Below are 144,179 nucleotides of genomic sequence, written 5' to 3'. Positions count from 1 at the left end.
CGATATTACACGGATTAAACCGAAATTATTCTCGAATGTGTTAACTCGCCGCATTATCTTGAACAAATTTATTTTTACATCCAGGCACTTCCGCGAGTCCGTCGATAGCGTTTCTCCATCGTGACAGTTTGCCGCATTCCCAACATGATTACATCCAAATTGTCTTGCGATCAAATGTACATCAGCTCCATTCCTCAATCTCGTGTAAAAATATTCACTCAATTATTCGGAAAGAAGATTTGATTCTTTATTCAGTCGAATTTGAGTGACTCGGCTATCACTCTACTTTTCGAACAGAATTTCGCCCCGAGAGACTTAGACGGCGATGACCGAATTACTCAAGATATGATTAAAAAAAATATAACTTTCTTTCTCCGAGATACGTATATCTTTGGCTTTCGCGTTTTGAAATAGACTCTCTATCGGCCGTAGAATACACATACATTTTTAGATGCCATTAATTATACCTGACTCAACGGCTAATGAAAACTGATTAATTATACGTGATTTGACGAGATGCGATGATATGATAGCGGCGGTCATCGGTGGCCGACACGTCGTGAATGTGTTAAAAGAGCGTGATTGCAATTTTCCAAAGCATCCGGTATACGCGCGGTCGCATGCATACGTGCGCGAGCGCGGAATAGCGCCGACGAAAACGCCGAGAAACTCCAACGATAACGCAGGACGATATGCGAGGAACGACCCTCCGTGTTTCCGACGGATATCGACCCACATACACCTGACCCATCCTTTCAGCTCAGCCCGGAGAAATGGAACAATTTCGAAAAAAGATTTGCCGCTGAAGAATGTCGGCGGGAAGAAATCTTTCCAAATCGTGCGTCAAACCGGAGACACGGCGAATTCCGATATCACGGTTTTTTTTCCACCGACGATCTGCATTGTTACGTGGAGACATTTGCCGTGTAGCAATTTGTTTGCCGACTGACATAAAGAGCGCGCGAGTGTGCGTCCGTGTGTGCGCCCGCGCGTTTTTACGTTACCTCGCCGTTTGTTTTAATCTCGTAATGCGTGCTTCCTCATAGCGTACCATCGAAATATCGTTCTACGAAATAAACGTTATCGACCCTCTCGTAAATATTTTTCTTTTCTAAAGAGAAAAGGCGGGAAAGAGAGAGAGAGAGAGAGAGAGAGAGAGAGAGAGAGAGAGAGAGAAGAATGAAGAGAGAAGAAAAAATTAGACAAAGAATAAAAAGAGCCAAGAGGAACCTAAGTACCGTAATCGTAGTGTCATATAAATTACTTTTCTACAGTTTGTATTAAGTTCGTATAAATTATTACATAAATGTAATTCGATATTAGCAAAGCTTTCCACTTTAATTTTTGGAAAAATATGAAGAGGATTTAGCGTTGTCGTGCATTCACGCGCACACCCGCGCACATGTATCCTCGCTGGCAATCTCAGCACTGCCATCCAGTCACCTTTTATCACTTTTCCTTAACAAGTTAATACAAAATTCACCATCGTCCAAAATGAGTCACTTTTTCGTCTCTCTTAATAAAATTGTCGTGGAGACGCACTTGTATTGTATCATTTGTGTCGTTGGTCTTTCTTTCTTATTAACTTTCAAACCTATGAAAAAAACTCGCTGTATGTCATCTAAAGATAAACTTGGGACGGTAAGTGTTACATTTTTTAAATGGCTTTAACAACTCTCAGAATTTGACAAAAATATCTGTTTTGGACACTGTTTTAACGTCTGAAAGGTCATTTTTTGTTACTTTTTCTAACAAGAAGCAGTTTTTTTGTTCCGGTAACTGGACGATAGCAGCGCTGCGATCTATATTTTAATTTCTGCGAAAAAAAGTGGGCATTCCGTGCGCGCGTAATAATTATATGACTACATAACGCGTCTTTTCTCGTGCCCCGCGAAGGAAATCTCGCGCCGAGAGAGAATCCCGGCAGCTTTATATCTGGCACAGCCACGTTATAACGCGGGCGACGCTGACAGCAAAAATAACTTTAATCCCCCTCCTCTTCCTCCGGGCGAGCCCCCGCGCGTCTGACCCGTGACCTTCCTACACTACTGAACCGCGCGCGTTCTCTTTCAAAGTCCGCGAGCGTGGTTATCCGCGCGACAAACTATATAATTAGTCCGATCACTCGATCGGAAGCGGCTCTAATTTTATCGCTCCCGTACACACAGTCCTTCACGAATGCTTTTCTCGCCAGCAGCGCGACGAAGCGACTTTTCTCGCCTTTTCCGCGTGAAACGTCGTCGAGGATCGGGCCCCATTATTATCTTCGTCGTCACTCCACGCGTCCGTTCTCGGCGACAATATAATTATACGCGCCCTGCGCGACGACCTACGTAGGTGTGTAATTAACCTACAACCGACAACGCCGTTCCCCGCGAAATGGAAGAAATTTAAATATCAATAACCCGGAGAGAGAGAGAGAGAGAGAGAGATAGAGGAAGAGAGAGAACGTGGCCAGGTTTCTCTCGCTTGAAGGACGCGCGCCGAGCGGTCGGTCCTCTCGACGGTCTAACGAGGAGTGCCAGATGCTCGGGAAGGCTTCATCAGGGTCGCTCTTTAGAACCGTCATTTTACTCCTTACTTTGTGTTTTTTTCTTCTCAATTCTTCCCCCCTCTCTCCTTTCGTTTCCGCTCCTCCTTTCCTTCGCCGTTATTTAAACAATGGGAAACGATACGGACGTTCATCTTGTACAATTGTGACTAATTACGAATACCGTCTCGAAAAGAACCTCTCACAAGGACCTCGCTGCGATCGCAATTTCGTCGCGCGAACGTCGGCAACATTTATCCGATGTATTTTTTTTTGTTGACGGGGTTTTGCACGAAATAATATTGATATGCGGCGACCGTTGCGATCAAAATCTACGACTCCTCGACCGGGCGAAACGCGCAAAGACTGCGAAATATCAACGTGAAATTCAAGCGATTTCCGCAGGGATGCGATATCGTCCGCGGTACATACCAAATCGGGCATTTACAAAGCGGGATATTGAATTCTGCGCGCTCACGCAAACAAGCGCGCGCGCGCTCGCTCGCTCGCACTTGCACTCACGCGTCCTCCAACTTTCATAATTTTCGCAGGCTATTATATATATATATATATATAATAATATAATAATCGTATATAATAATCGTATCTCTATACAACGCGAAACGACGCGAACGACGCCCGCCCTCCCACTTATTGTCCGGCGTCTGTATTTGCACGAAGCAATCGGCGAATTAACGTACAGACCAGTCGCGCGAAATAATAATCAATATATTAGCATAGGAATTAATTAACATTAGCAGAGAAATTACGATCTCTCTTCTGGCTGTGTGTCGTCGCGGAATGCACCACGATGTAGCAGCGTTATCGGCTGAATCAGATTTAATTAATCGCCGTTCGTTTCGACGGATTGCCCTCGTGTATCGCGCGATTTTTATACGGAGATAATGAAGAAGAGCGGGAGAAAAGTAGGACGTACCTTATCTGCTTTTAATCTATGATTGAACGCGGCCGTAGACACATTTTTTCTCTCTCTCTTTCGCTCTCTCTCTTTCTCTCTCTCTCTCTCCCCCCTCTGTTTTTTTTCGTTCGGTTTCCCGAGTGAGTTGCAACACCGCGCGCTCGTATTATCTGCATATGTATCGCAGGTATCGCGTGTGCGAGTCTTGTCCGGAATTATTTTTAGCGTTAAAAATAGCGCACACGCCGCTCGTACCGCGTCGAAATTTTTCAACCCACCTCGCGCGCGATATCGTAGTTAATTCAATGCGTGCAAAAATCTCACGCAATTATTCCTCAAACTGACAAGAAGTCGAATCCGCGCGACCTGTCGTCTCTCGGAACGCGAATAACGAGTGGACGAAGCAACGAATAAACTGTGCGACGCAGTGCGATGCGGTTGTTAATAAACGATACTCTCCGAGGAAATAATAAATGACTCTTCAACGTCGCGAAGTTCTTTGCGCGCGGACTTTGTCGCATAAATCTTACGTATCACTCAACCGCCCCGTCGAAATAATCATTCCGGGGAAACTGAATTACAGAAGAGGGTATCGCACGACGATACTTTCGAGATCTACTCTGTCGTCCCGACATACACGCACACACACATACAAATATATAAGGGGATTTGACGCGGCATTATTCGCAGTCATCGATTCCTCTCACGACGCCGGGAAAATGAGAAATTGAAAGGACGGGTGGGTCAATGATATGCGTTCCTGTCGCGTGGTTTCGACAGGAACTATTCCCCGTTTCCCTCCTCCTCTCCGCCGCTCCACGTTCTCATCCTAGAACGACCGTTGAGCCGCCATTTCCATTTATTTCTCGCCGCTCGTACTAGGCTGTTGCGTTTATTACCGAACTGATAAAACGGACGAATGTAATATATAGGACGTTGCTAAAATTCTCGGATATACGTCGCGGACGTGTCCCCGCGAGAATTCGATTAGACGCCCGTCCTTTTTTTCGACCCCCTCTCTCCCTCCCCTTTTCAACTTTTAACGTTAAATGTCTCGGTAACTAAGTCTCGAATTAAAACTCCGTCTGAATTAAAGTCTACTCAGAATTAAGCTCAGGAGGGCTTTTTGTTCTCTATTTTCTACCATCGGATTTTAACTCTGCAGAGCGCCGGCAACTTCCTCCAGAGAGCACAGATACTGCTTTGCAACACGTCGGAAAAAGGCCACCGTGGGACCCCGTAGATGCGACGCGGAATCAATTTGCGAAAATTCAATCGTTTATAACCTCGGAGCCGCGACGACGCGTCGACGCTTTCCCCGGTTAAAAAGATCGACCTCCGCCTCGGCCCGTGCGAACGTACGTCCACGAAGCGGGCCCGAGCATTTTAGCAACACCCTGTATACACCCTCGAAGTTGCGGTACAGCGGGAAACAGGTTCGTCGACCTCGCGAAGTTTCGCAATGCTGAAAGTCGGCTGCGGTCGGCGGAGCGCAATAATTGCGATTCGCCCGTCAAGACCGGCATAGATGCAGACGCGAGCAATCATACGGGAGGAATTTATTAGTTTTCAATAAGATTGCGAAAAAAAGAGAGTAAAAATGAGAGAGAGAGAGAGAGGGAGAGAGGAAGAAAAACAATATGCCGCGATCGCAAAATACGAAATGCCGGCCGAGGAATCCTGCGATCTGTCGAACTGCGAAATGAGGCGAAAATATACGCGCGCGCTGCGGCACGGATTGCCGAAGCGGAGAGAATTCGCGGGATGAAAGGACGAGAGACGGCGAGAGGACGTCGTGTACACGGAAAGAAATTAGTAGAGGAAAAGATGGTATTGTGGCCTCTCTTATTGACATTTTGCACAATAATTTTATCAAGAATCAGTATTTTCAATTGAGGAAACTGCATAATGGATTGAAGAGAGGGTGATAATGCGGTCCTCCCAACTAAAATAGATTTAGAAAATTGATTTTGTTTAAAATAACAGAGCGTTTTGTTACAAAATTATTCACGAATAACAAGAATATGACATTTTTAGTGGAACTATGTAGAATTTCTCCATGTAAGCAAGTTTTATCTTCACATAAGGTTGTATATTTTCGCTTATATGTGAGAATATGAGTCTTGAATTGATATTAATTTCCTTTCCACGTAATATCAATGCGACTAGTCGTGCGCGCGCGCGCGCGAGTCTCCGCTGCAGCGGAGTTTCTTTCCCGTGCGATTTCATCTCGGATCGCCACGAGGTCCCATTAACGCCGAAAAGGGAGATCTTCCAACCTTGACGCGCGTGGGAAGCGAGGATCGTACGCGAGGATGGGTCGTAAAAACGGTGGTTTAGGTTTCCAGCGCACCGTCTGCCAGTAATTACCGCGTGCTGGAATAGAAAACGGGCGCCGACGAGGACGACGACGACGACAACGTGGACGATGAGGACGACAAGGACGACGACGATTTGATTTGTTTACGAGGCTGCAGCGAGGGAAAGATTTAAACAAGATTCCCGGGGTAACGATGATATACGAGATCGTCGATAGACGCGGAAAGCTAGTTAACTCGCCCGAGCGAGTCGTTTAAACGGCCGTGGGCAAAGCGTTATAAATCACATCTTTCGCGCGTAACGATTCAATCTAAATCTAACGACACAGCACCGAGGTGTAAGACAAACACGGGGAAGTGTGCAGCGACGTTATGCTTCTCGCGCCTTCGAGCTAACAAGCTGTTATTTTCATTACACCGAGACGGAGGAACGAAGGAACGAATGGCAGGCAATAATGTATCGCGGCGTAAATAGCGCGGATAAAGCGATAGTTAGAACCTTTCTCGCTTGATAACGCGTAGGAAGACGAAAGCGTACATATATACATTTACACATACACGTACGTACACACGCGTGTACGCATGCACGTGCACAAAGGGAGCGTGAAAGAAATCGGAAGCCCGAAGCGAACAACGTTTCCCTTTCGCAACAACCACGCCGCTCCCGGCGATGGAACCCATCGCAAAGGCAATTCGTTGCATTCACGGTCGCTTCCACCGCCAGTTAACCATTGTAACATCCGCGCGGGGGAATACGTTGTTAAACCCCGGACCGCATCCGCACGAACATTCAATCCGCACGCGAAACTTTTCGCGTACCGACCGACCGACCGATCGACCAACCGACCGGGCCCTCGAATCGCGTAATTCAATTGAAACTGCAGCCGCGATCGAACGCCCCCGTAGTCGCTTGTTATCGATTAAAAGTAAGAGAAAAGGGGTAAAGAGAAAAAAGACTGCGCAAAGGGGGAAAGAGAACGGGGGAGGACGTGACGAAAAATTTACCGCGCCCTGTATCGCATTGCGGGGCCCGCTCGGGGCGGTCTGTAATTCGCGAGAGGCCGCGTCGAGCTTCGCCCGCAACGGGTGATTCGGCAAGCGGAGACTTCGGGGAGTGAAGAGACTGTTCGACCCGAGAAACGATCCGGGCTTGTTTTCCGGGCGTCGAGCTGAAAGCGATCTCTTTGGCGAAGGGTAATGTCGGGTCGTCTTTTTTTCGTCCTTTTTTTTTCAATATTGCCAGCTGTCGACGGGAGATCGACGTCGAAGACGGATCGCTAATCAAACATAAAGCTTTTATTTCACGACTCGCGTTTCCCTGCCCGCTACGTGCTTCCGGTGCATTTTCCGTGTCCGTTGCGAACTGTGTAAAATCAAATAGATTGGAAAAAGTCGTTGTGCACGTGTGTGGGTGTGTACGTGTGTGTGTGTAATAGCGTGTGCGACGCGACACACAATTTGGGTGGACTTGGGAAAGATTGCATTAACGCTACACGCGACGGGAGAAATTTTGTACGTCGTTTTATACATTGAAAGGTAATTTTCGGCGATTAAAGCAACTTCCGTTTTAATCTTTTGCGCTTTCTCTCTTTCCCATTGCAGCTCTCGATTGTCGGCAAAACCATTTTACAGGTTTTTATCACGCGGATTCTTGAAATATTTTCCGCGCGGTCGACTCAATGGGACCCAGTGGCTGGATTTTAAAAAGACAAAGCGAGCGATAAAATTTCGGGGAACGAAAGAACGTCTGTAATTGGGTTACTCTCGATATTACGGATTCCCGGCGCGCTGTATTACCGTTATCGCTCGATTGAACGTAACCGATGCGTGTGCACACATTGTGCATCGCCGGCGGATCGAAAACAGCTCCCGGGAATAACAAAATATAAATTTCCGCCGCATTATTTGCTAGCCGAATTATCCTAGTGTCGCGAATAAACCTCGCGCGATGAAAATCTACAAACGCAATAAAGCCGCGAATATTATTAACACCGGGGCGCACGAGTATTCGTGTAAATAGAACCGTAAAACGAGTGTAAATAGAGCTCGTTGCGATCCCGTCGGCGTAATATGACTTAACGATCCACGTAGAGCCGTCCATAATTACGACTAGCGCGAGATCCAAGATGTGCGCGATCAAATAGTAATAAAATCACGCCTACAATACGGCCTGTACGTTCCGCGAGATCGTGCGCGCGCGCTATCTCTTCTCTGCGATAAACGACAGCCCGTTTTACACTCTAATTTTCACCTACAATTTTATTATACAAATTCTCCCAGCCTTTTGTCTCTCTTGTCGAAAATGAAACATGATCTGTGACGCGAAATAATAAATCATAATCTTTAATTACGGACAACCTTTCAGGTTGTCAATGTTAGGACAATAAAAATATAATATCGCAGACGAACAGATAGTGTGAAAAAAAAGTATTAATAATAAAGGAATTGCAATATATGAATGATTCGGTTGCTTTTCAATTGAACTTTCCAACATTTTCCCCTTTCTATTTTTCCTCTCTTAACTTGGAACATTATTTTACCGATTTTAGTGGAACCTAAACTAAAAGTATTTATATTACAAAAGAAATATTTTGCGACCCCTCTCACAATGTTTCTCTCAATATAAATGAATAAAACGCACTGTTTGATAGAAACATACCTCTGATATCAATTTGACCTGGTCTCCCCGGAACGGACCGTCAGCCGTCGACGCATTTGTCCCGAATCGAAGCTGGTCACGATCGCGCGAATTTCCGACTATTCCGGTCGCGCCGACATCGATTGGCGGCGATTCTCTTTACTTCAGCGTCCCGGTGAGCATGAATTTTTCAGCCGAGATGGGTAATTACGGATCCGCATTCAACGTGACGTGCGCGACTAACTTTGGTATCGCACGACATACTCGTATCGCTCATCTCGAACGCGTCGATCGCGTGATAAAAAAAACGAACGATCGTTCACCGTGTTACTTCGGTTTCGTACCGACCCGTTTAACCACATCGTGCTCGAAGCTGACTCTCCGATTCTTACGGATGCATTAATACTCGCGTAATCGTGCTCGTGCATGCACTCGGTCCTATTTCGTGACCAACGGAACCGTTCGGGAGTCGGCCGGCTCTGAAATTTCGCACACATTCGAAAGAGATTATTTGTGGCCCCTAAATTTCCTCGAGTGAAGTTTCACTCGAAAAACAAGGCGACGCTCGAGTTGTTCGAAGTCGAAAGACTTTTCACCCGGCTAGAGCGAATTCCTGCAACCAGAATCGTCGAGTGATGGGGTAAGCGAACCCATTTCGAAATAGATTTTGTTAAAACTGCTATCTCTTTTACTTTTACTTAAAACTTTCCAGAATAAATCTATGATATATGCTGGTCATCTTTTACCTATTAACTATGCATGAATCAATATTTGAGGGAGGTTCCGTTTTGAAATAGCAGGCAATCAATTCAAGCACTACATTCGTTCTAAAATTAGATCCACCTAATTCGGAATAGTTAAGTTCTGATTTGTGACTCACATGTGTTAAATTATGATATCTAAGAAATATCGTGATAAATCATTTTTCTCATTCTTCAAGACCATAGGAGAAATTATAGATGTTCCGAATTTAGTTCACGCACCTATTTCGGAACAAAATTTATCGTGCAAAACTGATTAATGGGAAATTTGAATTTATACATAACAAGCATGAAGATGAGACGAAAAGTAATGAAGATCTATACGTAAGAACTGACTGGTGATATATGATCACAGTTTCTGATTAAAGAACACAACACTTTAAATCTTTTATGGTTATTCTCTGCGACTTTTCTATGCTGTTCTTAAGAGACTGTGATGAGAATGCGTCTATCCTACAAGAAAAGAAAATTAAAAGTAATTTAAAGCAAGACAAAATCGATAAAAATCGAAAGAAGTCAATGGAAATAGACATACGTCATTAACAACTATTTCTAAGAAATAAGTGAAATTTGAGTTAATATTTCAGGGAACTATAATAAATTGCCCTTTAGATAGATATTGCAATACATAAACACAAAATACTGAATTATTTCATTCTATGTCGGGCGCAAACTTAGTTCGCTGAGCCTGTCAAAAGCCGAGTCGACGGCTGCGATTGCCTGTTTTCAGGTATCTAACAGGTATGCCAACAGCATACACAGACCCAACTAAGCAACAATTATCTTCTTTGAACCTTCAGCTATTTAAATCAAAAACATGAGAGAATCAAAAGGAGATACAAGAAAAATATGTAATTATCGTACTTATCGTTCTCATTTCGCTTAGAAATTTGATACCATAGCATTCAATAACAAATACATGCTATTGTCCATTGCTTTTCTGCATTCACTGTTCTTTTCCTCACATCGACGTTCATTTATGATGCTTTTTATCACCAACACCAAAATTTGACGTTACGTGATAGCTGATACAAAAAAATATTCAAAAATAGGTGCTGTTCCGAAATAGGTTCGCTTACCCAATGTTCATCCGAAATTGAAAAGTAAATCTATGCATTTCACCGTCAGTGGACCAAATTTAATCCAATCGTCTGAAACGTTCACTCATGTAGATTTACACGTTTGCTATCGGCCATATATGAGTTAGATCGATAATTTTTCTTTCTATGTCTACATAAACAAATCAAATCAAAAAAACATTGTAGCGGACATATGAAGAAACCGCTCTACACAGAAAAGAAAAATTTATTGAATTAACGTGACGTGACGTAACTAAGCGCAATTTGATGGGAAGAAACAGAATGTCCGATTTCTAAGAACTGAATTTCATTCATAAAGACTAGAAATTCTGCTCTAATCTTTTTTCCCATACAGGTTGAGTCGGACATTCACATTTATAATTTTCCGAGTGGCAGTATTTTTAGCACCGCAGGGAAAAAAAATTAGCGGATCAGCACATTTTATATTCTCATAACAAATAAATAAATATATATTTCTTAAGTACTTAAATACTCCAATATTTTAGAAGTTGATTTTTCATGCCACTTTATGAAGAAATGGACACATGAGCTTTTCTTAAAATGGCCTAAAAAATTAGCTCTCAAAATATCAGACATTACTTAAGCACCATCCTGTTATATTTACTTGGCTACTGCAATATAAAATTAGCTGTCTCTCTTTCATTTTTCTCCGTGCTTCCCGGCCGAATTTCCACTCTCTCTCTTGAGACCTCGCTCCAAGAAAGTTCGAGAGTACGGAACGATTTTTAACACGACACATACGTGTATATCGTCATATCGTTAATAAGGAGTACCCACCTTGCGCGAGCACAGCCCCCCTTGGGAAGCGACCGATCACTACTTCGGAGCGTCGCGTTAGCCCGTCGTTTCCGACCACGTAGCGCGCCTACGCGTTATCCCCTCATAATGCCCGCGGATTTGTCTTCGTTATCGCACACGCCATCCATCAGCAAAGACATTCGCGCGAGTTCGTTGCTCGATAAGTACGACAGGCGATACGACGCGCGATAGATACCCACGGCTATCGATTGCGGCGCTTCGTTTACTCGCACTCGGAGCGTTCTTTCGCGGAAAAACTTCACGGCTCGCTCGCGGGATTTTTCACGACGGCCGATTTGATTGGTTCATGCATACGCCGACGTTGCTCGCTAAACGGCGTGAGGAACGAAAGCGGAGAATCAACAAGCACGCCAGCATGCTCGAAAATGTAATCGCGTTAACGGCTATTGCGTTACCTTTAAAAGCACGTTGATGGAATCTTCAATTCCACCGTGCTATTTTCATCGGATTCATTCCGTTTTCAACAAAGCAGCGCGAGCGAACGAGCGAACGAACGAACGAGATACGGTATTCGCGGCCGAAACAAATGTCTTATTTTACCGTCAATAATTGTATCAGACGAGCACGCGAGATTAAAAGCCCCGACTAAACGGCGCAGCTTGTAAACCGTTAGAAATACACAACGTGGATCGTGTCAGTGCGCGTAATTTGACGAGAGATTTCTCGTCGAGCGGTTAAACCTTTATAAATCATCTTTCCTATTTCCTGCCTGGCGATCGATGCGAGCGAACGCGATGTAAAGATGAAAACCGAAATAAGACATCGATTGTTTGCGTCTTAGAGCACGCTCACGCATCTCGAGGCTTGTGTGTCACGTGCGGTTCCCGCTCAAGCATGCGTGCCTCTCTCGATCGTTTCCTCGTCGAGCTTTGTACCGGGAGCTCATAGGAAGATATCATAATAAATCGGCACTCCCGATAATACGAGAAACGCGGGACTCTCTGTTGAAAAAGTCACGAGACGATTCGGCAGAAGGTCAAATACTAACGTATTAGCGGAAACGTTTCCCTTCAAAGCCGGTCGAGAGGTGAAATAATCGCACGAGGGGTGGTTCGCGCTCGGATGTACAGCGTAGTATATGCATTGAAAAGGAGTCCCCTCTCGGAGTATCGAAAAGCGGAGTAATAACGCGCTGCTGTATCCTCACGCTCTCGCGCGCGCGCGGCGTCGAGGGGGTGTGCGTGTCTGTGGGTGTGTGTACATTACTTTGGAGGCGAGCAGCCGGAAACGGCGAGTATCGCACGTGCACCTGTATAATCCGCAATATCCCCCGTGTGATATCACCGCCGACAGCCTCGTGTCCATTTACCTAGCTACCCACCTACCTACCTGCCCGCCTGGCTGCCTGCCCGCTCGCATACAGGCGGCTCTAGTTTACGTAGTCCTTTTTTCTCCGCGCGCCTTGTGCCCGCTTTAAACGCGACTTTTTCGATCTGGATTGTTACCGCGCCGATCGGCCTTTCTCGCGTCTCTCTTCGCCTGAATCAAAATATTATCCTGCGAATGGGATTTCGCGAGGGAAAGAGAGAGAGAGAGAGACTTGCTCGCGCGGAAACTAAACGCAGTAATCGCGCTGCAATACTGGAGATTTCACGGGTCGTAGAAGACGATATTTTAAGCGTGGCAAAAATACGCATTTACATATCTGTGTATTCATGTATGGCGCTTTGAAGATTGACCACGGTAGCGGTTTCATTTCCGTCGCGTGAAAACTCCCACCTTGCCACCCGCAGCTGCGGCTGCAAGATAAAAAAGCAAATGTAGGAATTTGTGTAATGATCTGCCTTAATTAATATAATAATAATGTTAATAGTAATAATGACAAATCATTAACACGACGAACAATGTTGACATGCCAAATAGATGTAACCAAATATAAGCAAATATATGTTAAATGTTATATTTAGGAGTTGTAACGTCGGATGGTCGGAGTCACGATAGCGACCCAGCAATTCGCGTATAACGTCTGATCTATTAAACGCTTTGCGGTAGTTTAGTAGTTCAGTAGCGCAGAGGTGCTCGCGTGTGTCAAGCTGCTGCATCTTGGAATACACGCAGTCAACCTGACGGATCTATAATCCTTCGTGTCTTACCTCTCTCTCTCTCTCTCTCTGTCTAATGTCTTAATACCGGAACATCCCGAAGATCCGACTATGCCGAGCAACATCGGTACACGAGACGAAACTTGACGGTGCACAGCCATTTAAAACGATGTAGTTCTTGAAGCGTTATTTTCGTCAGAGAATGTTGAGGTACACTTGAAATTTCTAGGAGTGAAATCTCATTGGAAAAACAGGTAAAAGTTCATTCGAGGCGATTATGGAAATATTACCATTGGAACACAAGAGCGAATATATCATTGAAACTTGAAGCGAATTCTTACGAGTGAATATTTCAGTTGGTTAGAGGAAATTTGTTCCATTGACGATGCAACACGTCTGATTCATCCCTCAGTTTCGAGTGAAATATTTCACTCGAAATAAAAATATTGCACTTGACGATCCAAACTGGAAGAACTCACGTTTACCTACATGAATAAATGGTCGCTCGAGTTCGAGTAAATCGATTGTCGCTCTATTTTTCGAATAAGATTTCACTCGAAAACATTTAGAGAGTAGAATGAATTTTTCCGAATACGGATAAGTGAGCGTCTCAGTTGATTAGAGAGAATTTGTTTCAGCCATAGATAGATAGATAAATAGGTGATAGATTTATTAATAGATATATTAATAAGGCAAGCCCGCTAAGAAGAGGTATTTACATTCGAATTTTCATCTGTATAGAAATACTAAAATATTAATATTTAATATAGTGGCAGTGAATATTGAAAAAAATTATAATTATTTTCGGCCTCAACGATACTCCTTTTTTTTAACTATAAAAATGATAGCAATATGTATATAAGGTTTTATCACTGACACTATAGCAACATTATTAGAAAAATGGTTCTCCCAAATATGATTCTTTCTCTATAATGTATAGTTACGGCATTACACTTGCCAAATATTTTTCCTTCAGTGCGGAAAGTAGGACTCACTCTTCAATTTCGAATGAAAATATTCACTCGACCGTTCAGAAAGTGGAAGAATTCACTCTATTTCTCGAGCATTTCACTCGGAGAATTTTAGAGGACGGATTATATTGATGCAAAAGTCAAAACACATCTTGCGGGATCTGCGCCGGCGATACGGTTAAAAGTGCATTCGGTGATTCCGGTAGACATGTGGCGTGTATAACTGGAACTTCGGTACTTGGACGGCGATGCATCGTCATTTCTTCCCCCCCCCCCCCGGGCAAAGTTAATAACTCGATTAATCGATGGCGAGTATGCATGGATGGCGTGGCCTGCGCGTTTGCAAACGCGAACTGCCGATTTGTCGATCGGAGACCAAAGCGAATACTCAATTAGATTCGAGCAGTTTTCCGATAGTTCTGACTTCTGAATAGAGGACCGGTCCGCCCTATTTGAGTCTCCTTTGGGCCGTCTGAATAGATCAAACTATTTCGAGTGGGCGTGGGCCCTAGACGCGTTCAAATATTCGTAACCTCATCAACGCATTTCCGCGTTCCGCCTTCCGTGAGAAAGAGAGAGAGAGAGAGAAGCGAGCGATATTACCGTGCGCGAAACTCCGGAACGATGCAACACTGGAACGGCGACATCGTCGATTTCAACGTGCCCCCGTAACGTCTTATCTACCGTGAGAGCGCTTCATCGTTCGAGAGGAACATTTTCAAGCTGGAACAGAGAGATTTTGCGGCCCGGACCTCACTATTTCAGACCCGATGTTAAATAAACCGCCGCGTTCCCCGCGAATAATAATCGTGCTGTTTTCGAACGTGGGCGCAAATGCGCGGACGCTGCAAACAACTGCGGCTGGCGAACCGTTGAAGAGCGGGCGCGATGAAACGAAATATCGCAATGGGGATACAAAAAGCCGCGCGCTGTTTCGTTGGCTGTAATTTTCTCGGCTGAAAGCCCGAGAAGAATCTCGACCCGTTGTCTATAATTCGAACGTATTTGTGAGCACCGAAGCGGTGAACAGATACGCGCGCGCGTCAGCCATGAACGAGGGGTTGTTCGCTATAAACCTTGTCATCGGTAACGCGGCGATGATTCAAAAAATCAGCGCCGACAGAGGCCATTATTTCGGGATTGTGTTGTGCTCTTCGTAACAGCGCGCGATTTAATTAGTGTTGTAGTTTAAACCGCGCGCAGCCGTCCGCGAAACAGACAAATCTTCTTTAATAGAGTCATATGTTCTTTTTTTCACATAAACAAGATGAATGTCCCAATTAGTGACAAAGTAACTTCGTACTGAAAATAAATTAGTAAATTATTTTAATAATACGCGTATTATGTGCATAACATTTATTTTACTCCGAAGTTGAAACATTTGAAATCCTAACTGCACTATATTTCTTTTAATTTATGATAAAATTTTAATTAATTTATAACATTTCTCAAAAATAACGGAGGTACCATTTAGTGACATGTTTGACAACTTGAATTTTGCCCCTATTTGTGAGACATATGTTTATATTACTGTATTAATTATGAAAAATATGTACCTTGTTACATTTTTCGCTTGCAAAATATCCTTTAATCTTTCGTCGATTTGGACAGTACAATTTCAGTCGTTTAAGGTTAAAAATAGGGAAATATTAAAAAGACGCCTTATATTGACGGTCAATTTCTAGAATATTAACGGATAACTGTTCGAACCGTCACTGTTAGCAGCACGCTTATAATTATGATATTTTAGCTATATGACTTTTAATTTTATTCGAATTTTGTTATAACAGATAATATATAAAATTTAAACTAAAAATCCTTTTAAAGACAAATATAGAGCTGTATTATTTGACTTATTAAGAAGAACAGTTGCGACTGTCACTTATTGGGACATTCACCTTATACTCTTCACATCGATCTGCGTAGAGTCAACCGAAAGCGAGTATTTTGCCAGATATATATTTCGCTTTATATTAAATATTTCACTTTGACATATCCTAACAGAAATATTTCGTTAGATTTACCTTCGCTTGACTTTACCTTATTATTATCATAGAGAGAATAATCCGAAGGATAAATCAGAAAAATAAGAATATATAATCGAGTGTACTCGGGCATCCGTAGATCCAGTGCTCGGGTAATTTAAAAAGTGCAGCCGTTAATATCCGGAATCGACGCTCTCAATTTAATTACAGCATCGGATTATTCATCCTTCACCCGGCGACGTGACAAGAAGCTTCCCGAAATTACTGACGGGCGAGGTACCGCAATTGCGACGCATCGCACGGATTTATCATCTTCGTATCGATCAGTATAACATAACGACGTCATAAATTAATACTACCGTTCGCTCGAGGCTCAAACGGCGAAAGCGAGGATAAACGTGACGTCGGTACTCCGTTCTTACGTAGGCGGGTGACCGCGATCTTCCATTCGGCCCCGTAATTGCTAATTTTCAGAGGAGTAGCAGCGCGTTACAGAGGCAAGAATGTAATCGCGATAGAGCCCGAATTACGGCGCATACACTCAAAGGCTCCCGTGGTATGCCGGCTACCAAACAACTGCAATTTTCCCCGAGAGGGGAAGCTTGCTTTGCAGTTTGCAGCCGGCGAATATTTTCAATGGGGGAAAAAGGGGGCAGCCCCGAATCTCCCCCGAATATCGAGTGAATAAAATTCATCGTTCGCGGCGGACAAATCCCGTTCAAATATTTTTATTTTGCCGCGGCTACATACCCGGTAGCGACACGAAAATGCGGCGTATAATACATCGAGCGCGCGCGCCTAAACGTTTTTCGCAAGCGGATCGTCTCGGATGACAAACGCGATGTAAATCAATATGTCTCCGCGCGCGTGAGTATCTAAACGGCGCGCTCAGCCGAAAGATTAACGGCTCCCCGGTCCCCGTCGTAGCTTCTCGCTGTTTCCCCTACGTGTACGACGAGGAGCGTAACACACTCGACGAGATCGAGGAAACGATAAACATCTCCGGCAAGAAAAGCGGCATACGATAAGTGCGAACCCTCGGAAAGGGCACCCGGGGTAATTAGAAAGATTATCTTGGGAAAAGATACCGCCTTATTCGCATTAATTATTTCTCTCTCCGCTTCTCTTTCCCCTCGCGCGAGCGGAACGAAATCTGATTAAGACGGGTAGCCTCGACCCCGCAGGACGCAAACTTAAAACGGCGTAAACGGGAGAACGGGCGGAGGGAAGGGGGAAGGGGAAGAAGAAGGAGGAAAAAGGGAAGAAGGACCAGAGCTGCGAAAAACGTGGCGCAAATGGGAGCGGACGAGGAGGAGAGAATGGCGGATGAAAGGGGCACGGGTACAGCGGGAAGTAGCGGCGAAACTGAGAAAAGTGGAATAAGCAGCGAGAAGAGCGAAGCTGCGACCGTTGAGAGAGAAAAGCCGGCGGCGGAAGAGAAGGTGGGAATTCGCGGCGGAAACCGAAATGGATGCGCCCGTCTTCTCCCGCCCCGGCGAGTTGCCGAATTCCGCGCGTAGCGCCAAATTCGCATTTCGGCAGTCTCAATTCGCACGCGGCAAATTTTAATCGAGATAAATACATCGCCTGATACACGGTCGTTTCTGTGTGAAAGAGAGAGAGAGAGATGTAATATAATTTAAAGTAGAAATTGAAATCGCGAGTATCTCGCGTTGCAGACTCCGCCGTGAGGCGGGAGGCAAGTCGGCCGGAGATCTCGCGCTCGAGAATTCGGAAGAATTTTAATTCGACCTAACGTCTTTAAATAACGAGAAAGCATGAAAAGGTTCGTATGATTAATATCTCCCTTCTTTTCATTTCGTGCTTCTTCGTGCTTTTTCGTGCTTTACTGTGCGAGGTACAGCCGACTAAACGGGAATATTTAAATATCTCCGACATTCGCGGATATATAAAAGAAGAGAGTTCCTTATAAGGAAGAAATTACGTCGTTCCAAAAGAAGACAAATATGACTAGTGAGGACCGAATTTTTCGGAAAATATTCTCTAAATTTCCCGGAGCGAAACTTCACTCGAAAAGTAGAGTGGCGGCCGAGTCACTGGGATTCGAGTGATTTTTCACTCGTGTAGAGCGAATTCTTCTCCACGCTGAATCGTCGGGTGAATATTTTCACGCGAAACTGAAGAGTGAGTCTAAAATGTAATCAATTCCTTTCTTACTTAAGAATGTAGAAAAAAAATGATGCATTCTTTAAAAGAAACTATTCATAAGAAAATTGAGTTATTTTGTATTTATCTGAAAGAAAAAGCGAGATAAAATGTTAAAACGTCTACAAATAGTTACTTTTCTTCTTTAGAAATACATTTCCTGTACATGAAAAATCATTTTTACGAAGATTCAGAATTTGGATAAAAAATGTTTACTTTCAAACCGCTGTGCGCTCTGAGCTTGAGCGAAACATTCACTCACGCGATTTCGAGTGACGTTTTCATTATCGCATAAAGTGAAAATGCCGTCACTTTTCATTCATTTTGAATGATATTTCATCAAATGTGGCGGCACGTTAATGCGAAGATAACACGTGGCACCGACATTAATAATATCAGCCGCGATGTCGCGCAATAAATAAATATATAATTGCGCGAATCGATCTCGGCGACGGATTCACGTGACCAACAGGCGACGCGCAATAAAGTGTCTCTCTATTGAAAGCTTCGTCGCGAAAATAGCGCAAAAAAAAAATGGGAAACGTGCTTAAACCCGTTTTTGCGCGAGTCTACGGAGCGCGTTCGGTCACGGTCGTATAATTGGTTAACTTACGTTTACATCCGCGCGACCGCCTGTTAATTTCTATCCGTCTCTGAGCCGCGAGGTAATGGAAACTGTAATTCCCGGGCTGTTTCGACGATCACGTACGATGTCGTCGTGACGACATTAGAATCTGGTAAAAGAGCAACCCGACGACGTGCGCTGCTCCACGTCCATGCTCGCGTGCTGACCTAAATCTTGGAAAATGCGACTCGTTCCTCGGGAGATATCATCGTTTCGACCTTTCAACGGGTTATCCGAGTTTCAAGACATTTTGAGCACCGGCGTCGAGGTGTGGAAATTTCCATTGAATTTAGACGATATCGTGCGCGGAAGTGCTTGCGCGATAAGCGTCAATAATGCTTGGGAACGGGCAGTTTATAGAGCTTTCTTCGCTAAGCGGATGTGTCACTCGTGAACAACGACGTGGCGAAAGTGACGCCGGGAAAATTATTTCCTCGTTAATTTTCTCGTAACGCTTGCCGAAACCGGCGAGCTGGAGAGAGATGTTTTAATGATCGCGAAATAGCGCCAGGTCGTGTCAGATCAGACATCGCCAGCTACCGCCATCTAAACCTATCGCGAAGAACCGTGAAGAAGCAGGGAATACTTCAATTGTCTTACCATAGTATCGACCCGCAGCACATGCAACAAAGAGGATCGAACGATTACCTTGATATGCGATGCGGCATCGTTGAGAGATCTACAGCGAAATTTTGTTACAAAAGCAAAGCATACGATGCAATTCGAATTTTATAACCTTCTCGTCGTCACATGGATTTTAACACGTCGACTGCCGCGGCTGCAACATCATGCAAATTGATGAGTTTCGGAACGGCTGAAAATCGTCTGACCGTCCTGTCGATTTTCGTCCTTTCCGAAGCGCATCGGGAGGGAATTCGTTGTGATTTTTTTGCCGTCGTCTATGCAAAAATCAATATATCAATAATAGTATTGACATGTATGTGAATGCGATTTCCAATCGTATATCGTATATCGCACGTAGAAAAGTGATACAATTCAAAAAGCATAATTTTTCAAGCCAGCTAGAAAAGTGATAAGGTCTCGATGATACCAATCCTGGACTTTGAAGGATTACAAGTTAGGCCCAAACTTTCTTCGATTTCACTAGACCGATCAATTTTTCAATCAACTCGGAAGCATTCAATATTCCGCAGCTACCTGTCGTCAAAACTTGGTGAACGGAAAAGTGAGGAAAGAAGAAACAAAAAACTACTCTCTAACGGTAAATATTAAACATTCAAACGTAACATTCTCCTCATCATCAATGCGTAATCCTGCGCATTTTCTTACGATATTGACTCAAATACGCAAATCTTGGAATTGTGTCATTTTCTCGTGTGACGCGCGCTGTACGTGTGTACACCTGAAAATCGCAATAACCCCGAGGGCACAAGTGTTAAAACTATCATGCCCAGCCTCCGTACGAATGACCCAAATTGATTTGCAGCGGAATACCGGCTGTTATTCTCGCGGACGAACGTCACTCCTTCCCATTGAAGTCACGTTCCGCATTCTCGAAAACGGCACGATCGAAAATCACTTCGCGATAGGCATTTCGAGCTGTATGATATCGGCGACAAAGGCGATTTGAATTCCTTTACGCCTTTGGGATTTTATTCGCACGAGCGACACGCGCTTATCCCTATTTCTCCAGTTTTCATCTCTCGCGAGGAAGCAATCCTGGCAGTCACGTCGCCCGTTATTCGATCTCGGCCAAACGAAGTCGAAGCACGGAGTCCCGGTGCCTTTGTCGATCGACCCGGTCCGGCGATCGGAGTCGCCGAAATTCGCCCGGCTATTATCGGCGCGCCGAATGGGTAATTCGGAGGTATCGAATCAATTGGGACGCGACAACCAGCGAAAGACCCCTCGCCGAAATTTATCCACTTCCATTGCCCTAAACTGATTTGCGTAATTAACTCCCACCCTCTCTCTCTCCCTCTCTATTTCTCGTTTGCTCTCTTCCTCGCCAAACATCATAAATTAAGTCATCATCGTTCAAATTGGCATCAAATATCATGTGTGGGAGCGCGATTTTCTCTTCCTCTGTTGCAGAACAGTCGGAACGGTCGGAAAGGATCAATCTCACGCGCTCCGAAGCAGAGAAGCATGATGTAACATTTATATAACGCGATGAACAAAAAGAAATGAGTCACACGTTCGTCGCCGCCACCCACGAGGGATATCGGTATAAAATTTTCGCGATGTGAACGAGAGAAAGAGAAAGAGAAACGGGCAATGGCGAAGGGAACCGTGACTCGCCTCGTGCATTTCGCCATTCCGGTGAATGAGACGCGCGATCGTAGGACATAATGCAGGTATAATTAATAAATTGGTCGTAGGGCGAAAAAGAGCTCGCCTCGGACGAAATCGCTTGCGAGATTGAATTCGCGCGAATTCTCCCTCAAAACAAATTCGCAAAGCTCCCGCGCTCCGTCAACAATTCGCGCACTTGCCACGAAGGAGTTAAATCACATCTTTTTCCAGGAAAGTTTGCCGCGGCTTTGTCTCTCATCTCTCGATTCGAGAGGTTTGCTTTGCGAGAAAGTTCAGTCGCACAAAGCGTATTTGAACAAAAGCCGGGCGGACGGTCTCGAAAGCAAAAATGTTGTAATCATGAGATGGTACCCTTGATTCCGCGTTAGTGAAAATTTACCCGAGTCTTTGACCAGAGCGAAATGGACAATCGAGCTTCATCGGTCATAGCCGTTAATTTAACGCCTCGACGTCCGAGAGAGCGACAGTTGAACCAATATATACTTAAATCGTCATCGGCTCCACCGAGAGCTGCTCTCCCGACAGAAAAAGATGCCTCTCTTCAATTTCTGCCACCGCTGTTTTTTTCCCGTCACTCTTCAACGGAGATATCGAAACCAAGCGCCGTATTTCAATTATCGCACACAATACCGAGACGTCACGGCGAACGAGTCGCAAGCAGTCGCAGCGGTTGCAGCAGTTGCGCAACAGTGGGACACACGGTGCGGTAAAGTCTCTAAGCCGAGCACCAGCACGGAGCTGTTAATTAAAGGGCATCGAATTAACGCTCCCGCGACGGGGAGCTCTCGGTGCACGAAGTCTCTATTTAGATGGAATCGAGATGCCGCACCATCTGCGGATCTCGCGGTTAGACCACGTCGCGGGCTCTACGCACGTACGTTCCACAGCTCGCCGTTTTTCCCAAGCGAAATTGTGTGCAGAGAGAGAGAGAGAGAGAAAGAAAGAGAGAGAGAAAGGGAGAGAGAAATCGTCGTGATTAGTGTCTTTCTAGTGAATCATCGATCGAATAACATGCTTTCTGACGTCATTCTAAAAATGAAACGGATAAATCCGGGGTTAGCCGGAGGGTTAACATTCAGCTCGCCGGAAGTAGTTGAGCTTACATTATCTCGTACGCAATATCGAGCAAACCGATGCAAATGACTTAACCGGCGATCAGACTCGCGCTCGTTAATGCGCCTAGGTAACAGCCTCGGTTAGGCGGCGTAGGCAATAATATTATTGTCCTCGATATTGGCCCCCAGGCGCACGGGCGAAGGTAGGTGGAACGAACGGGGAATTAGAATTAGACATTACTCGATGACTCCGCCGCTTACTCACCTGCTGAATATTGAAACTCCATTATCATAAGCGATCAGACGCACTCGATAACTCGTGGGTGTGTGGGAACGCGCGTCCAACGTGTGCGTCGCGATCCGACCCGTAGGTCGAAGAATAAGCTTCGAAATTTCCACGGTCTCCCTTATCTTTAGGATAATCTTTAGATTATTCTTTATCTTTGGGACCATATTAAATACGTGGGAAAGTTTTAATCTCTTTTTTCGTAAGTTCTCGTTTCATTTCCATATAAGCAAAAACTGAGATTCTTTCGCACCCGTTTAATAATTCGCAGATATTTTTATTCGCACATATTTGCATCACATTGCTTAGTTTTCGTTTCAAAACGGGTCTTTTTGTCAATACTATCGATGTGAATTAAGTAGTTCCTGCGTATATTCGGATATCTACGCTATATTTATAATTCGCGATTACCTGCATTGAGAAAGAAGCGCTCTTTACAAGTATTGATATAATCGCATGGTGAAATAATTATACTGGAGAAACTGATTTCCGTAGTAAATAGTATTATAGTGCTGCTGATAATAATCTTGCATGCACATTGCTGCTATTATTTTCTCGCTGGGATAACAAAGTAACATGTTTGCGCCGAAAATGACTATGATTCGTAGTAAGATTGATAATCTTTTCCCACAGCGCAACATATCACCCGAAATATCCAAGTATCCGAGTACTTGGAACCAAGAATCACGGGTAATACCCGGGTAAAATGCTCGTTCGCCATCTGTTATTGATTTTCGCAGCGGTTGAAACACATTACCGTCAGCTCGCGTATTAACACGTTTCTCATCGACTTATGACGGACAGCAAATTTGTAAAGATAACGTCTACGTTCTAATCATATTCTAATGGTCCTCGAATCCCCGGGTAATTTGCAAAATAATCGAACACCTGGGTGCCGGAGAGGTATCGGGAAGACTCGAGTATTCAGGTTAGCACCGGAATATCCGGGCACCCTGATATTGGTGTATACACCAAATATTTATTATATTTAATATTACGAACGCACAATTGTGCGAAATGAAACGAGCTGCTCTTAGAAAGCGTACGAGCCGACCGAACTTCCTCGGACGCTCTCGTCATCGCGAATGGCCATGACCTAACCGCCGACGAGAAAGAGAAAGATACATATTTCTCGTAATTCATAACTCATAACGACGGATCTCGAAGGTTTTTAAGCGCGATGAACGCGCTGGATTCGTGCTTTGCAAATAATCGCGACTATTGTTTGCGCCGCGCATTAGCGCGGGACGTCTCGCCACAAATAAGACGTATGACTCTTGGAAGAATACCCATGTTATTCCGGAAGATCGATGAGCAGCCGTCGTCGATCTCGGTCAGTCTCGCTGTTGCAGCCGACGTCTCAGCATTTCGCGAGCGATTGTTTTCACGTGAAACTTGCATCTCCCATCGTCTCGGATTGATTGGAGAAGAGTGATTAAGGCAGAACACGATACGGACATACGAAATTAATACGCGAAAAAGTGTGATATATACGTACACAGTCCGAGTCGAGATTTTGATGCTCTTAAGGATAGTTTAGGCTTACTTTGGATAGAATAATAAAAACCTACTTTGACGATACCGATACTTATTAATCTCTCTCTTGAAAACCTTTCATCCTATATATTTCATTTTAATTTTATTTATTTCATTTTATCATTTCATTTTAATTTTATTTTGAACAACCTATTTTGATGTTAAGAGCAAAAACGGAAATTTAAAACATCATCAGGGTCAAAGTAGAAGTAAATTATATTATTAGAATTAAAATGAGGTACTTATTTTGCTACCTTTCAGCTCCTACTATATTGTAGAATTAAAAGTTTAATAGTAAAAAGACCTAAATTTCAACTCGGGAGAATGAAGCAGTAACTGTCACTATCTTGAATATCTTGGAAGTATGAGAGTAGGAGAAAAGTTTATCTAAGAGAAATTTTTTGCATCGATACCAATGGTCACTTTGAACACCTTCTGTAAACTTTTCATCTTCATCTAGTCGTTGATAAAATATTTTTTTATTTTTCGAAGATAGTCGAGATGGTAATAGTTATTGTTTTATTATATATATATATATATAGTCATTTTATTCCACACACACACACGCACAACAATCTCGTCGTCGATCGACCTTGCCTTTTGATATAGGCACCCTATAAGAATATTTCTTAAGGCTTCCATTTACCAAACATGACCAAGTGGTCTATCGTTGCTCGATGATCCATCAAGGCGATAAATCACTTTTCTCGAAGAAACACCTGGAATCCTCATTACATTTCCAGAGCTCCTACCTGCAAGGACACCGTCGTCCAACGAAGGGATACCATACGATCCGGCCTGCACGAAGGTCATCGTATTTCTAGCCAGGATACCGCGTTCACCTGACACTTCCTCCCTCCAGCGTTCTCTCGCGGGTTCATAAACCCTTCTCGTTTACTCTTCGTCTCCCTCTTGCTCTTCACGCCTGGGTGGGAGGAGGACGGAGAGGGAGACGTAGGGTGAATCAGAGAGGGACGGCGGAACTGTCAGTGCTGCATCGCTCCTCCTCGTGTAAGGACTGGCCACGAATTATCAGCGATTACCTCTCGCCGGGAGTCTTCTCCTCAACAACGGTGAGTGCACTCTCTCTTTCTCTCTATTTGTCTTTTTTATTTTTGTACGCTTCGCTGCTGCACCATGACGGCGCCGTTGCTCATATATTTTATCTACTCGAGATGTCGAGTGCTAATATTGAAATCTTATCTTATCGTGCAGCATTAGCAATATAATATACGATGAAATATATACATACATACATATGTATATATGTATATACTTTAAAAAAACTGATATAAATATACTTAAACAAAAATTAGCAATATAATATACGATGAAATATATACACACATACATATATATATATGTATATACTTAAAAAAAACAACTTGAAACCAAGTAAAACAAATTCAATTTCAAGGTTGCATATGGCAAATTATAATTACCCTAATTCTTTCAGAATAAGTTTTTGGTATTCTATTAATTTCCTATATATCTGTGAAATAAGTTTAAAATTTAGTTCAATGAAACGATCGTAAAACTGGCACAATACATTGTTGGTCGTATTTATCATTCGATTCACTTAACCTTACAATCAAAAGTCGAATTGCTCTGTAATTGTTTATTACAGTTGGTTATAGTTTCCTCTGGATAATGAATAACACATCTATATGCAACTACATTTAAATTTTATTAACCCTCTTATCGTCAATCAAGTTTTATAAGTAAATGTCAATTTCGCAGATCAAACGTCAGATTGTTGATACGACAGTATCATGTATGGTATCAAAATGTAAGAAATGACGAAATCGAATTGAGGTGAAAAAATTTCCTGAAAAACATTTCGCTTCTGTCGCGTGAGATTTTAGTAACAAATTCCACGGGGTCAGTTTTCCATTATAGATCCTCGCGCACTTTACATTTCTCTGGTCCAGAAATGAAGGCCCCGTTAGCGTGAAATCCACTTGAAATACACTAACGTTTCTCCCGATTTCGCTAATTTAATTTGCTGCTGCAATAACTATCGGTTTATCGTGGCGCGCTGTTGAAATTTAATCACGGCCTTTTCGCCTCCAAGCCGAAATGCACACATTCTTCTTTTATTAAATATAATAACCATTCACCAACGTGCGTGCGCGCGCAGTTAACACGTAACTAATGATAATACCATTATCTCGTCCGCCCTTCCCCCTAAAAGTGCGGTTGATGCACTGCGTGGAGGCATCGTTAAATCATTAATTTGCGCGAATGTTCATTACGCACGCGATAAAATACCCATAGTGTGCGCCGCTTCGGCAGCTCGTCCTTCCCCAATGTTGATAACAATATGTGTACGCGAACAACGCTAATAAGAATCGCATTCTTCTTTCGTTCTCGCGACTCACGTTCAACAAGCGGACGGGACTGCACTTCGTCGCACGCTTAAATTCCGCTTTAATTGCCCAAACCGAAGAGCGTTTCAGAACGACGAATGCTCCCCCGAGTTACCGTCTCTTATGCCCGATTCTTCTGCGTTAGACTCGCGGTAATTACCCGAGAGTGAGAGAAAAGAATCCCAGGGAGGGGAAAAGAAATCGCGTCTGCTGTGTGTCTGGTTAAGTCGAGTCGAGATGGGAGATACGAATGTGAGAGCGGGAATGACCAGACACGTTCTTGAGATGCGGCTAACTAATTGCACGCCCGTTACGCACTACCCGTTAAATCATCGCGCCATTTTGCCCGCGTATCTTCGCGCATCTCAAAGACGCTATTAAAATCTGGCTGTAATAACCATAGAATTCAATAAACAAGATAATAATAATAATTTATTCGTGGGAAAAACTCTTTAGTATACGACGATAAAATAAAACTAATCGCAGATAAACGAACATAAAATTAGACTCGATATAAGATATATGAGATAAAGAGTTTAAAATAAAATAAAGAAATAATTAATTAATAATTCAAGACTGTAATTATATATACACATATTTTTACATATATATATAATTATTTTTATATGCATTATACATTTTATATGTTAATTGATGTTCTCTTCCGATCGGTCCAGACTTATAGATTAAATATTTGCCGTGAACTCCGCCAAAAATTCAATGCGCCAACCATCTCCGTCGCGCTCGGGATTGCCGAGCGATCGACGTGAATCGCATTGTCCACGGCTCTGTGTTTCGATACGGTATATCAAAAGCATTCGTCGCGAGATCGCTCGCGCCTTTTCTCCTCTCGGAATCGAGCACGTGCACGCCATGTGCGGACGCGAGCCTAATTGTGCATGCATACACACGGCCTGCATTCGCCAGCCAATTCGCACATGCTAGCGGATATAATAACGCCGAAAGTGTGAATATCATTATTCGCACACGCATGCCACTTCGGCCGCGCGCGGCGGAGATTCCCGCAGATCATAACGGCGAGGCATCCGATCGGCCCGAGTGTCCGCGGTGGACGCATGAATTTAATAAAAATCAGGATTCCATTTAAAACACCTCCCGGTCGCTTCAGAGTCGCGCACTTGGCTTTCGGGCGTCGACATGCAAATTCGCGGATTTTATTTCGCCACGGTGTCGTCGCGCTGTGTCGTCTCGTTTTTTAACTTAATGCGCCGCCGCTCCTCGCAACGATAATATAACGCAAACACCACTCGGTTTATCCGCGTGTACACGCTAAATGCGTGTCGTCGCGTTATTTAAAACTCCGATGAGAAGTTTCAGCGGAAAGTCACCGGCTAATTATCCGAGAAATAAAGTGCTTCTTCGTAAAGCGCCTTTTCGAGACGACGTTTACGACTCTGCGCTGTGTAACTTTGTTTTCGCGTTGTTTAGCCGCGTCCATTCCCATTACTTCCGCGCGATTTATCGGCATAGGTGTGTCGGTTCGCGAACGTTATCGCAAATGGTCGCTCGCTCGCGCGCGCGTTCGCTCGCTCGCTCGCGCGTGGTTTAATTATAGAAATGGAACCGCGTATACCTGAGGTGACCATACGTATGGTGGAGTACCAGCCTATGGTAATCCTCGCGAAGAGTACGTTTTTAGTAAAACTATAAATAATCCGGCGCAATAAGAGCACGCGAGAGCCGTCGAATACCTGGGTCACCGGACATTTTCGTTCGCTCGCTCACGCGCGCGCACACACGAACGAGCCGTCGAACGCGAGCGATTCGCGTGTATCGCGAAGTTCGCGAATCGAAACTTCACCGGAGGGGTCTATCGTGAGATCCCCGGCTCTCGAACCGTCGAGGGAACAACGCGCGGCGTGTTTCACGCGCGCGACTCATCGCTCCTCTTTCCTCGCGTGAGACACCAATTACGGACTTGCGGCGAGTGTTTAATTAACGCGATCCTATCCCCGGACGCTTCTCTTTAATTAATATGTTGCCTTTGATAGCGGACGGGCGCGATCTCTCTTGAATTATTTTCCGCGGTAACGCGCTAATGCGACACGCGCGCTTCGTGTTCGGAATAAACCGCAAACGAGCCGCCGCAAAACGGGCTGTGTCTCTCGACTCTTAACCATAAAAGTCTCACGATTACGTCACGGGTCGTGACTCACGGCGCTCGTTGGCCTAAAAACACTATTACCGCGACGAGGCGACTTCGCGTCCGTCAATAATATCCCGAAGCGAGTTCTAACGAGCCGGGCGGGACGTCGCCCTCCGCTGCATTTCCGAAAAGAGGAGAAGGACGTTCCGATCGCGCGGGGTTCCGTTTCCCATATCTGCGAATTTTCCGCGGGTAACGAGCGCTCATTTTGTAGCCGATACCGCGCGTATGCGGCGCTATTTCAAGTATAATTATTTGGGACTCCAGTGGGGGGGGGGGGAATAATTTCCCGCGCGCTACGCTGAACCGGTGCTATTTTCACTCCGCAATATTACCACTCCGCTAGTAGCGAATTACAGATACGCGACATTTGTCTAAGCGCGTTAATTTATGACGCCAACGCCGCCTACCTTTATCGGAATAACCCGAGCAAATGACGATGTCGCGATTTAACCAGCAGCGGAATATTAATCGCGCGCCTCGCGGCAGATATGCGCCGTGGATAAAACCCGATAATTGCAGGTCGATCTTAATCGTAACGACCTTAATCGGCGAACATGCGTCGTCCTGGAAGAAAAAGAAGAAGAATGCGCACTGGCATGTGAAGAGGTAGGACCATTTTTCGAAATGTCGTCGCCCCGAAATCCGAACACATCCCGAGATACAATTTTCAGCGCCTAATATGAGAACGAAATCAATACAATGCCCGAATTTCGAAAATATAAATTTGCCGAAACTACCTCGTTTTTCTAATTTCGACATTTTGATCTTTCGGGTCAACGCATACGTACCTTTTAGTTGTAACGATCATTTTATTTTAAATTCGCGACACGTTGCATCTTGAAGCGACACTACGTCGCGCGATGGATGAACCGACATTGTCCAAATGTCTCAACAATAACGCGAGAATATTTTTCTTATTTTTTTAGGACGAGAGTGTTTCTCCCCCGTCGAGTAGTCGCGGAAAAGTCGACGACCGAAATATGGCAGCGCCACAAGCGTCATCGCGTCTCGAGATGCTGCAGGTAAATATGAGATTTGTAAGCGATAAGTCGCGTTTTTTCGATCCTCAATTTTGAATGCGTGTCTCTGAACGCATTGTGAACATTTCGTCGAGTATATTAAAAAAATTATATAAGCAGAGGAGTTCTATTATTACAGAGAAATTTCTCTCTCCGGTTGACCCGTAACACGTGCACTATCGACGGAAACTTTAGCGGCTCGATTACAGGTCGTACTTTATTACATGATTGGGTGTCATAATATCCGTAAGGCAAGTTGCGTGCATCCACGAAGATGTTACATAAAGCATATCGGACATTTTTTTCGTGACAACGCAATAAAAGTTGTACGCCGACCGTTCGCGTCGCTGCGTTTTCTACGATTTTCTCTCTCTCTTTCTCTCTCAGAATCTCGAAATACTTTCTGGTTAAGGTAGACTGGTTAAACGGCAGTTCTGACGCGTGTTCTTTTGGCCCACGTATCGTTTTCTATATACCGAGCGAACGCATATATGGCATCTTGCACAGGCAACGCACGACCCACGTATCGATATATCCAAATCCGACGGACAGCTGATATTTAGACGGGTAGACACTGTCAGACAGCCTCTGCCACCTACTCTTTATACCGTACGTCGCCTTATACGCGAGCGAAGGGACGAATTCGGCGTGCGAGAATGCGAGATACGTGAGGTATCGCGGAAAAAAATCGCGTTGTAAAACTTTGTTATTGGATCTCACTCAAGACGGCGCTTGCTGCAATTCGCCGCGGTTCCGTCTTCCCGAAAACTCGGCAAAAAATTCATACACACTCACGACATTCGAGTCCTCCCAAGTGTCTCTCCTTTACTTCAGCCTCTCACACGACACACCTCTAAGGACAATCCCCGGAAGAAAGCAAGCCCGAGCTAAAGCGAGCCTCGAGGAGGGCAGAAAAATGGACGCTTGGCTTGTCAACCGTGACAAACCGCTAGGACTCGTGAGCATAATACTGTGACGTCACTTCCTTCACTTTGAGACTTCGACGTACTTCTCGAACATGTTATATCTACTCGCGAGACTTTGTTTAAAACCAAAAAGAAAAGAAAGGGAGGAAGGAAGAAAGCGGGAAGAAGAAAAGAAAGGGAGGAAGGAAAAAAGCGGGAAGAAGAAAAATGTTTATTTTCGCGGGCCGACTGCCTGTGACTGCTGACGCGCAAAAACGATCGAGCAGGACTCGAACGAACGACGCACGTACTTGTCGATGCCCACGCTTGACCTTCCCGCCTTAAAGGAAGGTGCGAGAAACGAAATAAAAAAGATCTCGAACGAATGCGTTACGTCATTGCCGCCTGAAGGATCCGACTCGGTCGTAATTGCGCGCAGCTGCATATTATTGTGTTAGGGACTTGCGAGAGAGTTCCTCGGCCCTTTAACCAGATTCTTTTTATTAAGTATAGTAACGAAACAGTACGGTGCATGCCAGGTTCAATTAAAGTATGCAGCCTTCGTTATTCATCACTTTCAGGTAATTGTTTAATTCCACGAAGTCTGCAAAGTGACTCATCTTTCCAGTCGATGAAATCATCGACGAGCTTTTGCAAGTCCCCGATAACGTCGTTGGCTTGTCAACAAACATTGCGATTATCCTAGCGGACTGGGAATACACAATCAATGGAAAGAAGGCTGCAACACTTTTACTAATAGACTTTGGAACGGATATCCAATAAGAAAGTTTATCTCGCGAAAATTACTAAAATAGAAATTGTTTTACTGGATATAAATACGTTGTGAAACTCATTGAAAAAAGTGTTGTAACTTTTTTTCTGATTGTGTATGTACAGCTTATCGTCTCGGTGCAGTCAGGAAAGTTGAGATTTATCATTAAATCGTTAAACCGCTAAAGAGGCCGACGAGCGTAAATATTGTTACAGTTTCAAAGTGAACAATGCTCGGGGGAATTCATTATCGAGAAAAATTTCTAGAGAATAGTTTCGTTTTGCAAGGCAATTAGAGCGCAAAGTAATCGGAGCATTCACTAGACCATTTTTAAGACATTGTAAAGAGGCGATGGGCATCTACGGAGTTACCCGGAACTGCCGGATATTCTTCTTACTGCAGGGAAGAATTTTGAAATTTGAAATGTTTAAACGTTTCTTTTCTCCTTCAGAAAAAAAAGAAAAAAATATTCCTTCGATATTCAACCGATAATAAAATGTAAATAGTCTATGTACACAAACGTTATAGCGTAACGTGATAACAAAAATTTGTTCGTTAAAATAATTACTTATTTCAATGAAAAAATATTTTCATATCATCAGTCAGTCCATACAGATATTTTTCTTCTTTATTTCGCTATTTTATATATTTATCATATTTATCATGTATTTACTTTTTTTTCTTATTATATATTACACATATTCCATTTTATTTATCTGTTTTATATTATTTTACTCTTTTATTTTTCTTTTCCATCCTGCAACCCTTTGCATGCGTGTCAGGCGTTCGCGCGAAAATTCACGGTGTGCGTCAACACGCGAGAAAAAGACGTACGCGACGCGAAGAACGCGAAGTTCTCGCTTGGATAAATCCACAACGTGGATTCGGAGCAAGGAGGACCGCGGTAAAACGGGGTAACGGGTAGTCCATAAATAATTGATGAGCAGACCATGGGTGCGGAGCTTCGCTCGCCGCCGATTTGTAATTGTAATCTCGCGAGGTGCATACCCAGTTAAGCAAAGTAATTATGGACAGGTTTCGTTATCGGGACACGCGCACGATCTCTATGGGAGACAGCAAAGCGCGTCGCCGTAGTCTCTCGGAGTTACCCCCTCCCCCCCCCCTCCATTTTTGCCCTCTTCGAGCATTCGATTACGCTCGTTAACGTTTAATCTTCGTGACCGAACGATGCATTCAATATCTTAGGAGAGATGCCGCGGGCGGTTCGCTGGCTTGTTCCGAACGAAATAAACGATTAGTAGCGGGTAGTGGTGTTAATATTCAAGTCTCCGAGTACTATTCAGACACCCAAGTATCTTGGGAATTTTTCCAGGGCTATCCAGGTGTTCAAATATCACAATTAATGTGTATAATACCTTAAAAAAGCGTAAGACTGGATCATCTGATGTGAAACTGGCTGCAAAAATCAGCGACAACCGGTAGATGGGCAAACCGACTGGACTGAATATACAATTTGCTGAAAACTTTTTCATTCGATTAAACTCAATTTTTGTTATTTTATTACGTTATGACATATTCGTGTACAAAGCCCCTTTATATTTTAGTACCGATTTAATATCAATAGAACCTGCTCTCTCTCTCTCTCTCTCTCTCTCTCTCTCTCTCTCTCTCTCTCTCTTTCTCTCCCTTTAAAAAATGTTTTGAAACATTTAAAATTTCAACTTGCAATATTGTTACCTCCCATACCCTGGGGACCCGACTACTTTTACTGTTATTTTATTATTTTATTATTTCATACATTTTTTCATTTTTATTATTACTTTTATGTTGAGTAATTAATATTTGTGCGGTAAGCTCTCAAATGCCGGATTAAATTGCCATGTTTTTATTTTGAGTGAAAAGAAAGAGAGAGAGAGAAAGAGAGAGAGAGAGAGAGAGAGAGAATGTTTTCACAAGTGCTCAACGCTGATAACTGTAAATTTGAGTATCGGCTCGATATTATTATCCGGCTTCTACTGACAGCATTAATTCCGAGCTTCGTCCTGATTTCATTGATCAAACCGCTTACACACCAGCGTATATATTTATCATGTCGGTTCGAGCAAAACTGCCTTCCGGGGCGCAAATCGCGCGGTCGAATTCGCTATTAGACAGCCGCACCGTAGTCGGTAGAAATGGATCGAATGCGAAATCGGACACACTTATACTCGGTTGCGCGCAAAAATTCAGTCCCTGGCCGAAATGCAAAGTTCAAGGTTCCCCGAGAGCGTCGCCGGTCGTGCGAATGATTGGTTCTCGGTCTGTCGAGCAGCGTAATCGCCAGGAGTAACCTGCGGCCCGACGTTTCCGTCCCTCTCTCTCTCCCTCTCTTTCTGGCCTCTCAATAAATTTTGAATTCGTCGTACCCTGGTTTTCAAAGCGCCTGCCATCGATGGCGACGCCGACCGGACGAATCGATATCTCGCGGGCCGTCCGGCGTGACGAGCAGATGTATAAATAGGTAATTTCCAAATAACGGAGGTGTGTACTCGCGCACGAAGTCAAACACGAGCGGCGATCGGTTACGCGAAAATTGCTCGCTCGATCGCACGTCCGGCCTCGCGCTCGTATTCGTCCAGCATTGGGAGATGGCTCGTTATTAAGCCGTCGGAAGGAGTTACGCGCTCCTTATTAAACGTCGCTCTGTGCGCGAGTCGCGATATTTTCTTCCCTTTCCTTTCATCTTTTCAAGACGGAAACGAGCGCGTTCATCATCACCCGCCGTTCTCACGGAGACGACTGGTCTCCGCGACTGCTCGCAGCGTCTTCCAGCGATGGTACATTCTGCGCGGAAAGGATTCCCGAGTCGAAATTTTGGCCTTACATTAAACCTTTAATTCTGCAGCATAGTAGTTAGTTCTGATAATACAATTTAACTTCTATTTTGACCCCGGCGAGACGATGTCTTAAATTCCCGCTTCCGCTTTACCGTCAAAATGTTGAAGGTAACGTTAAAATTCAATCTGTGGAATTGAAAGTTCGAGGGAGAAGTTGTGTCAGTATTGCCAAAATAGGCTTTCATTAGTTTACAGACTATCTAAGTACGCCCCAATTATCCTTAAAAGCGTCGGCAGAATAGCATCAAAATTTAATCCGGGGGTCTTCAAGGTGGAATCAAAGCGTAAAGTCGTGAACGCGAGCTGATGTTTTCTTCCGCGTCCTTCTTTTCCTCCATTTCTTGATTTGCGATAATAAGACACGCGGCAATATTGTGAAGTTGATGGGCGGCACGCGAACGGGCTTCCCCGCAACGATTTTTCTCGGAAACATATTCTCGACGTAGCGGAGGTGCGCTGCTGCATCGTTATTAAAGTCAAACTAGGACAAGGTGTATAAAAATCCCTCAGTAACTCCGAATGTAACCCTTTCGTTTCGCGTACCCTTTCAAGTTATCGACCTTAATTTCCAGTGCCGCTCGTCGGGCGAGAACGCCCGCCTCGAGAGCCTCGAATACAATAAGAAATTTTTAATAAGTCGCTCCTCAATTCGTCCGGTTCGGGAAACAGCCTCATCCGCGCGGCGCGAGACCCGGCCGCGATAAAGTTCGTCCTTATTGACGCAAATTGATATTAACTCGTCGAAACGGCCAATTTTCCCGCGTCGACGAGAGCGAGGTCTATGAAAGCGACAAGGAAGTAATAAATCTTGATAAACCAACTGTCAAACGCCGCGACTCGTTTATATCAATTTCCAAGATCACTTCCATTACTCTTTCCAACCTTGAACTTTGCACTCCGGCGTGAAATTTCCCGGCAGACGTCGATGGCCGGTCGGCCGGCCGCCGTGCTTCACCCGCCGAGCGATACACTCGCGGCACTCGAGTAAACTTATCCTAACTACGTGAGGTATAATGCCGCGAAATCAAGTGGAAGTGCCCTCTTTATTTACCGCCGGTTTGCGATTCTCCCGAAAGAATAAAGCCGGGAGCAGCCATCGCTCGCGAGAGCGGCGGTCGGGGATGAGTGGGCGGTGGAATCGTGTGTGTGTGTTGGCGAGCGAGTTATAGTGAAACTTTTTGAAGCGGATCGATATAAATCGACACTCGGGGCTTGGTCACGTGTGCGCTTTCTTTTCGATCGCGCACCCAACAGCCAGCCAGCCCGCCCACCCACTCACTCATGTAATTGTCATCGCGGTCGTAAGGGTAGAAACGAGAGACGGACATGCGCGATACTTGGGTTTCTCCCGCACACTGTAGCTGGTAACAACGCAGTTGTGATGGTAACATTCATAGTGCCGCAGTTCTATCGGCCGTACAATGCGCGCGTCTCAATGATTGTTAAGTCACCCGGGGCTAATCGCGCGTTCCGTAACTTTCGGAATTAATAGTTTTGCGATTAACCGCGCGCGATCGACCGTAGAAACGTTCAAGTGCTTTTGCACGAGGCACACCGCGTCGGTCCCGGCGTTGTTGACACTGCACATTTCCGCCGTGTTCCATGCGAAATTTCATTCGGCCGGCCGATCGAAATTCAACCGTACCTGCGAGGCGTATCGAGTTGCCGAATGGAGTTCCGGTTCTCAATCGGATGATCTCTTTGAAGAAATCGCCCCAGTGATGATCGAATTATGCAAAGTGGACGTTTTCGAAATGAAATCCAAGCGATAACGTAAAATAGGGCGCAAGTGCATCGAACTCGGCGGAGATATTAAAGAACCGATCGATCGGAAGCTCCCGTTAAGTGCGCGAAACGACCGTGGACGATGAAAACGCGAGTAAAAATGACTCTTGTTGTCCCGGACGTCGCTCTCAGAATAATCGACGAGTTTAAAGCCGCGAAAACCACCGTTCGCGACGGTGCACGCGAATCTTAGGGGAAACTTCGATAAGCAAACTTAATACGGCAACACTTTAATAACGCTCGAGTCTGCCTGTTGAGCCTGCCTCGCGTTCAAAGTTCGAGGAGAAAAGACTGTGAACTTGACATATCGCGTCTACGACCTCCACCTCCACGAGCCGTCGTCGGTGCAATAAGTAGGCTCGTGCTCAAGACCGTGTCGCCGTTTCTCGTTCATCCAGGTCCCTCGAAACTCTCGAGTCTCCATCGAGTTCCACCTGTGACATTTTTCGAAACACTGACCGTGATGAATAAGATAAGGATGCCCGAAAGTATGAATGATGGGCCGCAACAAGAGACATCGGGACGTCTCTCCGTGGACGTTACGGACGGACAGAAATGTCGGTGACTCGCGACTCAAAGGCGCACCGAAGTCTCCGATGTAAAAGAATTCGGCCGAGGATTCGGGCCGAGCCCGACGACGTTCAAACGACAGATCGATCGTGAAAGCCAGGTCGAGAGATGCACGTCCGATCGCAACGGTTGGGCGCTCGTGGAATCTCCATGGGCGCGCAAACATGGGCGGTTCAGGAATACGACTCCGCGCTCACGAATCTGGAGACCAGGGTAAAGATCACAGAGTCTCGTAAATCGTTCAAACACACCCCATCGACGCCCTCATCCGGGCAAGCGGAGTCTGCTGGGCCCCCGAAGCCGCTTCTCACGTGTATTGAACGCTTATATATATTAAATGCCACACTTTCGTTCTATCTGAGATTTAACGACTTGAGATTCCTTTGTTCATTTTATTGTCAATTTTAATATTATTTCCACGAGAAACAATAGGCTGAGTAATGTACTGGAAAGATTTCCAGGGAATATTTTCGCTTTTGCAACTTTGCCCGACTGCGTTGTAAGTGCAGCTTGCCCGGGTAAAGGTTAACTTTGACGTAACATGTTGGACCTACGAGGCCTACACGTTTCCTTTCGCTCGCTCCTTTTTCCACGTTTTCTGCAAAACACCATGGCTCCATTCCTATTCCTCTGTTACTCAGAGAAAACTTAGGTTCACGTTACCGCTGCTATTGTCAGCCTGATTAATGAGATAATTGGTAATAAACCTGGTAATTCGTAAAAGATGCAAAAAGCGAATTTTTCCCATTTTCTCACGAAGTAGGCCCGAGAGACGTATGATATTATTTTAGCGTAAAGATTGCGAGTTAAGATAGACTCTTCGGGTTAAGATAAGTCGCGATCATAAAACGGTACATGATCACGATGAAAACGAAAAAAAGACGGATAGATCGACAGATAGAACGTTTTTATCATATCATCCTGAGACATTTCCTCTCGGGACGTTACAGTTATAATATTACCGTGCGAATTGATGTAGAAAAAAAATTAAGAAATAAATAAAAAGATACGCGGTGCAAGTAGGTGACCGTATCGTAAAGCGGGTCAACGTTGAATATTTCGCAAGGTGCACGCGCACTTATCGGCGGCATATCCCGAAGCGGAAAAGGAGAAACCGCGAACGAGGTGCGCGCGCGGGAGAAACGAGAATGTTGCTTCCTCTATATATGGTCATGTGTGTCAGAGTCGCCAGCTTCTCGAATCCCGGGTATAGTCTGAGTACGTGCCTACGCGGTTTTCGCGATTTCAACGCGATATTCACCACGCTACCCTTTTTTTCTCTCCTCTCTCCTTCCCTCTCCTCTCTCTCTCTCTCTCTCTATTTATCTATCTATCTATCTTTCTATCTCTCCTTCCGCGATGATAACGCAATCCGCGGACACGAACGCGAAGCGCTCTCTCATTGACCCGCGATCGTCGATGATATAATCGATTAGCGCGCGTTTCGCTGTCGTTATTAATTACCCTGTAGTTGAATCTCGAATCTGCGCTTGTAGCCGTACGTTGTGTGCAGGGGCAAAGCGAGGCCGATACGGCGGGGTTCATTAGGAACGAATCAATTAGTGGCGTACCTGATTGCCGATGCAGCGATCGAAGGGATATGCGATTAGGAGCCGCCGCATGATTATTAAACCGCGGTTGATCTTTGACTCTTCGTGCCGGAATTGAATTTACAACCGAGTGGAACGGCAAACGGCAATGGAATATCCGATTATTTATCCGCTTCTGAAAATTAGTGAATTATTTGTCCGATCTCTCCCTTAATTCGGCCGGAATTTACGCTTATACGTCGCTCGCGGATCACGAAAATCATCCCCCCGGCATTTCCGTCGTCGAAAGCCGATTCTGAACGTCACGAACGAACTACGTTACACAGGTTACAACGTTAACAGGTATCACGTGCCTACTCTTCGTTAACCGTTCTCTCGCCGCTCAAGTACAATCGGAGAGGCTTATTCGCGAAATATATCGATTAATGTAATCGTCTGTAATTCCCGATAATTGAACATCGCGCCGGCAGTCGAGGGTGCAAAGGGCTGAAATATCAAAGGGGGCACGGAGGGAGCGAGGAGGAAAGTGAGAGATAGACAGATATTTTTCGTCGAGTCTAGTCATCATTCACTCAGTTGGCTAACGTTACTGGCTATACCCTTTTACCATCGGCTCTCTCTTTCTATTAGTGCGAGTACGTTATTAAATAAGAGGCTGCTTGTGCAATTATCGTCTGTCTACAGCTGAACTTTATGTAATTTATGCGAACTTGCGGATGTGTGGTTTGACTGCTACAGACAAGTACGATTTTGATTACGTGAACTTGCCGCTGAATCATACTCTGTACGGTTCTTTCTACTTTTCAACCATCTACCATCCGTCGCGTGATATGTACGGGTGCCGGTGGATGGTGCCGTGAACATTCATTCCTGAAACTCTTATGTTTTAGCGTGACATTCTAGTCTGTTTCTCGATAACGGCTCCATTGTGCCGCGTATTCAGATCCACCTGTTTGTCTAATCCTCTCGGCGGACCAGACTACTTATTTTCTTTCCGTCTCTCTTGCGTTCCCGGCCTCTTACTTAGAACTGCTGCTCGGTTACGAGCTGTTTTTACGTACTGACTGATACAGTGTTGGCTCGATAGCTTCGTGATGTCGGGATATTGCGGTGATTGCGGTAAATGTGCATCACCGGCCAGTGATGTACGTTGCACCGGACGCCGCAGAACGTCGCCGCGTAACAAACGCGTCAGAAAGGTCTACGGAAACCAACCGCAGGATCTGCTGACGGCGGCTCGGTCATATCGCTCTTTTCAATGTAGGGATCTTATTTCTGATCCCTCCTCTACTGCAGCGTCAACTTATGCCACGCTTGACGACGTCGGGGGTCCGTTGCTCTCGACGACCGTCAGCTACTCCATGTCCGGCGCTGACTCGTCGCCTGCCCTCAATGCGCTCGCAGCGGCGTTGGAAGGATTTTTTCAGAATTTTTGTGACAAACTTTCGCCTAATTTCCTCAGATGTTATAAGAACCTTCTTGGATTCTCAGAAAGCAACGGGCGAATGGGTGTGCCGAAAACTTGAATTTCTCCAGTCACTAGACGGCAAGTTCCAGGGTCCCGCTGCAAAATTCGATCGATTCTCGTCTCATTCGATTAGGACAATGGAAGAATGGGAAAGTTTTCCGAGAGGAGTGATGAACTTTCTAAGCGCTGTGAAGCACTGGAAATCGAAAACAGCCAACTGAGGGCAAAGCATGAAAGAGAGAGAGAGAGAGAGAGATTTGACCCTGAGGTTAAGAACCCCTTTAGGTCCACAATAGTAAAAAAACATTGAACGTAATAGTTAGACATGTTGCTTGAAATTTACAATGCTTAGCTTAGGTATTATTACACGTAGCTACAAAGTAAAAACGATGTGAGAATTCTAGAAACTCTGAATTGACCGCATTCCGTTCAGAAAACTCCAAATAGAGAGAGAGAGAGAGAGAGGGAGAGAAAGAGAGCGAATTCGAAGAGTAAGCGAGAGACGAATGATCCGTTTTAGCGTACTAACGAGTTTACTAACCCCCTGGCATGTAGGTTAGAAGAGAATCGATGAGGCAGCGCGCTATGTGCATATGCATCGGTCTAGCTATAGAGCCTCGCAGTAGGTAGAGACTCGCGCGCGTGCGATAGACCACCGACTCGTCGTCGTCGTCGTCGTCGGCCGCCAGTTCGCATGCGAGCCGACGGTTCTAACCGCGTGAACGTCGGCCCGCATCTCCGCCGCGACATGCTGAAATTCAAAGCGAATTACACGGCTATACAGGCCCGCTTCCAGCAGAAGCAGCTGCAGGAGAAGGAGCAGAAGCTGCTGCAGCTGTACGACCAGCAGCAGCAACGGGCCTATCAGGTGGTGCAGCGCGGTAGCGCCGGTTCCAACGGCTCCAATCATGGCTCCACGATTCGAACCACCACGACAACCCACTCGACCTCGACCTCGCAAGGTGGTAAGGTAAGTGTTTCCGGGAAATAATCATTAATGCCGTGCATCACCTTACGCGTCAGAGATCGAGTGAATACTCGCACCTGATGCCATTTTGTTTTTATCGCGTGTCCTCTTTGCTTCCGGCGGCAATTTTCGGAGCGATCAGAATAGTAATCCGTTTTGATGGACAGCGACGACACTAATCGATGAAATTTCACCGTTCCCGTGAGGGTGTCGCGATGAAAGACGAGTGTTCCCAAAGTTTATTGCGTTGGCTGTCGTAATAGTGACCAGTGTTATGATGCCACCGCGTCTCATCAAAATTGAGCTAATCGCATCTGCAGGAAATACGTTTACACGGCTAAATGAAATGGGGCGAAAAATACCACGACGTTCGAATTTCATTCATTCAACCGTATCTTGGATCATTCGGTCACCGGTTAAACTTTTGTACACGGAAAAAAGTCTCGGTTCTTGCAACTGAATAGAGGCCCGATGAAAACCCTTTGACAAGAAGTGACATCTCTATCGCGACTAAGAACATTCGTGTGAACATTCAGCTACATTGAGTGCTTTCCATTTAGTGACGCGAGTCGTCACAAGCATCATCTTGTCTGCGTTACTCATTGAATACGGAACGAAAGGCAAAGTGATGTTTGTGTTAATTTGTGTCACTAAATGAGAAACACCGTTTAAAACTCGGTTGTGATAATTGGTAACAATTGACCGAATAGAAACCTCCTATATTAATCCTGTTCCTACAACTGAATTTTCGTCTGGTCTGCAGACAACAGAAAATTCGGTCACATCGGCAGAGTAGCTTTTTTTTTCCGTGTACAATCAATAGAATCATCGCGTAAATCAGTATCGAAGAAGACGCTTGCGACACTGTCCAAGGCGAAGAGCACCCGAAGAAACTAACGATGCACGATCGATTGTCGCAAGGTGAGGCAAATGTTCGACGAGAGGCGGCAGACCACCGTGAAAGGGATCGACAGGAGCTACCCGCTCGAGCCGCTGGAGAACAAGCTGCGAAAGCAAACTACGAGCACGAACGGCCTAGCGGCGCAGCGAAACGGCAATCTGACGACGGTGAATAGACAGTCCGTCAACGTGAAACGCGTGGCACGCGCGGACGTCAACAGCAACGTGAACGGCGGCAAACCCGTCGTCTCTTACCGCGAGGAAGTCACTCGCGAGTCATTCGGCCCGTCCGTACACCGTCACGATGACGAGGACGAATTCGGCAGTGAGAACCGCGTCGCCACGTTCGCCAACGGACATCATCGTCACGATCTTGATAATGAGGTTGGTGAGGCTATTGGTTTAAGCGAAACGCTCTCTCACGCTTGCTTCACAATAAAGGATCAGGCGGAACCATTCGAATCGAGTTAAATGAATTCGATCTCAAGCATATGGAGAACTAACTGCAAAATATCAGTTTTTTTTTTTCATTTCTCACACGGAAAAGAAGAGTAGTTTTTAGCTCTCATAGCTAAAAACTAGCTTCCATATGTAAAAATTAGCTGTCCATATAATACAACTGAAATTTAGTTAATTTAGATAATTTCTCGTTACTATAGTGTAGTTTTTAGCCCCCGCAGCCAAAAATCATGTCTGGTAACTAAATTTCAATAGTATTATATGGACAATTAATTCTTTCTTTCCGTATGCTTGCGTGAAGCGAATTGAAATTTCAGTTCGAACGAAGCGACCACGAAGCTCGACCCAACACATTGTTGGTTGGATATATCGTCTGATTTACCTAACCTTTCAACCGGAGATAGAATTGCTATTATCGTGCAGTTGGATCAACCTTCTAGGCGGTTGAAAGAACATGTGTATCATGTACACAAGTACGCTTTAGTTTACTTAACCTTTTGCTATGGACTGAATTTTTCACCTATTAGTCTTGCGGTCAGACTGTCGATTTGGCTCTATTTTTATCCATTTTGATTCAATTGCAGTTTGTGCGACCGTGAGATTTATTTCCTTTTACTCCGTTGTTTTCAAGTACAACACTTCCGTGTAACTTCACACAGCGACACGCATTTCACCAGATCTTTTATTTTTAATATTTCTATCTTCTTACGGACTAATGTGTATCGACGCTTAACGCACAATAGGATGAAGCGTTAGACCAGGAGACGATGGAAAGAAATCGCATGATGGCGAAGCTCCACCTGATGGGATTCGACGAGAGCTTGAAGCATCGCGTGAGGAATGACCTGGATAGCGAGGAGTTCCCGGAGTACCTCATGGTCGACGTACCCGACAAACTCCCGAAGAGAAACGTCACGAAGAAATTGACACAGGCGGAGGCGCGACTCGAGCGATTCAAGAACGCGAACGCGAAGAGGAGCAACAACAACGCGCTGAAACAGCCGAGTACGACCGGCGCCGCGTTTAAGAGGCGAACCGAACAGATGTTGCCGGCTAGATCGAATTCCAGGTAAGTCGCTTTTGTCGCGCGACACCGCAGCTTATTGTCGCAAAAACGGAATTTCAATCGAGCGATAAGTTTCGATATAAAAAAAAAAACGCCCCTCAAGACGCTGAGAGAAAAATGTTTGGTATTTGTAGCTATAATATTGCAACTATGAAATATAATAAAAGAATCACAATCAGGAGAACCATTTTTCTACTGTTACTACAGTTTCAGTGATAATAATCTCACATGAATATTGCTACACAGAGAAAAATATCATTCTACTGCTAATTTAGCGATTATTCAGTTGCTTTCCTTTTTTTAAGTAATAGTTATCTTCAACAAAGAATATTTCCTTGACAGTAATTTTTAAACATACTCATCGCCAAGTCTAGAAAGGCTTATTATCATGTACTCAAAAGAAGAATTTATTCTCTTCTCAAAAATATAAACTTCATCGAGGAAAAATTAAATTCAGTTAATTTGAATGAGGCACACTGAAGTTTGTTTTTATTTAATATTCTTGATTGAACTGAATCAAACTTACCAGTATTCAGAATATATCTTGGAAAAAATTTCATGCTTATGATGAACTTATAAAATACTCGAGGTAATATTTAATTTCGAATGCAGTATGTATTTCTCTGTGCATACTGTTATTTTCGTAATTGAAGCCAAAGAGGGTGTACAGTTGAGGCCGAGAATAACTCTAATTTCTATCAGCGCGCGACTACCAAACATCAGGCGCAGTACGTAGTACTCGTAGTACGACGAGTAGAGAAAGAACCCAGTAGTTAATATTGGAAATGTGATCAGTCATTGAGAGCGGCCCCAGATAATCGCGACTTTCAATCATCGGCAACAATCTCGCTAACAAATCGCCGCTGCTTGCCAGAATTAATTCCACGCCACGTAGTTGCAATCGCTGACTACCTCCCGACCGTTACGCACCGGACAGATCCGCGACGACCGAGGGAGAATAATAATACCACCGTGTCTCTGTTTCTAATATGTGTCCGTCTAACCCTCGCCTCATCACCGGCCATTAAAGAGCGAGCATTAAAACGAAGAGAGGAAGGACGACCGGTGGACGACTAATTCGGAGAGCGTAATTAATCTCCGATTAATCTGGTGCGCGTGATGCGAGACGACGAGACGACGAAGAGAGAAGGCGTGCCGCTCTCTGCGGCCAGGCCGAAGGCACTCGATATCGCAAGCTTCACTGTCTCGGTGTGCGTTGACTTTAACCACGCGCGTAATTCAGACTTAACCTCAGCGGGTTGCGAAGAGCGAGTAACTGGCGCGACCTCGAATCGCTAATCGCTAGCTTGGGCACTTGTGTGAACCGGAATAAGACCGGCCGCTGCGAGGAAGAGTTCCTTCGCGAGCTTGCTTCAAACTCCCCCCGCATTTGCTCTCACGAGTCTGCGCCTTCTCAGAGGGAGCGAGGCCGCCGACGGGGCTTCTTCGGGCAGCGCGAGAAGCGGAAGTAGCCGAGCAGCTCGGGAGCGCGGGAACCCGGACGTCGAGACGTACCGCCGGAGCGACAATCCGCGAAGCTCCCCGGAGAAGATCGGCACGGCAACTTGGAGAAGTTACCCGCCCGATAATTACTTCAAATCGTTGACGTCCGACGGGAAAATAATCGCGAGGCGCGGCGCGAGTCCGCGGTTCCTCAGCGGAGAATTCGGCAGATCCGTTGACACCGGATCGCCGTCGGCGGATCGGCAGACGCGTGCAAGCCGGAGCACGAGTCCGGAATTTCTCTGCGGAGAGGCTGATCAAAGAGCCAGAGGATCCACGATGTCGTCGCGCATTCGGGAAATGTTGACGCAGCGAAACAGGCGATTCGAGGGGATCGCGACGAGCGTCGATCGGGAAGGTATCGACGCTAGATCAGCGTCGGCCGATCGACAAACACGCGAGACGCGCAGAAGCCGAAGCACGAGTCCGGAGTTCTTCTGCAGAGAAGACGAAAGATCGGCTACGACCATGATGATCGATCGAAGAGGATCTACGTCCTCGCGCGATCGAGAAATTTTCACGCAGCGAAGCAGCAGGCGATCCGAGGAGACCTCGACGAGCATCGACCGGAAGTACGCCGAGATCACGCGCGACAAGCGCTCCCCGAGTCCGCAATTTTTCCGCAGAGACTCCGAAAGATCGGACGCGACTGTGAGCATCAGCAAAAATGTGGATCTCAGGTCGACGGATCGAGAAACGCGTGAGACACGTGCAAGCCGCAGCACGAGTCCGGAGTTCTTCCGCAGGGAAGACGAAAGATCGGCCACGACCTTGATGATCGATCGAAGAGAATCGACGTCTTCGCGTGATCGAGAAGTGTTATCGCGGCAAAGCAGGCGATCCGAGGAAACCTCGACCAGCATCGACCGGAAGTACGCCGAGATCGCGCGCTCCTCGAGTCCGCAATTTTCTCGCAGAGACTCCGAAAGATCGGACGCGACTGTGAGCATCAGTCGCAAAAATGTGGATCTCAGATCGGTGTCGGCGGATCGAGAAACACGTGAGACACGTGCGAGCCGAAGAAGCACGAGTCCGGAATTCTCCCGCAGGGAAGGTGAGAAATCGGCGACGACCATGACGGCCGATCAAAGAGCCAGAGGGCATACGATGTCGTCGCATATTCGCGAATTATTAACGAAGCGAAACAGGCGAACCGGAGGAACCACGAGGAGCGTCGATCGGAAGTACGCTGACACTACGCGCGACAAGCGCTCCTTGAGTCCGCCATTTTTCCTCAGACAGTCCGGAAAGTCCAGCGCGCCTGTGAGCATCGATCGCAAAGGTATCCACTTCAGATCAGCGTCGGCCGATCGGCAGACGCGCGGGACACGTACAGGTCGAAGTACGGGTCCGGAATTCTTCCGCAAGGAAGGTGAAGGCTCGGCCACTACCGTCATGTCGGATCGAAGAAGATCGACGTTCTCGCGTGATCGGGAAGTATCAACGCGGCGAAGCGGACGATTTGAAGGAACCTCGAGGAGCACCGATCGAAAATATGCCGAAACTACGCGCGAGAAGCGCTCCTCGAGTTCACCATTCTCTCTCAAAGGTTCCGGGAGATTCGGCGCGAGCGTGAACGTCAGCCGGAGAAGTATCGACGCTAGATCAGCGTCGGCCGATCGAGAAACACGCGAGACAAGCCGAAGCACGGCTCCGGAGTTTTTCTGCAGAGAAGGCGAAAGGTCGGCCACGACCATGATGATCGATGGTAGAGAATCAACATCCTCGCGTGATCGGGAAGTATCAGCGCGGCGAAGCGGACGATCCGAAGGAGTCACGACGAGCATCGATCGGAAGTATTCCGAAATTACGCGCGACAAACGTTCCTCGAGTTCGCCCTTCTTCCTCAGACAGTCCGGGAAGTCCAGCGCGCCTGTGAGCATCGATCGCAAAGGTGTCCAGCTGAGATCAGCGTCGGCCGATCGGCAGACGCGCGAGACACGCACCAGCCGGAGCACGAGTCCGGAATTCTTCTGCAAGGAAGGCGAAAGGTCGGCCACGACCGTGATGATAGATCGAAGAGGATCAACGCTCTCGCGTGATCGGGAACTGTTAACGCAGCCAAGCAGACGATCCGAAGGAGCCACGACGAGCATCGAACGGAAATACTCCGAAATTAAGCGCTCCTCGAGTCCGCAATTTCTCAGCAAAGAATCGGAAAAATCGACGACGCTGATCGAACCAAAGTCCGCCGTAACGACGGACTCCGCGAAGAGCATCTTAAAGCGGCGCAAGTACACTTTGGATACTTCCTACAAACAAACCGTGCGGCCTTCGACGCATTCGGGTAACAAAGGAGCTCGTTCTGCGCGAGTCAGGCAGCCTCCGAGTCCTCCGATGAGCAAGAATGTGGCGAAAAAGAATTTGAAGAGAGGCGAGGCTTCCAGCGTGACCGTCAGATCAGGCAGTCGTAAGTCATCGAAGATCTCGGACACCCTCGCCAGCTCGGCCAGCTCGATCGTGAGCCTGAAGTACGGTCTGGAGTTCGACAATATCCTCCAATCGGCGGGGTTGGTCCGCAAGTTCATGAAGTCGCAGAACGGCGGGCAGCGCGAAGCTCATCGTCGCTCGTCTTCGAAGCGCGACTTCAAGACGACCGGTGCACGGGCAGTGAAAGACGTTCAAGCGAGGAATCGATACGGAGTCTCCCGGCTCTCGCAGAAATCGAGGTCGCCGTCCACCGACAGCAGGGAGCGAACCACGCCGGAGTACTCGCGTAAGAGCGTCACCCCGACGGAAAGCGACATGGAAATCCAGGAGATCACCATGACCGATCATCGCATGGAGCGCTGCAAGCCGCGAAAATCGCCGAGCCCGGAGCAGCCGGCGAGTCGGCTCGATTCCCCGAACGTCGCCCTGAGGAAGAGAACTCCTCCGCGGAAAGACTACGGCCGGCGGCACGGCGCGAAGCCCAACACTCCGCCGCGATATTCGCCCTTGGGGAAAGTTACCCGCCACGGCGCCGGTACCACGAGGACTTCGTTCTCCCGAAGAGTCGTGGATCAGAAAGCCGATCGGAATCTCGCGTCCAAGTACGGCACGTACACCATCAAGGGTCGCGAACGCAAGGCTGCATCGGTCGAGGCGAGGCGAGGATCGCCGAGCTTGAGCGAGAATAAGGCGAGGAGCAAAGCCGAGGGGTCGAGAGACACCGCGAGAACAGCCCCGAAGGCGATGTTGACGCAACGGGGAGACGATTCCGGCTCACCGTCGCTCCAGGAGTCGGCGTCACGGCGACTCGACTCTGCTGGATCTCCCGAGCGTTTGACCCGAGCGTCTCCGGAAATTTCCTTGCGGCTGATGGACGTGCAAACGAGGGCTGCCTTGGCTGTCACCGAGGAACTAAAGGCTTTGACGAGATCGACGGTGGACTCCAGCCGCAAAGTAGCGAGTGATGTGACTTTGAGGTCGACTCTGCGAACTTCGACCGGCGAGGGCACAAGGGCCGGAAGGGTCGCGCGCAAAGGCGACTCCAGAGTGATCCCGAGCAAGGAGATTCGTTCTTCCAGGAGAATAACGAAAACCTACCGAAGCTCGGTCGGAAGTAAGCCGAGCTCAACGCAGAGGCGATCGCCGATCTGCAAGCGGCAGCTGTTCGAGTCCACCTCAGAGAAGAAGGTCCACGGGGTGCAGACGAATTGGCGTTTCACGGAAACGCGGAATAAGGAGAATTATTCGAGCGCGAACGTTCGATCCCGCGGAGACGGAGCGACGTCGGACGTAAAGTCCCTTGAGGATCTCAGCGTTGCGAGGAGATCAGAGGAACCGGAGGAGTTGCCGACGATCTCCGTGAAAAAACTGCGATCCATCGAGGATATCCGGAAGTCGATCGGTCATCATGAACGACCTCGCACACTGACCCCTGCGAAAAGGTCGAGGTCAGCGATTGCAAACTGGCGTCCGTCGACGTTGCGAGAGGCCGGCGACGCGAGAAGATCGAGCTCCGCGAGCGGCTCAGTGAGATGCGTTTCTCTCAAGAAGGAGCCCGCGAGATTAACTAAAATTCAATCCTGTGTATCCAGGATCGCGAAGAGCCCGAGTCCCGACGCGAGGAAGCAGCACGAAACGAACGCGCGAGCGACGCGGGGAAGCACTCCTTCGTCGCCCTCCAAGAGCCCCGATATACAAGTCGCTCCTAGGGTAAGTGCTGTGACATAGTCGTGGCGACAGCGGGATGATCTTCGTGATATATTTGTATTTTTCATACAGAGTGAGGCAATAACACTGTCTTGAATATCTTCGAAGTATGAGAGTGGGTGGGAAATTTGCCCAACAGAAATTTGTTTCTGTGCATTGATACGGTTCTGCATTTCGAACGCCTTCTGCAAATGTAAACTTTCTTTTATCTTCATCTAGTTTTTAAGGAAATATCTTTCTTTCTCGGAGATATTCAAGATTGTAATAATTATTATCTCACCCTGTGTATCTGCACGGAAAAAGAAATATCAATTCCTGCAACGGGGACCAAGTGAAAACTCGGTGATGTAATGATATCTCTGTTATCGCGACTGAATACGCTCGTGTGAACATTCAGCTGCATTAAAACTCGGTTAAAACAGGTGAGAGCAATTAGCTAAGTGGAAATCTCCTACAGGAATTTTTCTGTTTCTGCACTGAGAGAAAAAATAAGTGAAAAATAAAAAAATATTATTTAATATTTGGCAGATGTTAATAACATATTTATTTAAATTTAAATTCTTTTATTTCATATAGAATGAGCAATTTCTTTCGTGGAAAATTACAGATTTCAGAAAATATGTATTTTCACTCGAACACAAATTTTTTTAACATAAAAGCATGACTTTTCATCTGGTCCCCGAACAACAAAAAATTTAGTTGCACTAACGAAATTGTTTCTTCCATGTTATATTTCTTTATATCTGACATTGTCACTTTCTCTTTCTCGTTGTTTCCTTCTCTCTTCTTACATTAAGTTCATATTAATAGTCGTTGTTTGAAACTTACCTCAAATAAGATACTCAAATTTAAATTAAAAGTTAGATGTGAGCTTTTCAGTGGAATCACGGTTACAAATACAATATATATCATGCGATTAAAACTGACAAACTCAGATTGTCCTAAAGCCGGTATTAAAAGTCTTTACTTAAAGCTTACCTCACATGTGATACTTGAATTTAAATGTAAATTTAGATCTGAATTTTCCAGTTTAATCATGATATATGCGACATTATATCAATAATTATAATCAGTAATTGCGATTCAACAGAAAGTCTCGCATCTAATTCTAAATTTGAATATGAGTATCTCACTTGTGTGTGTATGTGTATATGAGGGAAGTAAGTTTCAAATAACGACTACTAAGACGAATCTAAATCCAGATCTGAGTATCTCATACGACAAGTTTCAAACAACTGTCAATATAGACTTTATTTTCCACTCGCTGCTTTGGTCTCATTTACCATAATCTGCTTCATTAGCGCGGACCCACGGAACCAAAGAGCCGAGACGCGCGAAGGCCGGTTGTCGCGAAAGCTGCGGAATCGATCGGAAGTAAAACGACAACCGAAACGGCGGACGACGCGATCGACGAGGTCGACAATGCCGTTCAGCAGGACGGTTCGCCGCGCGAATCCTCGGCGAAGAAGTCCGACGCCTTTGTGATCGACTTGGACGACCGATCGAAAGAAAGCGACACGACGCCCCCGAAAAAAGCGACGTCGATGAGGAGGTCCTCGAACGACGTAAGACGGATTCTCCTCTTTCTTACCGAATCTTTTTGTTAAAATGCGAGCGCTCCTTCGAGTTATTTCTGTCGTGTGAACTAAACGGCACGTTAGCCCGACATGCTAACTAGAAGTTTTGTGATCGAACTAGACCCGCTTCGCGAACCTTTCGTGTCAACTGGCCAGCGCCGCGCGCGATGAATCAGCCGCTCGTCAAGTTTAGCCTGCTTTGTGCTATTGTCGCCGTCCGTACATACATATCGAGTTAAAGTCCAAACACGCGAAATAGAGGAGAGAATTTTTCCGGAGTATCACTGCCCCACTTGTGAACTGAAAAAAGTGTATTATATTATTATTGGATCGTCCGATAAGTTCGTGCGAATTTTTGCGAAGGGTTCAAGGCTGATACTTTTATTTTTATTCGATAATGTATCGGCCGTATTTTCGATGGCAGGTCATCGAAAAAAAAAGCAAAAGAGTCAAGCTGTACCCGACTATGGGGCTGTTGAGGACATGGGAAACGTGTTAAAAAGTACAATTCTAATGCGCGAATATTCAGACATGACCGTCTGATTGGAAATGTTCAATGTTATTATACCTAGGGGAGAGTTTTCCGTACAAATTTTCGCACAGTCGGGTTAAGAAAATATCCTTGCTAATTAATTGCCATAATATATAAATTGTAACTTGAGTAATTCCAATTAAAAGTGAAATATCCTAATTAAAGGAGAGAAATAAGAGGGATATCCCGATGAAAATGGGAAAATCCCAGTCGCGTGGTATATTATTCATCAAAGATTCTCTCCGTGCGCGCCGAGTCCGCACGGGTATCTCCCCGTAACCGCCTCCGGAGCCCGGCTCGTCAAACGCGGAATAGTTAACGGAGGATTCGCCGAGAAATCTATCACGAAACGCAACATTGTTGTGCAATTTGCTCTGAAAAATCGCCTGAAGAGCGAGCGAATTTAATGGCATGCAGTTTGATTACTAAAACGCGGGCCGCGCGCAGTTTGTTTCGACATTATTGCCGTTTCGAAGTCGAAATAAATCCGTATTTATTCGGTCGAATCGTGACGGGTCGGCGGTGAAAAAAAGACAGCGCAGGAATAATGCGCTCTGAAGCACAGCGTCAAAATAAAATGTCGCCTCTCTCGTGACGGCAATCCGGCCGGCCAGTTAATCGCGCATGGATTTTCCGCCCCGTTCCCAAATTGAAATTCGCATTGTGCATGCTCAAAAAATCAATCAGTGGGCGCCGGCCAGGTATTTTATGCGAAATCGAATCATATTGCTACACATAGTCCCTTCGCATGCCGTATAATTTACTTCACATACAATCGCAATCGGTTCGTTTAGGGATATATATATATATATATATATAATTTATCGGGGTGAAAAAACATTGGGGAAAGCCGCGCGTTAACTGTTACGTTCAAAGGCTCCCGAGGAACTTCGGAAAAAGGGCGTGACATGGACGGCTGATAAGCTGCACTCGCGTGGCGCAAGGTGCAATTCAAAAACACCAGATTTAAACTAAGTAACCTAGATACTCGACTAGCTATCGAGCAACGAATTTTGCACCCGGAAACGATGGATTTCGTGAAAGTTACCTCGATATTATTTATCCGTCGATTTAATCCGCACGTTTGCCTGCAGAAATACCAAGCAACCTCGAGCGCATCGGGCCGACCGACCTCGTCTGTCTCGTCGAACGTCAGCAGCGCTGGCACGACGCAAAGTCCAGCTTCCGGCACGAAAAGGAGAATGTCCACGAGAACCAGAATGTCTGTTTCCAGGTCTGGATCGCGGGCAAGGGAACTGGCCTCGGCGAAAAGCACCGGAAGTAACCCCGCGTAAGTTTCTCTCCCGAAGTTGCGGGGTGTGAGAAGGGCCGGATTAAAAATAAGAAATAAATAATTCGATTATGGGGCCACAATTATTTTCAGAATTAGAATAGATAATGAATGTTTTATGTATACACTTCGTGGCGCTCCCATAGAATTCTTGATTTTAACGAGCTACTGCTACTTATTACTTATCGATTGTTGGAATGAAAAGAGGAGCTTGCGGAATGTTTTATAAACGGGCCCGATCGATCACAATGGTCGTTTCATGGATACCCTCTTAATTCAACGTATTTTGCAAGAATTGTCAACACATGTTTTCCCGCTTCGTGAATCGCAACCTCTTGCATTTGCGTCGTTCGAGATCAACTAATGGCTGATTACAGGGATGGTCGGATAGCCTGCAACATATGCCAACGCAACTTCGCGCCGGAACGACTGGCCGAGCACCAGAATGCCTGCGCGAGAATGGCGAGCAGGAAGAAGAGGAAGCCGTACGACGCGATGAAGGCCCGCCTCACTGGGACCGAGCTCGAGCCCTTCTTGAAAAAAAGCGTGGTGGTCAGTATTCCGTCCACCGATCTCATCCTCCCCCGTGCTTTCCTCCTTTGCCAGTGAAATCCCCCTCCCGAGTCTCCGCTCGGTTTGATTTCTTCGAAATTGATTTCTTTCGCCCGTAACTTTCGGATCCCGGGGTATAACTTCGTAATTCGATGACCCCTCGTCAGCGATTCCCTTCAATTCCGAATTTCGCCGGGACTGCTCGACCCACCCGGTCGGTACGGAGAAGCGAAGGGCGCGCGTGTAAACTCGATTATCTCGAATATTATTCGTCGATACGTTCGCGGATCGCCGGAATGAAAGAGCAGAGAAATGGCGCGCGAGAAATTCATCCGTCAACTAAATCGTCGCGGTTGATTTCGGAGACTTCCGGGGGGAGGGGGGGGGAGGAGAATTTCGTCGGAAGGACGGAGAGAGACGCTCACGCATTCTCGTATATCGCATTTCAGCCGGCCGCGAAGAAGCCGGAGGTCAAGTCGAACTGGCGGCGCAAGCACGAGGAATTCATCCAGACGATTCGCTCCGCCAAAATGGTGCAGTCGCACTTGGCGGCAGGCGGCAACCTGAAGGATTTGCCGCCACCCCCGCCCAGCGACACCAGCGACTACATCCAATGTCCGCACTGTTCCAGGAGGTTCAACCAGGCGGCAGCGGAACGGCACATTCCTAAGTGCGCGAATATGCGACATAACAAACCGGCGCACGCACGAGCGGCGAAAACGCGGCGCTAGCGAAGAATCACCGAGCGCGACCACGGCCCCGGTGTTTTCCTCGCGAATCGGAATTTCTTCTCCATAAAGGTAGTCGCTCGCTGACAAATTACGCGTAGTCGGCGCAGATGGACGCGCCTTACATCCGAATAATTGGAAATCCTCGGGCCGATAGATGTTTCTCTCTCGACCTCGAGCGTAAGTCGAGAAAACGGCGAGCTCGAAGAGCTCGTCTTCGAAGCGTCCTTTGAATTCATATTCTTCAGAAATAAAGATCAGAAGAAGAAGAGCTCATTATGATCTCTCTCTTTCTGCGTAATTTCGTGATGAATAATTTCCGTTCCGTTCAATCTCCGTGAAAACGTAAGATACAATTTGCAAATTGAAACCTTAAAATACGAATCGCTGCGATTATTAATAGGAACTTCGCCGGAGCTGAAGAGCTGTAATAAAACGAGCGAGTGCACATCGCATTAATGATCACGGTAATTATGTATATTAACACCTGGCGGCGGCGTGCGCAGTCGCAAGTGCGAGATAATTTAGCAGCCGCATCGATAGGCAATTTCAACGTTTGAAATCAGGTAGAGACACGCCGATAACGAATGTCGCTTTCTACTCGTATGGAAGACTACCGTCGTTCAACCGGGGGCTTTGACTAACTGTGGATCAGATTTTCTATCGTCGCGTTGATTTTTCTATGCATTATAATCGAGCGCAATTTTTATAACCGCAATAATCATGTACGACACGAGCGCTGATGATGTACGTGAAATAAATGTGTTATACAGCACGAATGGCAATAAAAGAACAAAAAAAAGAGTCGGTATTCTTGTTTCGTAGCACGCGAATTCCGTACACGATCAATCAGATCTCCTCCAGTCGGAACTCCGTCAGATCTCCCTTATCCGTATTATAATTTATTATTTCGTCACACCGAATAAATATCCTGGGATAGAAATTTTAATTCTTAATGTACACGACATGAATACTACTATGAGATATATATTATATATATGTAATATAATTTGTATTAATTCATCGTTTTACTCTCGATTACATATATTACGTACCGTTAAATAAATTGTGACACTTGTGAGATTTTTGTCAGATAAATTAACTTTTTTTCTAAAAAGATGAAAAAATAGAATTCCTCGATATTTTCATCAAAAGAGGATCAACTGAATATTGCTGGGAAATGTTCAAAGTCAGGGTAAAAAATGCGCTCAACACCGGACGGTTGAAACTCGAATGTATTTCGCCATGCTCCATCGATTTCCCCAAACATGTTCAAACAACGGCGCCTTTCCTCCTATTCGAACTAGTTACGTCACTGGGATGAAGCAACGTGCGTCGCACATGCGCTGGAAAGTCGGCGCTCCGTGCACACAACAGCGAACACACATACACACACACACACACCCGAGATACCAATTTGCCGCAGTATATGCGGTATCGGCCGTGCGATAGCACGTTTCTTCGCGAAGGGCTTCCGATCGGCTTATAATGACAAAGTCGGGAAATTTAACGAGGAACGTATGTCCGGTGTAAACGCGGATCGACGAGCATGGATCAGCTGATTATCTTCGTGTCGGCGGTGCACCTGTTGTATTGTCCGTTCACGAAAGTCGAGGAAAGCTTCAACATGCAGGCTATGCACGACCTCCTCTACCACGGCTTGAATCTTACGGAGGTAATAATGACTGAAACGTTGAACGATCCACGAGCGCAAAAGTCGTATTTAAGTTCGACGTTCGTCATCATTCGGCTGGCAGCGGAATTGCGATCGAGCCGACACGCGCAAAAAGTGTCGTCTTATATTTAGCACCAGATGCGCGTATTTATAAATCCTCGATCAGCTGATGCCGCACCTAATCATTTTTATGCGATAACGGCACGGTTAGATGTGTCTCTCGAATTTTTTCGCTTTTCGCTTCGTATCGCTCACTCTTCCCGCTTTATTATTATTATTATTATTACGTTTTGCTTAAAGCGCCCGTATAATATGTCCGTGAGGTGGGATAATTAATGAGGAAAGAAACGAGCTTGAATAATGGAACTAATAAATTGCATTTTCCCTCCGATAGTACGATCACCATGAGTTTCCTGGAGTCGTGCCACGTTCTTTTCTGGGACCCATTATAGTGTCCGGTATCGCTTCACCGCTAGTGGCAACTATTAATTACCTAAAGCTCAACAAATTTTTTGCTCAGTATGTAGGTAAGTTTGATAATTTTGGAGAATATACGACAATTCTACGTCGTGCCTTTGTAAGTAATGAATAACATGGTGTTTCAGTGAGAGCAACTTTGGGATTATTGGTGATAATTACGTTGAAGCTATACAGAAGAGCTTTGCAAAATATCTTTGGCCTGCAGTTTACAAAATGGTTTATCGCTATAACTGTGACACAATACCACTTTATGTACTATCTCAGTCGTCCGCTGCCAAATATAATGGCTATGCCTTTAGGTAACGTAAAGCCAAAATTCTGTCGCGTCTTTTTTATGAGAGGAAGAGAGAACGAGTCTATGTTTACGCGTTATTGTAGTGAAATGTAGTTTCTGAAATAACGGAGCTAACGAAACATGATTATTAACAGTATTGCTGGCCTTATTTGGATGGTTGAGACAGAGTCATGGGGTATTTATCTGGTCGTCAGCTGCAGCGATAATAATATTCAGAGCTGAACTCGCTATACTGTTGGGAATATTCCTTTTGTACGATATAGCCTACCTGAAACTTTCAATATCAAGGTATTTATATCACGGACCATTGATTCCTAATATGGCTGTAAAATTACAAACAGAAGGGATTAGAATCATCATGGGGCCTTCTGCAAAACTACACAAATTTGTAAGCTTCACTATGTGTATCAGATTAACGTACAAATCGTTGTCCTCAATTTCCGCGATCCCGGGCGAACGATTAATTCTCCAAGTGGCTTTAAGTTGTAATGCTCTCCCCTAAGTTATTCCGTTTACCGTAAGATAATGCTTCATAATAATAATAATTTTTAGAGTGCTTAAAATTGCGGTTCCAGCTGGTGTATTGTTCCTAGCGCTTACTGTTGTCGCGGATTCGATATTCTGGAGACGTTTAGTATGGCCAGAAGGCGAGGTGTTTTACTTCAATGCTGTACTTAATAAGAGCAGCGAATGGGGTGTATCCTTTCCAAATACGCGCCAAATTGTCCTCATTTGTTACACATTTTGGGTAGTAACGTCGGGAGCACGTTTATGCGAGTGTAAATGAACTTGACATCTAAGTATAGACATCGCCATTTTTATGGTACTTCTACTCGGCGCTACCGAGGGGCCTAGGGCTCTCGTATCTCTTGATTCCCTTAGGAATGTTCTTGGATACTAGGGTGCGCATGCTCACCGTTCCAGCTATCGCATTCGTGATATTATTCTCATTCTTGCCGCACAAGGAATTGAGATTCATCATATATGTGTTCCCACTGCTGAACGTCGCCGCCGCTGCCGCTTGCCACAGAATGTGAGTACATTCCTCTCTGTATCGAGTTGAATCGTACCACAAAAGTCCTGGTAGTTGCATGTAATGCAAAAATTGTTTCTCGTTGGGAACTAGATGGGAAAACAGAGCAAAAACAACGTGGAATGGTTTTTTAGCGCTGGTAATCCCGGGCCATCTCGCACTAAACACTCTGTTCTCCATGTTTCTGTTGTGCGTGGCTGGCTCGAATTACCCAGGAGGTGCGGCGATCGCTAGAATCCACCGACTCGAGAGAGACTCGATCGAGCCGGTGCACGTGCACATCGACGTGCTGACTGCGCAAACAGGAGTCTCGAGATTTACGCAAACCAACGCTTCTTGGACGTAAGTTACCTTCGTAAGTCTCTTCGATCGCTGCTACGTATGATTTAATCTGTGATGAGAAAGCATGAAGACAATGATTAGATGTGATTAGATCTTTGAATTTATTTCAATCCATTTCTGTGTGATACCCCCTGCTGATGGGAAAATAACGATGTGTTATACAGTTACTCGAAACAAGAGAACATGACCGTCGACGATCCTGAAATGCTGCAGTTCACTCATCTCTTGATGGAGGCGAAGAGCAAGTATTCACCAAATATAAAGCCCTACCTCAAAACTCACGACATTGTTGACTCCGTCGATGGATTCTCGCATATAGCGTTTAATTACCACATGTTGCCACCTATTAGAATTAAAACGAGGCCTACCATATTTATTATCAAGAGAAAAACGAATATCAAGTACGATCCTGACAAAGCGAGATCACGAGTTTCTTCGAAAGATTTTCTACAACAGATAGATGGCACAGATGACAAAGAGGAGGAAGTAGAATTAAATACGTCGCATGAAACGATGACAGGGGCGAATCCAATATTTGACGACATTGTCGAGTCACCAGACGAATTTGTAAGTCCGGAGGAAATTGACGAACAAAATGCTTCAGATATTGAAGTTGAACATATTGTAGAAACAAGTGATAATATCGAAGAAGAAGAAGAAGAAGAAGCAAAGAAAAATAGTGATCTTACAGACGATAGTATAACATCCCTGGAAAATGTTCAAATTGAAAATGCAAATAGATTATTGCCAAATTTAAAAGATAAGGAAAGAGAGGAAGATTCTGATTTACAAGATTTCGAAAATGTATCCAACATTGATGATGACGCCAAATCTAACGAGGAAGTAAAACCGAAATTCGGAGAAGGCAAAGTTATTAGGGGGAGACATAAGAACAACTTGAATCTACGCCAAGAAAGCATTAAGGAATCGGTCAAAAAGATCATCCAAGAGAAGATGCAAGAAGTGAAGCAAAAGAGAGAAATCAAGGATGAGCAAAAGAACACGGAACATCCGATAAAACCGGTGATGAAGAAAGAAATGGTAGCGACAGGAGAACTACCAAAGAAAATAAAAATGTTAAAACAAGAACCGAAGGAAGCATCATTCTTGAATGATAAACCAACACCGATAAGAGAAAGAGTGAAGATTACGAGAGGAGTTGTGGGAGATGAAGATACAGTCAATAAACAGAAATTGATCAATAAAGCGAAGAATATTACACAGAAGGCAGATAAAATCCAGACGATGGAGCCTGATTTGGAGCCAGTCACGGATGAGGAAGATACGACCGTGGAACGAGAAAATGAATCCATGGAAATCGCGATGGAAGAGATTGCAAAGGCACAGGATGAAGTTGACACGGAATCGCCTAAGATTCCAGAAATTGTAGAAGAAATTGTAGAAGTGGGCGACAAAGAGAACGTTAAATTACCGAAACCAACGAATGTAAGGGAGAGCATAAGAAACATAATAAATCAATTTAAAGAATTTGAGAGGGATTTTGTGTACGATGACGCGGATTCAAAGGTGTCCGACACGAGCGATGTGAATCGTATTAAAAGCGACGTGATAGAAAGGAACAGGGAAGCCGTCGATCGCGTCGCAGAAAGCGAAGATCAACTATTGGTGAAAGATCCCAGGGAAAGTCTGAAGGAAATAATAGATCAATTCAAGTATATTAAGCACGAATTGACTTCGGAGGAGGATGACCAGTTCGATGACATCGCGGCTAAATATATGGAGCGACCAATTGCTGAAACGTTGCTGCAGTTCAACGAAGCCTTAAAGAGCTTGATGCTGCGAAGAAGAAAGACATTGTTGCCTGAGCAGGCAACCGACCTACGTGACAACAAAGATGATCGCACTTCAGAGAATCCATTGCAAACAAATCATGCGAAAAAAACCAGAATTTTTAGAACAAAGCCAAAAGGCAGACAAGAGAGTGTCGCAGTAAGCAGGCCGAAACATGATCTCAACGCGGTCTCTAACGCAAACAAAGACACCAGTGCACCGGTAAGTGCCGAAGAGGTTTTAATGAATTCTCAACAACATGACGACGATAAGATCTTAAGTAACGTCAGTAAAATGGACCTCGCGTCGAGGAGAGGAAGTTCACAGAAAAATACGAAAAATAATCGGAGCGAGTAAACGTTGTTTCTAATCTGGAACAATTGTACAGTCGTGACACATGTAAATACGTTTTTCTGTGATATCGAGAACGGTGTGTTTTTTCATATTTGCTCGCGCATTACCAACACGGAAAGCGTAAGATTTACTTCTCCTGCGTCTACGTGAGACATATTTCCGCGATCATCTCGAGTGCAATAATGAACACAAACATGCTTACATACACACGGACGAGTTACAGAGCAGTGTAACTCATACAGTTTGATATTGTCTTTCCAAATCAACTTTTGCATTTAGATTACCGCTTGAAGAACGTTTCAATCTCTATCCTGTCAGATTATACTAAATGTTTCATCATGCTTGCGACAAGCCAATTATCCAGTTGTAAAATGCTACTTTTTCTGCAAGAATTAGCATGCAATCTTAAGTGGACAATCGATTGATTTCCATATTGGTATCTGCAGAGCAACCGAGTGCCTTACAAAATCTCTTCCGCAGCTCAAGAAGATGGTGAATGTTAATACACACGTATGCACAAATGGGTGTGCGTGTGTAGCCGTGTGTGTATGCACAATTATACGATGTATTGATATTTTACACATAAAATGAAGTTGTTTAATATTAAAGTTGATAAGTTTATTCCCACAGAGTACATTTGCCAAAATCTCGACATATATTTCAGACACACGATTAAAGGTATGTGTGTGTATGTACTATTTTTTTACAAATTCTTTTATGCTGCGGATTGATTCAATCGTACTAAGAAAAAGCAAGCGTGATACTATATAATATTCTATCGCGCACGCCGCCCTTCAAATAGACCGGAAGCTTGTTGTCACACTAACAAAATAAACGATGTTGTAAACTATAATAGTTAGGAAGAATTTTGTAAAAGTTATTTCGAATCAGGCGTACCTGCATTCTCTCTTGCTTCAATTTAAATTTTCGAAGTTCTTTGTCACAAGTTAGAAGCGACTGGTTCGTGCTGAATAACCTTTGTAATGACGAAGTATTGCAAACATGTCGCGTCTGGAGTTAAAAATTTCAAAATTTTGTTTTTGAAACTAGATATTCGCAAGGTATGTATTAAATTTGCGTTGCGCCCAAATAATTTGTCGCTTCTTTATTACGAAATTCTTTAAACAAAATTCATGATTAAATATTTTGAAAAATAGGCTTGGAAAAATACGAGATTGTATGTTGTGACTATTCAATTTCTGAATAATTTATTATGTTACCTTATGTATATTCCTTATGAAAAATATGTTCAAAATTCCTGACATGATCGTGACAATAATTTAGCGTGCTCTTAGCTCAAGTCAATTTCGCATCGTCACCGAAAAATGATCTTATTATTTTGATAGTTGCTAAGCAAATAAACATCTCGAGTCAAATATTCAAATGAACGAAATGTAAAGGAAACGTAGCGCCGCCAAGAGAACTGACCAATCGGGGTGCAGTGAGCTGCTCGAACTAGCCAATAGAAAAACAACATTAAACAGTGAGTTGTGTGGAATATACTTCCCGTCAGAGAGAATTCTGCACGCACCCATCATCGACGCGAGGACTAATCGATTTCGATTATTATCGAGAGGACAATCAATCTTGCAATCCGAGAAAGAAGAATCGAATATTAAGGATAAATTCTATTTGAAACTCGCAACGAGTTTCCAGATGTCCAACACATTAATCAATTTAACCAATTGACCAAAATGATTGGACATTATAAATTCGGCCTAAGCTCGCGAATGTGGAACGCACCCGAAGTATCCGGTTCCAAACTTTTAACCCCGGTCTATAATAATATTTTAAGCCTTAAGAAATTGGCCAATCACAGTCGATTATTTTCTTCGCATTCGACTGTGATTGGTCAATTTCTTAAGGCTTAAAACACTTATTATAGACCGGGGCTTACTCGACGGATGGTGTACCAATTAACCAATCATAACAAAGGGCTCTTTGCACTCTTGTCATGACTGGTCAATTAAGTACTCTACCGGCTGAGATTGGATTTTGGAACGCACCCCCATAGGGACCCTATATGCACCCCGGGCGCACGCGCGTTTGCGACGCGACGTAACAGTCGTAAACAAGATTTTTTCTCGGCGCCGTTGTTCATTCGGTTCACACGCCTACGGGTTGCGACGAGCGTCTCGCAGGGGAGACCTTGCGATTCTCTCCCGCGTTTTCGCGTTAAACCGCGGAGAACATGAGAACGACGGCGCTGTTCGGCGCCTCGTGATACGCGATCTCAAGGCTGAGAGCTGTTATGTGCTGACGTCAACCAGATCGTTCTGGAAGAATCCTGCGAGACAATGGCGGGTACGTATTTGCGACGCTATACTCTGCGACCGTCGTTACTGCATGCGTCATGGCCCACGTATTACTTTCAGATTTGTACGCGAAGTACAACTGCACCTATTGTCAGGAGGACATCGCGGGCCTGCGTGTCAAATGCATCGAGTGCATCGAATTCGAACTCTGCCTGCAGGTAATTCGTTATTTGAACGCGGAATGGCCGTGCGATATCACGTGTCACCGTTCTCCGCCATCTTTTCGTCTCCCTTCGTCCCGCACCTCGTCTCTCTCTCTCTCTCTCTCTCATCTCCTCTCCCTCTCCGATCGTTCCTCCGCTCTTTCCTCATTCATTGTTCCTCCGTACTTCCTGGGAGAGGCTCGCGCTTCTCGAAAGATACGCGTAAGGTTTTCATGTCCCTACCATTTTTCTTGCTCCCCTTCTTTTCTTCCCACATCTCGTGCCACTCTTTCCCCTTCATCCTTCCATCTGCAAACCTGTGAATGAAGCCACTAATCGGTGCGACACACGTGGACGCATCGGCATACTGTGAATAGCGATACTAATGGATTCTTTCGAGGTTTGCAGCCCAACATTGTTTACATTTTGTTTGCAATTAATGATATGAAGTAGAGAATAGAAGATCAGAGGAAATCCGGATATCTGACTTATATTTATTTATTTTTCGATCAGTTCCGATCCGAAAACTCAAACCACACAATTCGGATCCAAGTTCAGACTGTATTGAGAGATTCAGATTCAAAATCGGATTCGAATTTGAATTAAAATTAAATAAAAAAATAAACATAAACCAAAAGAAACTGTTGAAATTAATTATAAAATTCAAAATTATTAATTATTTTAGAAATACATATAATCGTTTCAAGTTATGTCATTAAAGTTCCTGACTACTTGCTATAATTATCCTTGTGATGATCGTCAGAAATATCAAAATTGTCGTTAATGACGCAAGAATTCTTGGCATGTTTTCTTGCTTCTGACATCATTAAACAAGAACAATTATAACGAGTAGCTAAGAGCCTTAAATTGTATTTAAAAAATATTTTTGAAAGAAATCTAGATTGTCTCAAATATGTCTGTTTCACTGTTTAAAATGTGACACATTTATTCGCTATCTGAATAATCGAATATGTATAGTATCATATCTTAATGAATATTGAAGACATATGAAACTTTGAACTTATTTTTATAAATGTTATTAATGCTAATAACATGATTGTGTCAACTATGTACATTATTTACAGTGTTTTTCTTCTGGTGCTGAAATTGGTCAACACAAAAATAATCATGCCTATCAATTTATGGTATGTATGGTATGTGTACAAATTTTTATTTAATTTTATCTATGAAAAGAATTTTATTTTGGCAATGCACACTTTGCAAAAATATTGCAAAATACGTTAACATATACTTATGTAAATTTAGGACACTGGTACTATCAGTATATTTAACGGCCGTGGGAATTGGACTGCTAAGGAACAGCTTAGGCTTCTGGATGCTATTGAACAATTTGGATTTGGAAATTGGGAAGACATTAGTAAGCATATCGAAACACGTACACCAGAAGGTAATTTTAACAGATTTCTTTCTTTATGTGTCATGTATAAAATTGATGAAATAAAAGTAAATAAAATGTTGGCTTGAGAAAGGATTATGTTTTGAAAGTAATTCCGCGTTATTCTTTATTAATTAAAGAAAGTAACTAGTTACTTTTCAACACCTATAAACATGTATTTACTTTTACTGTTACACTAACGACTCACTTTGTAATTTCAGAGGCAAAAGAAGAATACATTGCTAGATATCTTAACGGTAATATTGGGAAGCACACTTGGCCACCAACGGAGAGCTATGTACCAAATCTCACAGATCAGACAAAATCTGATCATGGGCCTCTGTCACCAGATCTCACATCAAAATTACCACCGTTAGATATCACTCCGGATGAAGCCGCCCAATTGGGCTACATGCCGCAACGGGATGACTTTGAAAGGGTAATAAACATAGAAATATCTTGAAGATTTGACATTTTTCAGGATATATGATTTAGGAATAATTAATTATCAATCCTTTTTTTTCTTTCTCTTTTAGGATTACAACCACGAAGCTGAATCTCTTGTTTCTTCGTTATTTCTGAATCCCGCCGAGGATGATGATCTTGATATCGCGCTTAAACTAGCACAAGTTGACATGTACACTAATAATTTGCGAGAGAGAGCCAGACGAAAACGCGTCGTGAGGGATTATCAGCTTGTGTCGACATTCTTCGCGTCGTCCAGGAAAGACAAAGGGGTGAAGAAGAAACGAACAAAGGAAGAAAAGTACGTTTTATGTATCGATCTTACATCTTTCTTTACACATTTCTCTCTCGGCGCCCTGTGACAGATAAGAGGATAATTAAATTTCCCTTTGCATTTTTTAACGTACGTTTCGTTTACTTACAGGGAATTTAGGGACAGAATGCGTGTATTCGCACAGTTCTACACGGCACAAGAGCACGAACAGTTCCTAACGAATCTCGAGAGAGAAAGAGAATTGCGCTTACGACTCTCTGAACTGTACCGATATCGCGAGAACGGCATTACAAGGCACGAAGAGTGCGCTCATTATGAGCAAGTGATTGCTCAAACTCAGAGACAGAACGACACGATGGATCAGTGGGCGGAGAAAAAATCTGTAAGTGTAAATCTGTAATCATTTCTATTTATATGTAAAAACTCTCGTTGACTGCACGCAAAACAAGACCATTTTTATTTCGTAACACTTGTATATACGTAATATTTACATACAATACTTTGTATATATGTAACACTTGTATATGTACGCACATGTATGTAATTACGTATAGGTCGATCCATCTCAAGTGGTACAATAAAGCCCATTCTGCAATAGTCGTAAGAGTATACAGTAAGACGTAATAATTGATGACTAGTTGGATTCCTACGGTCTAAGAAGAATCGACTGTAGTTGGTCAATTTACTACTTACTGCTTACGTCTTGCTACATTCTCTTACGGCTATTGTAGAATGGGCTTTATGAATTTTCTGGTTGCTCGTCCAATAAAAAATCTACTTTTTTAGTTATTTTTCAGTTATTACCCCTGTATGTCAATAATTCAAAGCAGAGGCCATTCACTAATTATGCCACACTATGAGGTTGGGGGGAGGGGAGATAAAGGCTATGGAACATCACATTAGATGACATAACTTATAAATATGCATGCACGGATGTGGTTATATCCGTTATATCCATTTTGTTTGCATTCGTGACACATTTTGTTACATTTGGTGAATATTTTTAAGTTTCGATATAGTTAATAATTAAAATGTTAATTTTTCAATGTTTATTTTTCTAAAAACACAACTTTTATTAATCAGAATTATAAAATAAAGTAATTAATTTTATATTATATGCCTAAAAATTATATGTATTTTAGGAAAGATAATAGCATACAGTCTGATAATTATCTACAATATGGTTGTGATTTTTTTCTATGTGTCAGAGTGGCGGAGAGGTAATTCCTCGTGTTACATAATATTGGAGGAAGTAAATATTACGTAACAAAGTTGTAATGAAAGGAGTGGGGGGTAAAAATATCCAAATTTAGCGTGATGTAATTGTTGAAAGGCCCCTTTTAATATCATATAGACCTTGACTCTAGCCAAAAATTAAATTTTTTCTGTTTTACCAACCAGAAATATTTAGACCTAAAATAGGTGATTTTATTTAGAAAAAAAGGTAACTTTCAAAGTGTTAAAAAAAAAATATTATTCAAATTTCAGACTTCAGTTTGCTCGTTATAATAATGGTCGCCATTATAAAGTGAAATTGGGTCATTAATACATTAGACTAAAAATATAGCTTAAACTTGATCAAAATCAATGGTTTTTATTTACAAATTATCACTTCCTTGTTCTGAGGTATTTGTAATTGTAAACTCGAAAATTGCTGTCCATGTTTTCAGATGGCCGCCATTGTTAAAAGGAAGCGAATAAAAAGGACATATTGGTAGTTTTGAACTATTTACATATAGGAGTAATAACTGGCCAAAAATGAGATTTTTTAAAAATGGTCGAGCAACCTGTGTTGTACTACCTGAGATGGATTGACCCGTATACTTATATATACACAAATTCGTAAAAGCTAGAATGGTTCTCGGATATCAAAAGTTGGTTATATGTTTCATTATATTCATTTACTAAACGCATGCTGAAACGGAATGTATGTTTATAATCTATGATATCGCTGTGTATAGGCCTTACACATATAAAGAAACTCAGCAATACTGAACGGTTTATATAGCAATGTTATTGTACCTGTTGTCAGTTGATATGCGCTTTGTTTATATCTTTTTACATAACGTCGCAGACACTTGACCGTCGACTGCACTTGATTCTTTATTGTGTGTACATTTGCCCGTGTATAATCTCAGCTTTACTTACACTCTTACATCGCATAACAAAGTACTTGGCTATAATTCAACAGTACAACATTACAATGCAATTTTATTTTTATTGTCATGCTTCGTACTAACAAACTTATTTATGTGGTCAGTCACAAAAAAGTTATAACACTTTTTTCTCGACGAGTTTCGCAACACATCTCGTATCCAAAATAGTGCATTTCCTTACTAAAATAACAAGTTCTCATATTGGACACGGAATGCGTTCCAAAATTTACAAAATAAAGTCGATTGCTTTTTGTGACTGATTATCGTATTTATCATAGTAACAGCACTGTAATGTTATCGTTGTAACGAGTCTCTTTAAAGTTATAATTTACACAAGCATGCGAAATATAGTTAATATCGTGATGGTTTTTTCACACACATTATATGCATACATTATCACACGCAGTATGTGTTTTGACGCGATAAGAATAATGTTATGACGACGAAAATTAATCAGAAGAATCGTAACTGTTATCACACTCAGCCTTTGTACATTTCTTCTGTGTATATATATACAATAAGAATAAAAGTTCAGTGCCTTTTAACTATATTATATACACTAGCTTTTGCCTCTTTTTAACTAATTCAATTGTTTGTGGTGCGTGTTGCCAGGCATTTGTGAACAGATTGTATCAGTTTGCATTTCACTTAGGGCAGCAGTGGGCCGTCCACACCAATACATCGCCACACCTCAAAAAGAAGGTGAGATCACGTCTCGAGAATTACATGAATATTACATTTCTCGTTTCGTAGGGCCTATATATAAGTACGATACTAATCATATCGCTACATATGTCACAATATCACATATCGATCGGAAAATGTTTCAACACCTTCTTCGTTATTGTTGTATATTGCTGTATAAAGTTCCCGTTTGAGTTACACGAATCTCGTTGCGATAATGTTATCGAGGTATATTCGTGAACTTCTCACGTTGGGATCTTGAAGTCCCTTAGGTATTAAGTGGCGTGCAGGCAGAGGACTTCAGAGGGATTGACCTCGTATTTTTTCATGTTTTTTTTGCCCCTAAAGAGAAGAAGAAAAAAGCTACTCTTCCATCGACCGAAAGTACACTGTAAAGCAAGAATTGCCCAGCAACTCCGCGGCCAATCAAACCAGTCACAATCGGACGACGACTCCAGCCAATCAGTCGGTGGACACGGATAGCAATCCAAACACTTCCAACCAACACTCCACCACCAGCTCTGCGCAAGAAAAAGGTTACAACGGCGGCACTGCTTCTTCCGGGAAATCCTATCCGACTTCGACAAACCCCTCGCAAGAACGAGACATAGAATCGGAAGCCGCGTCTCATTTATTAACGAAGCAGGAAAAGTCTCTCTGTATACAACTTGATCTAAAACCGACTCAATATTTGACACAAAAGACGTTATTACTGCAGGTGAGTGACGAACTTCGATCGTGATCGTCGTTCTTGATTTCAAGCCAGAGTTGGGTAATAATAAGTTACAGTCAGTAAAAAGTTAAGTTGAAAAGTTCGTAACTTTTAACTTAAGTTAATTAATTTAAAATACATTAACTTTAACTTATTATTTTTTTTTTATATATATAAATGACAATAATTCATCAATATTAAAATCATTGCGAACTGCTTATAATATAAAGTAAGAAAAATAAAAAATAATACCAGCAGAATTATTTTTATGCCTTTGAGCGCTGGTATTCTTGTACGGAATCCTGTTAATTATGCAAAAAGTACATATATGTACATAGCTTTGCATAATTAATTCTTAACTTTAATAAGTTAATTTAATATTAACTTTTAATCTAGTTTTTGTTTAGGTAACATTTAACCAAATTAATTTTCTAGGCCATATTTTTTTTTATTTAATTAAGAGTAAAATCAACTTACCCAACTCTGTCTCATACCTTGCTAAATGTTGATGTTTCTTTCTGTGTTGCAGGAATATTTAAACGGTAACAGGAGATCAAGCATCATGCCGCAGTCGGAACCAGAGAGCAGGATTCTTCATTACCTAGTAACCAGCGGTTGGATTGCAGCCAACTGATCGAGCGCATGAAACTTCATCTTTACCATTTTCCCACTCTAAGTCATCTCTTCTAATCTTATAAGACAAATTCTAGACGTAACTAGAGTTGAAGTCTGATGTAATTAACTTGTAAGATAAATAGATGAAGGGAGGAGAACGAGCAAGCGTGCTTAGCATATCATTATGCATCGATGAATATTCCTTTTTACGCAATATCTTAAGTGACTGTTATGCATCGCGTGATTTATCGTGTGACGATCGTGCGATATTCGGTCTCTTCTCTGAGATTTGTCCGCAAGTGAGTATTGATCGTGACGTGTTTACTTACACGTTTATGATAAATCCGGTGATGCGTTTTGAAACCGATTCTAACGACAGCGATCGACCAGTCAAATGTTTGCCCAGTGTATAGTTAAAAAAAAACCGGTTTTTCTCTCGATTTTTCTGTCAATTTTTTTTATTTTTTTCACAGAAAAATAAGAAACCCGGGGCTTTTTCAAATCTTCCGCGGTTTTGTTTCGATTTCTGCCGCGGAAATTTGAAGAATAAAACCGGTTTTATTCCGGGATTTTAAAACTATTGTGTGTCTTTTTCTCCTCCGGCTTTAGGTTACAGCCTACAAGATTATAACATAAGGCACTGTGGATAGTTGTAGTTGTGGTTTGCTGGAAATATTGATTGATCGATGTTGTTAGAGGGTTGGTTGTTAGGATGTTATATTTTATTTATCATTTCCGAATGGTCGAATGCCGCTTAAGAGAATCTCTTAACACTGCCTACGTAGAGCCATTGAATATGATATTGCTCAATTAATTCTTCCACTACGTTATCTCCGTATACAGATTGCGTCCGTCGAGGACTGTCCTTTCTGTCTTTTAAATGTTGTCTGTTACAATATACCTGACAATAAGGAAACATTGAAAGTTTTAAACACTCCCTGTTTCAGAATTGTGCAGTTGATACAGAAACCAAAACGCGTTCGCGATTTTTTGGATTTTTGTAGTTACAATCGAGAGGTTAAAAGTACGGAAAACACGTCGATTATTTTATCATTCTAGGTAGATGCGCATTGCTATTAATTTATTGATTTATTCTCCGAGAATTGGCGCAGGTTAGACTGGCTCTCGACAAAAAAAAGCTTGCCGCATAAATCGATGAATCAACTGACAATCCGTGTAATCAAAGTATGCTTACTTTTACTGCATATACGTACACGGGAAAAACAGTTCTAGTAGCATGACTGAATTCCTCTTGCCTGGGAGGACCCGAACTGGAAATTCGGTTGTACGAACGGAAAGATTCCTGTAACAGAATTAGACGGAAAAATAATTTTTCGTCTTCGTCTTTCACGTGATTCCCATTCAGTTGGTGAAGAACGAAGATCTGTTTCCCATGTAATGACGTTACGGTATTTTATCTTCTAGTTTGAAAATTCGCGAGATAAGAATGGTTTTTTATCGACAGTTATTATATATTAATGGTGTATAAAGATGTGATATCTCGTAAAGAAATCTCACACACACATATAATTCTCCGGACTCTCGCGTACAAGAGTTTTACTAAACATTTTCGTATGAAAACTAAGCTTATTCACCGTCAAACTGCTGACACTCGAGCATTATTATTCATCAGTCATAACCATCGTAACCTCCCGAATTCTCGCGTGTATATTTAACATAATTCCTAGCTTGTTCCGGCGCAACATCATTTCTTTAAACCATGACCGAATGATTTTTCTGGATATTCTTACGAAATAACACAAGCCCTGATCCCACTTTTAACGTAGAAAGCGAGATAAAATATATCGAAAGTTGTGAATTTGCTGAATTAATTTGCTCGACTGAGAAATGAGGTAAATACCGCTGCCAGGCATCGGTAGTGTAAGAGATGTACGATATTAGGTGATTTATCCGTTGCCTATGTAGATTTTGTATATATCTGAGGAGTAAACTGTACCTTCTTAGCGATAATGGTTAGGTCCAAAAGCACGAAGAATCGCACCTTACGCGGCGTATCGAGTGTTGTTATCTTTGTCTGTAGAGACAGATGGGTACGAAAGTCATCACTTGGAAATTTAAAGGAAAAAAAGAAAAAGAGAATATCCTTCAATCGAATGGAGGGATACGGTTAAGTTTTACGAAAGTTATCTCCCTGAGAAACTACATGGGAATGTGGTTTTGTTTTCTTTCTTTTCCTCTTCGTAATATATGAAGAGGAGTTGGCAGCGATTTTGTAATTTCGCGAAACATAATCGTTAAATTCGTTCTTAGGTTACGTTTACTTGTTAAGTATAACACTAGGAGGTAAGAAGCGCGCGTAGCTACGTAATGATGTATTTTTAAATGATTTTATGTTAGTCTTTCCTCCGGAATCTTCACACGCTTATTGAAATTGTACGTAACGTTAAGCGGAAGTACGACAGAGTCTATCTAATAGATCCGACATGTAAATAGAAGAGCAGCCTATTTGTACATAGAGAGAGAGAGAGAGAGAGAGAGAGAGAGAGAGAGAGAGAGAGAGCAGCGTGAGCGAAGGTCGCGTGCGAACGGGTGACAAGAAATTCTATTCGGAATCTTTCGTCGCGAAAGTACGGCGTTTGTATAGTCGGGTGACACCGACGACGGCTCGCTCATATTTTGTATAGATAATAAACAAATACCTCTGTTTATTCGACTGTATATGACGACGTAGTTGATTGATTGCATACCGTTCACGGTTTCCTCCTGCGAGCGTCGAAGCGAGCGAGATCGTTCGTTATTACGTTATCTCGTGTTCCGCGTGTGTATAAAATGTGTGGATACCGCATTTAAGCTGTAAGGCTGCGACATCGAAGCACCGAAGTGTTTTTCGATCGAGAACAACATGATACAGCGGGCAGTTGAGAGAAGAAAGATCGCGACGCTTCGACCTTGAACTTTCGAACGCATGTACCATTAAACAGGGAAATTGATTTCTCCTGAAGATTGCAAATTCCGAGATGATTCTTCTATCGACGCGTCGTGAAACTCATCGGAAGGAGAACGTGTGTCGCGATCTCTCTTCTCCTCGGATCACTCGGAAATTTAAAAGAAAAAAAGAGAATATCCTTACGCGCCCTATTTTCCCAATAGAACAATGAAGCTTTACGATCTACGGATTACGATGTACTTTACGATATGGAAGGACGAAAGAGAGCCATCGAGAATGTGTGAAATAAACTGTGCGATATTTTCATTTAGAGATGCGTGCTGATTTTTGCTACGCCTCGCTGTACCTTCGCATCTTCCGTTGCATCCCGTGCGTGTCCTGGCGTGAAATTAATAATTATTTGTACAACGACAGCTGGCGGGACGTTGCGCGTTTCGTGCGAAACATATTTCCAGCGCGATGCAAAAAGCGCTTCCGATATCTTAACACTTAGACTGTCACCTAAACATAACGATATATACGGATATCGGTTTTAATATCTGATAATTTGAATAAATTTAATAATTTTATGAATTATTTATAGAGACATTGAATGTGAAAACATCAAAAACATCATTTATAGCAATAAATTTATAGCAATAAATGATGTTTTTGATGTTTTCACATTCAATGTCTCTATAAATAATTCATAAAATTATGAAATTTATTCAAATTATCAGATATTAAAACCGATATCCGTATATACCGTTATGTTTAGGTGACAGTCTAAGTGTTAAGATATATATAGTAAAAAAAAAAAAAAAATGAACATTATAGATTTATTATGCAATGATAAAATTTGCATATATTTTTCGTGATATCTTGAGGAACGATCCTCGTATAATTGTGGTTGTTATGTCAGTTTCTCAAGAGTACTTGTATTAGATAACATACGAGATATGGAATACGTACGGAAGGTTAGAAGATTCCATCATCCTTTTGTTAGACACGTGGTTTGTCTCGTATTTTGACTGTATATATAATTGCGTGCGTTGCGACTTTGAGTCACGTAGACTTTAAGCTCGTATCAGACTACCAACTACCAAATTGTGAAGACCGACCTGACTGCTAACTGCACGGAGAAAATATTGTGATAGAAATTAGCGTGAAATTTTGTAATGCTGAACCATATCGGAATTATGACTGAAATTATTATGTGTGTTGTAATCCTTAGTGACGTGTACAATGAAATACATCATTAAAGATTATAAGATACATAATAATTTTATTTATAACTCCGTGTGTTAATCGACTAATCACAATGAGGCGCTGACTAACTGGATCGACTAATTCACGTTTAGATTCTAAACAATTTAGAGTCAAAACGCGAATCGGGAGTCGGGTTGGCCTTCACAGTGAATAGTTTGGTATGGACTTACAGTCCACAGGACCTAAAGTCGCAATGTATACAATTGATACAGTCTTTCGAAATTAGTTGGATAATCTAAGTGTTGAGGGAGATTCCTGTCTAAACGACGAATTTTCAGGCAAACTTGGACATTTTTTTCTTTAAGCTATTGGACTTATGAATATGAGATTTGTCACACGTATTTAACTATATTTCAACGCATCCGCAACCGATCGATCCACCTTTCTCTCGATGATTGCTGATCGGCCGACCAACTTAATTTTTGGACGATCCCAGGGAGAATGATTATTTTTACTCGAAGATGTTACTATATTAACTCTCGTATGTCGCAAGAATTATAAAAATCCAAGTCAAGATATATTATTGCCTTGCTGTTTATGAGACGTATCGAAGCCTGGCAAGGTGCAACTCGCGCGATTGGCTGTGTGTTAACAGACGTTAGCTGAGAATCAGCGAAATAGCCACAATGACGACTAGTTTAGTTTGTCATACAGTCGTACGGCTTGAGGAACGAGTCAAGTTCATTAAAATCATGCGACGCATTCCGACGTCTCGTCAGATTTTTTTTACCCGACGTGCTTCATTTACGTTTTTTGCTCGGTATCGTGCTTCTAATTCCTTTAATCACGTAATAACGCACTTAATCACACTTGTGTTCATGGTTCATGGAGCGAGTAGACGGATGGAGGAGGAAGGGGGGTCCCCTTACATCCGAGCGAAAAGATTTTTTTAATTTTTTTCATGAATGACGTGCATCCATCCAGGTATTCGGTCATGAATTATTCAATTCTCCGTTTCACGTAATTTTGAGTTTATAATTCAGTGAACGCGCCTCTGGTGACTTCGATCTTGATATATGGTTCGGTGTTACGTGCGTAAATGTCATCGAAAGTGTATATTCTCCGATATAAATATATATACGATTATTATTTTCGGATTATTCAAATCACACGTGCATTTGAGAGCGCGGCGAAAGAAAATAGCAGTGAGTTCGGGAGCTCGAAATGTATTCGTCAGTGCGAGGATGCTGGTCGAACCCTCGCAACAACCTCCATTTTTTCGGCGGGAATATACGGACTCCAATAAAGCGAGTTTATTCCGAAAACTGTTTTCATTAATCTGTAAATAAAATCTAGAACCAAATCAAATTAAATAAGATGAATGAAAGTAACTAAATAAAATCTAAGAAGTAAAAAAAAACGAAAGTAAATAAAGTAAATAAATCTGTAAATAAACACTGTAAATGAAACACTTGAATTGGCTATCGAATCTGCGCCACGTCCTTCATGGATCCGTTTCCCACGTTTCATCGAGCATTTCAGGTCTCTTCTTCAAGGTGAGAAAAGACCTGAAACTGGTACTCTGAACCCGATAACCTGGAACCTAGTTTCGGGTTATTTAATTTATAAATAATGCCAATCGAGGAATAAAAATCACACACTTTCCTGATTTACCTCTTCTCTAATGACTAAGACTCTGCTTCTGTGTCTGTGTGCACGTGCATACAATGTTACAAAGTTTTATTCGATAAAATCTTTCCGAGAAGAAGACGAGAGAGCGCGATTTAAACGAATACTCCAACCCCGTTGACACCGTTGCTTTTTATCTTCCTGAGCACTTTGCATACAAATGCAGAGACCAGGTAATAAATCTAATCCCCTTCCCGATGAAAGAAGGAACAAGAGAAAAGCGTGTACTTTGCGACAAGCGATTCGTAGAAGACGGTTTTAACATTATGTAGATTAGAACAAAACGTCTTGCGAGCGAGTGCGTCACCGAGATGACGGCACCTTGTCATCGAAAATTTATCGATTCTCGATCTTTGCGCACCGGTCATAGGGAGAGAAAAATAATTGCGATGCGTCATTGGAGCCGTTCTCGCCGATGCCGCGGCGTTTTCCGGAGAGTGCGAAGGTTCAAGGTGCCGAACAACGAAGTGGACATCGCAAGATGAATTCGTTCCCACTTCGATACGGAGCGACGATCGAGGTGCTACAGCATCGATTCACGCGTATATAAAGACAGGTGTCGCGGCTTACGTCCGTACAATTGCTTCTGCCTGTGAATAATACGCACTTAGAGGTGAGGTTTCATCGCGGCGCAACGTCTTCGTGATCGAGAGACGTCTGTCTTAGACGAACGACGTCGATTTCTACATTTACGTTGTGGCATTGTGTGTATTGCGAGGCGCGATCTCGCTTTTCGCCTCGAGATCAGAGACATTCGGTTGTCGATTTTCGTGAAATTTGCGATTTGCTGTTAAAGAGTGCTTATCGATATTCGCGATATTGCGATTCAAAGTGTTTTTCTTTTTTTCTTTTCTTCCTTCCAGTTTATTTCTTCAAAATTCTCATTAAATAGACACTGCAATGTGCGAAATAATAACGTATCTTGGTGATGGATGCTCATTTCTGTGTTCACGGGTTGTTATAATTCACGTTTTGTAGCAGGACTGTGCGCACTTGAAAAATATGTTTACGAACATCGCGGTACTCGTTGCGACGCTTCGCAATTTTTCCGATTGTGCGTTTTAATTCCTTGCGCATTTTGCAGCCATGAAGTTCGCATTGGTGTGTCTGCTCACTGTCGTGGCTGTTGCGTACGTGTACGCACGACCGGAGGAGTACACGCATAGGTTTGACAGTATAAACATAGATGAAATTCTACAAAACGACCGATTACTGAAGCGATACGCCGACTGCCTGCTGGACAGAGCCAACGGCAAATGTCCCGCTGAAGCCGTTGAACTGAAAAGTGAGTGAAAGCGAAAGAAATATATAATTTTATTAATATATTCACAGTTTATTAATATTAACGTTTTAGTGTTTATTCAGTATATAATTTAATTTATTTTTCGTTTAGTTATACATTTTAGTTTAGATCCATGTATTTTAATTTAATCGAAAAGAAAGGGAAATATAAAAGGCAAACAAGAGCTTCGGGTAAAGATTATTCTCCGATTATTTAGAGACTTAAGACGTTTGAATTTATTATTTCTATTTAAGCAATTTTTATCTTCTTTGTTTTCGCGTCTCAATACTTGATTATGTAAGCTTAAACACACGTTGTATACATCAACTGTCTATCCGTTTGAAATAATTGTGTTTGCTTTGTGGGCTTGGTTTTGGTTTTTATAATTTCACTTTTATTTATTTATTCTCTCGATTTTTTACTTTTAAATGTAATAGATATTTTTTACCGATTGCTCAATTTCCATTTTGCAGAGGTCTTAGGCGAAGCGTTGGAGACCGAATGCGCGAAGTGCAGCGATCACCAAAAGGAGATGGTGAAGAAGGTGATAAAGTTTATAGTCATTAATAAGCCGGACATCTGGAGCGATCTGAAGGCAAAATACGATCCGGAAGGGAAGTACACGAAGAAATACGAGGATATGGCTAAGCAAGACGGCATCCAACTATAATAGGCGTTGAAGAAAAACAGAAATGATGTCGCGTCATTATTATTAACGTAGCACTTGTTTTATTGCCTTCCCGTAAACGACAAAATTAATATGTATAACGTGCGTATGCAAATAAAATATTGCCTGTAGCATATACGTCATAACACACACATGTATTCCACACGCGTTTATTGCCGATCGTATCCGCGATTGGTCGTCCCGCGTCCAGCCACCGAGATGTTTTTTTTCGTCGATCAACGTTTATCTCGATTATACGACGGAGGTAGTGTAACACGTAGCTATGGTTCCAAGAAACAAGAACAGCTGTTCGTCGAATGGAAGATTTCGATGCTTGCGGCGTCGCGCGTGGCTAAAAGCTTCCGCGATGAACAGCCGTCACAAGTCGTAATGGCACATCGTCACTTCGGTCGATCTATGATGACTCCTGAAATTTATTTATGATCGTTTCCTTACGACCTTCCGACGACTTATATTTCTTGCTTCTTTTGTAACGCTCGGAAAAAATGCCGTCGGTGTAACTGAATTTTCCGTTGCCAGCCCGGAAGCATCGCATGTGCAATCGAAATGGAATCGAAATAAGAAAGTCGATCCCACGTCGATTCCACCGACGTTCCCATGGAGTGGGGACCGGATAAAAACTCGATTAAAGAAACAGAAAGATTCCTGTGGGAAATTTCTGCTCGGTTGATCGTCCTCAGTTCGGTCTCAACCGAGTCCCGATGCAGCTGAATGTTCTCAGTCGCGGTAAGATATCATTTCTTGTCACCGAGTTTTTCATCTCTTATTATCGAGTTTTCATCTAGCTCCTATTCCAGTTGCAAGGTGACCGAGTTTTTTTTCCTTACGTATTTACATGTTAACTACCCGGGCAATTGAGGGAAGTCGTCAGTGTTCGGCGCCGCAATACTGCCGCGTCTGATTTACCTGTGAAACGTTATCCTCATTGCATACAACGAATAAATTATACAGCTAATAAAGAGTCTAGGAGCCGGACGAGCTAGCGAATATACGTGTGTCGTAAATTATTGCATCTGTTCGCCATATCTTCGACGAATTCCAACTTGAGTCGAACATTGAAATACGACGACAATAAAATACGATGATGAAATCAACGTAACGGTCCACGCTTTAACGGGCTAAAAGTTCGACAGCTTCCGAGTCGAACACCTCTCGTCTCGGTCAGAAAAGAGCGGCGTATTCCTCCGCCTCGTCGTCCGTCTCGCCGTCCAAATCCGCATAGCAGGCGTAGCAGATCTCGCCGACGTCGCGCCAACACTCGTGGCAATGGACGAAAGGACAGCCGGGTGTCGTGCACCTGCGGAACTCGGGACCTCTCCTCGGCTCCGTTTCGCCGCAGACGAGACACCTGTGACGCGCCCAGGCGAAGAGTACCAACCAGCCGCAGAGCTTCGGCCAGCGCTGTCTCAGAACGACCCACGGATCCAAGTGGTACTCCAACCGGCGCGTCCTCACCATAGCTCTGACCTTGGCACGCATGAACTTGGCGTGGCCGAGTCTGCGTCTCAGGCTCTCGTTGTAGAGGTAAAGCACCCGTCTCTTCTCGCGCCTCCTGTAGAAGAACGAGCAGACGACGCGCCGCAGACGCTGGGTGTACGCAGCGGTGAACAGCAGCGCGAACACGCCCAGGTAACTGGAGTAGATCTTGAAGAGCACGCGACGCGGCAGCTTGCTCGGCCGCGGCAGGCAGGCGCTGTTGGACACCACCGTCTTCACGCGCCTCTTCACGTTGAACCCTCGGACCACGCTGCGTATCAGAGCCGCGATCATGCCGGTGCCGCGAACCTCCAAGCTCACGTCGTGATGGCCTGTCTGAAGGAGTCGAGTCTACGGTCCCAGTTTTCGCGAGGAAACGTATGGAGGTGTCCCTCGTCGATTTTGCGACTCCGGATCTTGGACATATTGTAGAGCTGCTGAGAATATAAGAGAGACGCGTATTCATATCGTGTCTTATATTTCCGTCTATTTTACCCCAGGTTTGGGTAAGTCAGTTTTTATTTTTAACTGAGTTAAGAGCCTACGGCTGGTAAAATTAATTTATTAATGTTAAGAGTTAATTATGCAAAGCCATGCACATGTTTATGTATGTATGCTTTTTTGCATAATTGATTAAATGTAACTAATAATAAATGAAATACTTTTTCACATACCTCACGATTTCAAAAGTGTTCCTTTGAGAGGTCGTTTCAACCCCTGAACGTGAAAAGCACGTAAAAAAATAGATATATCTTCTTTTCAGCTGCTCCGGAACATATCCAAGGATCCTATCTCAGGATCAAGAAGGGACGTTTCCATATGTTTCCTCGGTTAACCCGGTGAAACGTGACACGGTAAGTTTCCGGAAAGACATAGTAGAATACCTGTGGAAAATCCTTCAGAACATAGAATCACCTCATATTTACTATTTTTGCAGTGTCGAGAATAACGAAGATAGTTGCCTGCATATACTCCATGTAAGCGTGTTTTCTGACCAAGTTGAGCGCCTCGTAAAAAAGCCTGTCTATCAGCAGAAACGTAGAAACACTGATCACCTCGAGGATTAGTTTCACCATTTGCCCGATCAAGTTCACCCGTTCGACCTTGCTCGGCCGCAGGCTATACGGATCCACGAACTTCAACCTCTCGATCTTCTTCAGAGGCAGCAGAGTCAAGCTGCCCCGAGCCTTTCTCCTAGCGTCGATCTTGCGAAAGTACGACGTCACGTATATATTATCGTGCTCAATCTCAGTTAAATATTTGTCGTGGTATGATTGAGCGTTCAGGATGACCCTCAGGAACACGAAGGACAGACACCTGCACAGGTACGTGAAACATATTTTATATTTGGAGTTTTCTATTATCTTGCGAGAACCAAACGAAAACTCGATTGTAGAAATAGAGAGATTTCCTGTAGGAGACTTCCATTCAGTCAATTGCCTTCAGTTGTGTCAACCGGATTTTAATGCAGCTGAATGTTCACACGAATGTTCTCAGTCGCGATAACAGAAATATTATTTACTGTCACCGAGTTTTCATCCGGTCCCTATTCAATCGAAGTATCTGACAATGAGATTTTTTCCGTGTATGTTAATATTATTGCTCTTCGCAAAGTACATCAATGCACCTGTGAAGGCAGTAGACTCATAAAAAAAAAAAAACTTCACACCAAAGTTTTTCTTTAATAAATAACAAGTCTAATAAATGTAATAAGTAAATAATACGTATAAATCTGTAAATAAATAATTCTAATCTCTATTATAGCTCAAGTCTTCACCTCAACACGCTGACTGTTGCGTTGATCGCTATTGATATAAAAACCCACAAACTCATAGCTGAATTGCTGAAGGTGAACAAATGTAACTCGAGATGTGTACACCATTTTATCGACTCTTTATTCTAACCAATCTTATAGACGCAATTAATTATACTTATATAACTTAACGAGAATCTTATTAAATAATTTAATGGCGGCATCACAGTATCGGTCATCGCGTTGAAATGTCATCGCGTTGAATGTTCACGCGTTGAAAAGTCGCGTTGAAGAAATCGATGGTTGTACCTTTTGATAATCGTCATCACTGATTCGAGGACCTTCTTGCGCGCGTTGAAGTCGTGCATCACGGCCTGCGCGGCATCCGTGGCGTCGTAAAGGTCGAGTTTCACCGAAGGCTTCTGGATTTTGTACTGCAACTTCGCCTCCCTGAGACTCGTGCCGAACGTATCTCTGGCTCCTTCACGAAGCAGACAATATCTTGGGAAATACTGCGAATTTGATGCAGCGCGATCGTCTCCTAAATTTCCAACTACGCGATCTCAAATAACATTTGTTCACTTTTTAGAGCGACGTAGCCCTCGCCGATGCCGGAATCCACCTTCCCCTTGGGGTCGCAAATTTTGGAGCCGCCCAAGGCCTGCACCAGATTGCACACGAAGGTGAGTTTCATCGGCCAGCATAGCAGCCAGGCCGCGAAGACTGATACTTTTTCGTAACACTTGTCGTAAGTGTCGGCGAACATGTCTCTGAAAAACGTCGCCACGCGTCATTTTTTGTTTAGAGTCTCTCTTTGAAATTTTCTCTCTCTTTGTCTATTTGAAACTTCTCTCCCTCCCTCTCTCTTTTTCTGTTAATATCTCTAAAATATTCTTTTTCCCCTATTAATATTCTTTTGAGATACTCTTTATTACTCATCGGGTAAAATCATTATTATTCAAAATAATTATTACGTAATAGCAATTATTATTATTATGATATCTAGGGTAATTCTGATTCGATATCTTGCCTGCAGCGTTCCGCGCCGCGACTAAGCTGCTCTTCGCAGCGCGCCTCGGTCTTCCTCTTGTACTTCGCCTCGTAAACATCCGCCTCAGACTTCGCCTTCGCGATCTCTTTTTCATGTTTCTCCTCGATCTCGTCGCTTCTCCTAGTATCGTCCTGAAGCTCGTCCAAATAATCGTTCTCCTCTTTCAATCGCCTCATTTCCTCCTCGCCCTCGATTTCCTCGACTATCGGGCTCATCACATCCTTCACCGACGATAAAATATCCTTTAACTCGCTTGCGTCCGCTTTCATGGCCAACACCGCCTGTATCGTACGGGAATTTCGATGAAGCTCGACATCGTCGTGATTGCGCGCATCACCTTGACTCATTCGTCAAGCGGATAACATTCCTCTCCACGCTGATGACGTGTCATTCGAATGGACACGTGGATCGTAGTCTGCCCCGTGGAATTCTAAATTTCTCATTGTATATATTTATGAGCAGGGCAGATACTTTCCTCCGAAGGCTTCGACACTCGAATTTCGAGTTCTTCAAAGACTTGAAAGCCTCGGTGTTCAATATTTGAAATGTGAAAATATCGAAGCTTCGAAACGCGAAGATTGTGACCTTTGAAGATATTTCACCTTCGAGGCTTTGGCTTACCAAAAATTCGAAGTTTCCTTCGAAGCTTTGAATCTTCCTGAAGCTTCGAAATTATCGAAAAATATCCAGGTGGAACAAAAAATGACAATGACGTCAAAATGATGTCAAAATAACATCAAAATGGTGAGAAAGCTAATTTCTCGGTCATTTTCTCGTCATCATTTTGGCGTCATTTTGACGTCATCGTCACTTTCTATTCTTCCAATAGGGTAATAGCCCTATTCACCATTGTAAAAATTAGTGTTGGTTTTAGAGCTAATAAGAAAAGATACCTGCTGGAAAGGCCCGAACATGAGATCATAGCGCGTCTTGCTGAGATTGTACGTGAGCTGCACCGTACAAGCGAAAGTCCTCACCACTTCTTTACCGTTGTACGTTAAATTAAATATCGGGCCCGCAATTATGTATCCCAAGACGAGCGCTCTTAAGACGTTGCGCCCAGATCGGCCGAGGAAAGTCGGGATCGTCAAGAGGCAGATACACCTTATCTATTCGGAACAACGAAACGTCAATTTGGCCACTTGAAACGCAGAGAAACGCAGTATACCTTTCACGAGAACAGAGTTATACAAAGAACGAGGCGCAAAACAATTGGGAGAGCGTTTCTCTTGTAGAAAGCAATGTCCGTTGCTGTCACCCTAAACTTCACGTCAAGTAAAAGTACAATAAATCGAGGGAGAAAGTGTCTTTCCAGAAGAGAAGATTTAAGAAGTCCATCGCTTTTTCATACAGCGACAGACTGAATCTCGATGTCGAGGTGCTCGATGTGAAACGAGCGAGATCACCTGTATCGACGACGCGCATCCTATCGATAACATCGCAACGAGAATGGCTCCCAGAATGGCACTGGTGTACATATCAAATTGTAGATCGACGATTATGCCCTCGTATAGAACGACAGCTGCGCTGAATCCGAAGAGAAATCCGACGAAGGCCCTCGCTTTCCGATGAGTGCCGATTGGATCGTAGCAGATGTGGAAGAGGGTTGGACACTTTTTCAGATAATATTTCAGAAAATCCCTCCGCGCTCCTTCGATCAGACGACCGCAGCGATTAATCCGCTCCAGGCCAGGCATAGCGCTTCCTTCCTCTCTTCTTCTTCTTCTTCCGCTGCTTTTTTCTCTTTCTTTCCCCCCTTCTTGTTTTATTTATTTTTCGCGAAATCCACGGCTCTTCGTTGAATAAGCTACTTTGTAGCGGATTATGAAACGCGAGACTCCCCTGCGGGAAACTCTCTCTCGGGGTTAGTCTCTGAAGTGAGACGAATCTGGGTGAGAGTGTCGATTCATAGCGTATGTACATATATACGATTACGTATTCCATTTCTCGAAAGTAGGACGTAATGATAATTACGATGAGATTGCGACGGTGATTACACCAAAGAATTTCCGCGAATCGATCCTCGCGGCATCATAGCTGACCGATACCGTGTTACAATTACTGGCAATTTAGACGAGGACGAGGATGCTTCGGGGGATTTACATTTACGCATTGAGGAAGTTTTTCGAGAACGGATGGATAACGAGAAGCTGACACGGCCGTCCTTTATGCGAGTCATCCGAGAGCCGAAGGTCGCGTCACGTAACGCATCGCGTACGGAATACCGAGAAAGGAATTGGAGCACGAGGAGAACTCCTCGCACGTGTGACGCAGGAATTCTTCGCCCGCCGTGCGAGTTTTTCCTATTTGCACGTTTCATCTGCACTCGACATAAATAATTCGATAAAAATAGAATTGGAAATTTAATTGCCAACTCGTTGTAAATAGTGAATATATTTGGGATTTTTTTTTTTCAAAATGAAGCTTAAATACTTTTTGTTTTTATTTAGTAATACTTATAATAATAATAGCTTTATATTAAAACTTGTACCTGGCTTTAACCCCAGATGAACGTTACAAAGTTCCTGAAAGTTACAAAACAGTAACATGATATGAACAATTAAGCACATAGAAATTAAGAATACAGCTTAAAAATTAGATTTAATGTATGCAGTGGAAGCCTTTTGGAAGAAATATAAGAAGGATAAAAAGAGAATGTTGGCTGGTAATGAGTTATGATAGTGATTAACAGTACGAAAATCAACTGGAGACAAAGAAATGATCAACGATAGTTTAATCAACTGGAGACGAAAAACCAATAAGAGCTAACGCAAAATATAAGTTGTGAAACTCAGTTAATCTATAAATGTAATAAAACATAGGGTGTCTCAAATAGACTCCTCTAAGAATGATCAAAACTTGAGATCCATCTGATAATTCACTTCTTATTTCATTTATACACAGGAAAAAGTGCGCGATTACTTCTGGAACAGAACGACAATCGCAATTTGATATTACTTTGCGCACTTAATTTCTACCAACGCAGCAAATTTCTAAAGGATCTTAAAGGCGTCTAAAGACGTCCTAACTTGTTTTAGACATTTTTATAAGTTTATGCTGTCTAGATATATACTTGAAGGAACGGAAAAATTCGCATTGCTCGACACAGGAAGCGTTCTTCTCATTGTCGTGTGCGCGATATTTTCCTCGATAAATTATGGCGATCGTTGGTCGCACGAGGACGATTTCGTGCGACTAACGAACCGTATCATGCTCCTTATAAGACATCCGAACTAACGAGCTCCACGAGCAGTGAATCGGTAGTAACGCATCGATCTCGTTCAGGACGATGAAGTACCTAGCTGTTGCACTTCTCACTGTATGCGCCCTCTCCTCTCCCGTTCTCGCCGACGAGGGCCAGTACACCACGAAATTCGACAATGTGGACGTCGACGCGATCATAAACAGCGAGAGGTTGCTGAACGGATACGTGGGCTGCCTGCTCGATCGGAATCCATGCACTCCGGATGCGGCGGAATTCAAAAGTGAGTTTATCTTATTTCCCGATTTTGAATATATTATGCTGTCTGGGTATCTACATTAAAAATTTACGATTATATTCATTGTTGTTCCTTCTGAGAATTTATGTTGAATAAATATATAAATTTACAATAAAACAGTGTTTTTTAAGCGAAATTTCTTTAGTCTATTTAATTTAATTAAATCTTGGTTCTTAGAATTATATATTTACTTCATCTAATCACATTATTTCATAATTGTTGCCAAACATTCGGCCCACAATATTTCACAAAATTATTTAGTAGCAGCTACCAAAATTGTTATAAGTTACCAAATCCTCCTTTCGTATACGTTATGTTAGACACCTAGCATATAAATAGCATTTTTCCCAAATTTATAGATACTATTACCGTAAGAAAATTCAATTCCAATTAAATGCAACTAAATCTTGATTAAAAACATCATCTAATTATCTTATTAACTTATACAAACTTAATATAAACTTATTAATTAAATACATAATTTCAAACATAACAAATTCAACATAATTATCAAAACATTTTGTACACGTATTGCCCAAGAATTGCTATATAATTTTTTACACCGTTGAAAATCAATGTTACCAAAATGATATTATAATTACATACAACAGTTTTAAAATATTAGATCAACAATCTGTTGATTTAATGTTGGCTTGTGTAAGACAGCCGATGAAAGATAGTCTCGTTTCTTAGCGGTCAAATTGAAACAGCCGACTAACAATATATTCATGATAGAGAATCTACCGGATGCGTTGGAGCACGACTGCGCGGGATGCAGCGAGGCGCAAAAGAACGCGGCCGACAAGATCTCTCACCATTTGATCGACAACAAGCAGGATGAGTGGAGACTATTGGAGGAGAAGTACGATCCTACCGGGGCGTACCGGCGACGTTACCTGGAGAACAAATCCAAGGATGGAAGTGGTTTCGACTAGGTCGTCTTCGCCACCGGTCGTCGAGATGTCGATATCGATGCTGACCTTGGCTATTCTTTCCGGACCCCCGATTGCTTTGCCTCGTGATCTTCGTTGTACGGCAACTTTACGTAACGGTTGCGCAACGAAAAGACATTCTTGTACACATTGAGAAAGGATCGGGCTGGGTGAGCGCGCCCGGGCCTTTCCAGCGCGACATTTCCGCGTCGATTCGCACGATTTTGCCCGTTGTCTGGAATTTCATCTAATTCAACGGATTCGAGGAGCTGTGTGCGTCCGCCACATGTAGACGAGAACGTATTCGCTGGTTTATAAAAATTGCCCCATCGAAGCACATCGTGGAGAATCGCGATAGAGAGTATTGCCAGATGCGCATGTCGCTAAACAATTCGTCGTAATCGATCGCAATTTTGCACGTATAGGCGAACGAGGCAATTTAGATGCGATTATCCTTGCATAACGGCGAAGAAAGAATTGCGTCTAATCTCTTTTGTTATGTTTCCTCGCGCTGCTGTAATAATTATTAGTCTTCCGCTTTTTACCTCTCGTAAGATGCCAATGATGATTACGCGCGCATAATTATTTACACTTTTCAATCGGGTATGTTAAACACATGAACGCACCTACGCATATGTATCCGACGTTATCGATATTTATATTCAACGATTGTTTAGTTAAACGGATCCCTCTGAGCGCGTTTCGTTCATTATTGTCAGTAATCTCTTCTTTATCGATAGTTGCACTCGAGTATCCGCATTCGTCGGTAGGTCTCGCTTCGCGATTGTATTTCAGTTGCACGTCACGATACGAAGCTTCGCTTGTGCCGGTGTCGAAGTTGATGATGAACTCGAAATCGAAATCGAAATTAAAAAGAAAGCTGAAATTAAAACAGAATCTAATCGCTTTCCTCGGCCTGTTTCATTTATTCCCCCCTCAACTTCTTTTTTTCATGCTTCGATTATAATACAATTGTTATAACATCGTAACATTATGCACTGTAATGTCGCGTGTAATATCACGTAAGTCGGATGCAGGCGATAAAATTATCGTTCGCTATAGTTTATAATTAAATATGACAGATTTAGGCGGAAGAGACAGCGACGCTGAGCGCGGTGACAGCCCAACGAAGGGATTATCTCGCGCTATCAGCGGAAACGCAAAAGCGACGAAAGGAAAGGCCGATCGGGGAGATCTCTCGGGCGATGTTTTTTTCTGTAGCTTCGAATTACCAAAAATATCTCTCATGACCCGGATATTCGGCAATTGACGCGGGTGGTCATCAGGACAACCCTCGGCCTGTTTCTCGGAAGCTCCGAGGGTCCGAAATAAAAAACCGAACGCGTAATAAATCCGTGGCTACCGAGAGTCGCTACCGAGAGCACCGCGTAGGAACCGTATTGTCCGAGAAAGAAAAGAAGAGGGAAAGACACCGGGAGCTCGTAGCGACAACCGTTGCATCGTCGTTCCGCTCGCGCGATCCACCGAAGAACGAAAAGAGCCGGAAACGGAGAATCCGAGCCGATCGTCCCGGTGAAGATGCGCGAGACACGGGACGGACGGACAAGTGTCAACGCGCGATCGATCGATCATCCTTCCATAATAGTAACGTTCCGGCGCTCGATCGCGGATCGTGGCGCGCGACTCCGACGATTACCGCAAATTATACACCGATCTCCGTAAGCGTGACGTCATCCGCGAAAGCTCGAAAAACGATTTGGATCGGGAGCGAGCCTCGTGCGGTCTCGTGATTCGATCCTCCATGAGAGCAGCACGTGTTTGTACGTACGTAGGTACCAACACACATGGTTGCGGAAAAGATAGAGAAAGAGAGAGAGAGAAAAAGGGAGAGAGAGAGAGAAGGGGAGGGAAGGAGAAGGGGGAAGGAGAGAGAGAGGAAGAGAGAGAGAGAGAGAGGAGTGCTTGCACACCTTCTCGCACGGTAACAGGCAGGCGGCTATCGTGGTTATTAAGGAAACAGACGAAGGAACGAAACGAACGAAGGAACAAGCGCGTTGGGTGGTCTCGCCCCGCTGTTTATGGGGCACTGCATCTGCTGGCCCCGTATAACCCTCCGCGCGAGCGCGCGCGACCTGTGTGGTCCCACCTTACGTCCGACTTTACATTCGATTCACTACTTGCTAATGGTAGCCGCATTAGCATTAGGTGCCTGCCGCCTGTCTCTCTCTCTCTCTCTCTTTCTCTCTCTCAGCTGTTGTGCAATTTTTCGTCGCCGAGCAGCCGGCGGCTGTTGCCCGCGTCGCGCGAGATCAAGATCGAAATCGAAATCAAGATCGGGATCGAGGTCGGACGACGACGACGACGGCGGCTTATTCGAGCGTGCGTGGCCGTGTGCGTGTCGCATTCGGCAAATTCGTGAGCGACGAGCCTAGATTAAGTTGACGCGGGAGGTCCGTCGTGCTTGTCAAGCGAGGTTGAAAGCGAAATTATACGGTTTCCAAGTGGAAATGCTCGCTCCGCGTGTAGCATACATACACATACGTATATACACGCGCGCACGCATGTATACGTGTATACATCTGAAAGCCGGCCTCGGTTATACGAGATAATTGCCGCCGACGATAACGATACCACGCACTCGCTACGGAATCGTATAAACGGGAATCTCTCCCGATATCTTCATTCATTCGAAGAATGCAAACGAGTTTTAAGCGTGGCCGTACGCTCGCTAACGGAGCGGCTTAAAACCATACCCGTGTGTATGTGTGCAGTGGATGGGCGCCGCGGCGTGCGAACGAGGCCCGATATGACCGTGTTACCGATTGGTCACGGGTGTGGGTGCGCCATATGTGCGACCGTTTCAAACGAGCTACCTGTCTTTAAGTAGCCTTAATGCAGGATCTCTTTCTCTCTTTCTCCCTCTTCCCTCCTCCTTCCCCCCTCTCTCTCCTTCCTCGCTCTCCTCTCACCTTACCGAGAATCTGAATGGATTTCGGGAATCGGATAAATTTCTTATTTTTCTCCGACGAGTGCGGCCGAAACACGCGCGAAACGTATATCGATTAATCGAGCGATTCGACGACCGCTCGTGCCCGCCCCGAATGCATCATCTTCTTCCCGCTTGCACTTCGCGCGCGCCATCGCGAAACGGTCGATGATTCGGAAGGTCGATCTCGGTATCGTATCGTTGAATCCGACCGGGCTGCCGCCGCCCGCGGGGTGAAAAATACTTGCGCGGCCAAGCATGCCGCGCACTCGATCGGTCTCGATGGAGAAGGCATCGATCTCACCATTGATCGATCGGCCGGCCGGGGCCTCGGATAAGATACTGTCGTCGTTCTGGTCCTGTCCTACTCATCGTTCGGACCACACGCGTCTTGTCGCCTTTCTCTCCTCGTTCTCTCTCCCCGTTCTTTCGCAATAGATCCACTCGAGCCGCGTATTTTTTTGTCCTCGGTGGTATATACCGAGGACCGCGATACCTCTCGATTTATCCTCGCGCTACTCGAGGTGTTTCGACTTTCCGCTCACCTCGTTGCGATCCTGTGCCACTCTCGCATTTGGTAAGAAGAAATGAGAGTACACGATTCGCCATTGCAGCCTTAGGCCCGTTCTTTTTAGCCGAGCTACGCCGCACTTTTTGCCGGTGGAGCGAAATAAGTATATAACATAGCATTGAAAGGAATGAAATTCCACCGTAGTGTTAGTCAAAAGAAAACATACTTTTTAACATATCTCCCCAGGTGGAACAGAAAATCACGATGACGTCAAAATGATGAGAAAATTACTATAATAACTCACTTTTCGGTCATAATTAGGTTATATTTTATGTCATTTTTACGTTGTTATGATTTTCTGTTCTTTTTAAATCTCTCTCTCTCTCTCTCTCTCTCTCGCTCTTGGAATCTTATCTGTAGGCTAACCCTCCTAACACATGAAGTTAGATACCGTTACCGGTAACGAGAGATCGAGAATATTAGTAGAAGTCGACCTAACCTCGCAAACCGATAGATATCGATAATCTCTCTCGAGTCTCCGTTACGCAGATCGGCCATGTCAAGGTAACGTCACGGCGCGTACGTTTCATTCCTGGTCGCGTCCCTCGGTCGCATTTGCAAAATCGATTCCCGGAATAAAAGGGCGCGCTCGAGCCGAGTTAAAATGAAAATTTCGGCCTCCGTCGCGCGCGCGCTCACTCGCGACCGAGCGTCTCTCCTTCGGGGAACGAGGACAAGAGACAACTTGTGACTCCTTCGGACGAGCGGAGAGCAGGAGAAGGGGGAAGGGGGCAAGTTCCCCTCTACCAGCAGCAGCAGCAGCGAGAGGGCCACCCACGTCGAGGGCGCAAAGGCGATATTTAGCGGAAGGCAAATCTCTCCTGGACCACCCACGTCGGCTCCTCGTCGCCGGAGCCTGGGCTACCTTATTTCAGGGTGCGCTGCGCCGTGTCGCTGTGTGGGTCCCTGGCAGCACGAAACGAAACGCACAGACGGGCCTCCTCTAGCGGGTATGTCGATCCGCTCGAATATCGCCGCGCGATTCGCAGGCAATTTCCGATTAGCTCGCTACGATTTTCTCTCCTTGCTCTCTTTCTTCCTCTCTCTATCCCCCCTCTCTCTCTCTCTCTCTGTCTATCTTTCGTACTGGCGAGACGTTAGTCTCGCTGTACAGCACAATATCTACACACGAGTTCGAAACGTTCGCCGATGATCACTTCGTCTGTTTCTCTCTCTTTCTCTTTCGCGTGCCGGAATCGTCGTTTACGGATTTACGCGACGGAGCGACGCGTTTGCGGCGATTTTGGTGGGCTCTCGAGCTCACTCATGTCCCGGAAGGATCGACCGTAAACGACGCTATCGTAAAGACTCCGTGTGCCGTCTTGTAAAGCCATTCTCGGCTCGCACTACCCCGCGACGCAACTCGCCACTCTCGCGACTCTCCGATCGCTCGGGGATACGTCGTTACCGATGCTACGCGTTGTTCTCTTCGGTAAACGCCTCGAAAAGGGTGCGATGAAACGCGCGAAGAGCCAGATATCAGCGGTATCGTCGAGCAACGTGGAACGTGATCTGTCGTCTTGCGTAATGAAGATGAAGAAAGCAAGGAAAAACAGCTTTCTTCGTTACGTTCCGCGTCGTTATTTTTCATGTCGTCGTCCGATCGCGTCAATTTTACAGATCGTGTAAGAGAGAAAGAGAGAGAGAGAGAAGAGAGTTTCTTCTAGATAGCACGGTATGACGATATGCCCTCGCAGGACCTCGGGTATCCTGCCCACGTCTACACGCACATACACGGTGCTACGTTGCCCGGAGTATCACGAGCAACGTAGCAGTATTCGATCTTCTTTCTCCTCACTCTCCTTTTTCTCACTCCTCTCTTTCCACGAAGGAAAGAAAGGCGAGGACCGTACAGCCCAAAGGCTGGAACGGAAGAGAGAGAGAGAGAGGAGTATGTCGCTAAAGAGAAGAAGAGGGAGAAAAGGAGATAGATAGACGGGTGGGAAGGCGGGAGGAAGGGAGTAGAGAGAGAGAGAGAGAGAGGAGTCGACTACTTCCTTACGCAAGACGACTGCGTTCAACGGTGCGTGCACACGAGAGATGCTATCGGCCACCAAGACGGCACTCCGGACTTCTCTGGACCACCCACCGACAAAATAATAAACACGGAATGCGACATACGCGTCCGTCCATCCGCCCGTCCGTCCGTCCGTCCATCGTCCTGGCTCGTTCACCCGTTCGCTTGCTCGCTCTCGCTCGCTTTCTATTTCGCAGATACCATCCAAATTGAAATCTACTAGTAATCCGCCCCCGCGCTCCGTCTTGTCGATTGTTGCGAACGTAACAGAGCATTCTCTGCGAAACGCGGAACTCGGTCGAGATCGCCCGACAACGGCCGTTGCCGGCTATTACCAGCGACAACGCGGTCTCGCAAAATGACCGTTCCCATAAGCCAAAACGTAAAAACGAAAGAATCGATCGATCGGGCGCGGAATGACCGTTGGCACCTTTACATTTCTCCGACCCCCGTTTCGATCTGTCATAAATGACCGACGCCGTTTCCATTAATATTCGCAGGAGCCTGAGAGATGGATCGATGAATCGGCAGGATCGGGTATCCCGACGAGATCGATCAGCAGATACCCTCATTCCGCTGAGTCAACGAAGATAATGGCGATTACCGGAGGGGAACGGGAATACGATGCTTCAGAACCGGAAGTCGCAACCTCCCGCTCTTTCGAACGCTGATAAACATCCGCAGATAATCTCCAGACGAGATTTCCAGTAGCTGGCGGACGATAGACGTGGGTGCGAGTACTCCAGTGACAGTGAGTAAATCAAGTATGAATGTATCATAAAGAATTTTAACTCTGAGGGTCTCGACACTGAAGATGAATTTTATCTCTCGGAGTTTAGATTCTTGCAAAAAATAGAACTTTCTCGTGAAAGGTGGAATAAAAGTCTCCTCGCGCAATAATAAGAACGACAATTATGCGAATACTTGAATTGCACACGGAAAAAAGAAGTTTGGTTAAATTTACCTGACGATGAACAAACCAAGCGCGTTTAAAGGAAGTAGAATTTCTGGTTATAAGGATCGAATTTGCTTCATAAGAACCAAAAATTCTGTTCCCTTCAATCGAAATGCGTTACATTTGTTCATCGTTGTCAGATAAATTAAAGGTTTTTTTTCCGTACAATACGCAGATGCGAGAAACACGAATTGCGCGAATTTCTCTCCCAACTACAAAGGAGAAATATAAGAATAATCGTTGACAAATTTCAAATTGATTAAAACGGCATCGTGATTTTGGCGAGTTTCGAAACACCCTGTATAATCCAGCGCGAGTAACGATTCGCCTTGTTACAGTGGTAAGGGACGATCTTCTCTCATACCTACCACAAGACGCTGCATTAGTCATCCTTGGCTCAAGCTTAACGATACGTTCGATGATATACAGAAGGAATCGAAGGGTCGGGGGCGGAGAAGCGATCGAGAAACGGCGCTAAGTAATATCACGATCGAGGCCCCGTCGGAAAGCGCCTCGGCTTGGCGGTATTAATTCCTCGCGCCGTTGTCTCACGTGGAACAACGTCGTAGCACGCGACGTGAATAATCGTCAACGCGATAACAGTTACGCATTTTCATTTCGACGCGTCCGTTCCGGTTTGAATTCCGTTTGCACGCTTACTAACTAAGCTTCAATGTAACCTTACGATTACGAGGTCTAGACTCATTAGTCCTTCTAATCATTCGCATCGTGTCCGGAGATGCGTACACATTATGACTGTTGAACATTCAACAATGACTAATCTGTCATTGATATGACAGCTTGAAGTATTATATTATTCAAGCATGATAACCATGTTAATTTTGGCTTGGTAAATATTGAGATTTAATTATTATTGGATTATTTTGATTTGACTAAACGAGGGTATATAAAACATAGGAAGATCGTTTCTATAGAAGTAATTTTCTTTTATTGGAAATAATAAAAAAGATAAGTTTCAGTAATCTTCTAGAAAACTAAACAAGTTCAATCGAAACAATTTCGATCGAGTTAAGCGGACTCAATTTCAAAACGATTTGACTACCCTGATTTTCTCAGAAAAATTCTGATGTTCTTTTAGTCTCTCGTTTGTATGTAAAACAAGCTAAAAAACTTATGCTTAAACTCATTTCCGGACGATTTTACAGCTCGACCCAACGCATTATTACAATTGTATTTAACGTCTGATTTACTTAGCCTTCTTTATTGAAGCTCAACGTACGCATCGGGCGTTGAGAATTTCTCAATTTCGAAATATCGTACGGAATGCACCGGAGCGCCTATATTTACGAGGTCTTAACTCGTGTCGAAATACGACGGGGCAAAGACGGGGCGATATATTTCTTTTTATCGCAGAGCACTCGACTTCTTTGTAAAATGGATTAGATCGATCCCGGCGATGATATCCGCGGACCACCCAGCTGGCGTATACCACGGAAGTGGGGTACCACCGACTTTACTCGCGAATAGCGATGGGACTAATCCGATGATACATTCGGCAATGCCGATACGTTCGCCGTGTATTCGAGTGTCGTGCTGTCAAATCGAACGGAATAAACGCCCGCTCGTCGGGGCATCTTGCAAATCGATATAATTAGCAAGCAATCGTGGATATCGCCGAGCTGTCAAACAGAAATCAAATAAATGAAAGAGACAGAAAGAACAAAAAATAAAAATAGACGGAATAATCTTCACGTTCGGTGCGATGTAACCATCGCGATGTAAAAAGCGCGTCACAAAATCGAGTATCGTTACTGTTAACGCCCGTCTCGTTCCCATCGCTGCGGTCGCAAGGCACCGTTAACCGCGGCCGCCTTGTATTTTCGCGTGGATTTGCCTAATTCGCTCGTTTCTACGCGGTTCTCTCGCAGCCCACATGATCGGCGGAAATCATAAAAAATTCGCGGCGACTCCGTCCAGTTTCGGCGCGCGATTCCGCGGCGCGCGAGGGAGCGCGCGCGCACGCACGCACGATCGCTCGCGATAAGCGAGCGTGATAAATTCGCCTTTTTAAATATTCGACGTTGGTGTTTTAACGGCGCGCTATTTTTCCTAAGCTGACACCCGATCGCGCGGAAGGAATTTCTCCTGGGATGTGCGCACGTGCGTCCATGATTGTTCGCGAAATCATTTCTGGCCCGTGTGTACCAAACGCCTTCGAGTAACGATTCAATGATAATTGATAAAGTGTGAGAAAGAGAAAGAGAGAGAGAGAGAGAGAGAGATGAGAGAGCGCAAGAATCAGCGATCGGCTTCGTTTTCCAGACGGATTGTACCGTCCGTGGGCGTGCCGACAGTCCGTCCAAAACGTTCCAATTATTAATTTACCTCGCTCACAATGTTCAGCGCGTATGCAGCGAACGAGTGCAACGTGTTATTTCGCATATAATGACGCTGCTGTGCACGCAAACGCGCGTAACCACCCCGGGGACGACATTAAGCGAGACCGCCGCCGCAACCACCGCCACCCCCCCGGAGGCGATCCGTGACGAGGAGACTCTTTTTCGTCCCCTGCAGCACCGGACACGACGGCCAAGAGACAGACAGACAGACAGACAGACAGAGAGAGAGAGAGAGAGAGGACGGGGGGAAGGGAGAGAAAAAAGGGGAAAGAAGGGATCGTCTTGCTGGAAAGATACTTTTCCTCGCGAAATCGCAGAAGGGAAGAAGCTGATCTCGAAACATATACAGCTGAAAATCGAGCATCATCCCCCTGGGAAAATAACGAACGAAACGTTCATTCATTCGTTCGTTCGTTCGTACGGACGTGACGAGGCCACAACGAGTCGACGACGAGGCCTTAAATGTGAAAATCGTCGCCGTAATTGGAGCCGATTATCGATAAACGTATGTAATAATGGGCGCCAAAGTTCTCGAGAGAGCGAGAAAGCTTGAGAGAGCCCTCGAGAACGGAAGCCTCGTAATCAGGGGCTGAAAAGCGGAATGGAAAAAACGATACTCCTAATGACAGTGGTAAAGAATGAGAATCGATGAGCGAGGGTAAATGTCTGCCCGATTGACGTGTGTGAAATCTTTTCAGGAAAAACACGAAACATTCCACAGGGGGATGTCCCGGATCTATGGTGGACTATCCTTCATCCACGAATCCACTTCGATCAGTTGGGAGACAAATTCCGCAGACCCGTCTTCGCATTTCGGCCCGGGGAAAATACATGTCGAATTAGTGAGAGATTTCCGGGATGAAAAACGATCCGACGATACGGGTAATAAAATTGGGAAGAAAGGGCAAGAGGAGACGTCGGCGAAAATTTCAATAAACGTCGAGATCTCATCTTTCCAGTTAACGAGGACCGAGTATAACTAATCGGGGAATCCGAACGAAAAGTCCTATCGGATTATAGTCGAGGAAAAAAAAAGGTTCGGAAAGCGTTGACGTTAAAAAAAAAAGATGAAGGTCAGATTCTACCGGCAACTCGCACCGTTCGCGGACACCCCGTATGTCCCGCTAGTGTCGTACGCGTGTACGTGTGAGCGCGCGCGCAAATCGTGCGTGCGTACTTCCGCAGTGAACTAGCTGGGTGGTCCACGATCACGGAATATGAGGCTTAGATAGCTCGTCCCGTATGCGAGCGAGGTTGCGTGAGCGCGTTTATACGCATACACACACGCGCGCGCTCACAGACGCCGGCCGCGAGCGCGTCCGTGAGCGCGCTTATTGATTTCTAATGACGCACGTGTAAACGCTGATTTGTGCGCGGCTCGTCTGTCGATCCCGCGACGTGATATCGCCTCGCGTGCGACCGGATTTTACAAATCTTTATCGCGATACCCGCGTCTTCCCGTGAGAATACAAAGCGAGTCTCTCGATATGAAAGTCGGGGAAACGTGCTCTCTAAATTTTCGAGGTGTAACTTGACTTGGAACCGGTGAAAATCTACTCGTAGCGATTGCGAAAATATTGATATTCGAAATCACAAGAGTGAATGTTTAATTTAAAATTAAAGTGGATGGATTCATCCATCCACGAGAGAACGAATGTTTCGATCGAATAAAATGAATTTGTTTTGAAACGGCGGAGAATATATCAAATTCATTCTTTAATTCTTTTAATTTCTTTAAGTGAAAATTCACTCGAAGATTCAGACCGAAGAATTCACGATTCACTCTGTACAAGTAAAAATTCCCTCGAATTCGAGTGACTCAGCTGTCACTATAAAAATATCAATCAAATTTAGATTTCAATAAAAATAAATAATGCAACAAAAGAAATTAAAGTTGAGAGTGCACAAGTCAGGCAACGTCCGAGCGCACTTTTAAAACTTGTGAAACATCAATAGAGTCGCAAAACTCATTAGCCAATATATAAATCCGGTTAACTGAATATATTAATAAACGGCTGTATTATTGACTAACTATAAAAGAAAGAATTAATGGCCAATGAGAGCCAAGTCGTGGTTTTTGTATATATAAATAATTATCGGAAGATATAAAAATTTAAATTACTACGATTCAAGAGTCGGTTCGAAGGCTGATTCGCCGCGTATCCCCGTTTATCCGAACAATTTTCAATACGTGCTTAATACACGATGAACATTTATATCCTCCCACAATAATTTACATACACATCGCTACAACAGCTGTGATTTGGCTCCTATTGGCCAAAATTAATTTTTTCTCTCCCGAATAATTGTGTTGGAACGGTCAGAAATTGTACGATGAAATTCAATATAAGATAGATTGACAGAAGATTGCTTAGAAATTATACAAACGACGATAACGATAATCACAATCGTCATTCATCGCCACCGACGATTCTACTTCTTTTCGAATTGCGAATGCGCGTGACCGTCGAATAGCCCCTCGATTCAATGCTGCAGTTAGTATTCGACAAGGATATTCCACGATTCCCATTGTAACCGATACGGATGAGAAAAAAAAGGAAAGATACCGGATAGTTCCAGTGCGCCCTAGTGCCCCCTCGAGCAAACTCAGTTAGAAATGGGCAGGGGTAGTCCGTCGTGTTAAGAGGTTAAAGGAGGATGGCGGTTGAAGCAAAGTGCGAAGTGGAGACGGCTCCTTATAATAGCGCTGCTCGTTGGGTGGTCCCTCGGTTTCACCGCGGGTGGTCAGTCACTAACACTGTTTTGATATTAAGCATAGGACCGCGTAAGTTACGCGTACGCCTCATGATATACACACGCACACACTCTCACGGGAGCCCGTTTAACCGCCGGTCGACGCCGCGCGTCGCGTTATTTAGCGCCAACGCAGAAATGTTGCCTATCACTAGCCGACCGAAATTTCAATTTTTGCGAGTCTGCCAACATGATATCAAATGTATTCGGCATCGGGCAACGCATTCTGGACCATATTTAGGTCGATTTTAGTTCGCTCTAATCGTGGAATCGCTTAGTTCTTTCAAAAGAGAGATAGATTGGACGGGCCGAAAGTAATGACCCCGTTATTTTTTTATTGGATTTGCATACAGATTTACATATATATTACGGACATCTCTCTCTTCGGGCTCTCTTTGAGAAGACGCAAAAAAGTCAATTCTTTTCAAAATTAGCAACCTACTGTTCCCCTTAATGAGGGAATAGCTACGAATCCGACGAGCCAATTGGTATTGTAATTTATCACGTGGTGCGTGTTCGCGTTGCGATTACACACGAAAATGAGACTAGACAGAGATGGACCGTATCTTTCCACGATGGGTGGCTTACACGATAGAACCAAATAGACAGCGAATGGTCGTTTCGCACATTCAACAGGTTAATTTCCCTTCTCCACGGGTTTCTCTCCTTGCAGAATGGAGACCTCGGTGTATCCGTCACCGGGGATCCATGTATCGTCACGGGCAGTCGCCCCGTCCTGTGTCATCGGGCACAATGAAATGAAAAATAACGAGCGGGGTCAGGTTAAAAGTTACACTGCCTAAGTCAGGGACGTAGGATTCGATGCAGAAAATCGTGATACGTCGTACGAGAAGCGATCCAGAAATCTATGTTGCGCATCGTTCATGCGCGATACGAAACGCACCAGTCGGACTCGTTGAATATTCGTTGACACTTTAGAGATTCATAACGAAACGATATATCAGGGACTTGCAAGAGTTGTTTATCTTTTTAGCCACTTTTTGTCTTTTATTAATAGTAACGAAACTTCAGAACAGAAGCTTCAATAATGCCTCCACATTTATCCAGTTAATCCATCCTTATCATTAATCCTTCTAAAAACGTTTCCATTGTCGGGATATAATGATACTATATGATATATGTCAAACTGTCACAATGGCAGATCAGCCGAACAATCATCTTTTAAGCAATTATTTGATTCTGCGTCCGTAAGATCATTCATCTCTCCAGCCAATGAAATAATCAACGATCCGATAAGTTTTTGCAGACTCCCCTAATAGCTTGTAATCTAATCAAGTCATATGTAATCTCTAATCTATTTTCATCTCTCATTATTCCATTTGTTATTATTTCTTATCTACTCCATCGAGCGGACCAGATCCTTCCACGAGCAGGAACACATTCTTCTTCCGCGTGGAAGAAGAAACGCCGGCGAGATACCGGCGAAATTTCCTCCAGTTATCGTTGCGGCAATTATCGTTGCAGCACATAGCTAAAAATGGGCAAACGACCTATTGGATTTCGCTCGACAGGCCCGTCCCTGTCTTACATGCGTCGCCTGTGCTTGTGCTCGGCGATACGAAGGATTCCGCCAAGTCGATTCCACCATGGACAGAGGCGTCGGCCCGACCTGGGTGGTCTCCGTCCTACGCAAACAGAGCGCACGTAGAGTCGACGCGTCTCCCGTCCCGACCTTCCCGGCGACCCGGCGTCGGGAAATTTACTGACTTTCCGGATTTCAAGAGTGCGGTCGGCCGGCGGCACGTACAATAGCGGTTCACGGCCTGATTCATCCCACTGAATTCGTAGACCGCCTGTTTGCGGCATACGCCAGGCTTTTACGGTCGTTTAACTGCCCCCGAATCGAATCGCAGCAGCTATCTGCGGCACAAGGTGCCAGTGAAGTCTCAATCCATTTCCCATGAAAACGTCTTCATCCGCAGTGCGAGTGCGGAGAGCGGTGCGCGGATTTCCGATCGCCGCGCGCGATCTCGGACACGGTCACGTAAAATCGTCCCGAGCAAATCGCGCGGAAATACCCTCTCTGTGGAGAGTTCCTCCGATTTGCGCGTAGCTCTTGAAAGAGAGAGAGAGAGGGAGAGAGAGAGAAGCGAAACACGGCGCGCCGGCTACAAATCCTTCGGAGAGCTACGGATTTACGATTTTAATTCGGGATAGTCACCGAGATGAGTCCGAGTCAGGATCCGTGCCATGTATCCTGACCATATTGCTTTTCATTATGGCCCGCGGTGTGCCTCCGGACCACCGACGTCGCTGCAATTAGTAAGTCGGATATCCTCCTCTTCTCCGACTCTTTCCCTCCTTTTTTCTTTCCTTCATTTCTGCCTCTTTTTTTTTTTCTTAGTTTCGACCGAACGGAGAGAAATAGTAATAGTAACGAGGCCGGATTAATAATCGTAAATTCACATCCGCCGATAAACAAACAATCGGCCGAACGACGAATACCAAGCGATACTTCGAAGCGATTAATTGTTAACGGACAGACAGTAAACCTCCCAATTAGTCCCGTATCTCGTGATCGTATAGTCGCGTTGCAGTCGTTCGTTTCGATATCGAGGGCGAATACGGATCAAATGCGGATTTGTTTTTATTTCAACGAACACGCGCTACGGGGCGCATCGCTGCGCGGCGTTGTTGCTCGGTACATCGCGCGCGCCTGAACGTATGCAATGCAACGTGCATCCGTGCGCCGTCGAGAAGGTGGTTCCACAGGCGAGCGAGGCGCGCGCTGACTCATCCGCTATCTCGCTCTCGCACTCATTAAGCCGATACGGCGTCGGCGAAGATCAAAGCTCGTCTCCTACGGAGGACCGCTTAATACCGGGTGGCGAGTTAAGAGTGTCGTAAAAATTATTAACGGTTCCCCAGCGCGTACACGCTCTCTCTCTCTCTCTCTCTCTGTTATCGTCGATCGATGGCGACCGCGTCGTGGGGTGCATTCGTCAAAGAGGACAATACGCAAAGATCGCTTCTTCATCTTCATCCTTCCCCTCCGATCGTTTGGTGCATTTTATTATTATTTTTTTCTCTTTCTTTTTACCAAGAACTCAGCAACGGCTGCAACGCATTCGTTCGTACGCGCGTCCGCAAAAATCGCGGACGTGAAGGTACTAATGAAATTGCGTCGTTACGCGGATATTACGACGACAATTTAATGCGTTAATCGCGCGCGGCTCGCGACGCTCGCCCGCGGTGGCGCGCGACTTAACGAACGGGCATGAGAGAGAACAGTCGCCCTCCTCTCTCACTCAAGCGTTCGAAAGCTTAACCATGCGGATTCGAATGAACGCGGGCAAAAAAGCGCACGTACAGAGAAGTCAGTCACGAGCTCGAGATAAATATTACCGTATCGCTGCGTTCGGCGTATAAATGCGATCGATCGATCGATCGATCGACTGTCCGGTTCGTACGGTCAGTCATTAAAAGATTGCAACATTTGTTTTTCGAGATGAGTTTCGCAACGCATCTCGTGTCCAATAGGAAAATGCATCTCCTGAGAATTATTAAAAAATATATTCCTCTATTGGACGCTAGGTGTGTCCTCCGAAACTTATGAAAAACAGTGTTGCAACCTTCTTGCGACTGACCATACACGCTTTTTGCCGGTCACTTCGAATCGAACGTGTCTGTCAGAGTCTGGCAGAGAGATTTTGCTCTAATCAAATTTGGACATCCAGTGTCGCAGGTAGAACAGAAAATGAAAATAACGTCAAAATGATGAAAAAATAATCAAAAAATGAGTTTTATAGTCATTTTCTCGTCTTGATATCATATTTTTACATTATTTTGATATCATTGTTATTTTCTATCTTATCTGGGGTTCGATAAAAAAATGTATCTTCTAAATTTTATTAAAAATCAAATCCTCTACTAGATACGAGCGAAAGTTAGAAAAATCATTGAAAAAAGTGTTGCGGCTTTTCCACCACTGAATATATCTTTGTCCTTCCAAGAACCAAACTTACAAAAAATATATATTAATAATAAAATAACATTATATCAGAGCATTAACAAATTTAACATACCAATGTGTCATTTGCGCTGGTAGAGAGGAAGATCAAAGAGAGGAAGCACGAGCAATTAATTTGTGCTGTATTGCCGGGAGGCAAAAAAAATATGTAGCCGCCGAATTGTCCGGAGATAATACATATTTTTTCATATCATATAAAAAACACAGTATCGTCCGGTTCAACTATAAGAACGAAAAAGTCCATCTTCGCTCGCCTAGGCACCACTGCGCGCCGGCGATTCGCGCGGGTAGCGCAGCTGCGCGCATCGTGTGTGTCGCGCGCGTCTCGGTGTGGGTAATGTTTTTGCTCCGGGGGAAATAGGAACGCGTGTGTGGTCTAGAGTCGACTCCCCTCGCTAGTCCCCGGGTATCCTAGCAACGCGGAACGCCAAGGCGCCTCCGCCAATCCTCTCCGAGTTCCCGACACTTCGGTTCTCCTCGGCTGCGCTCGGCTCACGTCACCATCCAGCGCAGTGGCGCATCGATCGACGGCGATTCGCGCGCGAAATTGGGGCTCCACGATCGATCGATCGATCGATCGAACAGGTCGCGTCAAAATTTCGTGTCACAGACACGACACGATATCAAGGTCGGATTTTGTCCAGCGTGCCGGATTGTGGACGATCGACCGGCACCGCGAGAACGAACGTTGTCGGCGCGCGCATTCGCCAAACGACAAAGTTAGCTGGAATCGCGTCGGCCGCGGGCCCACGCGCATACGCGCCTGAATGTTTGCGCAGTCGATCCCCGTAGTGCGCGACCCGGAGAGAGGGAAAGCCGTCAACTATGGCCGGCGCGGCAGGCAGGCTACGGGAGAAATGTGGCAGCGGGTTTCGCTTAGTACCGACTTAGACTGCTCTAAGTGGCGGTCGTGTGCACGCTCGCGCCCGTCGTCGCATCCTCTCGCACGAGCTATCGGGACGTCAGATCGGAACCTGTGCGGAACACGGCCGGCGGGGAACATACGCGGCTCGCACAGCCGACGAGCGACGACAAGGACGACGACGGTAACAACAACAACAACAACGACGACAGCGACGACGATCGGTGGTGACAGTGGTGACAAGCCGACCGCGGCGGTGAGCAACTGGCCCAGGTCGGCATTCCGGCGGAGACTGCTACTGCTCACGGCGTCGCACGTGATTGATCGCCGTGCGATTCACGCGGGAAAAAAATCGCGCCACATCGCTGTCGTCGCGTTCTCGCTCCCTTGTCAACGGAGCGAGAGGGAGAGAGAGAGAAAAGGTGCGAGAGCCCGCCGGGGCAGACGTATTTACGTTACGGGTAACCTAAAAACCGATCTCGGCGCAGCGTGATATCGGTAGGACGCGCGCGCATGCGCGTCGCGGCGGCTAGCTCTCGTGCGCGAATTTCAAGCGAGGCGAGCGGGGTCACGTGTTGCGTACGCGAGACGCGGACAGTGTTGGTGAAGAAGTGCCTCCCGAGGGGAAAAGTGCTACGATTTTGCCGGGCAGTGAGTGCGAGGCTACGCGTTTCCGCGGATCGGCCGGGAGTTCGCGACATCGAGAGCTGGAGAGAGGCTACCACGGAGATAATTCGCCCCGAGAGAAAGAGAGAGAGAGATCGATGAGAAACTAACGATCAGAGCCCGTGAAAACGAGGGGGAAGGTGATTGAGCGAGCGAGCAAACAGCCATTTCGCTAAGTAGTAACCGCGCACGCGGGCGAATGCATGACGGATCATGGTTTCCGCGTCCGGTCCCATATCCACGGGGATCCTAGCGGGACGCCCTTCTGGATCGCAGGGCCCGCGGCAGAGTTGCGGCGCGGAGTGCGAGAAGGACGCGCAGGCGGCGAAGAGCGCCAAGAGCCGGCACGAGTCGGACCTCTACGTCAGGCCCAGCTGGACGGATGCCGCGATAGCGTTGGATCAACTCGAGAAAGTGAGTAGTACGCATGGGCTCTTTAATCCCCGTCGTCTCGTTCCCGCGGAGCTCGTATCAGCCGTCGAAGATCGAGACTCGCGAATTCGAAATCGGAGACTAGAATTCACTTCAGAGGTGTCTAATTGGAGATTCTTAACTCTTGATTAGATGTTAGAATCAATTAGTTTTGATCTTGGCTCGTTTTGTCCACGATTGATCAAAAGATTACGGCCCTACTAATTTTAGGAATTTCTAATTAGAGAGACATCTTAATCGTTGATTAGAGATTAGGATCAACTAGTTTCGATCTTGGCTCGTTTTGTCTCAATTAATCAAGTTCCAATCTTCGATCCGCGATCCCTATAATCTCCGACATTTAATCTGACACGTGGTCTGTCTTTTATAGCTAAACTGGATGCACGAATTCAAGAAATTTATATACACATTGAAGCATATGGCAAAAATATAACAAGATTCTCATATTTCAATGTGCTTAAATTTCTTTAACTAATGTATCTAATTTAGCTATAAAGAACAGGACCATGAGCTCAATGTGACTTAATACTAATTAGTGAATCGTTCTACCCTGCAAAATGTTCCTTTCGGGAGCCAATTGTTATGCCACGCATTATGTTACATTGATTACGTTGATATGACAAGATTAATTAAAACTAGATTGAACGATTTCGCTGTTAGCGATTTCTCATCGCGAGAAATCGCGATCCGTATTCATCGCGCCAGAACAGATTATAGCGACGTCATTAATTGGCATTCGGCAATTAAAACAGACCCTCCGGATATCGAGATAAATGTGTGAATCAACGATGCAAATTGTATCGCCCGTTCACGATAACGACGTCGTTATCTCCTACCGGGGAATCGCACTATCTTCGATCAGCGATTAATGAGACACACGTTAACGATCGGAAAGCTCGTTTAATCCGAATAGTTTGGGTCATTTAGACCCGAAATAAAAGTCGCTATTATTAACAAAATATAGCATAATATCGTTTGCTCTATGATTTATTATTATTTACGGACATTATAAATATAGATGTACCCTCTATGAAAAAAAAAATGAGGAGAAACCAAACAAATATTTGAGAAACGGGATAAGCACATCAAGTATTCGTGATTAAGGCAATGGTAATGGCTCTCGCCGACTTTCGGCGGATGGCTTTGAAAACAACACCAGTGACAGCTCGACAGTTCATCGTCGGCTTTACAAAGCGCCGTCCCAGTAGAAAAAAACTGATAGCTCTATTGTCGTGGGAAACTCGAACATGATCTCATCCGAATGACCGACCAACCGATCGGTTTGGACGTTTCAAACAAAACTCACATGGGACTGCTGTTCATCACGCTTGTCTCCCGAGCTTCTGTAGCGCTCCGACCGCAGCTTCAGAGACTAACCGTGAACTTTCACATAGGCGGGTGGTCCTCCAAAGCGTGTTTTTTATTAGACTCGAAAAGTAAGAGCCTGAGGTCGTGTAGATCGACTTCCTGGCGGAGTTGACAGCGGTCAGGAACGCGCCGAACGCGTCCATCCTCGCGTTTCTATAAGTAAAGGGATCCTCTCAGGATCTGTCGCGCGGGGCCTCGTCAGATCGGCCTCGCGAGATTCTTTCCCTCGAACGAAAATGTGTGTGCCGCGCGAGCCGGATGGCGAGTATCTCTCGCCTCCTTGAGAGGGAGATGAAGAGAAAGATAGAGAAAGAGAGAGAGAGAAAGAGCACGAACGTCCACTTTGAATATGACACGATCTGCGAGTAGCGACGTTTCCTCCTTCCATCCATCGATCGTTTGCAATCGGGCCATCTCTCTCTCTCTCTCTGATCGCGAAATCACTCCGTCTCACCTCTATCTCGTATTCATCCGCTGCGAAATTGCGTGCGTATAAAAAAAAGCAGCACGACGTGTTGAGTCCGCGTGTGGTGGTTCATGCTATTTTCAATCGCGTTTCAACTCCGTATCTGTCCCCCCTCCCCAGCCGATGGTCCGGAGAAACTCGCGCATACCCACCCCTCGTATAATAAGAGACGAAGCGAGGCGAGCGGCGGCGGCAGGCCTCGCGAACTTTTTGCTCGCGATAGTCACGCTGGGTGGTCGCTCGCCGAGCGATTTCCACATCGCGGATCTGAGCTCGTATACCCGCGGCTTGTCGTCCCGTCGTTGAGATCAAGGAAGTGATCGTGTGTCCGCCGCGCTTGACTTTTCTTCGTCGGATCACCCGGGAAAAAGAGAGAGAGAGAGAGAGAGAGAGCACATCTCCGTGCCCGGTCGTATTCTGGACACAGAGCAAACGCTAAATACGCCTTTCTGATTCTCAAGCTGAAGCTGCGTTGTACGTGACGCTCGTATACGAAAAATAAAATGGCACTTGGGGTCAGAAGGGCGCACTTGTCATTCGCTTTGCACCCCTGATGAGGCACCTGAAGGCACGTTTCTTCTCGGTGATCCTCGTGCGAGCCGCGATTGCGGGAGATTAGATCGCGAAGCGACACTCTCGATGCGCTTTGCGATTGCACAATCGCTTAGTATATCCAGGAGATGGGAGGAGAGAGGTGGGTGACAGCCGGCGAAGGGCAAAAAGACCGAATTCGAGGTCGATGCTCCACTTTTCTTCTCGACCGGGCGGCTCGCCGTAGAGGAGGCTCTTCTTCGTGCTTCGCGTTTATGCCGAATGAGTCAGTGAGTCAGTGGCCCCGGCCTCCACAAGGCGAGAGCGTGCGTTGCGTGCGTGCGTTGCGCACGTGTGTGTATGTATGTGGTAGAAATGCATGCATACGCGTCTCTTTTTTTCCTTCTCCCTCTTCCCCCCTCCTCCTCCTCCTCCACGCGAAGAAGGGAGGCTGACTCGCGAGGATTTATACGCGGGATGATAATGGAACGTGATGAATTAGTTTCGTTTGTGCGCTCGTCGGTATATCGAGGGGGTGTCGTGTGCGCGCGCGTATGTTGCGTGTGGTCGTTTACGACCAACGGGCGTTAATCTCCTCCTCGCGCATTTTTTCATCAAAAAGGAGAAGGATGCGATCGGTCGATTTTTACGTTGTTATCGTGCGCGTTAATCTCCTCCCCGCGCGGCGACATAAATCGGAGCAATTTGTTCAATAAGCTGTGTCTTTGCTGGTCTATGCGAGTATTCGATAATGCAATGATACTTTAACGCTCTTTATCACGAAGAGAAGAAAAGGAGGGGAGAGAGGGGGGGGAGATGACGAGGCCAGTACCCGCGCGCTCCACGGCTGCGGGTTGACCCTGATGAACGTAAACAAATTGGAGTAAACGAACTCTGCCGTCGCGCGTGTGCGTAATGCGACGATGATAACGGATCTGTGTATTCTGCAAAGCTCTGCGCGGCCGCACACGCATACGTGCATGGCGCAAGGCCAAGGTTAATCCGACGATCGAGAGCTGCTACACTCTCCATGAGAATAAATCAATTTCAGCGCGATCGCGGCAGCGAGATTCGCCGGACCGTTCCGGTGAGAGCGAAAACTACTCTACCGTGTTTTCGGACATATGACCACTCGAACCTGCAACGATGTGTCCCATTATTGAGAACAGATGTCACAATAGCCTCGAAACTGGAGGAAGAGAGGGGGGCGTTGACGATTAACCCTGACAATAACACGTTAGACCTACAAGGTCTACACGCATTTTCTTTCGCTTATCCTTTCTTCCACGTTTTGTAACAAGAAGTTACAGCCTATTCCTATTCCTTTATTAGTCAGAAAAAAAGCGGGGTCCGTGTAACCAATGCTATTGCCAGATCTAATGAGATAACTAGTTTCTTGGTGGCAACCAGTTTACAAAGACAATAAATAAAAATTGGTAGTAAACTTAACTCTGGAGTAGTCGTGTGGATGACAACTGTCCTCCGTTTAAGACATTTCCAATAAAAAAAATCGCTCTAGGAAGTAATATTTTTCTTATATGGAAACTGTAATAAAAGATTTTATTTAAAACGAACGAGAGCAACTTCTAACTGACAGATACACGAAGTAACAAAATAAATGCTTGTTAATATTTTTCGGAAGATTCATTTAAATGCGCATAAATGACACCTGTCATCCGCACTATTTCGGCTTTAATGATACATAAAAGACCCATAAAATGCAAAACACCGAATCTCACAATTTTCCTCGTGATGCCTGTGAAATCTATGATGCGTGTGTTGCTGTCTTATTCCCAGAGTTATCGCGTCGATAAATAAAATGTTGAACGGCAAATGAAACCTCCTAGATACCGCGGTCGCGAGGATCTGTTTAGTTTATCTGTCGGTTGTGTGCCCGAGGGGACATTCGGTGGTCCCGAGACACATACGCAGACACGGGCGCTTCCACGAGTCGCCGTAAAGGCGGTGTGCCCGCACTGCCCCTCTCCGCGCATCGCCGCTCTCTTGTGAGTATTATTAGTGTGGAAGTCCCTCGCACACGTAGCGTCGGCGCCCTTTAATCTCACTCTCACACGTACGCATGCGGGCGCGTGAGCAAAGGACGATTATGTGCGTGAATGTCCGGTGGTGGTGTATTGTGGGCCGCACCGCCGCGATGACGACGGTTTTCAGCTGCCAGAAATGAAGACACGATTATGGGGATAGTGTGCGTTCGTATGCTATTTCGTGCCGCTGGAATTCAGCGTTTATCTTCGCTCGTGATCTTCATCTCGAGTTCTTCGCACTCGACGGATTTCCTGAATCGTAAACGTCGCGTTCGGCTCGACGTGTCGCGGGGATATTAATTATTATTATCATACATGTATCCTTCAGAAAAGAAATCTAAATTGCTCGGATGATCTTCCGGTAAAATTAAGGTCGCGATTTCTGAAACATCCTATATTGTTTATAGATATTCTTTAATTAATGTATCTTATATAGCAATTAAAAAAGACATATCTTTCGTTAATTAAAGATCTTTTAATTTAATTTAATTAACGAAGATATATCTCTTAATTAAATTATCAAAATAACTACACGGCTATTTAGCATCAGACGAGGTGTCGACTGAACCGCGTATATCGGAACACGCGATAGTTGCGGAGTAGTACCCTGTATATAGGGTGAGTCACGAAACTGGGACAGACGGATCCCGTCTTTCCCGTGAAAACAACACAGGGAGGGAGAGAGGGGTGGGAGACGAAGGCAGTTTAATTCTATTTTTCCGAGAAGTTGGACCCCTCGCGTGGAGCCGGCCACAGCCTCGCGACCGGGAGAATGCGCGCGCGGGTTACATCTTTCTTCCTTTCGGTAAAAACGTACCGTACACACCCGTGTGGTCCCAATAAATGAGTATCACCCTTTATTGGGTCTCCGGATCTCTCGGACAAATTGTTGTCCGCTGACTCAAAGAACTCGAAATACGGATTTATTTCCAAATGGGAGGAATGCCGTTCGTGGAATACGAATAAAACGAGCAATATAATAAATTCGAGCGCTGAAAAATCTCGAGTGATAAACACAGAACGGAAATGTCCTGTATTCTCCGCTAAAAGCCATTCGGTCTCATTCACGTTCCGTGACATTCAATACAGCTCTAATTTCGCGGTTCACCTTGCACGCCTCGTACGAGCGCGCGCGGTGTAATGTCGCGCGGAGATTTTAATTTGTAAGCCAACACGCCCGCCATGGGAAATTACACGTTGGACTGCACGAGCGCTATCTCATTACGTGAATTACAATGCGCGGGACATTTCCAAACAACATGTCAAACGACTGGCGTTTACGTTAAACTTTAACCTCGCCGTTAATGCGTTCGGACTTGGGGTCTTCGTCCGATTCTGCCGCGTAAGCCTGAGCGACAGAGTCGACAGAGGGAAGAAGAGAGATGTCGGAATGAAAACACGGACGTTCACACTCTCCCCGAGTAAACACGCCCCTCCGAGATCCACGAATGAAAACCTAGAGTCCCGTAATCCTCGGAGATATTTGACTTTTTACAAAGAAAAGCCCCGTAACAAGTTTTCGCGAAACCCTAAGAGAGAAAAATCTCTTCCCCTGATTGGTTGGCAGAAACCCGTTACCTGAAAACAAACCCGCGTGCCGGACACGCGAGATACGTCCGGATTGTCGTAAAACGACAGCGCCAAGCTCGCACGCGTCCTTAACGCGTGAAATATCTCCAAGGTCGTTCAGCTTTTCCCTCGGGATTCGTCGGCGGCATCGTGGCATCGATCAAAAGTCGGTTCGCCCTTTCATCCTTCCTACAGGATACACGCCCACGCGGACCGCCGCGTTCGGAGGCCTTTCATCTCCGTTCGTCGCGCTCAACTCGTTTCCCGCTGCCTAGCCACCGCCGCACGTATCACTTACCGGGGAGTGCCGAAAGTTGGAATAAAGTTCTCTCCTCGGCGCTGCATGTGTCAATTTCGTCGTCGTACACAAAGGTCATTCGAATCTCGATCCTTTCTCCTTATTTCGGGTGAGACGCTCCTCTTCGGAGTTACAACTTTGTCCCGCCGAGTCCCGCATACAAATTCAAAAGAGAGACTGCCGGAGGTGGATGACTTACGCAGCCTCGCTTGTCCGAAAGGCATTATTTATGCGGCGGCCGATCTATCGGAAGATGAACTCACTTGCGTACGGAGGATACCATAGCAGCGGCGTCTAAATTTTTTTAGAAAACTTAAAAATGCTAAAGAATACTTAATAAATCATAAAATCCCAACAAGCACTGATTTTTTCATTTTTTTTTTTTTTATTTCGAATGGCGCTTTTCGAGCGCAAGAGGTTAATTATATTATGCTTATTAATTATTTCATCTATTAATATAAATGCAATATTATTGATGATATTTACACATATAATTAATAAAAATACTAGAAAAAAGTGCTAGGTTCAAATAAATAATTACTCCAATTCTCCTTAGTAAATTTTTATTTTGATTAAGTCAATTTTACTTTAATCAAGTAAGTATTATTTGATTCAAATAAAAATTTGCTAATGAGTATTCCAGTAATTAATTACTTGGATCTGGTACTTTTTCTGTGTATTATTGATTATATACATATTAGAATTATATCAAAACATTCGAGAAACTACAAGTCATAAATATCGGTCGAGATACAGCGAAGCTACTCACGATTACCGGCGGTCCTGAAAAAATTATCAGCCCCGACCTTTGAGTTTCCCTTTTGAAATAGGAATGGCCGTGGTGTTAATTCATCGGTTGATTAAAACACCGCCGACCGGATCGAGTTTCTCGCGGACACTTTCGAGCCGTACCTACCGCAAGAACCTCTTCGTTTGTCCGGCTGAAGGACGCGTGTACACGTGAGTTGCGTGCACGCGCATAATACCAAATATCTCGGAATTCACGAGGTGACTGAGAGAAAAAAAAAGAAGAAGACCAGAAGAGAGACTCTGCGCGAGCCAAGTTCCGAAATCGCGCCCATCGATGTGCCCCAAGTCGCGTCAAGAAGCACCGGGGAACACTCGTCCGATCTGTACATCCGCCAAACGGCGAACACACGCACGTGTTCCTGATTCGAGGACACAAAAGCGGCATGTGGGATTCGCGTGGGTGAACGAAGCCGCCGACTCTTACGTCTAACTCGTTCAGCGGACCACGGTGCTTGAATAAGATTTCTTCTTCGCGAAACGAGACGGATCATCGTCGGAAGAAACGAAATTCGCAAAATTTCGCAACGTAAATCTTTCGAAAAACCTTGAAATTATTAACGAATTATAAAAAGAAATATTAAAGAAAAAAAACGTTAAGAATAAAAATAGCGAAAATATAGAAGAGATGCAAAAGGCACCACGAGAACGATGACGGAGAGAGAAAGAGAAAGAAAGAGATAGGGGTGGCAAAGATGAGAGGGTTGGAGAACGATCTGGCTCGTCTCGCGAAGAGAGGCGAGCACTTCGCGAGAGAAACGAGTCGCGAGGCGACCGCCGCCGCCGCGCTTAACGAATTTATGTTACTCGTACTTTTAATGTTTTTTATGGCGCGACACGAGCTGCGCCGAGAGATAGCAGACAGCATAACAGGATCTTATGTCAACGACGGTGGTCTCCGCGCCGCGCCGCGAGCTTGTAATATGTAGATACTGCCCACCACCGAGAGAAACCCCATAAGGCCCGCGCGCGGAGTAAGCGAAAGAGCGAGAGAGAAAGAGAGAAAGACCACTTACGGGAAAAAGGGGGGAACCATCTTTACCCCCGCCTGCCTCTCCGCCAGCTGTCCTCTTTCCTCTCTCTCTTTCTCTCTCTCGCGCGCGGTGCCGCATATGTGGACGCTATATAGACGTCTCGAGAGCGACTCGTGGCGTCTCGACTTCCTTTTACTTCTTCTTCTGCTTCTTCTTCTTCGTCCTTTCGGTTTCTTTCTCGAAACGGTCGGTGAAAATACCGGTGTGCGCTCTCTCGCTGCTATACAGGGTGTGCTGTAATTCGTGAACTTGACGCTGTATTTTGCTAAAGGAGACTTCAAAGTCTCTTCTTCAAGAGAAACTTCCTCCGAAATTGCCTTCGCATTTGTTGCTACTCTTCGGTGGAAAAAAAAATGGTCAGAAGTCTGTGAGAAAAATACTTGGCTCTTTTGTCTATTCATCCGGCTGAACTTTCGTTCACGAAGAATCGCATTTTTTACGATCGCTCCTAATTGGGCAAGCTGTCGGCGTTTCAAAATTCATCGGATGTTCTGTCTTCAAAACGGCATGTTGCAGGACACCCCGTATGCAGCCGTTTCACACTCCCTGAAAGGAGACTCCTTGCACAGGCGAGAATGGAGATTCTCGACCGCACGTTGCGCCCGATGTGTGGCGCGTCGCGTTCAGTGATACGTTGATTTTCGCGTGTTACACGAGGTAAAACGGTACAATTAACAGGATGTCTTCGACTTGATTGCGTAACGTCCGAAAGGAATAATATCCGGGGACTCATTCGGACCCGCGAGGGAGAGCATAACCATCGACCGATTGTTCGACCGGCGTCTCGTATATATTTCTCCGAGAAAAATGACGAGCAGGGTGGCGGTCGCGTAGGTTTTTCTTAGAAAAGCTGAAACGTGACACTTGACAAGCTCCACATTTCTATAATTTGAAGAGTTACATGACCGTTGAAATCATCGGTCCTACTAAAACTGTCCACGTTTCCGTTCCTAAGCAACCCAGGGGTTCGAATCTTTGGCCTTTAGCGTATACTCATGAAAAGTGACAATTTCCTAACTCAAAAGCCGAACTTTGAGAGTTTTTACTTTTCCCAAATTCAAACTCGAAGTAAAGATTCATAATCAACGTTTACGAGCTCCATCGTGAACTTTCAATTTACACTCGTGAAAAGTCAAAAGATTCATAATCGACTCTCAGGGATTCGACCACGAACCTTTACTATTTACTCGTCAAAAGTGAACATTTCCTGACTCTGAGTGTCTTCACTTTTCCCGAGTTCCCACTAGAGAGGGAGAGATCGACCCTCAGAAGTTACATCCGGCGAATCGCGGAAGCGCGGCGGAGGACCTCACGAGCCCGCGCAGTGCGGCCCCCGCGGCGCCATGTGGCGGACTCGGATTGTCCGCGCGTCTAGAATTACCCGAGTCCGGTGCTGCCGCGCGGCCCGCGCGCCGCAAGAGTTAATTGGCCGGAAAACTTCGCTATCCGATACTCGGCTCGCGGCTACCGCCCCGAGATACGTTGCCGCGCGATCCATATTTTCGCCCATCGGCCGCGCGGGTGCACACGTTGCGCTCTCCCGAGATAACTGTACCTCGGCTGCCTCGTGCCTTCGTGAGGTCGCGGATCCGACTCTCCGTTTCGGCCACAGCGACTCGCGGGACAGGTCGCGACGATCGCGCGTCCGTGTGCGATGAAAAATTACACCTTGAAACTCTTCCGTAAACACACGGACGTGGACACCACGAACACCTGTACGCCGTCTGTACACAGGTAGAGCGGGTTTTGCGGGCGACCAGCGAGTACTTATTTACTGCAAATTTAATCTCGTTTGTTCGCTCGTCGAATCGGTCACGAGTACGAGAAACAATCTTCATAGAAATTTTTCCAGATTTTCCCATATATATATAGCAGATTCCCTAATTATAATATTAGAACCCCACGTTGTTTTAAAATGGATTATCTCTCTGCGATACCAATTGGGGGAATCCCATTTTTATTCTGAATATGGAATAAAATCTTTTTGCCACGATGAGCTGTGATGCTGATCAGCTGTTCGCTTGCTTCGTACGACAGTGTCAGAGTCGAGTGACAGTTTAATTGAATATTAGATTAGTAAGTTAATAAAGAGGATTATATTCTTGCGAATGGCGTGTGTGTGTACTTATAAAGTGTAAATATTTAAAGTGTTTCGTACTTTTTAATTTTGTTCAATCATAATGTAGTGTAAAATAGAATCTAGAAAAATTTTGGGAAAACGTTAAAGATGCCCAAAGGATCCTTTCATGTTTTCCACTTAAAATCGTACGTTTGAAATACTGGACCTCTAACCAAAGCCTATGTAGATTTCCCAATTAGAATCCATAATTATTTTAGGAAATCGAACTTCTAATTAGATCCCAAGAAATTTTCTACGCTGGAAGTAGAGACTCTTCGTCCAACTTCTCTCTCTCTCTCTCTCTCTCTCTCTCTCACACTCTCTTTTCCCCTATCTCTTCCTTCTCTGTTTTTTTCTTTCTCTCTTTTCCCCCTTTCGTCTTCCCTTTCAGGATTAGACGTATCTCTTCTTCCTTCCCTTCGTAAGATAGACATTGTTGCGGGTGGTCCACGGTACATATTGTCAGAGCGGCCACCAGGTAGTGCGCAACGTTGCCGCTTGCAATGTTGCAAACGCGGCTTTCTCCCCCTCCCCCCTCTCTCTCTCACTCTCTCTCTCTCTCCGTAAGGCCCAACTTCTCCTTGTACGATACACCACTCTCTTCGTACCTTTCTCTTTCTCTCTCTTTCTCTCTCTCTCTCTCTCCCTCTCTTTCTTTCTCTCTCTCTCTCGGTTTCGTTTAAGCAGCCGTAAGATCTCTCTAAAAGCCTGAACCGCCGTTCGCCCCTCTTGTTTCCCCCCCTTTTGTCCCTCTCGTTCCTGTCTCACCGTCTCACTCTCACTTTTTTTTTTCCCTTTCTACCATTTCCGCCACTTGTCATCCTGCAAGCCCACGCGACGAATTTAAAGGCCCCGCTGCGCTTGCTCCCTCTTCACCCTCCTCCTCACGTTTACTGCTCTCTCACAACGGGTGCGTTCACCGATTTTTCCCGGAAACCGGCTCTCTCTGCACCCGTTCTTATTCCACGTAACACCGGCGGAATTATTCCGGTCTACAGCTCGCACCAAAATCAGCGACACGGGTGAGTTCTGTTTTCGTCGCGGAAAAGGAAAGACACGATCCCGGGGGGACATTAAGACGCCTTAATGTTCTCTTCAAGACGTCTTCCAGACAATAAGACGTCTCCGAGGCGTCTCTTAGACACGCGTCTGTTGCCTTGTTAGGTCCACGGTAATTAGAAAACCCCCGTGGTCACGAAAATCGCTCTCGCAGCGTCCCATTTGTCCCATCGACACATCGAACACGTGCGTGCGTGAATGCGCCGAGAAAAAAGGAACCGTTGGATGGAGTGTACGGCGATGACAACAAGGGATTTCCACGCGATTCTTTGTCGAGAACAAGACATTCACGAGCTCTCGGTCTTCTTTTCAGGGGAAGGCGGAGGGTCAGAGGTCAGCGGTGTGGATCAGGGCGCGGCTGCAGGATCAACTGAGTCAGCTGGGTTACTTCCTGCAGAGGCATGCTGGGAAAGTGCTGTTCGTCGCGATCCTCGCGCTCGCGACGTTCTGCGTTGCCCTCAAATCCGCGCAGGTTCATAGCAAGGTCGAGCAACTGTGGGTGCACGGTGAGTGACTTTCATTTCCGTCCTTCCTTCCGCCCTCACTCTCGGAGGGTTGGCGATAGCCTCTGTCCCCGCGCTCGCTCGCTCGCGTCGATCGCGCACGCGTCAGTAAAAAATCGTCGCGGCAGCGTGGACAAATAAATCGTCCGCGGGAACAGAGAAAGAAGGATAGCCCCGCGGCAGCACGGTTAGGAGAGGTAAACGAGTCGAGGAGGAATCTCTCCCACCACGTGGTACATTAGTTACACGCTGGGTGGTCCTGCTATATTTACCCACGACCCGAACGCGTTAATTCGAACGACCATTGCTTAGCACGTGTGCTTAGCCGCGCGAATGAAAGCAGCCGCGAGGAAAAACCGAACGACGAGCTCCGAACATTTTACTCTCATTTCGTTTGCATAATTCGCGTTTGCAGTTATTCGCGTGGCATCGGCTCCTTCTCTCTATCTCTCTCTCTCTCTCTCTTTCTCTCTTTCTTCTACGCACTGCTCTCTGTCGCGCTTTATTTATAAGCGCCGAGCGAAATGCGCGCACGCGATACGTCCCGCGGAGTGTTGAGAGGATGGAAACTAGCGCTGTCAGTATAAACCGGCTATTTCTATGCCTGGGTACTTAAACTTACGGATATCACTCATATAGTTTTACAAGCTCAGAAAATTCGATTCTTTCATTTTTCCGCGAGTTTTTTTAGTTCCTTTCCGAAAGGAAAATTGAAAAAAGCGGCTTTTTAAGTTATAATTATTTTGTATCTGGGGATACTCGGGTATCCAAATTTGCAGATACTATTTGAATATCTGGAAATAAAAAATCTTCTCNTTTTTTTTTTTTTTTTTTTTTTTTTTTTTTTTTTACATAGATATGTCCCCATCATTTATATAAAAGTGTCCAAATACTACTTAAAAATTCCCAAACTCATAGTACTATCCGGATATTTGGATACCAAAAACTTACAAATATTATCTGCATATACAAAACCAAAGTTTGTTTAATGGAATTATGTTTTTCTTTGAATATATTTTCCTCGTAAATTTCTATAAAAATGTTACGGTTAAATCAACGACAAGTGAATATTACACGACATATATCATACTTTATTTTGACATTTTAATACAAAACTAAAAATTTCGTAGAGTATTCACTTTTTTTTTACTTCATCTTGATACTTTTACCCATAGAATGAAAAAGGAACCGGGATAAACCCGAAAAGCTTAAATCCGTCGGGGGAATACTCGAGATATCCGACTTACCCGGAAGTGACAGACCACTAGACGTAAACGCGTTCGCGCATAATTGGGATACATTTCTCGGCGAGGAACTTACCGTCAGTGCGCGGCGCAGTGACGGAAGACGATTCGACGGGGCGAGCGGACATTCCGTTCGCCGGGGTTAGAGAGAGAAGCGATCGTCGCGCGATGTCGCGGGTAACTGTATAGGGATTCTTTCGACGCGCTCGACTTGGCACGAAGAAACGCCGTCGTGTCCTGCTTTTCGATCGGAGGGAAGATACCACGGACCTCCTAGATCGTCTAGGTCGTTCGGGATTGATCCGCCTGACGACGGCGACACGACGATCTCGCGAATCTTCGCGCTGCGGACAAGTGATTTTTCCGCCCGTAGCGAGAATCGATGTCGATTCGATACCCTTCGAGTGACGAGCGACTGTTGCCGCAGCGTCTCGACCTTCGTTCCTCTACATCTTCCAATTCGTGCTCGACGGAAGCATTGCTCGCGTAATATCCGGTAACCTCCTTTCCGCCGATCGCGACCGATGACCGTTCGCTCAACGATCGGTTCCCGCGGACACGAGATACGCATACCTGACCGCCGTCGGCAGTCACGGCGATAAAGCCGCCACTGTTAAAGGATTTATAAGGATCGTTAAAGGAGGCGCGGAACGTTGAATTTGTGATTTGACCTGGGGCTCGCCTCATCTCTCCGTATTCCGACGCACGGTCGTTCGCACCGTGCGTCTCTACATTTATGGCCGTTGGCCTAATTTACATGTTATCAGCATTATATAATTCAGCATGTTTATTACACGCTCCTTCATTACGATGGAATATGTGATTATGTGATTTTCACGGGTGCTACCCAGGTACACCCGAACGCCCAATGTCGCCGATAACCGCATACATATTTATTTATATGGACGTCTGACTAGGTGTATTAAAAAAACGATGATTGTATTTTTTAAAACTGGAATTAGCTTTCAAGTGTCCTTGACGTGTCTAACCAAGTACAATCTTTCAGATAGAAATGTCCACCTCTCGAAGTTCCATAACGTCCCAGCGTAAAAGCATGTTTTGATATCTCGCTTACTTTCGCAGAGATTCAAGTATCTTCACTAAAATGGGATATCCTGTATACATAATTGCTTTTTTATTTTACACGTTACGAATATTTGAAATTTACGCCGCGCTAATAGAAATGTTTCACAAACGTAACGCAGAGTTGCCATAAGTCTGAAAAATCGGGTAAACTGGGAAAAATTATGGAAATTTTAAATTGATCAAGGAAAAACTGGAAATCAGGAAGATATAAAAGTGCTTGGAATTTTTAACTTTGCTCACACTTCCCTTAAATACTCTCAAATGCATGTTTATTTCCAATGCTCATTTTTTTTGCTTGAATTTGCATTCAGGATTAATATTATGTTTCTAAACTTCTTAAGTTTGTGTCGCTTCTAATAATATAACCTACCTTTCCTGCAATTCTTGCTTTTAAACGTTAAAATTTCAGATTACGCATTAATCGTGGAAAATTCTCCACTGTCGTCTGGAAAGCATGAAAAGGGAATTTGAAAATTAATTTTTTGTGGCAATCCTGATAATGTCTGTATTTATATAACGAAAAACCAACAGAAGTAAGAATGAAATTGAGCGGAATATGTCGCGCGAGTCCTCGATAAGCCTATGGATCCCAGTTAATCGGCCTTTCGGAAAAATCTGCGCCCGCATGTCTCGACCGAAGGCAACGGATGAGACTAACGTGCTCTATGCTGTGTCTATCGTGGTGCAGTCACCTCACGGATATCCGGTACGGATAGGGTGCATATACGCGTACGTTTCTCGACGTTTCGTAGTGTCGGCTTGTTGTTTCGTCGGATAGCGTCATATCCTTTTATCTTCGCATCTCCTTCGCACCCTCCATGGGTCTTTCGCACATAATTCTTCCGCTATTTTTCCGCATTGTACCAGTATCTCGGTGAATAAATATTCGGATACTTTTTCATCATTTTTGGCACCAATTAAATTATTTTGTTATCCTGAGAAAAAAGTAACAGCAATATGAAATTATTGTCGATGATATTAATTACCGATTTAATACTATCGTAGTATTTAACGCAAACATGAGTTTCCTGGCTGTAATCATTTTAATTTATTTTTATTAATTTAATTTATTTTTATTTATTTCATTGAGCGATTATAGTCGCAAATATTGAACTTTTTTTTTCTCTCAATACGATGACCCGTTTCGCTATGCGAATTTTACGCGAAAATTGTCGGGAAGTGCCAATTTCGAAGCGTTATGTATTTTCTCTCTTAGATCGACGTGTTTTCTTCTTTCATTCATCTCGTCCGGATTTTCTACTTATCCGATTTACGACGATATCCAACGTGATATTCGATCGTGTTACATTCTTGCGACAATGAGGTCTCAAGGGAAAAGCGATTACGATAACGAGCTTGGAAATACGCAGCGCCGATACGGACGTGCCGAAACGGACCGGCTGTCTAACATCCGAGGCAGCCGAGCGGACTTTAACGATCGACGCATGCAACTGCGTCCGGTGTAAGCGCGAAGAGTATCGGCTTTCAATCACCTGCACCCGTGCAGTGCCCACGAGCGCGTCCAGCCGGCTCCAGCTTTCTTTCGTGCCGAATTCGTTGCGCTATTGCGCCGGGAACTCGCCATGAGAGAAACGATGTAGCCCATATTAGCAATTATAGCGGCAAACCGCGACTGTCCGGGATCGCACCAACGAAATCCGTCTCAGAATCGAAATGATTGAACGAAGATTTCATCATCGGCTCTTATATGTATCTTTGACACGCGTCATTTTATCGGTTCGTAGAAGCGAGGTCGGGCGTTTACGTGTAAAGTATGATAGTTTATGTCTACGCGTAAACAATGTAAACTAAATGTCATGTGTCATCTCTGGACAAGTAATCTAAACGTTATGGAGCGGCTCGTCTTCCTCTTACATTTTTTAAGTCTTATTTATATATTTTTTTCTGTTAAAAACTCACAGGTTAATCTGAATGATAATATTTGTATATTAACATCTTTTATATTATTATACGGATATTTTAAATATTCGTAAAGTGTACTTTATATCTAACTGTACCTAACTTATTAAAAATTGATGAAATCACTTGGTTTAAACATAATGACACAATTTTAGTATTTTACGATGCCATGAAAAATCAATAATAGATTTAGCGAAGTTGATTTAGCGAAGTTGATCTTACGTTGAAAAAAGAAAAGATAAGTATTATATGCATATCGTGCCTATTGTAATCACGGAGAACACTTTTTTCTGTTAAAAATTCCACAGGTGGATTTAAATGATAAAAATTCTGTTATCCGCGTGCGTCAATTTTTTAATTTTTAATATTAAATATCTTCATAATTAACATCAAAATCGGATATGAACTATTTTATAGTTTACACCAATAATTTGTCTTTTCTTTTTGCACACACTGTGTTTAATTTATAATATTTTATATAGTTTACATTGTCTACGTGAAAATACAATTTAACGCGAAGGGAACCTGGCGGTCTTTAACGTAAATGCAATCAGGACCCTCCGTCTTTGTCTCTGTGCATCGTATTGTATTTATTACATCTACGTTACAACGAGAAAAATATGCTCGGCCAGTTTGAATCGGAAACCGAGCACTCGGCAGACCGTGCAGACGCGATTACCGGAAGATCGAGCAGAAACGTGAATGGCACACGCGCCGATATCCGTTCTCTTCTTTTTCTCGGCTCGAGCAACCGCGTGTGGCGGGAAGCGTTTAGCATTCATAGCGGAGACGGGAGAGAACAGTGTGCGGTGGAAAAAGATGAGGATAGCTTATTTTGCCCTCCACCTTGGATAAGAGAGCAACGATACGTGTACAGGATGCTTCAACGATTGTCACAAGCGAACGTTAAACGCGACATTTGATAAATCGTCCTTTCCCTCTCGATTGTCCTTTTCTTTCTTTTTTCTCTTTTTCGTACATTAGCGTAAACCTGTCCTTCACGTGCAGATTCTCTCGCGCGCAACCTGCAGGAAGATCGTGGCCTATAAATTACAACTTCTCCGCTCACACAACACGTCCGTTAGGGCGTAATTTGCATTTACTGCTACCAACTACAGGGTGCAAGGTCGAAATGAGAGAGCTAAGACATACATACACACACGCACTCGTCCGCCAGTCTCATCGGTGCGCGTTTTAACACACACGACTTAATCCAGAATTAGAGACGGAAGAGAAGTCACACGACTTGTCGAATGGAATTGTTCATACAACATCGCTGAAGTACAAAGTAACGATAATATAACTCTTCCCTAAGAACGAAAACATGAAGAGTGGAAAGTTTCACGTTTATATAATTCGAAAACCTTCATAATTGCTAAAATCATAGAGTAAAACTTACGTATTCGTAATTCGTACGTTTTCACTTTTAGAGAAAATTATTATCCATTAGGACGCTTGACAAATTCGTGCGAATTTTTGCAAGAAGTTCAAGGTCAATATTTTTCTAATCGAACATAATTTTATTCAATAATGTATTGGTCATTTTTCGACGGCGAATCATTGAAAAAAAAAAGAGAGCACAAAAAATGAAGCTGTACTAAGGATGTGTCGGCTTTGAGTTTTTCGTAAAAATTCGCACGAATTTATCGAACAGCCCAATATATATCTATCTATTTACCCCACCGATTATCGTCTATGAATTCTCTGTCGGTTCAATATATCGAGCCAATTAATTTCTGTTCTATAGATATCATAAGTATATACGTTCGATCTCGCCGTACTCGCGCGGCACAGCTGGACGTCTTTCTCTCCCTCAAATGAGACATCGTCGTAAGCGAGCCGATCGCAAGCTCCGATGCAATCCGTACGCACGCGCGCGTGCTTGCGTAGCGGTTCGCCGCGCGTGCAACAATTGCACAGCGAGTAAACGAAAGATGAGATCCTCTGTTTATGCGGCTGGCCGGCCAGCCGATCGTCCGTCCGTCCGTCCATCCGTACGTACGTACGTACGTCGGTGTAACAACAACAGATTCCTGGTGGGTCTTTGGACGACGACGATCTTCTAGCTCGCTCTCACCGCTTTCTTCTCGTTCCTCGTCTCACGTCCTCGTCGCGCTCTTTTTCTTCCTTTCGGCTTCCCTCTCCGCTCCTTCTCTGGATCTCCGTCGGTGCGTCTGCCTTTCTCTCTCTTTCTCTCTCCTCCCCTCTCTTTCTCTTTCTCTCTCTCGCATCCATTGGAAGGCATAAGGCCTAATGAAGATGTAAGCACTCGGCCGGCCCTCGTGCACGGTCGTGCTTTCGTCCTCCGTCCGTCTTTGTCGGACTAAGGCGACAAGGCGGCTTCCTTGGCCCTGTACAGGTTGTTCCACGCGCCGGTGTCGGCCCTCGACCGGCCCTAGTCCTCTAATTCCCCGATCTCTTAATTTTGACTCCGGTCATGAGTCAGCGACTTCGGCTTTCGGCCGGGGGTACTTAGCCCGTCCGATAAATCGCCGGCGTCCTATGTCGCGCGACAGTTGCCGCCTGCAAAGTTACATTTCGCGTATCTCTGTGTGCCGACAGATGCCTCTTCGCGACTCAACTCATCGGCGGCAAACATTGGTCGCTCGCGAGATCTCGAGCGTTTTCTCGAACTCCACTCCAATTTATACTTATCAAGGTTCGCGTGAGTGCTCTCACGAATGAATGGACGATACTGTGCGCTCTCGAGATTGATGCGCACTGGACGGATAGTAGAGAGAGGAACCGCCGCGCGAGATGGAGAAAGGAAGCATCGTGTGGCGCGGTGCCTGGGAGAGGGTGGGCCAGCTACTCGGTATAGGAACTCTCTTGTGGCCCCTTTTACCGACTATTCCCGACACAGCATCCCGGAGCATCGAGAGAGGAAGACAGAGAGAGGGAGAGAGAGAGTGAGCGACGAGAAGCGACGGGCGCGCGTGGTACTGAGCGAGCGACCACTGAGGAGGAGAGCCGTGGGAGGGAGGGAGGGAGGAGGGATGGGGCGAGTGGCCGATCGGCAAGGGGCGACCAGAGGCCCCACGACGAAGCTGTTTTCTCTTTCTCTCTCTCGGCTCCAGCTCTCCGGAGAGAAGATCCGAGACTCGGCTCAGGCACGCAGGCCCACCTCTGGTTGGTTGGCTGGGTTGGCTTGGCGCACAGAGAGCCCACCGGGCCACCCACCGCGACCATTCACCGGAACCGAGCCCCATCCAATCCCAGTGACGCTCATTCGTCCGCGCGCGCGCGCGGAAACTCCCGGGGAGGGCACCGAAGGGAGCGACACCGCGAGATCCGATGTCCGCAATTACGGGACAATCGGTCCGGAAATGGTTTCAATTAAAAGTAGTTGAGTCTGGTAAACCCCTACCGGGACCAGAAACTCGCTCCGGAGCCAGGAAACTGGATCACACGCGCTTTAAAGCCCACGTTAGACCAGATATTCGGAGATCGAGGCTTGCGAATCGAAGATTGGAACTGGACCGATCGGGACCACCAAGGCGAACCAAAATCGAAACTGGTCGACTCGTCGAGCTCTAATTTCCAATCCACAATCCGCAATCTCCGGCACGACACGGGCTTTACGTGTGCTTTATCCGTGGGTCCCCACTTTTCCCCGATGGATCCTAATCTATACCTGATCTTAATTCGCGCGTCGATCAACGTGCCCTGCCCTTCCCGCCCGCCGCGTTCGAGGAAACCTCGGCGACGAGAGCTGGGCGTCGTAGGAAACGAGGAATCGAACGCCGCCGCGAGGAACCGCTCGTTAATCACACGGAAAGGAAAGCTGCAGCCAGCGGAAGGGGAGGGGGGAGGAAGGGAAGAGGAGGATATGTAGGCGCGCGTTCTCTTCACACGCAAGAATTTCTAAGCGTTTCCTCCGAGACACAAACCGCCGCCGCGCGCACCAGTCAGGCAGGCGGGGCGTGTCGCGGGAACAAGGACCCCTAACGAAGCTGCAACACGTGCTTCTTATATTTTCACACGTCATAAAGCTGTCCGCGCCCGCGCGCCAGCCGGAGATGAATAGATTCGTCCCGACGAGCGACGCGATCTCGCGATGTCGAGTAAATAATTGGGACGATAACGGGGCGCGCGCGCGCGCGTTAAGGTGCTCGGACGTGCGTGCCGAGCGGTGCTTACGTTATCGCGCGTAGGGAAATCATTTCCCGTGTAATTTGCCGTCGAATTTCATGCTTGCAAAACCGAAGTACGCGCGTCTCAGGTTGAAATTTTAATTCTGGGGGAAAAAGGTATTCCGAATTTCTCTGTGTGAAATTTCACTCGGAAAGTAGAATGTGAGGGAAATTTTTCAGACTTTTCACTATAATCAACATAGTGAAAAAGTTGTAGCCGAGAGAACCATTTTTGTAATAAGTGTTACTATAGATCAGTGATAATACACAATAAAAAATTTTGTATCACAAACGGTCTATTGACATTTTCGTGTTTAAATTGGCTCGAGCTTCGTTTGCGTACTTATTGTAAGAAAAACTCAACAATGGTAGAGAAATTGTAGAAAATGGATCTTTTAGAATATAGGAAAGACACCAATTCTAAAACGAGCGTTTAACGATTCCTCTTCCACTGTTAAGTCGAACGTTCACTTTTGTGATTGCCAGTGGCTGCATTTTCGCTGTCCCCTCGAGCGATTTTTCATCCTTAGTGAGATTTCACTCCGAGGAATTTAGAGAGTGGGCATTGCGCATTACAAGGAACATTCTGCGGAAACCCGATATTCGTTACATCATTAAATTGCGAATTCACGCACGCAGCGTTACACGACAATTCATATCTATACGCCGTAACGGCGGCTCGATGATTCGTCTGAAACGAAATAAGGCTTAAAGTGCGAGACAGCGAACGAAGCGAGAATGGAAAAGTTGTATGCACCTGCTTCCATATCGCCAGAGAGAGAAGGAGGACTCGCGCATCTCTCTCCCTCTCTCTCTCTATCTCTCTCATTTCCCTCTTACGCGAGAACCCTCGATCTGGCCGGACATCGATTTACGATCGGACATATCAATCGCTTCCCAATGATCAAGTCGAAATCGTTATCCCCGGCCTAATAGGCCGCCTTCTTTCTCTCTGTAATTGGAAGATGCGGTCGTTAGACGGTTCAAAATATCGTATTAACGTCGATGATTGCTTTGGTCTGACCCTGAAGAACTTCGTAATGCCGAACTCGAGGAAACTTCGACAGCAGCGACAGTGAGCGAAACGCAAACTCGTCAGGAAATCGGACATTGTCGGGCGTGAGGAACTGCCGGTGGTGGCGGATCCGAGTATGCTGGTCCCCCTGCGAGCGGGCCCGCCGTCTTATCGTCGTCCTCCAGGATGCGGGAAGTTCGCGAAAACAATAGAAGAAGAGGTGGAATGGTGAATGAGACGCGCCGACAGAACTGAAAGACGACGCGGCCATTCAAGGGTGCCCCGGAGAGAGCTCGCTCTGGCTGGACGACGAACGAACGGACGCGGAGGAGATGCTGCCTCGCTCGCGCGAATGTACGGCTGCGATCACGGTAGCCGGAAGGGTGCGGATAGACCGGCGGAGTGAAGCTCGCCCTCTGCGAACGAGACAGGGACGGAGAAATAATTACAGAGACGCCACGTCGATAAATCAAGCCTGGTGCTCTTTCGCCGTCTCTCTCTCACTCACTCACTCACTCACTCACTCACTCTCTCCTTCCCTCTCTCTCTTTTCTCTCTCCCGTACCCTACTCGCCGTGTTCCTCCCTTCTTCCTCTAAGCGTCCTCTTCGTCGCCGGTGATGCCCTTTTTCGCTATTTCTCTCTCCTTCTCCCTCCCACCTCTCTTCTCCCCAACCGCCCTTGTCTCATTCCGTCTTTCTCTCTGTTTCTCCTCCTGCTTCTCCGCCGCTTTCCACCGTTAAGCCACGCGTTTCTTGCTTCGTAGAGCAGAGAGTAGTGTCTTTATTACGCTCGGTGCTCGGCCGCATTCTACAGGCCGACTCACAAATTCACGAGCTCTCGACACGCGTTACGTCACCGGAGTCCGTCGCGCTGACGGACGTGTGTCGTCGTCGTCGTCTCTCCCACGCACCCTCACACGTTCCCAGGTCCGCCTTCTAAGTTTGGAAAGGAGGTTTCAATGCCGCCGGATAACGCGGTTTTTCGAAGAAAGATACGTCCTCGTTGCGCGCACCGTTATCGCCATTAAAGTTGACCGACATCTCGCGATTGACAGGTGCATATTATTTAGTCAATAGCGAACTTCACTGGCTGAGCGCCGGAGAATGTAACTGACAGTAGGATCGAGCTCGTCGGGTTGGATTAACGCTAATTAGCCGGCGCAGCACCGTTCACGCTCAAGAGCTGCCGCGTCCTCACGCAGTGAGTGAACCGGAACCTGGAATGTGCGAGTCTCTCGTTCCTCTCGATGCTTCGCCTCCTGAGGTGTCGTCCCCTCCGCAGCCGACTGCGATCTCACTTCCGCCGGATGTGGGATCCTCTTCTCCCGGTAGATCCTTGGAATCCGTCACGTCACTAAGACGCTCGTCGGAGACGCGGAACACGCGTGTCGCCCCGCTCCCTTTGATCAGGCTCGATATCGCCCAGGAAGATCACGACGGCGGAGTTCGCCGCGTTTGAGAACCACTTTCGCGCCGGCGAGCAATACGGGTGGTCCACGGCGACCGCGTCGTGGCGGAACGAGCAAATACGCCGTCGGCATTTTTGACGGTGAAATCTGACTAGGTGGGATACCAGGGTACCCTGCGCGCAACGGCCGTCATTCTCGTGCGCCCCTCGTCCATTACTACTGCTCGTACGTGTAGCCGTATGCTCCTTTAAATCGCGCGCGTACGCTGCGTCGTCGTCTTCGTCGTTGGCCTCCTCCTCCTCCTCCGTGGAGAGAAGACGCACTTCTCGTCCCGTTTCTTCAAACGTCCTGCAAAAAGCGAAGTCAACTCGCACGGACGCTTGCACGCCCGCTTTCGAGGATAATAATCCCCCTTCTCTGGTAACTAATAAATTGTCAGCGATTTGTTTATCGAACGTCGTCGTCGAAACTTCGCTTCCTTCACCGCGTGTCGAACCGTTATTTTCGAGACCGTTTCGGGACACGTTCTATCGGCAGACTTCGCACGGGAACTTCAGTTGTTTCGAAATCGCAGAAACTTGCGCTACGACATTGTCTCCGATGTTTTTCCTTCGGGGAACCCCGACGGTCTCGCGAACATCGCTCGTCGGCAGGCTCAAAGTCGGCCGGCGCGAAGGAGCACGTGAACTCGTGAGATCCTTCTCCCGCGTCAGCCTCGAATTAAGAGAGAGGAAGATTCAGAAGCAAAAGGACGTCGACGAACGATCCCTCTCGTTGATGAGAAAGGGGAAGGGGGTATGTGAGACCAACATCGAAAGGTAGGAGATTTCGAGAGCGATTTGTTGAAATTGTTCTCCCGTTAATAGTAAGAGGTAGATTCAGAAGCAAAAGGACGTTGAAGAAGGATTCCCTTTCGTCGATATAAAGTGGAGCAGATACGCGATCAATATTAAAAAAAAAATCGAAGATTTCGGTATATTAAAATGATTACAATGAAAACCCATTAATTTCGAACTCAACGAACAACTGTGATAAGGATAAATTTATAGATGAACTCGCTCGCGATTCGATCTGTTGCAGAAGGAGGAAGGTTACAGAAAGAGCTGACCTATGCCTCGGAAGCTCTCGGTGAAGCCGCCGCATCGACGCACCAGCTCGTCATCCAGACACCGAGGCATTCCGGGGCGAATATCTTGCATCCGACCGCGCTCAGGGAACATTTGACGGTTCTGAAGGCTGCGACGCAGGTTAAGGTGCACCTGTTTGAGATGTAAGTGTTCCCGGTTGCCGACGACTCTGCCCACCCCTACCTGCCTACCTACCTACTTCTCTGCGCTTTCTCATTTGAATACGGAAAAGGAGTATCGATTCCACGCGCACGCGTTGTTGTTTAATTTGAAAACCGGGCCAATTAAGGTGCGATTAGATTATTTAACGTAACGGCGATGTAAATGAGCCGCCGGGTGCAAAAAGATGCGGGATATGTTCACCTGTTGCGTCGAGGAGACGTTTCTTTCCGGACAAGAAAAATCGAGATGTCGAAAAGCAGAGTGACGACTGAGAGTCGCTCGAAATTGAGTAGAGAACTCATTCATATAGAATGAATTTTTTCTCTATTTTGAATAATCGAATGAATATTTTTATTCTTATGTTTGAGTTAAAAACATAGGGTTTGCGAGCGGCAGTTTTTTCGCGATCGATTCGAGCGAGTTTTCGTTTGTTTCGAGTGAAATCTCACTCCAAGAAATTTAGAGAAGATTCTTTCTCAAATTTCTCTCCGAGTAAAATCCTACTCGAAAAGTAAAGCGACGGTCAAATCATTCGATGTCGAGTATATACGAGTGAATTCTTTGCTCTGAAATGTCGAGGAAATATTTACATTCAAAATAAGAAAAAAACTGAATCTGTGCCGCTCCACATTTGCTGAGAACGAGCTTTTCGCTCGTTTCGAACTCTCTCTCTCTCTCTCTCTCTCTCTCTCAAAAGAGTCTCTTTTGAGAGAGAGAGAGAGAGAGATTTCGCTCCAAGAAACTCAGAGAATAAATAGAGTCGCGCTAAAACAGCATTTACATGTTTACGAAATGACGCGAGCTCTCATACTGACGCGTACGCATCTGTCATTTGCAGCACGTGGAGACTAAAGGATTTGTGTTACGCGCCGAGCATACCCAACTTCGACCTGCACTACATCGACCAGGTAATTGAAACGCGCGTACGCGACGCGTACGTACTCACGACAGGTATGCGTGCACGCGCGAGCGCATACCGTATGAATGGCGTGCGCGCGCGCGCGCGCGTATGTACGCACCGTCTCGCGCTCCCATTAGACCTCTAGCGGAGACATCGATGCGCGCACGTGACACATGCGCGACGTGTCCGTTAACCCTGGACGATAAGTGGCCTTTGTTGTTGATCGATGTCGGTCGGTGAAGAACGATGAATGAAATTTATTGTCTAATAAAACCCGTGTCAGACTAGGAGATTAATTGGAGATTAATGATGTATGACCGATTGGAGATTAGAATCCGGCTAATTTTCGAGATTTCTAATTAGAAATTAGAATCAACTAATTTCGATCTCGGCTCGCTTCGACCCGATCAATCAAGTTCGAAATTCTTCGGTTTGCAATCTTCGGTACCCGATAATATGTGGTCTAACACGGGTTCAACGTTTTGAAAATCTTTTTGGCCATGTAGACAATAAAAGGAAAATTGTTCGACCATCGGTCGGTGACCATTGATTACATCATTGCGAAATAGTACGTGTAATTTGCGCGTACGCACGTGTACGTTGCATTCGTGCAGTAAGCGCGCAAGTAAACGAGCGAGCGCGTTAGAGAAGCGTGGTGGCGATGGTAAGCATTTCGAGAAGGAAAACACGATTTCTTGAGGTCCCCTCGCGAACGATGCCCGGGACCGGCTGCTTCCGGGACATTATAAACGTGTTTCGCGCGAGAGTCTGTTTTTTTTTTTACTCCCCGTCGAAACGTATTCACGGCCAAGAACGCGGCTGTCTACGAATGTTCATAGAGTGAGAAGGGCAGGGGAGAGTGGGACGAGGGAGAGAAAGAGAGGTTTCTCTGCGATTACAGGTATTCAAGATAGTATTCCTTTGAAACTGGCCGTCGTTATATACACTAATATACACTTGCATACTATGTGTAATTTTATCTGTACGGAGAAAAATAATTCGAGGGAATAGTAAATTTTGTTGACATAGCAAATAAATATATAGAGTGTTTTTTTTAATACTGTCCAGTATTTTAAGAGTTGATTTTTGAGAAAATTTTATATAAAAAGGAAAAATTTATATAAATATATATTAATTTCTTCACAAAACACGATAATTAACTTTTAAAATGTTGAACGATACATAGAGAAAATATATTTTTGGATTTAATAAAATCTCTTGAATTGAAACAAATTTGTCTTTTGGAATAGAACGAATAAACGAATGTTTGATTCCACAAACAGAATTGTTTAGTTTCTTAAACAATAAATATCTTTATGTCAAATGACATATTTTATTTGTAGTTTCATCTAAACTTTATGATTGTTACAAGAAATAAATTATTTGAAAAGAATAATATAAGTTTATAATTTTAAAGATCTTTGTTGCCGTACAACAAATATGTAATATATAATAAAATACATTTTTTTTTTATTGAAAGCGAAATATTTCTTCTAAATAATAGTTTTTTCTATCATATAACATGGTTATTCTAATGAAATATTGTCACTCAAAAAAAATAGTATTTTATTAAATTATGTTATTTAATTATGTTGTTTATAAACAAACTTAAGTTACATAAACACTTATACTAAATCCAAAGAAACTTTTTTCTGTTGTTTACTTAAGAAACACCCTATATATTTATTTATTTATTACAATATAAAAAATTTGCTCTGAGTTATTTTTCTCTGTGTGTATATTTTATACGTCACACTTGTCTCGAAGATCGTGAATATATTAAAAAAAAGAGCAATTAAAGCAAATTCGTTTTACTCGAATCGAAGCAATCGAATTGATTCAATTACTCGATCTTACAGTTTCAGCATCGTACATAGTATATTTTGCGGTTCAAATTGTTACGTCAGACCGTTGATGTGATTCGATTTTTACTCAACTTCGACTCGATTGCAATTCGTGCGAGAAACTTCTCTCTGCAACCCTGAAATTTGACACTTTTTACCCGATTTCGTTTTTCTCCCGTGCGCATTATTATTTTCGTATCGTGTGTAGCCGGAATCCTGAGATTCGAAGAAATATTTTTCAGTCGCGATAAAATGGTCTCGTTTACCAGTGCAAAAAAAGAATGTAAGACGAGCGAAGATTACTTTGTATACGGCGGTAAACAAAATTTGATCCGGCTAATACCCCGACGCCGACAATAACGATCGTCACACGGTTTTTCTGGGTACTAGGCCATTACGAGAGCCCACCTTCGAGTTCCAGGAAACTCGAATAGGGCGGTCCGCGCGCGCTACGTTCTTTCGTAACCCTCGCGCGCTTCACATCCGACTTGGGGATAAGATTATCTTAGATTATACCTCTTGCATCTAGACGTTGTTCAAACACTTCGATCCGCCAGAGTATATCCGCCTGAATGCTAATTTGAAAGGCAATCCTATCGTATTTGCAATGCGCATTTGTCGGAACAGGTTCTCATCTTTGTCGCTCGTAAAGTAATTCGCTGGTTTAATCCCTTTGTAATCTCGTCGGAAACGTCAGATCGAAATTAATCAAACGAAATAAATAAGCCTAAATAGCGGCAGCAATATATTTCTAGTCTCAATGACGGTGAAAAGTCCGTTGCACATTTTTCCAGAAAAATTCTTCCTTGTAGTTTTCTCCTTGTCTCTGAAAAACTTCGACTCGATGTATACGTCGTATTGCTAGGGGGAAAAAAAACAGGAATACCGATCCGACAGGTGCGAGGAGATTCAGCGATCGAATGCAAATCTACCGAGATACGCGGACGAGAAGAGGAAGACCCGCTCTCGATCCACTCTCTCGAGATGCAAATGCGCCTTTACGTATGCAAGCGCGCGCGCGCGGAGGTGCACGCGCCGTATCGGTTGCATACTGCGCGGGGCGAGGTTAGGAAGGGCGAAGGGCCGAGAACGAGCAATTAGCGTCCGGTAATGACGCGGCGCGCGGTGTCCCGTTGCGGTACGGACGCACCGTGTCAGGTGTGGTCCGGCCCCTCCTCATCCCCTTCCTCCTCCGTCGTCATTATACGCAAACGCGTGTTGCGCACCGTAAATACCGGTCTGCGCGCGCGGCGATTCCCTCTCGCGGTTGCTCCCTTTTGCGCGCGCGTTACATGAAGCGCGTTCCCTTGCAAAATTGTGGTGGTAGTTGCGATAGTAGTAGTACTGGTAGTAGTAATAACAGCGGTAGCGGTAATCGAAAGAGAAACAAGCCACTAAGATGCGTTTTTCACCTCCCCGGCGAATAGCTCACCTCTCTCTTTCTTTTCTCTGTTTGCAGATTTTCGACAGTATTATACCATGTGCCATCATCACGCCCCTCGACTGCTTTTGGGAAGGTAGCCAACTCCTAGGTCCGGAATATCCCGTTCATATACCGTGAGTATTTTCGCACGATACTGACATATCGGTGTCGGTACTTAACCCATCAGTTGGCCGTTACCCCGTTTACGCGGGACGCTTCCGTGTTATCGTCTAAAGTCATTCGATCGATGTGTAATTCTATCCCTTTCAGCGCCGAATTTCCGTTCATATCTGTAAAAGGTGGCAGTTTCCGTTTATATCTCTAATACTAAACCGAGACCCCTGGTGTTTTACTTAAGAACGTCCGCCAATCAGTGGCTACTAACAGGTTAATTTTCACGGTCTGGGCACGTTGACACGACATCTCTTAATCTTCACATACGACGAATGTCCGACGAAATCATTCAGATCTTTCTTTCGGTTGAGCAGTGGGGTGTACAAGAAGCCCGTTCAATGGACGAACCTGAATCCTTCCGGCATGCTGAACGAGATGAAGAAGTTGCAGTTCGCGTTTCCCTTCAAAACGCTCGAGGACTACATGAAGAGGGCCGGAATAACGAACGGCTATCAGAGCAAGCCGTGTCTGAATCCTGCGGATCCGGAATGCCCAGAAACCGCGCCTAACAAAAAATCCCAACAGGTAAAATCTCCGCTGGCGTGTTCGCGTTCTCTTCGCCCGAAACGAGAGCTCTGTCTCTCTCTTTCTCTCTCTCTCTCTCTCTCGATCGTTCCCCTCTGAACAAGTTCATGAGAGAATCGTGTTATTCGAATTAGCTCGATTGCAGCGACTGTGAATTCCACTCTACTGTCAATTCAGGTAAAAGTCGAAATTCGACGCACTAGTCAATTTTCCCCGAATACGATGTGACAGAAGCTTCGATACGCCGACTGATTTCTCAGCGATTTGTTCACTCATGATTGCCCAGTAGCGAATGGTCGTCGTGAACGTTTACGTTGCTTCATTGAACACGGATAAATTCAGTCAACGTTCACGCGAATTCGACGAACATAGGTCGCACGAAAGAAGCCTGCTACGAAGAGAATAACATGGAGACCATCGCCGGGTGACATTCGCGCCCGGTGGGACTCGCTATTCGTCGGGAATAACGAGTGATCACTTAGGATTCTTCGGCGGATACGATGACCGGTTACGCGCGCGCAGCATGTGCACACTAGTACGTATACGCGACCGGTGAGCGCATCGACTCGCTTTGATGTCCAGTCTGCGTTCCGCAGACAGCGGAATGAATATTTAACCGCTCGATTGGGAAACGCTGAATTGCCCTTCCCCCGAGCGAGACGCGTCTTGTTGGAATAAATGTCACTTGCGCCGACGTCAAAACGGCTTCCGTGCGATAGTGAGATAAGATGAGGAGAAGGGGTAGACACACACACACATACAAATATACACACAAATATACACTTGTCAATGTAAGACAGACTCGAAAGAACAGACGGGCGGGCGAAGTAAGGGACGTACACTCGACGTCATGTATATTCTTTAATAGAAATTGAACTTCGTGGGTGTCTAGCCATGAGGTAGTAAATTTGTGTCTAACGTCGTTGTTAGCCGGTAATGTAACGCTCACTTTTCCTAGTGATTCGATAATAGTTAGGTAAATAAGTTAGCTGGTGGTCAAACAAACGAAGTTACAGTTACGAGATGGAAAGTCATAACCGGTTGGTGATGTAACGCTCACTTCCGCTTTTTTAAGATATTTATGGAATAACGTATCTTCAGTTCTGATTTGCTACTTTACTTTTGAATGCTAATAGGCATACAGTAGCTGAAGTATATATTTTAGAATAGACAGCGTCATCTATCCTATCATATTTGATATGTAACACCTAGGCTGCAAAGCCGATGCTACATTTTAGCGAATAATCAGGCAGCAACGAACCAGTGACGAGCTAGAAAATGTAATCTAGCCTGCACTAGCCAGCTACTATCTTTTTACTCTCCCCGACTATAGATGTCGATACAAATATCATATCGTCTTTGCTTCACATACGATAAGAAACAAAGATAAGCTGACGCTTATGTCGATTTGTAGTCACTAAATGAAAAGCACTCTTTATACATACATATACTCGGGCTGTGCCATCCCCTAGACACAAAGTTACACGACTTTCAACCTTATATATACTACCCATAAGGTTGAAAATCGCTTATAGGCAACTCTAATTACAATAATAAGGTTAAAATAACTCTAATTATAACGGTCCTGACTTCACGTGTACAATATACAAGGCCAAGAACTGTGTAATTTTTGAGCCGCGGAACGAATACACGACGCCGACTGTACGAAAGCGCACGATTCCTGCGCGAAATGCTCGATGAGTATGCGAGTCGCGTGGGTCGCGCACGGCGGCCCATTAAAATAATAAAATCGAGCGACGTGCGTCATTATTGCGCTTCGCCGGTGGTCGCCGAGGGTATGCCCCGGCGCGCGCGCTCGCGCGGACCCCCACACACACGCGCGCGCGCTCGCATCGTATTACGCGACCGCCGTCATTTCGGTGTCATTAACATACGCACGACCGGCGTATACCCCGACACGTGCACAACGTGAATCGCATCGCCGCGCTCTCCCGTGTGTGCATTAACATCGACGGGCTCGCATCGGCTTTCCTTCTCTCTTTCTCTCTAACGCGCGCGCGCGCCTATTGCTATTTTCACACAGGTATGCGCGCTCTCGTACTCAAAGTAATTGCGCTCAATGGCCACGCGACGGCACGCATGCGAGACTCGAAATATTCGGAATGTAGCTGCGGGCGGCTTGATCGGCTGTCTAATTCGAAAATGAAAGCAGGGATTGCAAGGTATATTTATGCATATATGTAATCAGTGGCTGAAGAGCTGGAGCACTTTTTTTTTATAAAATTGTGTTATTAATAGGCTCTTTAAAAAAAAATTGACAATATCAGGCCATGAAGAGCCAAGCATAGGTTTCGTAGTGCTATATATAATAAATGCAATTATATACAATTGGCAGAAATCGAATTTTATGTATTGTCGATATTTCAATTTATTCTTCGAAATTAAAGTGGACGTTAGATTGGAACTTCTTTCATGTGTTTTACATAGCAATAAGATACATTTTTTTGTGCGTTTCACATTTAAATGCGTTAATTTCTAGTGAGTTTTATATTTTAATGAATTGTTCACGACATATTTGTGACTAATAGGGGAATTTGTTTCTTAACAATTCTCTTGCGGGAGTTAAATTTTCGATGCGTCTCGAAGTTCGGCGTACAAGTGACTGGGCTCTTCCAATGACGGAGGCGGAGTTGTGGTATTTCCACCCCGTGTTTCCCTTAAATACACACTGACGGCCGCGAGAGCGCGAAAAGTGTGGTCAGCAGCGCGATTACATTTCTACGGACTCGTTCGTGGAATTACATAACAGGCCGGGCCAGGTGCGAGGCGTCCGATTTGAATCACGCGTGCAATCGGGGACCTCGACGGTGGGTCGCGCGCGCGTGACGGTGGCTTTATTTGGTATGCCTTTGCGTTATATACCTGGGCCTGTATGTTTCCGATGCAGCGGCACTCGATGTGACGTGCCTCCGACTCGATTGGACGTTGGATGGCCCGCCACTTGGGATCTTTTTTCTTCCTCGTGTGTTCTTATGCGATATCACCTGTCGTTTCGTTTATTTTACACGAGCGAAACTAATGGCAATCGGCGAGAGCGGTGTTGTGTAAATTTAAAGGAGGCCGAGAGGTTTGATCTCTTGCGAAAAGTCGGTAAAACTTAACTCATTGAACTGTGCAGATATAGAAATTAATTGAATGCGATATCCTTTCATAGGCTATTTATATTATGTATTAATGATAAGAATACGAATGTGAGAAATTAGAAAAATATTAACATATGAAGCTGCAGCAGCCCGATTTATCCTGCGATATGTATTGTGATTTTGCATAACTCAAGAACGAACAAAAATATTTTTATCGTTGGTACGTAGTATAAATAACCTACGAGATTTCGATTGATCCTTATAGCTATAATAACGAGTTGAATTTCATCGACTCTTCGCAAGTTCAAACCTCCCTTCCTCCCTTAATTGGTTCTCCCCCGCGAGATTTGGACTTGTATAATTTTCCTTGACTAGATTGATTGAGGATACAATGCTTTTGCACTGTAAAGCCCACGCAGGGCTTTAATTTATCCTAATTAGTCCCCTTGTATTATCGATTGTGTGACTCCTCTGCGACATTTGTATTTCTAACTCGAACGTAACGCAGTAATTGGAAACTGAAAGACTCGCTGGAAATACCCTCGCGACAACAATCCCCGCCGATCAACCGTTCTATTCCTCATTGCTGGGATTTCTCGTTTATTCTCGCGCGATATAAAGGACAGTGTCCAGCCAAGTGGTTAGATCCGAAGCCCGGAGTCACGGGGGCGGTATGCTCTTTTATATAGAGCCCCCATAAAATCTCGCCCTGTGGGGTCTACGACACCCCCGGCTACCCCATAAGAAAGAACATCGCTCGAGCCACCTGTAATAATTCTTTGCCGGTGGAATTCCTGGCGTGACTTGACACGGTTCTGCCTTCGGTCACGCTTGAAAAACTCACCGGTGAAGAACAAAATGCGCGGAAGGGTGAGAGAGGCGACGGTCGTCGAGGTGACGGATGGATAAAGAAAAAAAAAGGGTTCTTCTCTCTTTGTCTCGTTTTTTGCCCCGGAAATCGTCGTCTTATTATCGCCGCGATAATAGAGCGTAGCTGCGATATATATCGTCAACGTCGCCCCGGAATCGAAATTTGATTTCACTCGATGTTCAACGTCATCTCTTCTCTCTGCAACAGATACCCGACGTAGGATCCGAACTGACAGGGGGCTGCTATGGATTCGCCGCCAAGTACATGCATTGGCCAGAAGAGCTGGTGGTCGGCGGTGCGAAGCACAATAAAACGGGCCACTTGACCCGGGCGGCCGCTCTGCAGACTGTGGTGCAGTTGATGGGAGAACGGGAGCTGTACGACTTCCTGGCGAACACCTACAAGGTCCATCACATAGACTGGTCGCAAGAGAAGGCCGCCCAGGTGCTGGAGACTTGGCAGAGAGCGTTCAGCAACGAGGTGAAGAAGGTGCTGGATGCCAACGGATCGACGCCCTACAATCTGTACGCTTTCAGCACGACCACGATGAACGACATCCTCGGGAAGTACAGCGAGGTGTCCGTCATGAAGATCGTCATCGGATGCGTGCTCATGGTTAGAACTAACTTTTGATAATTGACCAATTGGTTTATATTTGAACTGGAGTCATGGATCTAAAAAATACCCCCCCCCCCCAAATATAAATCTAAAATATATCTGAGATAGAATAATATTAAATTAGAATAATATTAAATTAGATTAATTAGACTGATTAAATAATTATGTGAGCTGTACATACATATATAATTATTTTAATACAATTATATTCGTTACGATAAAAAAGCAACTTTTTATTTCAAATATTAATTTCTCATCTCAAAAATAATATTAATAGGATAATTAATTTGAAAAGAATCTTAGAATTGTTTAATTATATACACAGTGACCACGTACACGTGTATTTTTCACTCCAGTTGGTATACGCGGGAGTGGCGCTCCTTCGTTGGAAGGATCCGGTACGTTCGCAGGCCGGGGTGGCGATAGCCGGCGTGATGTTGGTGTGCGCGACGGTGGCCGCCGGGCTGGGCTTCTGCGCGCTCTTGGCAATCCCGTTCAACGCCGCCACGACGCAGATAGTGCCGTTTCTCGCGCTCGGCCTGGGCGTGCACGACATGTTCCTGCTGACGCACACGTACGCCGAGCTGTCGGTGAACGAGGTGCCCAGTGGCGAGCAGACCGGAGTCGTCCTCAAGAGAACCGGCCTGTCGGTGCTGCTGACGGGGCTGAGCAATGTCTCCGCCTTCTTCGCGGCAGCGTTAATCCCGATCCCGGCTCTGCGAGTCTTTTGCCTGCAGGCCGGTATCCTACTGCTGTTCAATCTGGCCGCCATGCTGCTGGTGTTCCCCGCGATGGTCAGCCTGGATCTGCGCCGCAGGCGTTCCGGACGAGCGGATATTCTCTGCTGCTGCCTGCCGGCGGCGCCCAACTCCGCCAAGAACAGATACTCCGCGAAGAACAACGGCACGGCCAAGCAAACGGTCACCAGGGCGATACCGCCTGAGCGACGAGAGACTTGCACGCAGATCCTGACGTCGCAGAACGCGCAGAATGAGTCCTGGGTAAGGGATAAAATTGCCCAAGTNATATATATATATATATATATATATATAAACTTATTTTACCATATATGTCATTATTATAATAAAATATTATATTATAATAATTATTATAATAAAACAACAATATATTATTATTATTACATTCAAATGATCAAAAACCGAAGAAAAAGATTATAACGGAATCGGGTTTGTCGAACAGTGTACGTGGTTGGAGTGAAGTTTTATGATGCATCGGTCTAAAATCTCTTGAATACGGGATGTGGGCGATGTCGAGACAGATTTTTCGTTGGCTCCGGACTACTTCGGGGCAAAATCGGGCAGATCGATGCTGTCGTATCCCCGCTTCGAGCACCACCACACGCGGAAATAATAAATAAACAACAAATTCAGCGCTTCGTCAGCGAGAGCGAAACACGCTTTTCTAAGCATCCCCTCGTCGCTCGTCTGTTACAGATAGGTGGAAGCATCGACGTGGAGTTGGACAAGCAGTGCACCGAGGAGGACGCGCTGACCGGCTGTTCGCAGGATGACTGCCTGAGCTTCTCGCTGACGCAGCTCGCGGCGAGGTATTACGCGCCCTTCATCAGCAGACCGGCCACCAAGGTGTTCGGCATGATGGTCTTGGCGGGCGTGCTGGCCGGCAGCATGTGGCAAGCGTTGCGCGTGCGCGACGGCCTCGACCTGACCGACCTGGTGCCGCAGAACTCGAACGAGTACGCGTTCCTGGCCGCGCAGGCGAAGCACTTCGGCTTCTACAACATGTACGCGGTGACCGGCCGGGATTTCGAGTACCCGAACAACCAGCGGCTGCTGTACGAGTACCACGACGCGTTCATGCGCATCAAGAACGTAATCAAGAACGACAACGGCGGCCTGCCGGAGTTCTGGCTCGGTCTCTTCCGCGACTGGCTCAAGGGTCTGCAGACGGCCTTCGACAAGGACTACAACAGCGGCTGCATCACGCAGGAGAGGTGGTACCAGAATGCAAGCGACGAGGCGATCTTGGCGTACAAGCTGCTCGTGCAGACCGGCTACGTGGACAACCCGATCGACAAGACGCTGATCACGCAGGTGCGTTTGGTGGACTCCGACGGCATCATCAACCCACGCGCCTTCTACAACTATCTGAGCGCCTGGGCGTCCAACGACGCGCTCGCCTACGGCGCCTCCCAGGGAAATCTCAGGCCCGAGCCCCGTCAGTGGATCTACACCAACGACCATGAGCTCAAGATCCCGAAGAGCATGCCGCTCACGTACGCGCAGATGCCGTTCTACCTGCACAAGCTCACCGACACGCAGGAAATCACCGAGCTGATCTCCAACGTGCGCAACCTCTGCCGGAAGTTCGAGGAACGCGGTCTGCCCAACTTCCCGTCCGGCATACCTTTCCTCTTCTGGGAGCAGTACATGGATCTGAGGAGCTGCCTGGGCTTCGCTCTCCTGGCCGCGCTGGGCACGAGCGTGGTGGTCGTCGGCGTGCTGCTGTTGAATCTGTGGGCCGCGCTGATGGTCGGCACTTCTCTGGCGGCCGTTGTTCTCCAGCTCTTGGGCATCATGGGCCTGTGCGACGTCAAGCTGAGCGCCGTGCCGGCCGTGCTGCTGGTGGTCAGCGTGGGCATCGCCGTTCACTTCACGGTGCACATTTGCCTGGTGAGTGTAGCTTTTGGATTAGTTGCTCGAGCTGCTGATGTTAGGTTCTGTTCTTTTTCGCCGAACTAGTGTAGACTTGTAGAAATTCAAAGATATAGTTAAGACTCGGTGGAAGGAAGAGGATAAGAGTACCAGCTAGTGCCAGTTCGGCGGAAAAGAATGTTGGTTACCGGCGATCTTGGCAGAAAAGTTGATGATTTTAAGCGATGATCGAAGTATTAAAAATAGGTACTAAAATGGATGTAATTCGAGGTTGAGAAATATTCCTTTCGTCCCATTCCATCGGCTCTCTGTTGGCCGCGCAACTGATTCTTCAAATGCGATCAACTGTACTTTATAAGTAACTTAAGGAGATGCGCGGTAATATCATAATCTCAGATGATCGACGTTACGAGATAATATCATATAGTTATATACGATGCTATATCGTATACTATTTTATTAATGTTATATACCACATATATATTATGATATATAATTTCATGATATTATACTATGTAGTATTATAATATAAATGAAACTATAATTTCATTATATTGTGAAAACTGTTATGTTCAACGCGTAATTACTTCGCGTCTGATACTTCCGTACTCTTCTCGCGCGTTCATAACTTCGGTTCCGCACGATCCTCGCGGCCTCGTTCGCTGATACCGAGCTAATTCCTTCCAGAGTTTCGTCACGAGCGTAGGCAGCAGGGACCGTAGGATGCGTTTAGCTCTGGAGCACATGTACGCGCCGGTGATCCACGGCGCGCTCACGACGTTGCTCGCGGTGTCGATGCTCGCCTTCTCTGAGTTCGACTTCATAGTCAATTACTTCTTCCTCGTGCTGCTCTGCCTAATCGGCGTCGGCCTGGTCAACGGCATCTTCTTCTTCCCGATTTTGCTGTCTCTGATCGGGCCATCGGCGGAGGTGGTGCCGCACGAGCATCCGGACCGCATATCGACGCCGACGCCGCCGCCGTCGCCGGTCGTGAGGAGGTCCAAGCCGCCTGCGCCGCCCAGGCGATCGCACAGGATCGACAATGCCCGGTTGCACGCCGAGCCGTCGCTCACGACCATCACCGAGGAGCCCAACTCGTGGCACAGCACACAGGAGTCCTGCATCATCGTCCAGCCGGAGGTCAAAGTCGAGACCACGTCGACGTGCGGCAATCAGGTGCGTTTCGCTGCCGACATTTCCGAGTCGCGCCTCATTTTTGCGATCGACTTGTCGATCAGCATGGAAAACGTGTTGGCAGAAGCCGCGTCGCTGACGTCGCCGCTTCTCCGCGGTTTTGTTTTTCTCTTCTCGAGCATGACTAACGAGAGCGTGTTCTCCTTTTTCATTTCGACTAACAGAACTGTAGCGGATCGGACACGAGTGGGTCTAGTCAAACGTCGCCGGTTCCGTCCACGTCGCACATCACCACTAAGGTCACCGCGACGGCGAACATTAAGGTCGAGGTTCACACACCGTTGACCAGTGAGTATGCAAGGCCGATTCCCATGAGAGACACCTCTGATCCTGAAGTTTTAAAGAAGTGCGCTTCTCTTGCCGCTAACACGCATGCAAAGTCGCGGCCGAGTGTCGTAGAGATTACACGTCATGCAACCTTTTTCGAGTTTTTTTTTTTATTTTAACGCAATCTCTTGGGGAACGAATCGATTCAAGTCGGAGGAAACTGATTTCATTTTCAAGTGACTTTAAGTGTCTGTACAACGTACAGACACTATATTTCCTTTCCTTGTTGTGGAATGTTGTATATATTAATTCACAGCAATGTTCCTTATATCATTGCCGACGATATTTGAATTAAAAGCGTTTATTTACAATTATAAATATGTTATACAGAGTACCTCCCATTTTAATCTATCTCCCTTTCTATTTTCGCACATACTTTTCGAGAATCCTACCCGAATATTTTTATACGCAGAATAAAGGTAGAAGTCAATTTGTGTTAGAAGAAAAAAACTATATGATTCCATTAAAAAAAAAAAAGTGAAGCAGACTTTGAAATGAACTTGAATTATTGGCTATACAACGAAGTTAAAGTCACCAGTTTATGTCCCCCTCCGAACTCTACAACTTTTATCCGAATATATTTTTAACTCGACCTTACCTTGCGAAGATAAAAGGGGATAATAGATTAAAATAAGAAACCCTGTACATACGTCGGTACGGTATTCTTAGAAAGATTATAATTAAATTAAAGATTAATTAAATTGCATAAAAATAATTAAATTTAGTTTGACTGATGATTTTTGGGGATAATGAGCTATCAGTTTGAACATCTTGAAGCAAGGATAGAAAGTTAAACCCCGGAAATTCAGCTCCGTAAACGCCGTTACTTCCGAAGTATATCTTGACGTAACAATAGCTCTTTGTCTCGAATCAATGCGGACCGTGAAACGTGTTCATTTCCCGTGAAATTATTGTAGGTGGAGTGGATCGTAGTGAAAAATGCCGGCACACGGGCACCAGCAGCCGAAGGAGCTCGCGCTGCAGCGCGAACGTTAGTACTGGGGAGTCTTCCAGCTCCAGTTCTGAACCGGATACGGACTCTAACCCAAAACACTAACAACAAGTACCGGGGAGACCGGCAGCTACTGCTCAAGTACCACGCAAAGCGGGAACACACAGAAGGCTGACTAGGATAGGTTCTCCATTCCCCTTACCTCCTTCCCCTCTTCTCATCCTCTCGTAACCACCCTGACGACCGCTTCTTCCTCTCGAGCGAATAACGCAACACAATATAGTCTTGCTCGGACCTTAAGAACGAAAAGTATTATAGCGACAACGCGCGCAGCTCTCTCTCTCTCTCTCTCACTCACTCTCTCTCTGTCGATGCGTCGCTTCGCACACTCGATGAAAGAACTGTCCTCGAAGACGTTTCTCTCTCTCTCTTGTACGTTCACTTCCGTGTACCTCTTCTCATCGCGACACATCGCGCTGTCGGGACGACTTTGTCGTTTCGAACTATTATATTCGAATGCTATCACGATGGCGCGACCGACAGAAGCAGAATAGTTCCGACTGTTCTGACCGCTTCGCGAAACACTTCCCCCGAATACTTCCACGGCGCATCGAACGTGCGATAAAGTTTAATAAATCAATTTAATAGTCCGTTCTAGGTAAATTTTATATAAATTTGCGCTCAACACCGCAATAAGGGTGATTTTTGCGTTGTACACTGCCGTAAAAAGCGCGCAAGGATGTCGCGTGGTTCTCATTCTCAAGGTCTGTCCAGGCAAGCTCGCTCGCATGTGCATTAAAAAATCGAGCAGTCATGACCCCGTGCAGCAGAAGGATGTCTTCTGTACCAGACGCACGATTTACTCGGATTGGGTCGGACCGATTTCTTCGTGCGTACGCGTTATGTGAGATATGCAAGTTTGTCTGGACAGGCCTTTACGATCGTACAAGGCGGGATCCTCCTCCGTTCGTCTCCGAGACACCGACATGCCGATGCGTTCGTCGTCATAGTATCTATAAAACGCTCGCCGGACGAGAAGAAGCGTTCACCGTACACTGTACATACCTGGCCACGGGTATTTAACTAGGAAGCTAAGGTTACTGCCACTGTAAGACGCGACGTGTCTCCTAAATATAATCGCGAGGTCCTGAGAAGACGACGGACGACGCTTCGCTGAAGCGAGAATCGAAGGAACTTTCTCTCTCTCTCTCTCTCTCTCTCGGATATCTCACTATTTATTTTCTACGTTAATCATAATTGTGTAACGTGCAAGTGTGTATATGTCTATGAGCGGATACCGAATCTCCAAGATCTATTTATTATTTATTGTAATATTCAGCGTGTCGCTGTTGCGCGGCCGTGCGAGGACGGTGGGAGCCGAACAGCGCGGCGTCCACCGGTCGCTCTCTCGCGCACGCGCACGCGACGATGACGACGACTTGTAAAAAAATATTATTTATGTCGGAGTAATATGCAGAGAGTATTCTTATCATGTACGCGACACGGTACTTAATTTAACGAAGTATCTATTCCTATTCTCACATTCATACCTCTAATATGTATAAAGTTGTATAAATTACACGTCGTACCGTGACACTATACTCTCATTCACTTTGCGGTTTGCGCACGTGCTTCCTGAGGAAGTCGGGAGCGCGTCAAACGCTCCCGAGATTGCGAGCCCACCGCTCATTGGCTCGCACGGTAATCGGTTTTATGACAGAGGTTCAATAACTACAGTCGGCTTCATGTATGCTATATCCTTCTTCAGACGGTAATTACACCATTTTCAACCTCATACATAATCTAAAAATTTGGAAATTGTAATATAAATAACCTTGATTATAAATATAGGGTTATAGACTCTGATTATATGATGGTTTTGATGTCATATGTACATGTGTGAATCTAAAAATCGTGTAATTTTCGATCTAGAAAATAGTACAGCATATATGACGCCAACTGTACACACACACATACATGTACAGTCGGCGGATGAAAGGCCGCAACACTTTTATTTTCGACGAGTATCGCAACACGTCTCGCGTCCAGTAGGAGAATGTATCTCCTGAGGTTTACTAAAAACTTCTACTGAACACGGGATCCGTTTGCAAAACTCATAAAAAAAAAGTATTGTAATTAATCTGCCGACTGTGCACATGGTGTAAATATTATATATTATATATTAATACGGTGGCCTTTTATTATACTCTTACCTGATCAAGATAAAAGCATAATAAAAAAACTTGTGTATAAAAATAGTGTGTAAACGATGTAAATATTATAAACGGTGGCTTTTTATTACACTTTTACCTGATAGATAAAAGCATAATAGAAATACCGGCACATTTCTGGACTCCTATTGCGATTGTGACGGATGTCACGTGTATTACCGCTTGTCTACACCTGTCGTAACCGATTATCGCGCGAGTGCCTTCAGTAATGGCTCGCAATTGTGACCATTTGACGCGCTATTGAGTTAATGGGAAGAAGCGCGTGCAAACCGCGCTGTGCAAACGAGTGTACAATAATTGCTGCGCCAAGCACTTGTCGTAAGGTATGACTCTCATGAAATTTATGTATAATATAGAAAAGAGATTTTTGTTATATATATGTATATATATATATGTGTGTGCATGTGTATACAAACACATACATACATATATATATTAAAAGAATATCGAGTCAATTCTGTATACATATGCGACACTAGCTATTAGTATTTAAAGCAACGGAATGCGTGTCCGTGCGAGACGCGACTTTTCACATTGTATAAAATATATTTTGTATAAGTACGGAAGGGAAAAAAATAGTCAATATACCTCTAATATACGTATAAATTGCACCATGACTCTATTACTTTGAACACTTCTCTCTTGTACGTAATTACTTTTGATGTATATCGAGTGTCGGAGTGATTTACTTGTACCATTTATAATCCCATCTTTTGTAAATATAGTAACATTGTACTAAAAAAACGGCTGCTGCGTTTACTACCATCACGATATTTGCCGCCATGAGATTAAACACCGAAATAACAGTAATAAAACGAGTCCTTTTCTGTTATCATTTATTCATTATGTTATTTCATCATTGTTCATTGTGGTCACCGTTGCATAGAAAATGTTAAAATTACTACATAAAGATTTACATTGAGAATATCTGTAAAAAATTACAAGGATGTTCACAATAGTATCCTATCCTTTTCTTAATTTCCTGCAACACGAAGTAACATCGAAGGTAAATATTTAAAGGGTTATTTAACAATTACATTACAAGAGGAGGGGGGGGGGTGTCTATCATCTATTATATGACAGCTATGAGGGTAAGAAAGAATAAAAGCCATGGAACATCACATTAAGCATTACAAGGGGGGGGGGGGTGTCTATCATCTATTATATGACAGCTATGAGGGTAAGAAAGAATAAAAGCCATGGAACATCACATTAAGCATTACAAGGGGAGGGGGGGTGTCTATCATCTATTATATGACAGCTATGAGGGTAAGAAAGAATAAAAGCCATGGAACATCACATTAAGCATTACAAGGGGGGGGGGGGTGTCTATCATCTATTATATGACAGCTATGAGGGTAAGAAAGAATAAAAGCCATGGAACATCACATTAAGCATTACAAGGGGAGGGGGGGTGTCTATCATCTATTATATGACAGCTATGAGGGTAAGAAAGAATAAAAGCCATGGAACATCACATTAAGCATTACAAGGGGGGGGGGGGTGTCTATCATCTATTATATGACAGCTATGAGGGTAAGAAAGAATA

The 144,179-nt window shown here is 45.0% G+C and overlaps 7 protein-coding genes and 1 long non-coding RNA gene across 14 annotated transcripts; 7 read left to right on the top strand and 1 right to left on the bottom strand.

Moving 5' to 3' along the window:
* The first annotated feature begins 25,019 nt into the window (after positions 1–25,019).
* Positions 25,020–53,989, top strand: LOC106743732 (serine-rich adhesin for platelets-like). The gene is made up of 11 exons (XM_014617871.1): positions 25,020–25,101; positions 29,494–29,589; positions 40,258–40,443; positions 41,362–41,724; positions 42,543–42,868; positions 44,284–46,186; positions 46,487–48,508; positions 49,807–50,070; positions 51,709–51,905; positions 52,283–52,457; positions 52,907–53,989. The coding sequence occupies exons 2-11, from the start codon at positions 29,548–29,550 to the stop codon at positions 53,186–53,188; spliced, it is 5,760 nt and encodes a 1,919-aa protein (XP_014473357.1). The 5' UTR covers positions 25,020–25,101; positions 29,494–29,547; the 3' UTR covers positions 53,189–53,989.
* A 596-nt stretch (positions 53,990–54,585) lies between these two features.
* LOC106743760 (probable Dol-P-Man:Man(7)GlcNAc(2)-PP-Dol alpha-1,6-mannosyltransferase) lies at positions 54,586–59,776 on the top strand. Of its 3 annotated transcripts, none has more exons than XM_014617951.1 (8): positions 54,586–54,860; positions 55,255–55,387; positions 55,466–55,639; positions 55,770–55,923; positions 56,188–56,332; positions 56,442–56,668; positions 56,762–57,010; positions 57,175–59,776. In XM_014617951.1, the coding sequence occupies exons 1-8, from the start codon at positions 54,735–54,737 to the stop codon at positions 59,156–59,158; spliced, it is 3,192 nt and encodes a 1,063-aa protein (XP_014473437.1). In that variant the 5' UTR covers positions 54,586–54,734; the 3' UTR covers positions 59,159–59,776. The 3 variants fall into 3 exon arrangements, with proteins under 3 accessions (XP_014473437.1, XP_014473439.1, XP_014473438.1); XM_014617953.1 differs by lacking the exon at positions 54,586–54,860 and adding an exon at positions 55,020–55,066 and having other exon boundaries at positions 55,255–55,383; XM_014617952.1 differs by lacking the exon at positions 54,586–54,860 and adding an exon at positions 55,073–55,183 and having other exon boundaries at positions 55,255–55,383.
* Positions 59,777–61,369: 1,593 nt separating this feature from the next.
* LOC106743752 (transcriptional adapter 2B) lies at positions 61,370–71,133 on the top strand. Of its 4 annotated transcripts, XM_014617924.1 has the most exons (10): positions 61,370–61,459; positions 61,531–61,628; positions 62,699–62,758; positions 62,880–63,021; positions 63,231–63,448; positions 63,546–63,775; positions 63,899–64,130; positions 66,557–66,606; positions 66,937–67,306; positions 67,830–71,133. In XM_014617924.1, the coding sequence occupies exons 1-10, from the start codon at positions 61,453–61,455 to the stop codon at positions 67,932–67,934; spliced, it is 1,512 nt and encodes a 503-aa protein (XP_014473410.1). In that variant the 5' UTR covers positions 61,370–61,452; the 3' UTR covers positions 67,935–71,133. The 4 variants fall into 4 exon arrangements, with proteins under 4 accessions (XP_014473410.1, XP_014473413.1, XP_014473412.1 ...); XM_014617927.1 differs by lacking the exon at positions 67,830–71,133 and having other exon boundaries at positions 62,699–62,767; positions 66,517–66,606; positions 66,937–67,168; XM_014617926.1 differs by lacking the exons at positions 61,370–61,459; positions 61,531–61,628 and adding an exon at positions 61,786–62,013.
* A 3,091-nt stretch (positions 71,134–74,224) lies between these two features.
* Positions 74,225–75,787, top strand: LOC106743745 (ejaculatory bulb-specific protein 3-like). Its single transcript, XM_014617913.1, has 3 exons — positions 74,225–74,313; positions 74,785–74,985; positions 75,456–75,787. Exons 2-3 carry the CDS (start codon positions 74,787–74,789, stop codon positions 75,650–75,652), a joined length of 396 nt encoding a protein of 131 aa, XP_014473399.1. The 5' UTR covers positions 74,225–74,313; positions 74,785–74,786; the 3' UTR covers positions 75,653–75,787.
* On the bottom strand, positions 75,629–82,294 carry LOC106743747 (DC-STAMP domain-containing protein 1). Its single transcript, XM_014617916.1, has 7 exons — positions 81,357–82,294; positions 80,844–81,059; positions 79,930–80,231; positions 79,482–79,669; positions 79,209–79,380; positions 78,109–78,463; positions 75,629–77,482 (listed from the first exon to the last, which is right to left on the bottom strand). Exons 1-7 carry the CDS (start codon positions 81,645–81,647, stop codon positions 76,832–76,834), a joined length of 2,175 nt encoding a protein of 724 aa, XP_014473402.1. The 5' UTR covers positions 81,648–82,294; the 3' UTR covers positions 75,629–76,831.
* Positions 77,403–78,170, top strand: LOC106743748. The gene is made up of 3 exons (XR_001374391.1): positions 77,403–77,652; positions 77,910–78,000; positions 78,084–78,170. It is a non-coding gene; the product is annotated as an uncharacterized LOC106743748 (long non-coding RNA).
* On the top strand, positions 78,416–85,273 carry LOC106743746 (ejaculatory bulb-specific protein 3-like). Of its 2 annotated transcripts, XM_014617914.1 has the most exons (4): positions 78,416–78,471; positions 79,489–79,582; positions 83,236–83,435; positions 84,186–85,273. In XM_014617914.1, exons 3-4 carry the CDS (start codon positions 83,240–83,242, stop codon positions 84,383–84,385), a joined length of 396 nt encoding a protein of 131 aa, XP_014473400.1. In that variant the 5' UTR covers positions 78,416–78,471; positions 79,489–79,582; positions 83,236–83,239; the 3' UTR covers positions 84,386–85,273. The 2 variants fall into 2 exon arrangements, with proteins under 2 accessions (XP_014473400.1, XP_014473401.1); XM_014617915.1 differs by lacking the exons at positions 78,416–78,471; positions 79,489–79,582 and having other exon boundaries at positions 82,425–83,435.
* A 15,781-nt stretch (positions 85,274–101,054) lies between these two features.
* Positions 101,055–143,401, top strand: LOC106743715 (protein patched). The gene is made up of 12 exons (XM_014617834.1): positions 101,055–101,919; positions 113,547–113,739; positions 125,625–125,814; positions 126,672–126,741; positions 130,038–130,135; positions 130,490–130,700; positions 134,883–135,290; positions 135,650–136,294; positions 136,748–137,944; positions 138,614–139,102; positions 139,285–139,408; positions 140,365–143,401. The coding sequence occupies exons 1-12, from the start codon at positions 101,719–101,721 to the stop codon at positions 140,502–140,504; spliced, it is 3,966 nt and encodes a 1,321-aa protein (XP_014473320.1). The 5' UTR covers positions 101,055–101,718; the 3' UTR covers positions 140,505–143,401.
* The last annotated feature ends 778 nt before the right edge of the window (positions 143,402–144,179 follow it).

This window comes from Dinoponera quadriceps, unplaced genomic scaffold, assembly GCF_001313825.1.
Source record: "Dinoponera quadriceps isolate SergipeBrazil2010 unplaced genomic scaffold, ASM131382v1 scaffold690, whole genome shotgun sequence".
Taxonomy (NCBI): domain Eukaryota; kingdom Metazoa; phylum Arthropoda; class Insecta; order Hymenoptera; family Formicidae; genus Dinoponera; species Dinoponera quadriceps.
The sequence above is the reverse complement of the archived record's forward strand: the minus strand, read 5'-3'. Positions and strand labels throughout refer to the sequence as shown.

Coding starts and splice junctions, on each gene's coding strand:
- LOC106743732 (XM_014617871.1), top strand. CDS start 29,548: ATGGCAGCGCCACAAGCGTCATCGCGTCTCGAGATGCTGCAG. Junction 42,869..44,283: donor CCGGCTAGATCGAATTCCAG/GTAAGTCGCTTT, acceptor GCGCCTTCTCAG/AGGGAGCGAGGCCGCCGACG. Junction 50,071..51,708: donor TGAGGAGGTCCTCGAACGAC/GTAAGACGGATT, acceptor GTTTGCCTGCAG/AAATACCAAGCAACCTCGAG.
- LOC106743760 (XM_014617951.1), top strand. CDS start 54,735: ATGGATCAGCTGATTATCTTCGTGTCGGCGGTGCACCTGTTGTATTGT. Junction 55,640..55,769: donor TATAATGGCTATGCCTTTAG/GTAACGTAAAGC, acceptor GATTATTAACAG/TATTGCTGGCCTTATTTGGA. Junction 56,333..56,441: donor ATAAGAGCAGCGAATGGGGT/GTATCCTTTCCA, acceptor ATCTAAGTATAG/ACATCGCCATTTTTATGGTA.
- LOC106743752 (XM_014617924.1), top strand. Junction 62,759..62,879: donor ATCATGCCTATCAATTTATG/GTATGTATGGTA, acceptor ATGTAAATTTAG/GACACTGGTACTATCAGTAT. Junction 63,776..63,898: donor AAACGAACAAAGGAAGAAAA/GTACGTTTTATG, acceptor GTTTACTTACAG/GGAATTTAGGGACAGAATGC.
- LOC106743745 (XM_014617913.1), top strand. CDS start 74,787: ATGAAGTTCGCATTGGTGTGTCTGCTCACTGTCGTGGCTGTTGCGTAC. Junction 74,986..75,455: donor TGAAGCCGTTGAACTGAAAA/GTGAGTGAAAGC, acceptor TCCATTTTGCAG/AGGTCTTAGGCGAAGCGTTG.
- LOC106743747 (XM_014617916.1), bottom strand. CDS start 81,647: ATGCCTGGCCTGGAGCGGATTAATCGCTGCGGTCGTCTGATCGAAGGA. Junction 79,381..79,481: donor GGGCTACGTCGCTCTAAAAA/GTGAACAAATGT, acceptor TGCTTCGTGAAG/GAGCCAGAGATACGTTCGGC. Junction 78,464..79,208: donor GTGATGACGATTATCAAAAG/GTACAACCATCG, acceptor GTACCTGTGCAG/GTGTCTGTCCTTCGTGTTCC.
- LOC106743746 (XM_014617914.1), top strand. CDS start 83,240: ATGAAGTACCTAGCTGTTGCACTTCTCACTGTATGCGCCCTCTCCTCT. Junction 83,436..84,185: donor GGATGCGGCGGAATTCAAAA/GTGAGTTTATCT, acceptor TATTCATGATAG/AGAATCTACCGGATGCGTTG.
- LOC106743715 (XM_014617834.1), top strand. CDS start 101,719: ATGGTTTCCGCGTCCGGTCCCATATCCACGGGGATCCTAGCGGGACGC. Junction 101,920..113,546: donor CGTTGGATCAACTCGAGAAA/GTGAGTAGTACG, acceptor TCTTCTTTTCAG/GGGAAGGCGGAGGGTCAGAG. Junction 126,742..130,037: donor ACCTGCACTACATCGACCAG/GTAATTGAAACG, acceptor CTCTGTTTGCAG/ATTTTCGACAGTATTATACC.